Source organism: Aplidium turbinatum, chromosome 2 (assembly GCF_918807975.1).
Source record: "Aplidium turbinatum chromosome 2, kaAplTurb1.1, whole genome shotgun sequence".
NCBI lineage: Eukaryota > Metazoa > Chordata > Ascidiacea > Aplousobranchia > Polyclinidae > Aplidium > Aplidium turbinatum.
The window spans coordinates 53,955,495-54,099,673 of NC_137473.1; the positions used below are offsets into that span (position 1 = coordinate 53,955,495).

Below are 144,179 nucleotides of genomic sequence, written 5' to 3' on the forward strand. Positions count from 1 at the left end.
TTAAAGATAAATCTTCAAGTTTGCCTTTCCTTATGATGTGACCCAAGAACTTCAGTTGCCGCAGTTCTATAGATCTCATTATCTGCTGCTCCTGGCCCATCTGTTGGAGAACTGCTCTGTTGGTTCGAAAAGCTGTCCATGGAATTTTGAGAATTCTTCGGTAAAACCACATTTCTGCAGCTTCAAGCTTTTTTCGTGTTTTTGCCGTTAGCGTCCAGGTTTCACATCCATACATCAAAATTGACCAAACAAAGCATTTTAACAAACGAATTTTTAAGGTTTTGGAGAGCTTTCGATCTTTAAAGATTTTTGCCATGGTGTTGAAACTTGATTTTGATAGTGCAATGCGTCGTCTAATTTCTTCTTCACATCGGGTGCTTGGATTCAGTATTGAGCCCAAATAATTGAATTTTTGAACCTGTTCAGTTTTGTTATCATTGCAGTACACGCAAATTGTTGGTTCAGGAAGACGTTTCGAGACTGCCAGAGTTTTAGTTTTGTTAATGTTTATTTTTAGTCCATATTTTTTACTAGATGTTTGAACTGCATCTAGTAAAATTTGCAAACCACATTATGACGTTGCAAGCAAGACTGTGTCATCTGCATATCGAATGTTATTTATAAGTTTTCCGTTTATATTAATTCCTTCATCAATATCTTCCAGTTCTCTAAGGATGAGCTCACTGTACAAATTGAAGAGATCTGGGCTCATGACACAGCCCTGTCGAACACCTCTTGCTATTTCCAGCCATTCAGTGATTCCATTGTGAAGTATGACAGCGGCTTGTTGCTTGTAGTATAGATTGTGTATCATACGGAAATCTTTATCATCAATCCCAATTCGTTTTAGTGATGAAAGAAGCTGGAAATGGCGTACTTTATCAAAAGCTTTCTGATGATCTATGAAACACAGAAATACATCTTGTTGGTGTTAAATTGAACGCTCACACAGCATGCGAATTACAAAAACTGCATTTCTTGTTCCTCTGTCAGGCATGAATTCATATTGGTAAGCAGATATTTCCGGTAAAATCTTTCTTCGTATTCTTTGGAGGACAATTTTCAAGAGCAGTTTTAATGTATGTGACATTAGACTTATCGTTCTGTGGTTTCCACACTCAAGTGTGTTTGGTTTTTTCGGAAAGGCAATAAAAAGAGATTTCAGCATATCTTTAGGTAATTCACCATTTTCATAAATGGTATTAATGAGATTCCACAACAAGTTTATTCCATCTTCTTTCAAGGCTATCAACATTTCCACCACAATTTCATCTGGGCCTGCTGCCTTGCCGGTTTTTGAATTATCTAAAGCCCACTGTACTTCTTCCTTTAATATTGGTGGTCCAGTTTCACAATTAATCATATTATTATCAATATCTTCTCTATCATCTTGAAAAAGGTTAGTGATGTACTCTTCCCAACGTTTCTTCACATCTTTCAGTTCATAGAGAATTTTGCCATCAGAAGATCGAATGCACTTCGAGGTTAATACAGGAGGGGTTTTGGATATTAAGCGTATTTCCTTGAACAGTTCCTTCGGGCTGATGTCTTTGAGCCTTTCAATTTTTTCACAATTTTCTTCTAACCATTGTTCTTTTGCAGATTTGCACTTTTCTTGAATAGATTGATGAATTTTGTTATATTTTTCTCGGTTTGTTTTTGACTGTCTTCTTTCTGACATAAGACTTTTTATTTCTTCTGTCATCCAGTGAGGCTGTTTAGTTCGTCTGGTTTCTTTTGGTATAACTTTATCTGCTGCTGTTAGAATACTTGTTTTGAGATTGTCCCACTGATTATCTACTGTTTCTTTCTTTGGTTAGCTGGGAGATTATCCAGGACAGCATGGCAAAAATCTGTTCTTGTTACAGGGTCTTTCAGAGCAGTTAACAAATATTTCGGTTTGCATTTCGGTTGTTTTAAAGTGTTTAAACGAATTTTAATTGTTGCAATTACAGGGTTATGATCACTGTTTGCATCAGCACCTGGATAGGCTCTTGCATTAGAAATGGAAGACTTATATCTTTCATTTATCATAATGTAGTCAATTTGATTTCTTGATCGGTCACCAGGACTTGTCCAAGTATATCGACGCCGAGGGTGTGCTGCAAACCATGTGTTCATAACAGCAAGCTTTTTTCCTTCACACCAGTCAATGAGCATCTCACTGCGATCGTTTTGTGATCCAAGGCCGTGAGATCCAACAGTTTTTCTATGTTTGTTGCAGCCAACTTTAGCATTAAAATCACCCATCACAATATTCACTTCCTGTGATTTACATTCTTTGTACAGTTCATCCAGTGAGCCGTAGAAATCACCAATTTCCGAGTCATCTGCATCCGTTGTTGGTGCATAAGCAACAATCAGATTGATATTGAAAGGACTAGCTTTCAGTTTTACGAGAAGCAAACGATCAGATTTAGGCCAACTACCCAATATTGATTTAGAAAGTTGTTTGTCAATAATCACAGCAACACCTCTTTGATGTTCATTACCTCCAGAATATATAATTGTTTTATCATCTTTCATGAATTGACCAGTTTTTGTCCATCTTTCTTCGCAAAGACCCAAGCAGTTCATTCTCATTCTGTCCATTTCTAGCATAATATTGTCCAGTTTTCCTTGTTGGTAAAGTGTTCGTACATTCCATATGGCAATTCTTTGAGTTCGTTGTCGGAATATTTTTGCATTAATTACAGTTGTTGAATGACGATCGAAAGAGCCCTGCAATCGATGACTCCGACTACCGGGCGAGGGGCTCTGGTTTCTAGAACTCGGAGACCCATTTACGCCGTTTCTCGTATTTTTGTTAAACTTTTGCATCATTGTAGACTTGGCCATAGTACTGAAGTAGGTAGGCCAGTTTCTTTCTTCAGCGCCTCTGTGTTTAGTCAGCCGCACTGCTTCCACCCGCACCACGAGGAGGTACACAGATGACTTTTATAGTGCCAACAACGGTCACCCACGGCCAGTAAAGTTAGCGCTACATAAATATAATGCCTACTTTAGACTGGCAATTAATTCATTCGGGTAGCTGAAGCATCGTGCTTTCCAACGATCTAAACAGAAATGAGAAAGCTGGAGGCACTATAAGTAGAAATGAGAAAGTTGGAGGCACTATTCCGCTTTTACTTCTATTCCGCGTTTTTGCACCCTTCCTAAAAGTAGTTGCGTTTTTTTTGCATGACGTCACACATTTTCATGACGTCACTAACCAAGGCGGCCGATGCTAAACCAGCACCAAAAAATCTATCCTATCTTTGCTTCTGCATAAAATCCCCAGCAAACGCCTTTTTTTTTACATGTCTAGTATTGGCCAACTTTTGTCGATACCGATACCGATGCCGATACTCAAAAAATGGCCGATATCACCGATACCGATATATCGGTCCATCTCTAGTACGTAGTAGTTCTGAAAAAATCTGAATATAAAAACAAATACTGTATTGGGATAATGGACATTCAGCCTTGTATAAGTGCTTATAGAGAACCTGACATGATATCTTCGCCTTGAATATAGTACAGCCTTTTCTCTCTCCTCGGACTACTACCTTAACCTGGTGAGAGAGCTTCCGTATCTCAATGACCTCTAGAGCTGTACTGGCGGGAGCTAATTGCTCCCAGAAGGGTCACCCATGCCAGGTTGGTCGAAAGGTAGAGGTCAGACAAAACATAGTCCAAAGTCCCCAACGGCGGAACAGGCGGATGAAGCCGGCCAGGCTCAACGACTGTGAAGGCGGATGAAGGCTGCAGCATGCCACCAGCTCCAATCGTCTTGGTTTGCCTTGCCATTAGATAAATCTGATGGCCTTGTCAAGTTTATGTGTGTTTGTTGAGTGTGCGCCAGCAAGTCCACGCTAATCAATTCACGCACAGGCGTCTTCGCAAAACACTCAAACCTAACGGCAATCGATAATGCACAACGGAAACAAGCAAGTGAAAGCTGGAAGTTTTTAGTGCGGAACCGACACGTTAGTGGTGGTAACTTGAAACTTATTGCAAAGGCCATCATCCTCGAAGACGAGGGATAGCCATCATCATCATCAGTACAGCCTTTGACTAAATTCTAGAGCACAGGAACTAGTTTGCTGTAAAAGGTGGACGCTAAAATAGCAACTCGACTAATAACTAAAAAACAATAAGCGTGTAGTTCATTACAGACAGACACTATTAATTAAAGAAACAACTTTGAGTCAGACGACCAAAACATCAAAATATGCTTGAAAATTGAAAACATAACTCAGTCTCAGCCGATGCCGATTGCCCATGCTCTTATGCTAGTGCTGCCATACGCTCCACGATAAATTTTGTCGGCCTATTGCGTTATAGCAAGGCTTCCCGATTAAGGATGCTCGCACCTCCAGGGGGTGCTAGTACCTGTTGCTGGGGGTGCGAGAATCCACAAAGGAAGAAGAACTATGCCGTATGTAGAGATGGATTTTGTTTAACGAGGGAGGTGGTGATTATCTCTCAGAGCATTCTATGTTGCCTATACAGCACAATGCACAACGTCAACAACAACAAAATACTACCCGACAAGTTGCTGATAACAAAAAGGCTGTGGTCCGAACGTCACGTGATTGGTGGTGAGAAAATGCGATAATATTGTGTCAGCAATTTTCTCATTGCTTGCAATTGTTGGCAATTTCTTATCGTACACATTGGGAAAACGCGTTTTAAGCGAGAACAAAGTTTTTTTTTTACTTTATAGACTGTGGATTGACTGACTAACAGGAAAGTGTCAGCTACAAGTCAGGCTAAAAACAGAACGGATATTGGCCTGACTAGCAATTGGCATTGGCATTACACGCCGGTGGCCCTTGCAATAAAGGAATGCTTTTCATGACTGGTTGACTGACGCTTTTGGATATGCTAACGAAGTCAGGAATCCGTCGGTCCAGGCTGTTTGTTGTTGATATTGGGCATTGTTTCTATTGCCTTTACAATTGGCTTGTAGTGGCTCGAAACTTTCTGGTGCAGCGTTCAAACTGGGTATCCAACTCTGGCTAAAAAAAGCATTGCAAGTTTTGGTTCCATTTGCTAACACTTGGCTGTGTGAATCGTGATTTTCATCTCTACTTTACATGAAGAATAAATAGCCTACTGCAACGCCCTGGACCCCGAAAATGATCTACTCATTGCATTGTCCCACAAGTTCCACGTTTCGAACAGATAATTGCAAAGAAAAAGTCAAAGATCTTGATTAACGCCATTATGTTCTCAGTTTGTGTTATTTCTTAATTTATTCGCTTTTGCATTTTGTGTGATTGCGTTGTTAAGTGCTGCCCTTTTTCCTATTCTTTAGCCATATAAAGGCCGGTGAGTTGCTTTTCTGCGTTGTTTTCGTACGTAGCCTATTTTGAATTTTTTTCTCAGAACCACTCCGCTTCAAAACAGGGGGTGCGAGATTGGATTCATCAACCCCATGGGGTGTGGGGTGATAAACGAATCTGGAAGCCCTGCGTTATAGCTTATTGCGCTATTTTACGTCTCCTTCCCTCCTTGTAATCTGCCAACATTTATCATTACTTTAGAATCGGAATGTGTCCGCAGGCTTTTCTGTTGTAGGCTACCAGAGGTTGTACCATACGCAAGACCGTGTGACTAACCAAAACCCTTTCCTGATGACTGATGAGACCAATTTACATATGACAGTTGACAGATAAAGACTTAATTAGCTTTCAAGCAAAAGTAAATAAGGAAATAAAACTTTTTGATATTTGGATGAGACAAAATAAGCTATCAACCACAATTCAAAATCTGCATAGGCCTACATAATAATATGCAAAAAGCCTTTCAAAGCCAAGTCGTTTCAATCAAGTAGCCTATTAACGGTAATCTAATTCAACAGTCTGGTGGGATGGCTTTCCAATTATGTAAACCTGGTTTGTCGCTCACCTCTACCTAAGGTGTAATAAATTGGGTAGGCTTAATTGCTGCAGAAAAGGCGGCCGAGAGAAAGGAACTAGCCACCGTACTCTCCTTGATGCCGAAGACTTAGTAGCCTACAATGAGAACCACATCTTCTCATACCCAACACTTGAATCAAGTATGGGACCACCTTTACATTTACGTTTAATTCAACAGTAATTCAATTCGATTAAATATCTTGGTGTTATCCTTGACAACAATCTATTATGGAAATCAACTTATCAAAATTATGGAAATCAAAGAAAGCTATCATGGAAATCGCATTTACCTAATCTTCGCACAAAGCTATATATAAAACTTGTGGAATAACTTATTCATTAATAAAATGGGGTAGAGCTTATAAATCTATTTTACATCTCATAGAAGTCATTCAAAATAGAGCTCTTAGGGCCTATTTATTTTACCCCAAACATACCCCAGTGAATTTATTTTATGTTTTTATGTATCTTCCGTTAAATTTAGTATTCCCAAGCTCAATGACTTAATTGAACTCGAGTAGGGGAAGGTGATCATAGTTGTGCATGTGCCATTTCCCACCATTTCATGCGTGGTTGATCAAGCATGACACCCCTCCTGTGATGCCTCCAAGTCAGTGGTTCTTAACCTTTTTTGTCTCGTTTACCCCTTGCCGAATGAAAAAAGTAAAATTTACCCCTACCGTTTTGGTGGCCCCTTGTGTCATCGTGTCCAGTCAGCCATGCGAAGAAATGCAAAACATCCTTTTTTATCTGGATTTACCTTTGCAAATATCAAAAACAAGCTGTTTATTTGCCGAAGACACGATTGTTCTTGACGGGGTCCTGTGAAAAATAATGTCTACTCAAATGACTTTTGTGCTTGCTTTCCACGAACAATTTTGGAGATTCTTGAAACAGTCGTTGAAAGAGCTACTCGCATGTCGTCTTTGGGAACTAAGCGAGATCGATGTTTTGTTTTAATAGTCAACAATGAAGAGAACCCTGGTTCACACAGATAAGTAGTTGGAAAAGTGATAATAACTTCAAATGCACGCTTAGTCAGCGTAGGAAACTCTTCGACTAATTCACACCAAAACTTGGAAAAGTCACCATTGCACAATTAGAGTTTGGAACAAAGCGTTGTTGAACATTGAAGATCAATCAATTCATCTTTGCAAAGATCATCGTCAACAATACTTTCTAACTTGGCTTCGAAGGGATGAGTTATCCAAAGAGCAGTGCTGTTAAAACTTTCACCTTCGAAGTAACCGTCAAAGTTGTTTTTTAAGGCGGCAAGGTGCTGGCATATTTCGACTTCGAGGTCCGAAATCTCGTTGCGACTTCTATTGACTTTCCAATCATCAAATGTTGGAAAATTTGCGTAAATTCCTTTTTGAACTCTTCTACTCCACAGATCTAATTTTGTGTGAAAGCCCTGAATTTATCATGTAGGCTACATCTAATGGTAACACTTTTTCCTTGCATTTGCATAATATTGAGCTGGTTCAAACTTGAAAAAATGTCTGTCAAGTAAACCAATGCACCAATAAATTTGTTGTCGCCAAAGTGCTTACTCAACGGGGATTTGCGTTCTCGAAGAAAAATCTCGATTTCACCATGTAGCCTAGTTCGAAAACTCGAGACAAAACAATGCTCCTTATAGAGAGCCACTAAACTTTGGTGTGAGAAAGGAGAGCAGAGTATTCTGATCCCATCTGATCACAAACCACTTTGAAAAGACGATGATTAAGAGCACGTGCCCTGATAAAATTCACACATTCAACCACGTGCTTCAATACTGCTTTCAAATATTCTGGAAGGGTTTTACTTGCCAGTGCATGTCGATGAAGGGCACAGTGAGTAGAAATGATGTTCGGTGCGCGCTTTTTCACCAGAGTTGTAGCCAGACTTTGCACCGAGCATAGAAGGGGCACCGTCCGCGCAAAGTGAACCCATATGATTCCAGAATATATTATTTTGTTGAAAGAAATTACCCATTTTTTCCAGTATCCATTTTTCCAAAAATGTAGCACACATAGGCTTACGCTGCTGAAATGAAACTGGTAGTCTACTTGCGTGGAGATAAAAGAAAAAGACGAAGACTTGCATTGAGCATAAACTTGAATCAAAATCGAGTGCAACACTACAGTTTTTTAATAACTGAAAAAATGAAGTTTGCTTTAACTTATGATTCAGTAAATTGACCCCCTCGGTAGGTGAAATTTACCCCCAGGGGGTAAATTTACCCCCGGTTAAAAACCCCTGCTCTAAGTAATGTACTAATCTCTCATAGGTAACAGATTTTTCATGCGTAGGCTACTCTTTGCGAGCTGTTGTTGTAAATGTTAATTTGTTGCATTTTCCCCTGGTTTTTTAGATATCAGATAAGTTGTCATTTTTAATAGATGTTGGTTCTCTAAGAAAGTGAGCTTATTTGTAGAGCTTGAGCTTCATCACCTGCACTTCGTTCTACTGCAATATTAAAGATAATACACAAAACAGTTGCGCAATTAACACAATTAAGGAATTAGAGTGCACAACCATGGACACCCATGACCATAGTTGTGCAATTTTAGTCACCGTTTTAAAATGTCAAAAGCACCTATCAGTTTATTTGCAAAACGTGATTTTTGTAGTGTTTTTTGTTGGTAAATGCTTGTACTATTTGGCGCGAAAAACTACTTCTACGTTTACAGTAGCATTAATCCTGCACGGCACAGCATTTTGTAGAAACTTCAAAGGCTAAAAGAAAAAAATCACACAAAATCACATTTTTTCCACGTCGGGGGCCCCCTTCAAAAGGGGGGCCCGGGGCACCTGCACCCTCTATCCCCCCCCCCTAAATCCGGGCCTGACCACATCATAACGTTTGTTTGCTAACTTTACTCATGCTTCAGTTTTTGATTAAAATGTTAAAAATTGCACAACTATGGTCACCTTCCCCTACGCTAATTTTATGCAAAAATATAAAAGTGGACCTCAACCTGATTGCTTTAGTGCTATTTTAATGATTTAAATATTCAATTCAATTTATTTTTCTTTGTCCGAAAACAACAGCAATGATAAAGTTACCAATATTTTACAGAAACAAAACCAACAAAAGGAAACGGCGCCAAAACCACAGAAGTTTAAAACGTGCATGCGATGTAAATTTAAAGGATACGTCGATGAAAGTAAATTTAAGCACGTCCACCAAACCTAGCAGTTTAAAATAGATGAATCAGTTGAAAGAATCAGTTGGCTCCACATACCTAAAGCAACTGGAGGTGTGACAGTTAATGAAGCCATGCGGGGATGACTGAACCTTATAACCAATACAAAAAAATAAAAATAAAAAACACGAGCATTCAAGAATAAACGTACCGTGAGCTTATTATACAAAATACTATGTAGGCCTAGGCTACAATGTTTCGTTTTTAAATAAAATGAAGTTAAGTGTTCGCAGCAACGACAGTGGTATAGTTTTAAAATAGGAATCGATAACTGATAGGTTCAGTAATATAGGCTACCGTACATATTATTATTTGAACATGATATTAAAGTGATGATCATGAATGATGAAAAATGTAGTGAAGAAGATATGAAAATGATCTTGATGACATGCGGGTGACTTCGGTATCGGTATCTATTGTCTAGTTTTTGGTGAAATTGATTTTGCACTACGGTGGGCTGTTGGGATCTGATTTGTGTTTTGTTTGATTTTGTGTGTTATGTCTGTTACCGTATGTTCATGTACAATTTTCTAATAGTTCGGTCGCATGTATACTACCACATTACGACTATAGCCTAACCTTATTTAATGTATCTTCATTTTCTTTTGTGTTTTACAGTATAATATTAAAGTTTTGGTAGAGAGTTTGCTTTGTTGAACCATAAAGAAATAAAACAAAGTAACTTCAGCGGGTTTAGCATGATGTATTACATACACAAATATAACATAATTAAAAATAAACTCTAACGTTTTCGACACGTACGTGTGTGGATAAAGTATAATTTTCATTGTTAACTTCTTTTGTAAAATACTGAAGAGATGGAAGCTGACTTGTGACCAGGGGCGCGGGAAGTAGGGGTGCTCAAGGAGCTGCAGTCCCCCCTAGAGAAAATTCAGCCCCCCCCTGGAATTTTCAATAATTTCTTTAGCCCTCCCTACAAAATTCTTACAATTTAAGGTAGGCCTACATAACATATTTTCAGAAAATTTTTTGAACAATAATTGCTACGATGAATCGAGTTCCTGTTACGTGTGGTCACGCTCATCATTCGCAATAAAGAGTTGTCAATCACAAGGAGCTATACCTCGCAGTAGCAGTACTATAGCCACCCTCCCTACTAACACGGCGGTCCATCGTTTATTGGACATCATTCTGCAATATCTACATTTCATGCTGTACTTCTGAACATTACAGTAATACATGATATTGCTTTGTCATATCTGACCGACATGACATAAGAGGAGACGCACGTGCAAACCTATTCGGCTTGGTAAAACAAGCACGCACAATGCGGCTTTACTTTGCGATTACCTGCAGCGGCGAAGTTTTTCAGCCTGCAGAAGCCGTCGCAAGACAGCTCCAATACAAGAAGATCTCTGCTTCTTCAGCTTTAGAATCAATCACCATTCTCCACGAACGAGTCAAAAATCTCAGAAAAGATGAATCCGTTTCTCGTCGTCGTCGTGTGAGCGTAGGTGTGTACGTGTGTAGCGTAAGTGTAGTGTAGGTGTGTAGCGTAAGAGAGAGAGAGCCTCCAATCCGTTTCTAAGCTTATGGAAGTAGCGAACGTTTTTGCGTCTGTCAATAACCTAAAGACGCCAAAGGATCCCCGAGTGAGAAAAACTCCAGCAAGATTTCTAAACACAGAGAAATCGGATGCTTTGTCGTCTGCGGGAGAAGGAGCGTGGAAACGGCAATAAGGCCTACATCGAAGCCCTTGATTTGGTTCAGATTGAGCTTGATCGAAGATCGACCAGGCGGATCTGCTTACAGTAGCCAACAGAGAGAAGGCAGGGGCGCCGGAAGCGGGGGGGCAGGGGGGGCGGTCGCCCCCCCCGCCCTCAATTTTTCGGCAGATGGAGGGGCAGGGGGGGCAATGGTGCCCTTTTAAATTCATGTAAGCTACTGCACATTTTGCAATATAACAATTTCTGCTATTCGCTTTTAGCCTAATTATAATCTTTCATTTTTGCCTCAAAATAATATATACGGCACAAAATTTTGCAACACAGTTAACAGGCCTTAAAACTCGTTTTTCTTTCGGAAGCCATCGTGGCCTACCGGGAACTCCTTTTCGGCGGCCAAATCTGCATGCTTATAGGCCAAAATACAAAATAAAAATAACGATAGCACAAGTAAATCGAATTAAACTTGAAACAATGCAAAAATGATCACTTAGCGTTGTTGAAGTCTGGGCCTTGGTGACGTATTACAATAGAATCGTTGCACCACGTAATAACTGCTTTATCGGGATTGTAATCCAGTACTGCGGGACTATCTAACGACACTCGCACGAGTGTCTCCAATGTGGCTGATTTTAAAGAAGTTCGCCACTCCCCTAGAATTCTGTTTAGCAACGAAAAATAACGTTCGACATGTGTTGACGATGACGGCAAGGTAATAAAATAAGTATTTCAATGATGTGAAGGACATTACTAAAAGAAGCATAATTTTTGCAAAATGTGATCAAAAAATGTTTTCGCCTCGGATGTCAACTAACCTAGTTCTCCTTCCTAACTAACCTAGTTCTCCTTTTTAATGTCCGACAACATCGAATCGACATAAAAACGACAATATTGCCAGCCGATGTAAATTAGCACTTCGGATTAAGACTTTGTTAAAATAAGCGTCGGGAATTACAATCAAGACTTACAGCGCTGGTGATCGCAGATGGGTTAGATATACTCTATCAATAACAAATATTCCCGCACAATGCAACAGTGGCGATTATGACGCGCTGACCTAATTTTGCGTCACTCTTTGATGCTACATATTTTCGACAGTTTATCCACGATCATTCTATTGCGAAATTAAATAATTGGCTAGAAGAGACCGGCGGCCAAACTTGGCCCATTGAGGAGGTAGAACCGGCGGTCATTCAAGCACTACTTAGCGGCCATGGCCGCAGGCTGCTTTAAGGCTTGACAGTAGGTTACATCATTATAACATAGCATAATGCCCTTCTTTGTATACCGGACACTTGTAGGCTATCATTAGACTACTCAGCACATAGTGAGCTGATATATTAGCATTGTCGCTATATCTTATCTTACAACTTGAAAAAAAATTGGCCTTTTAGTAAACAAAAGTGCCCTTTTTTCGTAATCTTGCCCCCCCAGTCAAAAATCGTTCCGGCGCCCCTGAGAGAAGGCCCTTCTGAGCTGTGCAAACAGTGAAGAAAGATCTGATACTGAGATCAGCTTACCCGATGCCATCAGAAAACATCGCCTACAAACGGAACTTACTTTGCTCAGCAATGTTATCTGGAAAATCCGCAAACTCCGTTCAAAAGGTTGCTGAGATACTATCGCAACTACACCCTCAAACACGAGACCTTTTCAAAGAAACGCGAAAATTCGTGGAGCTCTGCCTTTGCCTCCCGTTTTGAGCTGCATCATCAGAACGTTCTTTTTCTGCTCTAGACGCCTGAAAACGTGGTTGAGAAGCTCAATGACACAAAAAAGACTTACTCATCTTGCGTTGATGCATGTCCACCAAAACACTGTCGATGTCAAAGAACTCATGACACAGTTCATAGAGAAAACACTTGAGCAAAAATCAATCTTCGAAAGCGTGTGAAAGCTCATTTCCACAAACCGTTCTTTCCATATCACTTTCTAATTTGTTCGTTTTCATTTTAATTTCCTGAACAACAGCTTTGTTGTTGCCGCTCTTCATTTGTTGGCACTTTCACATAAAGGGGGTCTGGGGGGCGAAGCCCCCCAGAAGCTGACAGCACTACGGCAGCTTCATCCCCCCCTAGAGAAAAATAGTTCCCGCGCCACTGCTTGTGACCTTAAAAGTCTTTCACTTCCTTCCCCCTTCATTTCAATATGTAATGTACCAAAGTATTGTCGTGATATCTTGAGAAAAAACAAACCAATTGTTGTTGTTGATGACCTTTTACCGCTGTAGAATTAAAATGTGCATGTAGATTTGCGTTATTTTACGTTGCCTTTCCGTGTGCGCAACGCAGTGATCCTTTGACTGGCCATCTTGCTTGCTGTACTGCGCTGACGCAATGTGTTTTCAGTCCTGTTGTTGCTTATCTTAATCATTCCTAGTTCACATCAGCTCAGTAGCCGAGTGGTTTTGCCTTTGATGCTGGTAGATCTGAGATCGATTCCGAGTTAGAAACCGAAAACGTTAAAAACGGTACCGATTGTGTTTTTTCTTGTAGAACGCAGTGAGAAAAAGTCGTGTAATAATGTGATGGCATGTTAAACCAGATGTAAAATTGAAAATGAGATGCAATAGATTGAGTTTCGCTTTTTGCAGCATGATTGTTGCTTCGCAATGTAGATTTTAACGACCTGTTGTAGCCTGATGCCGCGAGTTCGCTGTGGTAGGCTAATAGCAAATTGCACTAGCTTTCGGAACACAGTTTCCTGGTCATGTGTTATGACTAATTTGTTATTCTTACACAAATGACGAAGTAGTCATTGCACATGCTGGCCCGTAACTAGGGGAGCGCAGGAGGGGAGAAGCCCCCTGCAAAAATGTTGCCCCTCAGGGAAAACGATGTTAGCCTAATTAGCTCTGTTTGCTAACTTTTCAGTTTTATACCCGATTTTCTTGCGTTGTTTAATTGTAAACATTGTGTGTTTAATGGAGTTGTCGAATGTTGAAATAAACAGACAGATTCGAGATTTATTGCTGGTTAGATCCAAAGTACACCAGTTTCCAACTGAGCTAAGCAGTGTGATAGCCGATCAGTCTCCAGAACACTGTGTAGTTGACTGCCACTAAGCGTTATTAAAGCACCGGACAACTACCTTGGCATTTGCGTTCTAGGTTAGGCCTACTGGTAGGCTTGCCATTTTTTAGAAATGCAAATCCTGGTCGCATATTGAAAACTGCAAATGAACTTAATGTAGGCTACCCTAATACAAACGAATTTAATGCAAGTGTAGCGATCCATTATTTCGTCATATAAGTTTCCCTTTCTTTTACTAAAGTGAACTACTTTAACTTAAATTTATTTCCTAGTGTTTCTGTAATTTTCTATGTAAACTGCTCCCGAAGTAAATAGAAAAAGGGGAACAGAAAATAAAATGATTTGTTCGCATTTGACGAGAGCTCAATCAGATCAAATCAAGCTGAGCTCAGTTCTGAAAAGATAAAATAGAGTATGTAGTAGTAGTAATGTAGTATGTAACAATTTGGACGACTTTTGAAATGTGAAAATTCGTAGGCTAACCTTTGTTTCGTTATTCTACAATGTTTAAATTCATTTTTGCTATAAACCTACAACATTATATGAACACCTTCTGATAGTGATAACTAAAAATTATAATTCGAATACCGGTAATAATTGTGTGGAAATTAGTTCATGGAGTCAGATAGCTAAATTAGATAAGTTAGATAGAATATTTATCAGGTAGTCAGACAGCCTTAATATTAAAATTCAAATATAAACACACATAAGACCTTAAATAAAATAAGCCTAAAATAATGAACACCTTTTGATAACTAAAAATTATAATTCGAATAACAATTGTGTGGAAATAGTTAACGGAGTCAGATAGCTAAATTAGATAAGTTAGATAGAATATTTATCAGGTAGTCAGACAGCCTTAATATTAAAATTTAAATATAAACACACATAAGACCTTAAATAAAATAGGCCTTAAATAAATATTACCACACAAGTAATTGCTGAAAATAACTTGAACGTTTCAGTAGGGAAGCAGCGTTGGAGAAAGCAGCAAAAACGTTCAAGTTCTTTTCAAGAGTGATATATTTTTCGTCCGACTCCACGGTCCACAGCCCTGGTAGCCTGTTTGGGAACACGTTACGTTTTATTTTTCTGATAAAATCTTTGTTCATAATATTTGAATTATTTGGCTTCACCAGCAAGCAGAAAAGTTTGTGCATTTCGTTCAATGCCCATTTTCTGAAAATCATTGAAATACTTTGTTTGGTTTCAAGACGTTAGTGTTGTCTGACAGTTTGACATTTCGCGTTTAAAAATCATAATCTGAGTGAGGTGAGGGGCAAAAGAAAAATTGGCTTGAACTGATAAATCGAAAGAGCAATATTTTTACTTTTTAACAGTGTTTATATTTTAACAAATCAAGATAAAAATGGTTGCTGACTGAACAGCTTGTAATTAATAGGCTACTTGTTGCAAAATTTCATCACTAGCAGTGGTGTAACAGAAGGAAGTAGGCCTAGGTGATGTAATTTTGCAACACGTTATCTCTAATAATGTTCTAGTAATGCAAATGGAAGATGCGTTTATTTGTGCAGCAGGCCTACAATGTTTATCTTAACGTCCGAAATCGATGACAACGTCGGTAGCCTACTAATGACAAATGATTGCGTTTTCAATTTCTGAGGTTTTAATCACGATTTTTGTGCACGAATTTGTAGATTTCTTCTAACCTGAAAAATTACCGAAATGATTTCTTTGTATAGTCAGATAAACAACGCCGCCATTTTTTTTTCTTTTTTTTTTCGGAAATTCAGAAACCGGAGGTTGCCACGCCCTTGGCAGAATAATCATTTGAATGAGAACAGCAGATGGCGAGGAAATGCTCTAAGGAAGTGGTTCCCAACCGGGGAGAAATTTGTCCCCAGGGAGGAATTTCAGAGGAGGAATTGCTACTGTAGATAAAATATTTTTTTAAGCTAGCATTGGTTTGGTTTTGAATCTTTGTCCTCGGACTGACGAAGCCTTGATAGGTTATTCTTGGTAGGCCTACAGTAGTTTTGCATACTTGTAGAGGCTCTTGACGCAGGGCCGGTTACCGAGATTGGCAGAGTGAAGTTTTTCCGATTTTTGAAGTGCGCCGCGTGATCTTGAGCCGGGCGCGTAACCACTGAGCTAACGGGGCGGATAAATTGGCTTTGTCATTGGCTTTGTCAATTAATGACTCCAGCTTACATACGGTATTGATTTATATTTGGCAAGTGAAGATATTTGTTTACGCAGGCAAGAAGGAAATCGTTGTATCCAACTAAAAAAAAAGAAACCTCGGACTTGCTCCGGATGTTGCATATTATATATCCACAACAAAGCAAATTTGGGAATTACATAGGCCAACTTTGAGAAAGTGAAATCAATATTTGTGAAGAAAATGAAACAAAAAACAACTTTCAAGTTTCAATTAACCTTTTATAGAACAATGTTTCAAATTTACAAAACGTTGTACTATTAAATATTCTGTGTTGGTTGCACCACACTTTTTAAAAAATAATTTTGAAAGTTTCTTTTTTAGGGCGGAGCGCAACGGGGTTAAGTGTATTGTATTATAAGCTACAGCATACCCACGATGGACGGTAATCTATTGGTGTCCTCGTCTATAGATTCTTTTTACTTTCAGCTGCGCGGCTGTGCGTGAACTTTATTGTTCGCTTTTTCACCGACAGCTTGGTTTCGTTGTGCTACGAAACAGCTTAATCCGCTCTCGGAATTTAGCTCTATATCGGCACCACAAACTTAAGTTGTTTCTGGTAGAACACAAGGGTCGACTTGCCTTCGCTGAGCAGATTTCTCTATTTCGGTACCACATAGGCTACCACATAAAAAAATAAAAATAAAAAAAAAATAAAAAAAAAAACATAGGCTTGCTTAAGGAAAGTAGGTGATAATAGGTTTGACACAAAAACTGTAGCCTAAGTGCAGTGGACAAAAATGTTACAAAAGGAGTGCGGTAGTCTGCAGATGAGGCCAAATAATTTCAAACACTTTAACAGCCTTCTTTTTTTCAAATATGATATGACTATTCTTGGGAGATTATTACATGCGTCATATTGGGTTGCACGTACAGGATGCCGCCATACGTCACTTGCCAATAAAGACAAAGATTTGGCTCAAACTTTACGTATACTCGTTGTTAAAGACCTTGTGTTTATTGTTTCCTGTAGTAACCTACGGTAGCTTTGTTTTACTGAAAGTCAGTTCATTTGTTAAAAACATGAAGAATATTGGAGTTGCTCTTGTCTTATGTCTTGCTTCTTTTACCGTCCATGGACAATTGACATGCAAGCAAGGAGTTGAGGCAGGAAATGGATTTCCAGGTGGAAGTGCTCTTCAATTCAATGATTTGACGTGTCCATCTACTGCTAACAATTGTGCAAGAGCAGAAGTCACCATTTCGATCGTGGGAACAGAATGTAAGATAAATTTGTTCATCTCGATAGCTCAGGTGGGGTATAGGTATGGGGTAGCTTGACTGTAAACGCGGTTGGGGTAGGATGACGTAAAGATGGTTTAACTCCCGGGGTGTGCGCTTGAGCAACGCATTTCCCTCTAGATTCAGCTGCACCCAGTGAATGGTAGGCTATAATTTACAGGCAGCCACGATGATGTTTTTTTCTTAAATAATATGCGGCCTAATTTGCTACGGCCTAATTTTCTACCTAATTGGAGAGCAGTCCTGAATGCGTTGCTCAAGCGTAGGCCTACACCTCGAGAGTCGAACTAGCGCCGCGTGATTTTGAGCCGGCGCGTAACCACTCAGCTAACGGGGCGGAGTTTGTCATAGGCCTACTGTTAGCAAATGAATAACAGTTTGGTAAAAAAAAATTAAAGTGACATTTTTCCATCGTTGATTGTTCAGTCCAGTTGTTTTATTTCTGACCTACACAACGAAAACAATACACGTCAACGAAGCAGAGGTCTAAAAAAAGGGGAAAGCGATTGTAGGCTGCTTGATTGTGTTGCAAATCAATGATGTTGTTTCAGATGGATTGACTGTTGGAAGCTGCGTCCCAGAAAATGAATGTGCCAGTTTTTGTGACCCATCAGGAGCGTTATCTCAGATATCAGGATTTGGAACAATAGAGTAAGAAAGGAGAGATTTTTTTAGTGTTTCATTTAAAAGCATGTTCATGACTACGCATAAGTTTTGATGTCTAGGCTATCAACACATAGCTAGTAAGTAGGCCTATAGCCTATTGACTGTAATAAATAGGCTACTACAATCAGTACCTACAAATAATAGTAGCCTATTTGCTAGAGCCTATATATCTACAGTATTAAAATTTTATATCACATGTTTCTTTTTTCATTCAATTTTCTATTGCAGCAAGAAAAAAAACTATTATTTTGTTTAGCTTCCTGTTTTGTTTGAGAGTGCCACTGCTGGAGGAGTAGGCTAAGCCAATAACTTTTGGGTAAAGCGATTCATAAGTAGGCAACACAATATTGTCAGAATAAACTTCCAAGAAGACTTTCTCAGTCCGAAATAAAGTTGTGCAATCAAATCAATCAAGTAAGTGCAAGGTGAAACAGATAATTACTAAATAAAATGACTTGCGTTTTTTTGGTGACTATACCTACTAGGTTACCTACTGATGTTAATAATAATACCCAGTTTAAACGATCACTTTATTTATCAAATACCTGGTGCACATGCAGTCTCTGTAGGCTATTTAAAGAAAATTAGCCTACTGCTGAAAAAGCGCTTGGTGTAATGTTATTGCTAAAGCCTTATCCTTTGAGCTTTCTTTGTCAACACGAGTGTTTTATGGATTCTGACTTTAAAGCTACCATACTCTCGGTGCAGTAGAAGAAGTGGGCTAAATTGTAAACCGTAGGCCTAAGTCCTGTTATGCATCAAACAGCCACTACCGTACACTTTTTGTTATTCAAATTACGCAAAGCATATAATAGGCTTAGCCGCGTTTGAAGCGAAATAAATTGTGAGGTTTCTGTGCCACACTGAAAAATTGCGGAATGTGCCTCTAACCACTTGCACAATGTACAATGTACATGCTTGAACGGGTCTTCTTCATCGTGTGTCACACGGCCGTAGCCCAGAGCATCACGCAAGCTCTTGCTCTATCATTGAACTCGACCAAATCCTGTGCAGAGCACCTTTCTTTTAGGTGCTCTGTACAGGTGAATGTAAACAGGTAATGTAAAGTAAATAAGTAAATAGGTAATGTACAGGTAATGTAAATAGGTGACTAATTCGCGCAGGCTTACCAGTGGAATGGAGACTAAAGTCGGAAAAGAAACTTTAAAACCTTCTGGAGTTTTTTTTTAATTCCATGTTCTATTGGAGTCAGCCTAGTTCGGCTCACTGATGGATTGGCTCCAAAACATTGAAGCTTCATTCGTTATACGGCAGTTTGCAAGGAATTTATTTTGATTCAAGTCAAATTAAAGAAAGGTTGAACATTTTGTGTCAATACAGAAAAAAAATGTAGGCTACTTTTGTACTAAGCACAAATAAGCCTAAAAATATTCAGCAAATGATTTTGAAGTCACATCAAAATGATTCAACTTACAACACAATTTTCTTTCAAAATAAACCAAGACCAAGTTTCAAACTAAAATGTACATTAGCCTACCGTAGCCTATAATGGAACCTTTGTTCTGAACTAAAAATTTCATGCAGCTTTAGTTAAGACAGAATCTATTGCCTAACATTGAACAAATTTAACTAAAGTGTTTTGTTCAATGTTCAATGTTAACCAAAGTGTTTTCATCTTTTTAGTTCTTGCGTGGAAGCTTGCTGCAAAACTGACAACTGCAATTCTCAAACCGTGGCGGAGATAAACGCCGCCGCCAATGTAGGTGGAAATGGAAATGTACCTGTGTCCAGCGTTCTCACAATGATGGTCCTCACTCTGTCAGCTCTCGCTGCTCTTCTTTTGTAATAAAGAGCATTGAAATGGAGAATGCTTGATATAATTTATAAAATATTGTAGGCCTACCGACTACCGTGTAGGCAACTAAAATAACTGTTGCTTTAGTTTATAGTGCAGAAGTTCTAAAACCGTGTGCCGCAGCACACAGATGTGCCGTTATAGAGAGTCGTAACTTCGTAAGTGTGCCACGAAAGCCTGATGATTTCAACGTTGCAACCGTAAGCGCAAACTTTCGAGGTGTCAAGTTAGTTTAGAATAGAGTTTAGGATTATAGTATACTTGTTTTCGTTTTGCAGTAGGCTACAATTAACTGCAAAATGCTTGACGATCGAACTACCGCACGAAGTAAAAATTTCTCGTTACTGATGCATGCCACCAGCTTGAAAGTGGCAACCTCAGAGCAACTGTTCCAATTAAGCATGGTTAGCTCGTTACAGCTAAGACACACCGCATGTGCTAATCGATTTTGATACACTGACACTGATGAAAAGCAAGCCTAGATCTTTCAAAGAAAATAAAAGGGTGTACCAGACATTGTCTAAAAATAAAAAAAGAGTCAAAAGTCATGTAGGCTAATTTTCATTTTGGGTGGAGCTGCCTAGCTACCTGAGAAGTTTCTGATACTTTTTTTATTCACACCTTTCACAATGCAATAGCAAAAAAGTAAATGAATTCAGTAGCATAAGCTACGTTGATTAAACGAAAGCTAACTTTAAGTAACTTCTATCACGTAGGCTACATATTTTTGTCATTCACGCCTGGTGGTTGAAGATTTGGGTACTATGTCTTTGACAGGACATTTAGACATGCTTGACGGTGGACACGAAAATTGGTCTTCCTTGTTTTCCCGTCTATTTAAGCTAAATCGTCAACCACCGGGTCTAAGCCTGGATATGACAACAACAACTTGTATTCAGTGTAACAGCTTCGATGAAAACCTTAGTGAAAAGCAGAGTTTCAACAAAACAGCAGGCCAACGTCGTCAGTCGATGTGCGCAATAAATTCCAAAATTCTTTGGTGTGCCTTACTCCCAAAAAATTGAAAACCCTTCCATAGTGCAGCACAATCAATATGATATCTGTATACGTCATAACCGACATGTGGGCTATGTGGTTGGTTAGTTTTAATCTTTATTCTCGGACTGGCAAAGCCTCTGTTAGGTTCTTCCAGCCAGTTTCGTACTTGTTTGTTTGTTTGTTTATCTTTATCCTGCATTGCGGGAAAGCGGACTTGAGCGCTATGCATCGGTGTACGCCTTCCGACGTACACCTGACCCACGCTGCAGCCGACTGCAATGTCTTTTCCGGTTGTCTACTCTACTTATGACTTAAATTTGGTACTACCCATTACTCGAAATCGATCACTGGGTAGAGGCAATTATCGTAAAGTTTCTTGCCCAGAGAAACAACAGCAAGTGCGGGTGGCTGGAGTCGAACATGCAGGCTCTCGACTGCGAGTGCAACGCGCTAACCACTCGGCCATTTGAATCATTGACGCAGGACCGGTCACCGAGATTGACAGAGAGAAGTTTCCTATTGTTGTTGTTGAGGTGCTGTTGTCTGTGTATTAATCCATCCACCAAGTAGCCTAACGCTGAAGGGTGAGCAGTCCTGAAATGCCTTGTTCTAGAGCACTCCCCGAGAGCTGAACCAGCGCTGCTTGATCTTGAGGTTATATACCTCGCTCTTCTGGTAGGCCTATAAATCTGCCCCAGTCGACTTGGGTTAAGACATTGCCAATACTTCCAGGATGAAGCTCAATACTGGCCGGTGTCAGCACTCAGCAGTTCTTCCTTCCACAGTTGGACCCGCACATTTGCGGCGACCTCATCTTGACCCATCTTCTATTGCTAGCCTACTTCTAGTGTAAATACCCTGCTAGCCTACTTCTGTTGGCTGCGTAGCCAAGTGGTGAGAGCCCTGAAACGGCACTCGAAAAGGCGCCGGTTCGACACCACTCAAGAGGATGTGGCTGTGTTTTTGGCAGTGCACAAGCATACCTGAAGGTGGACAGGAAAATTGGCTTCATTACCTTCCTATCCACTTAATCTTCAACCACAGTGTGTAAGCCAGGGTACGACAAACAAAAGCCTACTCTTCATCTTAGTGCTGAAAACACCCTGATTCCAGGCCCGTAACTAGGGGGGGCGCAGGGGGGGCGAAGCCCCCCTGCAATAATATTTGCCCCCCTTGGAAAAAATTATGTTAACTAGCTCTGTTCGCTAACATTTCAATTTTATACCCAATTTTCATGTGTTGTTTAATTGTAAACATTGTGTGTCTAATGGTGTGGTCGAATGTTGTGTTAAACAGACAGACTCGAGATTTATTGCTGGTAAGATCCAGAGTAGGCCTGCACCAGTTTGCAACTGAGCTAAGCAGTGTGAAAGCCGATCAGTCTCCAGAATACTGTGCAGTTGACCAGGCATGGAGGAACTATTTTAAAAGTAGGTGGGCCCAGGGGTGCAGTAGTCAAAGTCAATCCAACTTCCGGGGGTTTCTCCCCCCAGACCTCCCATAACCCTCATAACATTGTTGCGTTCCTACTACTTGAAATCGTTTGTAGCCTACACTGTGTTTTCATGATTGCCTTTCGTGCCAACAAGCGAAAATTTTCCATTTTTGGGCCCACCCAGAAAATAGAGTATGTGGGCCTGGCCCACGTGGTTCCTCCATGCCTGCAGTTGACTGCCACTAAGCGTTATTAAAGTACCAGACAACCACATTGGCATTTGCGCTCTAGGTAGGCTATGCTTCTATACTTGCAGTTTTAAACACAGATTGACAGACAATTCATGGTTTTACACATCTGTTCGTGCCCTTTCAAGAAAAAATGAAAACTTCTTGGACTGTGAATCGCTCATTCCACTAGATACCAAACTGAGATAGATATTCCATCAGAGGCGGAATTGCAATTCGCAAAACAGTTCTTACATGAACATGTTGAAGTTGCAGAACACCAGGATTCCAATATAGTACTGAAAGAGCTGCACAATCAACGACTGGCATTCCTGAATGTATATAAGCTTGCCGCTACTGTGGAACCATTCGGGTCCAGTAGTGCAGCTCTTTCAGTACTATATAGGAATCCTGGTGTTCTGCAACTTCCACATGGTCATGTAAGAACTGTTTCGCGAATTGCAATTCCAACAATCAACGACTGGCATTCCTGAATGTATATAAGCTTGCCGCTACTGTGGTACCATTCGGGTCCAGTAGTGCGGTATGTGAGAGTGGCTTCTCGTCTTATCTCGGATAGACAAGCCTACACGCAGGTCTATGCTCCGGAGTCCGGACGAACTTGGTTCTGTTGGCGTTTGAAAAGGAAATAACCGAGCAAATGGACCTGGACCTTTTTGTTAATAGGATCAGTGAAGTCCATCCACACCTTCTGTTAAGGTTGGACCTATAGCTTATCTATGTTTGGAACTGGCAAACTCAATCCACAACACTCTTCATTAGGCTGTCATTTATTACTACATGTGTGTTATCTTTGTTTTGTTTTTTTTTATTTGTTTTTTTTTTGGTTTTGTGGCGGTGCTAACTACTGATATAGCCTATAGCTTACTAGCCTACATGATTTTCCATTCAGGCACGTTTTAAACCTTTCAAGTTCAAGTTTTATTTTCAAGTTTTTCCCGTTCATTGACGTGCTGGTAGGTCTATATCGATTTTTGTAGTTAGTATCTTTTTCGTCCCGGATGCATTAATGACGAAAAACAAATGATTGATTGATTATGGCGAGGATACATTTCACTCAGTGGCGTATTTAGAAAATATGTTAGGGGGGGGGCCAAGATATTGTGTCAGTCAGCCGCGTAGGGGCTGACTCGGCGGCTGGAGGTCTAGGGTAGTTCACACCGGGTAGTCTCAACGGTAGGACACACAAAGCTCAAAATTGGTGAAAATGGCAGTTAATTGATTCAAAATTTTTCTACTTGGGAGACTTCTTTGACCCTTTAAATAGGGGGGAGGGTATACCAAAATGTCATATAATGCGTCAGAACGGGGGGAGGGGGTTAGCTGAAACCGTCAAAATACCGTCAGATAGGGAGGAGGGGATCCAAAATCAAGAGCGAATCCGCAGAAGTGAGTTACTGTTCCAATCAATGAACCAACAAAAGATATCAAACACTTCAGAACTTAAACAATAAGTTAGTCTTTCCAATCTCGAATACCTTTCCAACGTTCTCGACAATTCGCAATGACAATTTACAGTTTAATGCGATGGCTGCGCTTGGCAAATGAAATATGTCAATGACTGCATCATACTCGAGTAGCCTACAATATCCTTGTTTAAATACATCTGAGCTAGACCATTCAAACGTGGCTCGGTCATGGTCGTGCGGTAATAATTTTTCATGTAGGCTACTTTAGTGAACTGAAACATCGCTCATTGGGGGCAGTTGTAACTGGAAGCGTAGGCCTAGCAAAGATTCGAAGTAATTTATGGATAATAATCGGATAAGTGCCGAGTTGTTCAGCAGCTTGACACGCATCCACAAGAGTCACAGGTCGTTTATCCACAAAAACTGCAAGCCAATTCGCTCTCCATATCTTCGCAATTCAATAGTAGCTGCAAAGCAATTGCTTGGTTCAACATCCAGCATTTCATGGTAGAAGTCGAAAATCTCGTCGATCGGGCAGTCCTCATCTTCATGAATCAATGAAGGCAGAAATATGCTGACTTTAAAAGCTAGCGAGCAGTGCTCATTGAATTTCTCGTGAATTTGTGCCATGCAATTGTCAAGAAAAGGAAGAAAAACTGTTCGTTTGAAATAGATCTCCAAAGTTTCAGCTGGAATGTTAGGTCGATGTTGTTGTCTAGGTGCTCTCCGCGGGGCATTCGGATTTACTTGTTCATTCGCTGCAACTATTTGTTTTTGCAAAATTTGTACCGTAGGCAATTTTTTATTTTTATTACCTGATCATTAGGGGGGGGGGGGCATCGCCCTTTATCCTCCCCCCTAAATACGCTACTGATTTCACTGGTGGTGTGAAATAGATTCTCACTATTAGGCTATCATTAAAGGATTGATCTTGAAGAGATGATTGTGCACTGTAGGCTACAATTATTTACAAAAAATGAGGTGCACTTACAAAACAATGATAGGCAGTGATGGGCATTATCGCCGATAATTTATCGGCGATAATTATCGGCGATAAATTTTTATCGTTTATCGTTATTGCTTAATTATTTTTTCAGTTATCGTTTATCGTTATCGCCAAAGGCAATATTTGATTATCGCCGATAATTAATCGCCGATAAATTTTATTTCGGATCAACACACAAGTGGAAAGACAATGAAAAGTAATATTTTTACTAGCCACCTAGTTCATGAAACTAAAATTAAAACCAGTTCTTCTTCAGTGCCTGAAGTGTGTGTGCACAGGTCGTTGTCATGGGAGGGGCACGCCCCCTGCAGCGACGGCCCTGACAACACAATAATTTTTAGAGTTGCAAATTGCAATGCAATGAAATGCATGCGACAAGTCTCTTGTTGTTTTGCTGCAATGGGCAATCGCGAGTTAATTTTACAATTAAAATGTAAGCGCACAGGCGGTACAGATTCCTTTGAAGCGAAGCGAGAAAAATTGGCAAGTGGTTTATGAAAGTGTCGCAATACGAGGCCACTTTTTCATCGGAAACATGGTCTTTCGCGCCACCATCACTGAAACAAGTCATTGCAGAATATGATATTGCTTGAAGCATTTGACATGCAGACCGACATCACACTTTTTGAATCTTGTAGTAGTTTTGCATGACAATAGGCGCATCGAGTTCGAGTTGCGTGGTAAAATTATGCTAAATACAGTATAACCTTTCTTATTTACCCATGCTGCATAGACGAGTGGTGAGAGCGCTGGAACGGCAATCGAAAGGGCGCCGGTTCGACACCGCTCATGAGCATACAGTTGCGTATCGAGTTGCGTGGTAAAATTATAAAAAGCAATATAATAACAATATAAAATTATGATATTGCTTGAAGCATTTGACATGCAGACCGACATCACACTTTTTGCATCTTGTAGTAGTTTTGCATGACAATAGGCGCATCGAGTTCGAGTTGCGTGGTAAAATTATGCTAAATACAGTATAACCTTTCTCATTTACCTATGCTGCATAGCCGAGTGGTGAGAGCGCTGGAACGGCAATCGAAAGGGCAGGACACTTAAAGGCATGCCTGAAGGTGGACATGAAGATTGGCTTCCTTGCCTTCCCGTCCACTTAATCTAAATCTTCAACCACCGGGCGTAAGCCTGAATACGACGATGATTTACCTATGCGACATAGCCAACGCTCAATCAAATATTTTTATTCCCACTGATAATACAGTGCCTATATTGTAATTCTTATCTCAACAACTCAGCGTTCTGCCATTGCTTGATGGTGTTCACAAAGAAAACAGAAAAATTTATCTGAAATTGTCAGTAAATTACGATAATTATGTTATTGTTCTTGAACAAACACGACTAATTTGACAAGCTTGATGGATTTCACAGTATGCATATTTTTACTAGGCTACCAATAACGCTTAAAATTACTGATAAATTTTCAAGCATTTTGCGTTTTTTGGAATTTTTTCAATTATTGCTGACTTTGCTGTAAACAGCCCGTAGAAAGCAAAATACAAAGTTTGGAATTTTTTATGGTATTTTCATTTGATTTAATTATTTTGCCTACTGCACGTAAGCGGCAGTGTAACTCAATTGAGAAAAGCATCCAACTGGTATCTGAAGGTATAATTATAAGCACGGCGGTTACCTCAGTGGTTTGATTCTGGATCAAGAGGTTGAAGATTGATACCTACTGCCGCTGTTGCGATTCTACTCATGCATAACTTACAAAAAGTTTTGTCCCTTTACAGTATATTATGTTCGATTTTTCGTCATGTTGATGAAAACAGTTCGTGCTGCATGGGATGGGGCAGCGCTAATCGAAAAAAAAATTATCGTTATCGGACATTATCGGCGATAATTTATCGTTTATCGTTATCGCTTAACTTTTTTTTGATTTATCGTTTATCGTTATCGCGTTAGGCATTTTTCGTTTATCGATTATCGTTATCGCTTAACTGAAAAATGAGTTATCGCGCCCAACACTGATGATAGGTGCAGCGGCTGCAGCCCTATTTGATCATAGTTCAACACCTATTTTCCATGTACGGTAGGCTATAGACCTAGTAGCCTATATTTTGTCTCATTTATGCAGCGCATTAGAGGAAAATGTAAATAAACTAAAATAAAGTTCATGAATGGCAATTGATTAACTAACAAAAGATTCAACTACATAATCAAAAATTTCGCTGCGGTTTCTTTTTAACTGCGGCCTATTTTTAACCATTTTGGCACTAGTTGATGGTCGGATGTTTTAAAAATAATTTTGCTTCTCAATTTCTATGCTGTCGCATTGTACCTGCTTATGCTGCAGCATGTAATTCACTCCATAGCCTAATGCCAGTTCACACTGCTGCTTCTATGATAATCCATGCTAATGTAAACGCTGTAATACGATTAATGTTTCTGCGTAAATATACCCACATTGTGTACAAACGTCGTTTTTGTACATGATACGGAAGGTAAAAGTTGGGCCCCCTCTAGAATACTTATTGCCCCTCCTAGTGCTCCTAGCTAGTTACGGGCCTACCTGATTCAAAAGCAAAATGAGAAGATGCCACAGGAAGATGCTTTTCATTCACTTTTATAACCTAACTTTAAAATGCTGTGTGGCCCAAATGTAGTATCACATGATGGTGTAAATTTTTATTATTTAGAATAGGCTAATACTCCAAATATTTCAGCATAGCCTATTATCGCACCAAAGTTTGACATTTCAGTAATAGTAATTAGCAGTGTTGTACGTTGACGCCGTCATTTGACGGCGTCAAGTTTTTGTTGACGCTGAGGCTAGCGCCGTCAGTTTATTTTTTAGTTGACGGAAGTGATAGCGCCGCCAATTATTTTGCCGATTTTAAGCGTCACGCGCGATGCGTCATTTTTTGTTTTCATGGAAAATCTCATTTCACAATGTAGGCTATTCTGGCCAGCGCGACTCATCCAAATTACCGGTTTTCGCGTTGGTTAATGGCTACCTGGAATACAAGTGGAAGAAGTTCGTCAAATGGTGATCACTCATATCGTGAGCAGTATCGAGAACAAGAGATCAGAGACAGAAAGCGAAAAATCAATGAATGTCATCGTGGAGGTTGAAGATACTTTATTTCAAGAGCTCTATGCCCCTGAAAAGAGCGATGTTGGTGCAGTGGACCTCGCTAAAAGATTTGTATATGCTAAACCATCACAGCACGCTTAGAACAGCGATACCTGTCCGAGTAAACGTTTCCAAGGCTTGTTTTTCAAATACAACACACCAATACCATCCAGCGCTGCTGTGGAACGCATGTTTTCACTTGGAAAGGACATTATGCGTCCCAAATGCAGCAGATTGTCAGACAAACATTTTAAAATGCTGGTGTTTCTACCGGAATAACTAATAGGCTAAGCAGTTACTTACAATACAGTTTCAAAACATAATACCTGCTCTTTATTTATAGCTATTGTTAGCCTAAGGACGGTACATTACGGGACGCGCAACTCCGTATGTTCCTTCAACATTAGAAGGGTCAATTGCCAATTTGACATTTTTTTACGCTTTACTGCAGGCTTGCTTTCAACTAAAAACCTTAAATTACTTTGAAACCAACTTAACTCTTCTTACATAACCCATAAAAAGTAAAATATTTTGTAAATTAGAAAAAAACGTAACCCTTCTAGTGTTACGGATAAGCCAAAAGCGGATGAAGTTTCGCATCCCTATTGTTAGCCTAAACTTGGTTGAAATACTTCCGTTTTGTGAGACCCAGGCTAAAATAGCGCTAGAAATTAGCGCTGACGCTGACAATTTATTTCATTGACGCGTACAACACTGGTAATTAGTGATCTTGTGGCAGCTGCAAGGGCGCGGGAAGTTGGGGTGCTCAAAGGGCTGCAGCCCCCTAGAGCTGATTCAGCTCCCTTGGAATTTTCGATAATTGCTTCAGCTACCCCTGGAAAATTCGGACAATTTAAGGTACCCTTAAGGTACCCTCATATTTACGCTGCTCGCTTCAGTTAAGCTCAAACAACACAAATCGTTACTATTCTCTCAATAAGGGCAATAAAAGCATTTTTATTTACTAAACCAGCGATTAGTTTATTGCTGGAGCAGAACTTCAAGAAATATGCACACATTTTAAGACTTGACTTCGACTATCAAATAACAATAATAATTTGCACTGGTTAGAGAAGGCAAACGGTATTAACACGATTAACGAATGTGCATTAATGTTAGAGGTTAATAGAACATAGCGGTATACCCATTCCTCACCCCATCATATACAAATTACTCAAGAATTATAACATACTGAGTATTGCATTAAGTGGATGTATTAAAAAAATGCTTGTTATTGTAAAATAACCGGGTGTTGCATACACATATCCATGAGATATGCAGCAATTAGAGTCTGTTCTTTCACGGTGCTGTAAACACGATCTAATTTGCACTGTACAGTATATTTTCTTTACATTTGTTGCATATTATTTTAAAGGTACTTGCGTTTGAGGCCGCCACAGATCACGTTGTTACATCCAGGCGCAGTCTTCTGATGAGGCATGAAGTACCTCAGTCCACTGTGTTTTTAGACTTTTATGCATGTCTTGTCGTAGCTGTGAATTGTGCATGGGTGGTGCATTTTACCATTCGAATAAATGTATTTTTCAACAACTTTACGTTTGTTTACATCATTGACTTAAATTTGCTCAGTATAGGAAGATGGTCATCGTGTTGGCATATGGATCATCAGGACAGTGTCAACTTGAAATTGCAGGTTAAGTTTAACCAACGTTGCTCAACTACAATGATTAGTGCAAAATATGTATGGCCAACTACGACGAAAGGTGCAAAGTGCATTTGGCCAGCTTAGGTACCAACGATGAACTACGTTGGCAGTAGAGTTGGGATTACGTAGTCGGCCCAACTGCGACGAATGGTGCAAAATACGTTGGGCCATCGTAGGGTACCAACGATGAACTACGTTGGGTGTAGAGTTGAGATAACGTTGGCCCAAAGATTTTAAAATAAGTCGGCCCAACTGCGACGAATGGTGCAAAATACGTTGGGTCATCGTAGGACACCAACGATTAACTACGTTGGGTGCAGAGTTGAGATAACGTTGGCCCAAAGATTTTAAAACAACTTGTCCTAACTGCGACCAATGGTGCAAGATACGTTGGGTCAACTTCGACCACAACGTAGTGCCAACGGAGGAGCATTATTTTACCAACTGTCACACTACGTTGGGCCGAAGTACAATGTTTGCTGGGATAGATTCAATTTATCATTGAGCAGCGTTAGCTGACTCAAACTTTCAACAAATGGTCATAGACATTCGCCTACTAACCTGATAACTACTTATGTTTTGTGGCAGTTAACAAGTACCGGTACTTCCCTGGACCAAAAAGTTTGGGACTTCTTTTTTTAAATCATCTGCTGAATGGAGAGCAGTCCTGAAATACGTTGGTCAAGCGCAGGGCCTCTGAGAGAATATTTTGAATATTATGAGAGAATATTTTCACTAGGGTTACGAAGAGTCACTCCGGGGCCTCTTTGTCTTGGGCAAAACGCGTGATGTTTGCTTAAGCGTATTGCACACCATACAACATTTTACTTCAGAATTGGACATCTTTAACTATTATTTGGTGTTTTGTGAAATGTGCATATCATGTGATCTGTCCCTCGCCAACTTGTGTATCATGCATTGAATTCGTGTATCAGTTATGAATGGTAGGCTACTCTTGAAAGGTGTCGCTTGTACACTGTACAGCTGTAATGTAAAATTTTCAAAGTAATTTATCTATTTCTCTTAAATGTGGTCTATAATTATTCCTGATGAGAATACTATGTGGTGTCGAAAACGTTGGATTTAGTGTTTTCTTTTCTTGTTTTTTTTTGTGTGTTAAAAAATGTTAAATCCGTTAACATTAACCCCCCCCCCTCTCCCCGACAGAAGAATAACCAACTTTTATGATTTAATTTAGGGTACTTTTAACAGAACATTTTTGCACGTATTGATTGATTGAATTTTTATCCTCGGACTGGGAAAGCTTCTTGTAGAGCTTAATCCTGGCAGTTTCGCATAGGTACTTGTAGAGGCTTTGAATCACTGACGCAGGCCCGGTCACCGAGATTGACAGAGTAAAGTTTCCGATTGTTGAAGTCTTGTTGCCGGGGAACTATTCCATCCATTAGATGCCGCTAAATGGATAGCAGTCCTTATGGGCCCTTTTGCTACATTACGGGCCCCCAGGACTGAAGAATAACAACTTTTATGCTTGACTTTAGTCGTTTAGGATGGTTTTAACCAAACATTTTTTTGCGTAAACTATAAAATCACAATTTCGGGCCCCCCCCAACAAACACAGGCTTGGGCCCTCAAGGGTACGCCGTACCCTCCGTACTCCCCTCTCATAGGCCTTGGTCAAGCGCAGAAACAGCGCCGCGTAATCTTGAGCCAGACGCGTAACCACTGAGCTAACGGGGCAGACTGTTTTCGACTTTTAGACACACTTGCCATTATTTTCTATTTAGCTGAACAATCTGTTTAAAACAGGGGTGTGCAACCTTTATTACAGGAGGGCCAGATATGAATAACTGGGTGAAACCGCGGGCCGCACGTTTATTTAACATATGATTTTTAGTAGTTGCAGGCACAAAAGAGTAGTTTTTTTGTTATTCATAAGTTATTCTTATATTAGGGGTTATCTCCTTCCAGAAATAATAAGTTAGGACGCATACATTTCTGAAGAAAACTGCTATTCAAATTTATTGTCACACCGTCTTTAAACGAGCTCAGTGAGAAGTTTGCAGCTGGCTTCTTTTCCCGACGGCTTTTTCCAAATTTACTTTAATGGATAGGCTACTATACTTTACTTTAATGATCGCAATTCGAAGTCCATTTTCCAAGTGTTTGTCTGTCAGAACCGATCAATAGGGAGATTTCATGACGCCCGTTTTAGAAAAAAATGTTCGCACAAATACGTTGAGCCAAAAAGTGCCATTTTTGAAGCCATGATTTTTCAAATGTGGAAAGTCATCTTAGTTGAAATGCTTTCGGTAAAAATCGCCAAGATTCATTTCTAAATACTTTGCTTTCAAATCCGTTTTCTCTTGAAGATCAATCAGTTCAAGTTATATCTTCTGGTGCTTTGTTAATGTCTGTGTTGAATGGCGAAGCAAATATACCAAACAAATGTTCATGAGATTTGAAGTCCTTGAAACGAGCCAAAAATTCATACAACAATTTTTTAAGTTGGTCAGCAAATTCAGTTTTCTTCTCAGGATGCATTCCATAGTCTCTTAAAGTTGGAAAGTGGAAAAGATTTCCTGTCTGTACGTGAGCTTTCCAAAGTCGTACTTTGTTCATAATGCCTTTTATGTGACCATACATTTTTACGTTCCAAATAATTAAATACAATGGATTAGCGGTGGCCGGTGGGAGACTTCTAAAATGGTTAACAGAAGGTGCGAAATCTGCAATAATCCACTCCACAATGAATTGTTCACACGTACCAGACTAAACTAAATTATAAACACGTTTCGCGGGCCGCACACAATTCAAAATTGGCACATCTTCGCGGGCCACATAATTTTTCTTCGCGGGCCGCACGTTGCACACCCCTGGTTTAAAAAATAAGAAAGCATTGTTAGAAATTCATTTACGAAAAATAATGGCGTAAATTAAATATGATGAACCGAACAACATTCCGTCTATTGGGGTAGTGTATGGTGATTTTTCATTGGTCTTGGGCATGGGCAACCTCTAAACATCAGGATTTTTTAAAAATATTTTACGCACAGTGTTTTTGTGCCTAGTAGCACATTTTAGCAGGGTCAGACATTGAATTTTCCAAAATTGAAAAATAAGGACCACCCTAGGGCAGAGGTTTGAAAAAATGCCAGTATGAAACTTCATCAATCTTTACAATGTAATGGTTGAACTTGATAAGTTTTTGGGCAGCCGATTTGTAGCAAGAATTGACAGCGACAGACACGTGTTTCGCCCATGAGGCTAGGCTCATCAGTATCGCACCGTATTCTTGCCACTTGGGTAATCGACCGCCGCTTTACCAGTCAGTTTAACTCTTATCTTTGTGAAAAGAAAAGAGCAACAAAACCAGCAGGTGCCAGGGGTAGGACATGATGCCAGGGATAGAACCTCCAATAAACTTATCGTTTATTGGAGGTCTGAATGGCTAGCGTGAAAGCTACACCGTTATGGTTAGCGAATCGCAACTGCTGCACGCTGTACTAGTGAGTGCTCAGCCTTGTGCTGACGGCCGGGAAGAACGCTTCTTCTTCACAGGTTGGACTAACTAAGCATCATCTTAAATTTCCGGCAATTCTATGTATTTATAACAAAACATTTCGCTGACAAGTTGACAATACAGACTGTTTGTTTTGTTGCAAAAATACCTCCAATAATAAGATATAGCAGTATGATAGGCAAATGAATAAAAACGACACAGATCTGAAGTTTTTGTGATATCAACTTAATGCAACATCCACAAATACATGCAACGATTGATTGACTTGTGAAGTAGTATAAAACTTCACATTTCAAAATAATAAAAAAAAGTGGGAAGCAACACACATATAATATCAGATAGCATAGTAGAATATTATAAACAAAAATACTGTATCGACACAACAAAAAAGAGCATAAGTGTCTTTGTGAAAAACACAGTTTGATTTAGGCTGTAAAACATTTTGTTTACAGGTCTCATTTTCATTCACAATTTTACAAAAACAAACACTTAGCAAGCTTTCAATTTGAAAGATGGTTTGTTGAGGGCGACAATTGTGAGTCATGTAGCAAATCTACCTTTAGTTCATCTATTTGTTAAACTAAGCAAGTTTTAAAAAGTACCTGCTTCATTGCTATCACATTTGAGTGCTGCATACAAAACAAACACAGAATAGTTATAAGTACAGTATATTAGTCAATTGAATAATATGATGCAACTCCATCGACTGACAACTGACGCCGAGTGACCTCAGTCTCCTCATAACTCGAAACAAAGTTTTCCGTGGTGTTATGAGATGATACATCTTCTCGTAACGTTGGATATTCTCGAATAGTTGAAGAATCAAACCTGCTGGCCCATGCCAGTTGGACTTGGTTCCAATTTAACTTTTTTCGTGTTTCAGGATCCAAACCAAATACCACTGCATTGACAGCGCCTTGTAATGGAGCTGTGAGCACAGTTAAAACCCACAGAGCATAAACATCATCTCCTTCGGCTGTAGCAGCATTATGAATACGAAGAATGAGGGGAAAAATCGATAAAAACAAATAGACAAATGGATATGCTTTTAACACTTTAATATCTTCTTCAACCAAAGAGTTGTTTCTTTCAGAGTCTGGATTATAATTTCCATGCCACGATGAAAGTTGTCTTTGCAAGTATATTATGATGTAGATGTAAACAGTAAATAATACTATGATTGCTATAAAGAGAGGAACGTACCAAATCATAAACCTCCAAACAGCAGATTTGTGCTCTATCCAGCACCATGCCCCAGCAGGACCATAATGATCACCAGCCAATGGCAAAAGGCTTAAAAGCAATGGTGGAAATATCCAACTGAAGAAATGGAAAAGTTTTTCCATGCTGTCTGTCCGCTTTTGTTTTATTACATTTTGGTATAAATTGAATGTAATGCAAGACACCCACATAAGTACAGACCAATCAAAATATGTCATCCACCAAGCTTCGAAGTTGCAGGTAGCACCATCATGTGTTATGTCCCCCATTAAATATCCAATTGCATCAAACAAAGCCGCAATACTTAAATATAGAATCAGTCTTTGGGACATGACATTATACTTGCGAAACAACCATATTGTGAAAATCATAAACAAGCATCCGATGAGTGATAAAGATCCTGTAACCCTTTTTAAAGCTATGATAGTATCACATTTCACAACATCACCATCAAACAGAGTACATGTTGGTGTAGTGTTGTTCGCCATAGTCGATAGCCAAATTGTTGTTTCTAAAACTGTTACAGGATAAAGATTTTTTAAAGCAAACGTTTATTTGTTTATCTGAAAAAGACAATGTTGTAGAATAACGCAGGTCAAAAGAATGAATTGTTGATAAACCATATAAATACATATACTACATAAAAACTGTTTATCAAAACTGAATACATACCAATAACTAAATATATATATATATAATATGTAACTGGTTATAACTTCATATCGGTCAACTTCATTATCTTCAACTTCATATAACATTGTCAGTAAATCTTAAATATTGCTACAAAGATTTGCCTATACATCAGGCATCCGGTTACTTGATATCTGAGCAACATTTTGGCTATTGCTCACAACATCAAACAGGATATTACAGTATTATCATGTGAAATCTTGTATTTTCCTTGATAAAATACTTGAACTATCTGGAGGGACATGTTTTCCAGGTGGAAATCTACCAATTACCAATCTGTCCTTGCAACAAAACTGTGGGCCCAATCATACAATCTCAGCAATAACTTGTACAACAAGCTTAGGAAAGTCATTTTTATTTCCTCACGAAAAAAATTATATAGATGTACGATTGTACGCGCATACAAAAAATATTGACGCCGTCAGCGTAAACGCAAACGTTCGAAAAACCATTCGCCGTATGCGTCAACGTAACTTGTAAAAAAAGTTGGCGGTGTCAGCGCATACACTAGCGTAAACTAATTTTGTTTGCTAGGTGACAAACATTCACACGTGTAAACCACTCGAAACAAACAAGTTTTATTTTGAATCTCCACGAAGATACACAAGCATCTGAAAGTGTTCATCTGACATTTTGCTGTGTTTTGGTTCCAATATGTCTTTTCCCATTGAAAACATTCTTTCAACTGCAGCGCTGGAAGGTATTGGCGTGTTGTAGTGAAAAAAATACATTAAAAAGTATGTGTTGACGCTATGCGCTAAAAAACCGCGAAAACTTTACGGCGTAGCCTCAAGCGCAAACTATTCAAAAAAATGTGGCCGCAAGCGTTAGTGTAAACAAAAAGTCTACGGCGCATACTTGCGGCGTAGACTACGTACATCTCTGAATAAGGATATAATCAGTGGTGTAGCCAAGGGGGATTTTGGGGGTTTCAACCTCCCTTTGGCATGCGTGTGACGTAGTGTTGGGCGATATATCGAATTTTCGATACGATATCTTTTCAATATCGATATTTATTTCAATATCGTTCGATAACTCGTAACTGCAAACCCCTACAAAAACGTTGCCGAAGCCAAACGGCAAAAGTTGATATTACCTCGGCAATTGCTGTGAACGTTTATTATGAAAAAAATTGTACCAAACATGGAAAACGAGAAGCGAAAAATATGCTGGAGTAGTCTATCACGACCGCACTGTTTGATTTGTTGTGATGTAATAATATCAAAAGTAGCGATAAAGCGAGCAATGCGATACGCACGCTGTTATGGTAATTCACGTTGAATAACTCACGGGGAGGAAAAGTAAGTTAATTTTGGGTTGATTCAACATTCGAGTCAGCACAAATCGATTTAATTTTCCCGGCTGGTCTCGTGGTTATATTGCGTAACAACAATGCCCAATAAGAAATTTATGTTTGTTTTACATTAATTCCACATCTAGCGAAGTTGAATTATCATAAAATAACGTTAATTGCTCAACCAAGTACCGGAAACAAATTAATCGCTCCCTGCGAGAAGATTGCCTTGATTTAGGTATGGACTAACAGAATTTTGGCACAGTTGGGATACTGCGAGCAACACAAAGTCTGTTTGATGAATAACTAGATGTCAGAACCGGAATCATCAGATGCTGTATCAGAGGATAAGGTTGTCGTGTCATCACTGGAATCGAACATATCAAGAGGCTCATCGCTTGGCTGTAAATCTACACTGTCTTTGTTGTTCGCGATGAAGCGTCCGCGTTTTGCCGCTTTCGTGCTTTGATACCCATCCACTTCCACACGCCTCTTTCGCAGAGCTCCATCAGGGTGTTGACAAAGGAGCAAGTCTATGGCTGTGGCATAACGACTGGGAGGAATGTCTAACCCTAACTTTACAAGCGCTCTTGTGGCCTCGGCATTTTTATTGCCGACGCTAATGCGCCATTCATGCATCTGCGTCGGCAATTGCCGACTCTAATTTCGAAACTCTTTTCTTAATTAGTACAAAAATATCGAAATATCAAGTATTTTTTCAAATATCGTATCGTTTTGTTTTTTTCAATATCGCCCAACACTAGAGTGACGTTACAATATTGAGAATGATGCTTTCAGTCTCTTTATGTCTCTAAAACAAAGTTTGACTAATTTTAAACAAAACTGCATTAAAGGAGAGAGTTTTGCCCATACCAAACATTCAAATATCTTAGCCAGGAATTAGCAACAAGAAAACATAGAGCCTTAGCTTTATTTCAGAAAAATGCCGAAGAAAACATGATCTTATTCTTTTGCTGTGCCACCGGACAGCACCATTTTACAGGAATATTCATACTCATACCCACATTTTTGTTGAAAATGCTCTTAAAATGCACCAAATTCAAATAAATTTTTTCAAATTTTTCTGGGGGAGGACCCCCCGCCGCTTGGTGTTGTCTTAGACGAACATGCTGTTGGGCTTCGCCAGTCGGCTGTCAAACCCCCCGCCCTTTCAAAATTCCTGGATACGCCACTGCAAAGCAGACAATACCAGTACAAAACAAGATTACGTATTAAGCAATATCACTGTCGTGCAGTAATATTTTGCCCCCTCAATGTTGAAGGTCTGGCGGCGCCACTGGCAACAACAGTAGCCTACCGGTACCGTACTCGTCAACCGGGGTGACTTTGATCAGACACTGTCTTAGCTTTGTAATCGCCAATTTGAGTAACTGGACTTCGCTCAAATTCCAAGGATGTGGTCTGAAGTACTTGAGCGAAGTCCAATTACTCAAATTGGCGATTACAAAGCTAAAACAGTCTGATCAAAGTCACCCCGGTTGACGGGTGTTATAAAACAAGAGTATCCAGTTTGTTGAATGTAATCTTTTGTGCACTGACAAAAAAAAACTGTGTTAATTGAAAACTATCCCATCAAACATAGTATAGAAAGCAAAGCACTAAAAAATCGTCGCAGGTAAATATCCTTCACTGAACACTGAACAGTTTCTCAAGTTGTCGGGACACAAACTGTGACAAACAGGAGGAATTTCTTCAGTCACACGATACAAAGTTGCCAGATGTCACAAGTGAGAGAAACTTTCACAAAAAAATTGTGCTGGAATAACTCAAATGTTTTGACAAATTTCAGACTTTTTTTTACGGTTTTGGTTATAATGGAACGAAACCAAATTAAGGTTGGCTTTTTCCGGATAATACTGTATTTACTTGGGTGGATTTTTTCCCAAGAGGTATTAACGAAAATGTATTTTTTTTACCAAAGAAATGAGTTAGGCCAGCGTGGCCGTGGTCTAACTACTTTTAACTTACGGGCCACTTTACAAAAACGTGACAACTTTCGGGCCATTTCCAATAAAATGATAGTGAGTGCGTAATCGAAATTGTTAAAATTAATAGCAAATTGACATTTATTGCAAAGCTCTATCAGTGAGATGCCTGTGGTCGAGGTTTCTCTGATAGGCCTGCTATCGTTTCTACATCAATTTCAATGTTAGCTTTGTTTTGTTTGTTTTGTTTTATTATCTTTATCCTGCATTGCGGGAAAGCGGACTTGAGCGCTATGCATCGGTGTACGCCTTCCGACGTACACCTGACCCACGCTGCAGCCGACTGTAATGTCTGTTTCCGGTTGTCTACTCTACTTATGACTTAAATTTGGTACTACCCATTACTCGAAATTGATCACTGGGTAGAGGCAATTATCGTAAAGTTTCTTGCCCAGAGAAACAACAACAAGTGCGGGTGGCTGGAGTCGAACATGCAGGCTCTCGACTGCGAGCCCAACGCGCTAACTACTCGGCCACTGCTAACCACTCGGCCACTAGGGATAACAAGTCGGAGACTATCTTCCAGCGTTTCGTCTATCGTTCGATTTCTGTTTTTAGACTTGACTTACTTCATTCTAGAAAATGTACTCTCACACATGTATGTGCTTCCAAACATTGAGTGCATTTTTAATGCAAAATTTTCAGTTTGGGAAATCTATCCTTGCTGACTAATTTCCAGAAGCACTCTGAGGTTTCATTTTGCCCCTGCAAATTTAGTTTTAACACATTCATGTGCATTGCCATGTCTATAAGGAAAGCAAGATTGCACAGGAAGTTTAGGTAGGGGAGATGTTCCACCAACGGACAGGGTACGACCAATGGACCACCGTTCTATTTCTTAAAATAAAAGTTGGAAGCACGAAAAATGTTATTGTGGTATCGAGATTAACCTTTTTGGTTTTGGAAATCTTCCTTGCGGGGACCTGTGATCAGAGATATAAATACATTTATTTATATCTCTGATCACAGGTATTTATATTGTATTTATATCTCTGCTGTGATTTTTTTTCTTATTGTTATGAAGGAAAGTATGGTTTACAAGGTAGAAAGTAAAATTTGAACATTTTTCTTCTGCAATTTTTTTCACCCATCGGTTTATTCTTTCACGACTGTTTTTTGTTTGCTGATTGCTTATTCATTGATTAATGAAATTGCAATGAGTTAAATGTTTAAATTTTATCCATCATTAAACTAGGCCATAAAATCCAAGAACTATCATGTATGTGACCAACGGACCACCCACTTGTTCGACCATTGGGTCACTAGCTAATTGTTCAACAATGTCTTCCTTTATGTATTCAGACTAAAGATGTCAGAAATTAAAACAACTACCAATAAAACAAAGTTGTTTAGTTCGGAAAATCTTAACAAAGCTGTCGAAGATGTTTTGAAACAAAATATTTTTGTTCGAAAGTCGGCGAAAAAATATGATATATATAGGCTACCACGAACAACGTTCGCTCGTTATGTTAAAGAATAAATCAATGGATAGTGAGAAAACTACTGCACCAACAGAACACCCGTGGCATCTACAAAACGCCTGTCTGATATCTTAAAGGTTTCTGCAACTTTAAAAAAATATGAGATTTAAAAGGAATAAAATAAACACCAAAAACACTTGAAGCTCATATTATGAAATTGAATATGAAAATATGAAATGAAATTTCATAATAAAAACATGTTTCTAGTGCTTATTGCTTATGTTGTTGTGTTGTTTGTATGTTGTTCATGCATTAAATAGTCCAAAATATGCTCCAGTGCATCAGCTTTTTGCCATGTAGAAGTGACCCGTTGGTCGAATAGCAGTGGCCCGTTGGTCGTATAGGGGTTTGACCAACGGGGCACTTTTTATTATCATTTAAAACTTAATTTTCGGCAGTTAGTAGTTGGAAAATTAAGAAACTTTTCTGGCTGAATATACCAGGGTATGTGACCTACTGTTATGCCAAAAAAGAAGGACGCATGACCTTTGTATGGCCAGAAAATAACAAATATGTGAAAAATGACCCGATGGTGACACATCTCCCCTACATAAGGTACATAGCCTATCAGCCTTTAACACTAGGTACATATCAGCCTTTAAGAAGCCCAGTTTTAAATTTATCCTACATATCATATATTACTATATTATACATTAACATATCTTACTATACGTATATCTTATATATTACACCCGACCGGATAAGGATGATGATTAGCCTACTATCTTTACTCTTCCATGAATAAGCTACTATACCATTTTGTATAATTTAATATTTGCCAGATAAGAATATATCACTATGTTACTACCAGCTTGCATCTAACTACTCCCTGATTAATATAAGCTGTTATGTTCGTTCAGAGGATCGCTTGACTTTTCGTAAGATTATTATTTAGGTTGGTTTGGAAAACATGCTTGAAACAACTCAGACACTACATCCTTCATCGGCACTACCAAAGAATCTCCACCTCTCATTAGCGATACCAAAAACACTCCATCCCTCATTGACGCTATAAAAGATGATTCAACTCCTATTAGAAATACCAAAAACACGCTGCTATATCATCATGTTTCTTATGCTCTTACATGCGCAGGAAATTAATTTAAAAAACAAAGCTTTTTTAACTATTTTATCTTGATAATGAGCTGCCATATTATGTATTTGTTCTGCAATATATAGGCTACTTAATATCGTTGCTGCGAACACTTCATTTCTGTATGAAATCTGTAAATAGTCCTTGTTTTGATAGTCCGTTACGTAATTTCAATATGTGTGTGTAACTGTGTATATTAGTTTGTTTCTGTGATGTTGGGTTCAGTCGTGTTCTCATTGCTTTAAGAATTGGCGCTCCAGTTGTTCCAAGAACGAGGAGGCGACTGATTCTTAACTAATTCATCAACTTATTTTAAAGTATCAGGTTTGGTGGCCGTGCTTAACTATATTTATTGATGCATATACCGCAATATTAGATCCTTTCATGCACGTCTTAAACCATTAAGGTTTTGCCACCTTTTCCTTTTGTTAGTTTTGTTACTGTATTTCTTTTTCACAATATCATTTCTTTTGCATTCTGACAAAGAAAAATAAATTGAATTGAATTGAATTGTACTGACGAGACCTGATAGGTTGAAACAGTATAGGCCCTGCTGTCTACAACTTTGAATTAAATTTTTGACACTTTTTGTCCAAATGCTATACTTGTTCTAATTAAAATTACTTTCTGTAACGTAAATACAAATTAAATCAATACTGTGAAAGCTCGCGGGCCGCAAAAATTTTATCCGCGGGCTGCATGCGGCCCGCGGGCCTGTAGTTGGACCACGCTGAGTTAGGCTATAGCTAGTGCAAAAAGATATTTGTGGAAGAAAAGCGAACGGGCAGAGAAGAACGGAATTAACTGACTAATTTACTGTTTCTCGGCAGTCGAGTGTAGCAAGAACTCAGCGATAGACACGTGTCATCATTCCCCTTTTTCCCGCGCTTTTACAAAGTAAGCAGCAAAGATTTTGCTCTCCAGGTCTAAATATATAAATTGGATTAAAGAAAAACTTAGGCCTGGAGAATAGCAAATTTTAGTCAAATTTAGAAAGGAATTTAATTGTGGTCATTTCAGTCCAAAAATTTTCGAAATCAATAAAGAATTCGCAAAGACAGAACAATTCAAAGAAACCCATATCAAGAATCCAAGTCTGCGGTTGTCGCATGTAACAAACAAGCAATTGACTCGCCAGCCTCAGCTTTGAAAGAATAGGAATGAGGAAAGTAAATTATTATCCAGTGAAGCAATTGAAGTACAGTACGGTAGAAAATTTATCAAACAACCATTAGTAAGCCATGTGGATTAATTGTTTTACATTCTATTGTGTAACATCTTGTTTGCTGCCCATTATCAAATCGGTTCAAAGTTTGTCCTAAAATTTTTTGTTTTAAATTCAGTTGTTTTTTAAACTTTTCTGGATTAGTGTGTTTTGTATCGGTATAAATCAATTTAATTAAACCAGCGCAAGAGTTTTTAATGATAATTTACTTAGTTTTTGACATAAAAATCGAACGTTGGCCAGCAATCAAGCCTAGTCAGTTTTTAAGAAGGGCTGCCAGACAAGTTTGGATCAATCGCACTTAGCCTAAATCGACAAAAATGCTTTTTTTTTTCTTGCTTTTATTTCAATGCGAAGTGTTTGATTTTTTTAATTGAATTTAAATTTTGTTGCTTTATGTCAGTGGAAAAGTGACAAAAACTGTCATAAATTGTTATTTTGGGCTCAAACTTTGTAATGATACGTCGTCTGGATTTGATTTTTGTTAAATTTCGTCTGAAGAAAACATTATTGACCTATTGTGTTATTCGGTTACACTCAATTATTTCTCATTTACATTCTATTCAATTTGTTTGTCAAATTATATGGTCACATTGCGCTAGTTTCATGCAGCCTAACAGGTACCACTGAGAGTCACTCAGCCATTTCTTTTATGACAGAACAATAGGCCTAGGCTATACCTTTTTTTTAAATTGTGATTATTTTTGTATTGTAATACTGTTACTGAAAATGTTTTTACTCGTAGCCTTGAACTATTTATTGGCTTGAACTTTTCTTGGTTGCACTGAAGTTTAAACGCCCTTGCTACAAGAGTTTATTGATTTCAAAAGTTTTTCCTATTTTTAATCACCCGGAATAAAGTTTATATTTGAATAAAACCACAGGACTTCACTTAAGGATCGCAGCAGCACATGATTTTTTTTTTCTTTCATTAATATTACTGAACATCAGCCTATCTTGTTTCAACGTAATTTGCCGATGCTTGACATTTGTCACATTAAGAGCTGGGAAGCAGCTGACTCGATGACTGATATAGTCTTTCGCTGCTTCCTGTCTGTTGTGGTATTTAGATAGCTATGGTACTATTTTATTCGTATTGTTTATAATTGTACCGTACTATTGTCGCAACAGACGAAATAAAAGGTTTCTCTCTCTCTCTCTCTCATCAGTAGCCTACCGCACCACTAGTTCTTGTCATATAATTCTCAACCGCTGCTTTTGCCAGTCAATTGAATTCTTTAATTTACTGTAACTAGCTTCAAGATAGCGCGTTGGGCTCGCAGTCGAGAGCCTGCATGTTCAACTCCAGCCACCCGCACTTGCTGTTGTTTCTCTGGGCAAGAAACTTTACGATAACTACCCAGTGATCGATTTCGAGTAATGGGTAGTATCAAATTTAAGTCATAAGTAAAGTAGACAACCGGAAACAGACATTGCCGTCGGCTGCAGCGTGGGTCAGGTGTACGTCGGAAGGCGTACACGTAGCCTACACCGATGCATACCGCTCAAGTCCGCTTTCCCGCAATGCAGGATAAAGATAAACAAACAAACAAATTCTCAACGCTCTTACGTCTAATTAAAGCTTAAAGCTTGGTATTGCATCTCCTTCAGATTGATTGATTGAATCTTTATCCTCGGACTGGGAAAGCTTCTTGCAGAGCTTAATCCTGGCAGTTTCGCATAGCCTACTTGTAGAGGCTTTGAATCACTGACGCAGGCCCGGTCACCGAGATTGACAGAGTGAAGTTTCCGATTGTTGAAGTCTTGTTGCCGGTGAACTATTCCATCCATTAGATGCCGCTGAATGGAGAGCAGTCCTTAACGTGCGTTGCTCAAGCGCACACCCCGAGAGTCGAACCAGCGCCGCTTGATCTTGAAGCTTCTTCGTTCCAGAAGTGACGCGCTAACCAATTGAGCTATCGGGGCGGACCAATTGAGCTATCGGGAGATAAATTGTTTATGTCTAAAAAACTTAAATGCACCTTTAAATAACTTGTGAGGCGATTGGTCATATAAATAATATCTCGAAGATTAAAGCATCTCTGGTAATATTCAATTTGTTTGTTTCAACAGCGCCAAACAAACAAACTGACTTAAATATTCATAATCAGGAATCAGGATGCTTGTGGAAGACCATAAACGCTTATTGTGATGACTAGCTTATAAGAATTTGAAAATTTTTAGTTTTGTAATTCTTCTTTTTTTTAAATACGTGTGAAAAGTAGAGACTTCATAGTCAAAAGACCTTAAACAAGTTATACGGAAATGCATTTTCTCTTCGGAATTTTATTTTAAGAAAGCTCCTGAATCACTGAGTCGTGATGTCATATCACGTGAGGAAATCTTTGTTTACGCAGTACCGTACGCTTGTCAGTTGCCAGTTGTCTCCGACTGAAAGGAATAAAGAGAAATGAAGGATTTTGACACCTGAACTATTACTAAACAGCACTTGCCACAAAAAATCACATGGAGTGTAGGTTTAACCGTTTATATGTTGATTTCACTGAAACAGCCCAGGTTACTTTGCATAAAAATTGGGAGCTGGTATACAAGTCCCCCCCTTGGTAACTCACGACAAAGACAGGACTCAACCAAACATATAGGGTGAAGCTACTTTACCTTTGCTTTACTGTTCACACACTTCAATCCACATGTTTTGGTCAATTTCTCTTTGTCATGAGTTGCCGGGGGGGGGGGGGGGGGGAGGGACTTTGTATGGGGGGGGGAGAGGGACTTGTATATACCAGCTCCAAAAATTGTTGTTACTACGGTACTATGCTCTGTTAAAGAGTTAGTCGTCTCTTATACCATAGTTGATTGATTGAATCTTTGTCCTCGCACTGGGAAAGCTTCTTGCAGGGCTTAATCCTGGCAGTTCTGCAAACTTGTAGAGACTTTTTAGAGGCTTAATTTTGCTATAGGGTTTGACAGGTAAAAAGATTTGAAACTACGATTCAAAATTATAAACAAGGTTTGAAACTCATGGACAAAGAGACAAATTGGAGTCTGATCCTGATCGTACTTCAAAAATAACTGAAATGTATTTGTGTACGTATGAATTGTATTAAATAGATGGCAGTGGCTATTTGACCGGCGCCGGTCTTTGAATCTAAAACACTATTTGACCGGTCATGACGTCACTATATAGGCATTTTTTTCTTTTTCTCTTTCAAAGCAAAAAACGAGAAGAGTGCCCACTAGCGTACGCAGGGGGGGGCCATTGGGCCATGCCCCCCCCCCCCCCCCTTTAAAAAATGTTTTAGTAGTTAACGACGTAGATTAAGCCATTTAATATGTTTTGCATTGCTCTGTCAAAGCAATTAATAATATAGACTAAGCCAATACGAAATACATGGCCCAATCCACCTACCCCACCCCAGGTATGCCAATGTAGCATAGTGTTCTGTAAGCCTATTATAGTGAGAAAGAAATGGATAAAGTCTAAACTAAAACCATACTGGGATATCATGAAAACGTCTAGCTTTATTTCCGAAAAATGCCGAAGAAAACATGATCTTATCCTTTTGCTATGCCACCTGACAGCACCATTTTACAGGAATATTCATACCCACATTTTTGTTGAAAATGCTCTCAGAATGCACCAAATTCGAAGTAATTTTTCAAAATTTTCTGGGGGAGGACCCCCCGCCACTGGGTGTCGTTTTAGGCGAAAACGCTGTCGGGCTTCGCCCGCCGGCCGTAAAACTCCCCCTTTCAAAATTCCTGGTTACGCTACTCTCAATGGCCCCCCCCTTGAGAAAATCCTGCGTACGCCACTGAGAGTGCCTATATAAGTTCTAAATTCGGCAGTTATGTTCAACTGATTCTGTGGCGCGTAGGATACGTATCGGGCTGGTGCTCCAGAGGGAATGAGTTCGATACGGTACTACGCAAAAGCGTTTTTTTTTTAATTTTTAACTAAATTTTGAAACAAAGTTACTCAATCGTTAGGCTTCTGCATTTTTGTGGTCAATTTTTAATTTGAGTAACCTACAGCCCAATTTTTTATGGGATGCAACCTAGTTCGTACCATGAACAGTTTGGACCATCAGTTCGTACCTTGAAAAGATCTAGAAAAAAATTTAAAAAAGCCGAAGTCGCTGACCGCAGTTTCCGCAATCATTTTAAAATTTTCCCCCTGAAAAGATCGAGAGAAAAAACAGCTCAAAACCGAAGTCCGCTGATCGCAGTTTCCGCAAACATTTTTCCGCAGTTTCCGCTAACTCTTACCATAGAGTAATCTATGCTCTAACCCTAACCCTCGCTGATCGCAGTTTTCGCAAATTTTTTTCCGCAGTTTCTCTTACCCTAATTTTAATCATAGAGTAATCTATGCTCTAACCCTAACCCTCGCTGATCGTAGTTTCCGCAAACATTTTTCTGCAGTTTCCACTAACCTTTACCCTAACCATAGAGTAATCTATGCTCTAACCCTCGCTGATTGCAGTTTCCGCAAGCATTTTTCCGCAGTTTCCGCTTACCCTAACTCTAACCATAGAGTAGGCTAATCTATGCCCTAACCCTCGCTGATCGCAGTTCCCACAAACATTTTTCCGCAGTTTCCGCTAACCGCAGTTTCCGCTAACCCTAACCCTCGAGTTTGTTTCAAATTGTTTCGGAAAACTCCGATCAGCGACTTCGGCTTTGTGCTATTAAACTGCGATCAGCGACTTCGGCTTTTTTTAATTTTTTTTCTCGATCTTTTCAGGGTACGAACTGACTGTACGAATGGATCAAGGTACGAACTAGGTTGCACCCTTTTTTATGTCTTTTCAACTATGAGTAATAAAGTTGGAGTTTTTAATTTTCTGGAATTTGAGAATTTCACTGGGTAATTTTCCGTTCGTCATAACTCATAAGAGGATGTGACCGTGTTCGTCAAACGACGCAAAAATGCAATGCGTTGTTCGGCAAACATGGTCACATCCTTTTATGACGAACGGAAACTTATCCAGAGAAATTCTTAAATTCAAGAAAATTAAAAAATAAAATTAAGTAGCCTAATAAAGTTAGAGTTTTTAATTTTCTGGAATTTGAGAATTTCTCTGGGTAATTTTCCGTTTGTCATTACATTTTTGCGTTGTTCAGCAAACACGGTCACATCCTTTTATGACAAACGGAAAATTATCCAGAGAAATTCTTAAATTTAAAAAATTAAAAAACTCTAACTTTACCACTCATATTTGAAAAGACATAAAAAATTAGGCTGTAGGTTACTCAAATTAAAAATTGACCACAAAAATGCAGAAGCCTAACGATTGAGTCACTTTGGGTCAAAATTTAGTTAAAAATTAAAAAAAAAACGCTTTTGCGTAGTATCGAACTCATTCCCTCTGGAGCACCAGCCCGATACGTATCCTACGCGCCACAGAATCAGTTGAACATAACTGCCGAATTTAGAACTTATATAGACACTCTTCTCGTCTTTTGCTTTGAAAGAGAAAAAGAAAAAAATGCCTATATAGTGACGTCATGACCGGTCAAATAGTGTTTCAGATTCAAAGACCGGCGCCGGTCAAATAGCCACTGCCTAAATAGATAGGCTGCTGTTTTACAGAAACCTAGAAAGTTTGTAGTGTATGCTAAAATGAATATTTATACAGTGCTGTTGATTGCCTTTATAGTTTGTGCTACTTCAGTGAAAGTACAAGCGGACCCTATACAATGTATGTTACTGGAAAAATAACATCCTTTTGTGTTGAATTAATGTTGTAGCCTTGTAGGCCTACATTACATGTTAAAGGGCTAGGAACATGAAAAAAAAAATTTTCTACAAAAGTAATTTTCTGATTTTATACGTGGTCAATAAGAATGCCTGAAAAAAAAAAGTTTTTTGAGCTGTATTTGGGGTGGTTTGAGGGCCTTTTACTTTCAATTTCTGATAGTTGACGATCCGACACGCGTGACTGCGTAAAGGCGACTGTTGAGCGATGACGTTTCAGCGGGAATTCTCTCGCGTCGATGTCAGATCGCACTGCAGAAATAAGTAATTCGGACAAGCAGCAAGTCAAGTTATTTGCTTTAACAAGTTAACAACGTTGTGTGGAGGCATTACAAGATTTTAGCAGCGGTTCTGATGAAGATGCTGAAGTATTTTGTGACTTTGGAAATAAACATCTTCCGATGCAATCTGATCACGACCATGTTCAACCGCACATGTTCGAGCCTTTGGCAAGCAGCTCGGAAGAGGAGATTGCAGTATGTGAAGCAATGGATTCTAATATTGAGCTTCAAACAAACAGCTTAAACTGGTATGTTGTCAGCGTTTGTATTTTTACAGACTAAATTCAAATAGCATTACACAATATAGATATCTATTGTAAACAAACATTTGTCTGCAGCCTATAAATGGTTTAAACTATGGAAAAGGCAATAACTTTTTTGCTGTGAAGCATTGCGCAATAGGCTACTCAATTTACTTTGAAGTTATCATCAACATGTGGACTTCTATAAACATTCCTTTTCAATCGATGCGACCAGTACGGTATTCAGCCCAAGCAATTCTATAAGTACCGGTAGTGGACTGCGTTACCCACCAGGTTTCAGTCATGACCAGTTGTCAAATTGTTCATTTCGAGAGGTCTTTTAGCCTAAATAGACATAGGGTAATGAAAAGCTGACTTAAAAATTTATGACACTGTTGGTTGAGAATTTTGGTTAAAGAAGGTTCACAGCTTTGTCCTTTCCCTGGTTGAGACTTTGGATTGAAGCAGACCACCACTTCCACTAATATCAAAACAGTGTTTATTTTAACACTACAGTACACAAGTGATATGCATGCCGTGTGGCTACTGCAATTTGATTATTTTTTTTATAAACTTACAGGTGCAAGTGCGATATCCTTCCAACAGTTGCGGAATGCAGGTGTTACATCAAGATAGAGTACATTGCCCGAAAAGTGAGAGAAGGACGGGAGACGTATGGCTGCGAAATAAAGTGCATAACAGAGCACCCTGGGTTTCAGGCAGTCTGTCTCAATGTGGATGTTTTAGATATTGCCTGGCTATAGTACAAGCAGCAGTATGAGGTTGATGGGGCTTCCGAGCATAAGCGCCATAGACACACTGCATATAGGCAATTAGCCCGTTGGTGTTGGGGGCACCTTGGTCGAAACCTTACAGTGGTTCTTCTACCATGCGCAGTAACTTGCATAAGAACCCACTTCTCACTCCAAAACAATGATGGATGGATGGTCGTTTTATTTTTGTTTGGATGCGAAATGCCGAAACATACATAAAACAAAAACTGACAGTGTGCATCCAATGAGAGAGTGCGAAAGACCATAGCCCTGAAGGCGTAGGAGGTTGTCGAGTCTGCACTCTCTCATTCAAATAGTTATACGGGACGACGTATGAGGACGATTTCGTTGAATTTAAACTGTAGATATCTGAAGAAGCCATCTCATGTCTTAGGTTATATCGATATTATTGTTTTATACATAATGTTACGCTCATTAATAAAGTACTTTTCCAAGACGCGCCAATGTGTGTTTTCTAGTTTGATACAAATATGGTACAATAGGCTACTATGTTGCATAGTAAGTTATTTTATAGCGGTTAAGTATGTCTGCGATGGTATTAAGCAATAAGTCAAAGAAATGGCAATGGAGAAAAATGAAATCAATGAAAGATAAACTAATACGACCACCAATCCCAAACAAAAGCGAAATATGAAATAATATACCGTACGGCGCACATTAAAAAAACACAGAAGTACATCTAAAAGGTTATGAATTTTCACTGTTATTAACTGGTGCGCTTGTAAAAAACGCGATATGTGATTGTTGACGACACTCTGTTTATCTGGACGCTTGACATTGTGACATAAAGGAGGAGGAGTTTCCCGTGACAACTCCTCTGGAATGTCATTACTAGCATCTTCAACTCTTGAAGTCACTTGACCTATAAGTTCAGCAACGTAACCTGTAAAGCAAAGGATATAAAATATATTTCTAGGCAATATTCATCGCGTAATTTAACCGAAGCAAGCAGCTGCAACTGTCGAAGAATAGCTGGCTTAGTGTTCAGGGACTAGCAAATGCTTATGAGTTTTAGAAACGAATAAACGCACTATTAGGTTGTTTAAGTAGACTCTTAGCACGTACTGTATTTCAATATTAGCAGACATATATTCTTACTGAAGGTACATTGTTGCATTGTCTTTTTTAGGGTGTGAGAACCTCCTTTGCCTTTTGGAAAGGAAAGAGAAAACTGCAAATTTCCACTTTTTGTTTTAGCTTGCTCCTTTCTGCTATTTTCATTGTAATGGAGGGCCGCAAGTAACAATCTAAAGTTAAATATAAGCGTTGATTACTAATGATGACAAGCTGTTTTTCAGCAACCTCATTGCATTATAACTCTATGGGCTTATTACATTCATAAAAGCCTCTTTAACAATGGATAGGCAGAATATTTACTGAATTGCTTACCTGCATTTCATGGCAGCATAACCAAAGTGAAACATTTTGGGTGCAAATTGATTGACAAGACTGTGGTAGGCCTCGATGGAAAACGTCTGCCCTTCCGGGGACAATTTCGTAACATCTTTTCGTAAATTCTTGCTTCCCAACAATCCTGTCAAACCTTCATAACATTCAGATCCTGAAAATAAAGAGTCTTGCTGCTAAATTTCACTTGTCAACTTACAACAATCAAAAGCCAAGTCGAAAATTGGACAAGGTAGTTTATCCAACACTGAGTGAATATGAGCAGTTAGCATGCTTTTGAAACAGCCTTCTTTTATGTCACTGCAATCACACTTGAGGTAAACAAAGACAATAAGTACAGAACGAACCTGCTGTGAAGTACTTCCTTTTCGCAAGTGGCATGAAGGAAACAACTCGCTGTGTCCAGTGTGGATGTCACATATGTGATTTGGCAGAGAGTCCCATTTAGCTAAAGCTAAATCACCATTTCCATCACTTGTCAAACCACACCAATACAGATGGTCTATAATGCTTTGTCGCCATTTCGAAACAAGCTCGAATCCCTTCTTCTTTTCTACAGCAACAAGTTTTTTCGAAAGACCTTAACCAAAGGAAATTTACAAAATTAGCGAGTTGCCTGCAGTATAAAATGGTTTATGAATGACTAGATTACTAAATGCTCCGTTGCAATAACTACTGCATTTAGCAAGATCATTTTTTGGCACAAACTAAACTACATACAAATTGAGTAGACTAATAGAGTTAAACTTGTCGCTTAGATCGTTAATTGTTTTATGGTTTTCTCTGCTTCAATGTTTAGCGTTTACCTTTTGCAACATGCCATATATCAAAGTAATGTGTCATTTCCATGATCTTCCCTAATCCACTTCTGTATCTGCAGGTGTCTGTCCGTAATCAATGTGCATATGTTGACTCTAGCACTAGAAAGGGTACGGAGACACCTTTTCAATCCCTCTCATTCCATGTGGTAACTTTCTTTGACCTCATTACTCTAAACACACATCTTACATTAGGCAGAACAGTAGTAACTACTGAGGGAAAAGATGTATATATTCTTTATATACAATGTCCATGTAAGTTTTGGGGAGCTTTCCATTACATTTGTGATTTGCGGAAATAGCAAAATTACGATACCAGAATTGTGGGTAACTCCATCAAATTAAAACAATGAAAACTATTAATACTACAAAAAGTGCTCAATGCTAAGCAAAAAAGCAAAGCAGAGCGAATTAAATCAAAATATAGTTATTACTATCTGAATTCTTAACAGTCTGTTTCACCTCAAACGGATCATCAGAAGAGTCTTCTGATGATCTGTTTGAGGTGAAACAGACTAATAATAATTAAATTATATATATTCATTTGGTGGATGAAAATACAACATAAGACATAACATAATTCAAGACACGATTTTGTTGCAAGTAGCATCATAAGAACATGTAAACTTACCTGGACAATTCCCATGCATAAAATACAGTTTTGCTCACATCCATCAAGGTATAGCCTTCATTGTAATCCTCATTCAAACATTCATGCATGTCTTCTTTACTTTCACTATGGATGGCAGTAGAAGATTGAATAAAATCCATTACCAGTACATTGAGTGGCTGCATCACTGCGGCTTATCGGTAGCCTACATTGCATTGGGTACCTAAAACATTGCAGAAATCAATGGTGGCTGATACAGCAGGCAGAAATTATGTTAACTAGTATGTATGTTATGGTAAATAATGTTTACGGTACTATGATTGTGGTATTGTTTCAATGAAGGATTTGCTTTTTTTCATTATAACACTCACATTCATCTTTGATGACACTAAAATAACTTTAGTGGATCATTGAAAACTTTTAGCACATGTGGATTGTGGAACAATTTACCAGTAGCCTACATACAATATACTTCACTGCAGTACGGCACAATAAGTTATGTACAACTTGATGAAGAAGGAAAAAAAGAATTTATTTTAAACCTTGGGCAGTGTAGCATGATTATGAAATCGACTAACACCGATAGGCTAGCATCTTAGTAACCAAATTTATTACCTATATATATTATTATTATTATACTTCTGGTATTCAAAACAATAACGGTTTGGGTTCAATAACGGTTAACGGTTTGCAACTTTGCATTGTAGATTTATAAATATTCATAAATCATCAAAGGCGAATCTGTGTTTACAGCATTAGATTGTACGATACACAAGAACTACCGGTAGTGTCCTGTTCATCAATTGCTTCTTTTGTAACAGTAGAGTTTAGTATAGCAATGCAGCAGTGAGCACAATTGGAAATGCAGTCTAACCTAGGCTAGGCTGTAGAAACTTACCTGTCAGAAAACCCCAATTGTACTTGTAGACTGGATTCTTCAAATTGGTCACTATCAAAGTGTACGAAACAAATCTGTGAGCTTGCTTTAGCCTTCCAATACTTTCGGTTTTGTTGAACAAATTTCTGCCACTTCACGTTTTTTCCCGTTATTTCAGGAAAACTTTCGCAAGTGCTGTAGCCTATTATAGCACACAATCACTAATTGGTCGTTGGTTAATTCTTGGTCGTTGGTTTGAATCTTCATCCTCGGCTTACTCAGTCTGAGAATGGAGATTCAAACCAACAGACAACAGTAGTTGTTTTTCAATCTCAGTGGCGAACCCTTTTCATTCAATGAAGTAGTGTGCCTGCCTCTGCACACTAGTTTGTATGAATGTGTAGTTACATTTACTGTGATGGGGTGGTGGCTGACTAGATGACTGCTTATGGTCTTTCGCTACCATCCTGATTGCGCCATAATCTAACCAACAGTTGTACATATATTGCGCTGTTAAAACAAAATAAATTGTCTTGACTTGCTGCATCCCCAAACGACACATCTTCCAGGCATTTTTGCTCCAACAAATAACTTTTATAAACGAATTAACGGCTTACTTTGTAGCCTAAACCTCAACGAAGCAAATGAAACGTCGCTTTCAACTGTCTTTATGCAGTATATGTCTTTACATTGTCGTTTATTGTTTTTGCTGTGATGGTCAGAAATAAAAACAACTGAACTGAACAGTGAAAAACAACTACTATCGTTCATCAATTCACCGGTGTGACGTAGAAAGGGAATTTCCCGAAAACATTTTCGAAAAGGGGCTACAAAAACCTTATGTGTTGGATTCGTGATTTCAAAAAATAAAAACACACACTTTTAGCTTGTTTTAACCAATTTTGTTGATAGGGGTTGTTCTTGATACTATTCCCTACAAAAATAATCCAAAAAACCTTAATCGAAAAAATTATGTTCCTAGCCCTTTAAATTAGCTATGTACCTTATCTTAGAATTGTTATCGACAATCAACTATATAACATTTCAAAATGATATTGACATTTTTTGTATCTTAACTTTGATACTGTGTTGACATAAGTTTTACATTAAAACACATTCTTGACTCTAATCCCTTATTATATCCTTTTGCTCATTAATTCATTCTCAACTTTTATACAGTACACTCAGACTGCCTGGTGTAGTTTGCTATAGATAAATTTATTAAATAAGGATATAAATCTTTCACGCTACATCACAAATATATCATATAATAATCATTTGCTATCTCCGCTTGCAACAGATTGCGCATCAACATGGGTTACCTGACAGGGTTTCATGTGATTTTATGAGCCGTACTGCTTCCATGCTGGCTAGAGGCAGATTGGAAGAGGGTGATATGTCACCAGATTATTACCCGATTTATCCTCACTGCGTCATGCAAGAAAGAACACTATCGGTGCTGTTTTTAAAGTCTTTGGTATGACTCGACCTGGAATTGAACCCTGGGCATATATCATGTATCTGACCTGAAATTATGGAATGCGACTTCTGACAGGGAGAACTACAATTATATATATCTGTAAAAAAGTACTAGTACCTAGTCCAGTACTGTACCAGTAAGTTGTTGAAAATCGTGGCAGAACACCAGTTTAAGATTTAGGCTTGCAGCTTTTGATTTTAATTTTATGTAACCATCTATTTAAAATAGAATTTTTATGCGTGTTGATAATGTCGGAGTTTGCTTTATTTGTTCGTTTTACATATTTTTCAAATTTTCTTTTTTACATACTGTGCTAGCTGAAGATGCTATTACTATAGCGAAATCGATTTTTAATAAATTACACCAAGAGGTTAGATTGTTGTGCAAATGCCAGCATTTGATGAATGCAAAATAGCAGCACCATGTAAAAAAACATGACACATTAGATACAAGTTTAATGCTATCTCAATTTTATTGTCAAAGCATACATCAGATAGAAACAAAAAAAATGTATGCAGGGAAAGTAAGATCACAGATACATAAAACTGAATAGGCTAAGGTCAATTGGTTTAAGTTTAGCTTTTGTTGATGCAAAAAATATATACGAACACAAATAAATAAGAAAAAAACTTTCAAATGAGAATAGTGAGTTAGCAGCCTATGTATCTATTCCTTAGCTTATACAGTAGTTTGTGATCTCTTGCAGTACCGTACGGTATTGTCTTTTCTTACTCTTTTGCCACCATTCTGATTGCACCATATTCTAACCAAAAGCTGTAACTTGCAATCCATTGTTGTTACTCTTCATTTCCTCTGCTTGTTTGTTTATATGTGCCGGTGGCGCTATTGAAACAAAATAACTTGACTTACTCAACCCATGTTATTCAGCTTGCAATCTATCCACGGATTGTGCTACCTGCTTGAAGAATGTGACTTGCTTGTGGTGTAACAACCCAGAAAAGTGTTTGGACTATCCAGTGAAGCATGTCTTTCCTACCTCAAAAGATTGCAGCTTGTCAGCCGCACGCTGGGGCGTCTGCTGGTGTAAGTATTTCAATGAAAAGTTTAGTAGTAGACCACTGTGCCTACTTATTTAAAATTGTCATATTTGTTTGAAAAATCAGCTGTAGAGTAGAAAGAATCCCATACACAACAACATATATGTTTGGTGCACAACAACACTGAGGTAACAAACATTTTTTCATTTTTGTCAAAATAGTGATTGTCTCATTTTCATCTACCGGTACTGTATTACATTGGTTTATCTAATTGTTACATTTTGTATTTTAGTGAACTTTGAGGCATTGGTGATATCTTTAAGCATCATTGGAGGAGTGATTCTGATTGCCATCACTTTATGTGTCTGCAAGTGTTGTGGATGCTGCTGTTTTGGCAAAAATAAATACAAGTATGATTGTATATTTGTAGATTTTTGTGCTTCCGTCTATGATAAATGTGATATATATTTGCTAAAAGTTAATATGATGCATGAGGTGTATACAGAACAAATGAAATCAATCAGTTACTGTAATTGCAGTCTGATAAAAGTCATGTCATTTATTTCATCATAAGATTCCTAAGTCCCAAATCATACGAATAGCCTGGAAAATTGGGTCTGCTACTATTCGGTGAGTCCGATTCGGTGAGAGCCTTTTTCGGTGAGAGCCCTATTCGGTGATTTTTTTGAATTTTTTTTTGAAAATTATCGGGTACCGTAGCCTAATTAAAACCCCTAACCCCAAAACCCCTAACCCAAACCCCAAAAACCCAAACCCCCAAAAAACCCCAAAACTCCCAAAAAAAACCAAAACCCCAAAAAAACCCAAAACCCCAAAAAAAACCAAAAACCCAAACCCCCAAAACAACCCAAAAACCCCAACCCCAAAAAACCCAAAAAAAAAACCCAAAAAAAACCCAAACCCCTGAAACCCCAACCCCCAAACACCCCCAACCTCTAACCCCTAACCCTATCCCCTAACCCTATAACGGCAATGATAATTAGGCTACGGCGCGCAATAATTTAAAAAAAAAAACTCACCGAATAGGGCTCTCACCGAAAAAGGCTCTCACCGAATAGGGAACTCACCGAATCGGGCCATTCCGGGAAAATTGTCTATTATCTGGTTTTATTTGTGCCATGCATAACTTAGCATGAACCTGTTTGTATGTGTTGTACCAGCTTGTATGGCATGCATCTATATCATGCACTGATTTTTATCAAGGTACCAAGCTGAAGAATTAAGACTGGACAGAGAACGACAAGAACGATCTACACAACAAAATGAGAGGTATGGTTGCTTCGTAGTAATCAAAGGCTTCAAGCAGTAATTTTCAACTTAAATGTAGTTTAGTTCCAGCAGGCATATTATTATGTTATCGGCAACCATGTCCACAGATAAATTATTACTTGTTGTGTTATCATTAGGGCAAGTTTTTATTGACCTAAGAATTAAAAACAAATTGACTTAATGAGAATTTGACTAAATGAGCCATTTTATATTTAAAATAAGGCTGCTTGAACAAATAAAATGTAAATCAACGATAAAACATTGAAATCCTCAACATAATACATTAGGCACGGCTAAAGTAGGGTTGCCATACCGTCCGGAAAATTCCGGACATGTCCGGAATTTAGGGTTAAATTTTGCGTCCGGGAGGAATTTAAAAAAACGCTCAAATGTCCGGAATTTTATGATGGGCGTTTTGGGGGAATATAAGATATATCAATATTTTTCTATTTACACAATTAAAACTGAACAACTGAAAGAATGCTGTGAATTTGCAAATTGTAAATACAAGAGACTTCTCTCTCATAGCAAGACTCGCTGGCTCTCCTTGTTTCCTGGAATTTCAAGATTGTTAGAAATGTTTTCACCCCTGAAGTCCTACTTTTTGTCACAAGAACATCCACCAATAGTTATTGAACGGTTCTTTGAGAATGAAATGAGCGAATTATACTTTTGGCATATGAACTCATTAATGTCCGTGTTTCATGGACGTATTCAAGTAGTTGAGAGAGAAAACAATTCCGTTGCAGAAGTACTAGAAAATTTGGAGCTGGTTCATAATGTGCTTGTGGAAAGGAAGAATGAAAACTTTATGTCCTTGAAAGTTAAAAGGCTTTTAGTTGAAAAAAGAGAAGAGGGATATGAAGATGAATGTAACAATTTTCTTTCCGAAGTTGCAAACCTCTATAAGAGATGCTTGGAGTACCTGTGCAAATGGATGAAACCAATGGAAGAGTTTGCTTGTTTCAATTGGATGACCTTGAACGAAATACCAAGTTGGAAGGATGTAGAGCCTTGCCTTGGATATCTGATTGGTAAAGGGGTTGATGTGGACGATGCAAAATGCTTTGACCAAATCTGTAACTTGAAGCAGTTTGTGGAAAGTTACCTACAGGACGAAGAATTTATTAAATTGTCAACGCATAAGACATGGTGCAAATATTTCGATCAGTCTACGAACATCACATGTCACTCAGAAATTTTAAGGATTGTACAGTTTTTCTTTGCTGTTACATCCCACAATGCCAACGTAGAGAGAGTCTTTTCACTGATGCAAAGTCAGTGGACTAAAGAAAGAAACAAGTTGCGACTATGAAAGGCATATTGACTCTTCAATATAATTTCAAAGATATGTGCTGTAGTGAATTTTTCTCATTTTTGAAATCACACAAGGCCCTATTGAAAAGAATTAGATTTTCAGAAAAATATGCATCGTCGGAAGAGTAAATTTGTAGTGACTTGACTTATAAGCGTGTCTTTAATTTGTTTTAAGCATGTAATTGCTGTTCTTCCTTTTTCGGCACAACCTAATTCTCATTATTATTTTTCACTCTGAACTTGAGATTTTTTTCAGTGACGGTCCGTAGCTATATTTAGAAAGTGCTTACCCTGCCTGGTGTGAGATTCTGCTCGTGACAGAAGACAATACTTTTCATTTCGGTAGCTGGCGCTTTAGCATGAGTATCGTACAACATTTGCAGCTTTAGCATTTCGGTAGTGCATATATATATGGTCTCATGAAAATAGTCATGCTCTGTCCGGAATTTTGCTTTTTCAAATATGGTAACCCTAGGCTAAAGTCTATATCAGCAGGCAACTAACTCCACACTGAACATCACGTTCACCAAGAACAAGAGTTGAAATGTGACCTAATGTTTGGTTTAATCGACCATAGTAGGCCCTAAGAAGGGCTGTAGGAATTTCTACCTCAAGCAGTGTATTGTTCATAAACCAAATCAAGGGCTATGGTCAAAGTGGTGCCACCAGCAACGGCATGCCTTTCGGTATCTTGCTAAAGACACAGCCACATGCTCTGGAGCAGTTTTGAACCGCCGCTCAAAGAACTTTCTGATCTTTCCATGTTCATTATTCAGGAAATGTCATTATAGTTTTGCTGTGGTTTTAATGTTAAGAAGCTAAGCGAAGTACAGATTGATGAACAAAAACTTGTTAAAGCATTAGCCTACCAGTTTTTCTCAACATTTAAAAGAAAACATTTGGACTGGATGTGTCCACATAAAATTGACTTTATTAACCTAAAATTGAAAAATTGACCAAACGATAAAAAATTGACTTTTTATTGACCTTAAACAGACATAACTAAACAGACTAAAAGAGTTACCTCTCTACCCAAATTGTTTTATTGACCTATCAAATTAAGATTTTGAAGTCCTTGTGTCTAGAACTCTTACTAAAAACTGCACTGGAATATTAAGTTATTAAAAAAACTTGACTTTTTTGAATTTACTTGCCCTACTTAAATACTGTAGTAACAAACGGTTATCAGTGTAGCCTATTTGCAAGCAATGTGCCATCAGAATGTTTTTTTTGGCAAATTTGAGATTTTTTGATTGGTGTACTTGTACAGGAAACAAGAACGCTTGCGCAGAAATGACGAAATCCGACGAAAATATGGTGAGTGTTTTGTTTTGATAGTAGCACAATGAATATATATGGCAATGGCATACTTGATGATCATTATATCACTGGGTTCATGTGAAGCAATGATTTCCAGTATGGTGGCCTTTAGCCCCAAAGGAATATAGATTGCTTTGGAGGACAAGAAAACACTTCAGTGATACCTGGTCAGTGGTCACAGTACGGTTCAATCTAGCTTTTGTGTGTTGACAGTGAGAACTGTAAGTCTGTAACCCCATACAGCTGCGCAATGCCGCAACGTTGAGCAATGGCACAGTTTCTTGTATGGTGACAGCATGTTGTGGCTTGAAATATCCTGAGAAATCTGATGATGCTAAACACCATTTCCTTTATGAAAGTATTGTAGCAAAGGACCATCATACATACGTACTAATACGTAGCCAAATATCTTGTGCTGGTGCAGACTGCTGTTTGTACGGCGTTGAAATGCCATTTATAATCTAGTCGTAAATACTCAATCACAATGGCCCACTATTGTCAAGTTCAGTACAGCTTGCCCCGCATCAGATGGACGTAGTTGATCATAATGTCGTTTGTGTCTGGATGTCCTCATTCTGAAATGAAAGCTAAACGTAGCCTTTATTACAAGAAGGTAACCCTTTCAATAAAAAGTTAAAAGCACTGTTGTAAGAGTGTGGAACAACAAACCCCATAGTTAACGAGTGATCCTACATACACCACTCCAACAGTTCACTTGCTGAATTTTGACTCTGATTGCCCCATACGTTTGGTAGACCAGTGTTTTTCAACCTTTTTTGAGCCACGGAACACTTTATGCATTAAAATAAGCTGACGGAACACTAAACGAAATTTTATAATGATACAATAAAATATACAACACAACAACAATTCATGTACCTTTAGTTTTTGTCAGTGCGATATCTGGGCCTGTTTGGATGACCACAAAGTTGATATTCGGACAGAAATTGCAGAAGACAAACGCGAAGCTGTTGTGATTTTGATTTTTGACCGGTGTTAAATTTGGGAAAGATTTCACTGTTCTACACGGAGAAATATGAAGAGTTACATGTAAAAAATGTCAATCTTAGTGTATTTTACTCACTCAGTGTGAAACTTGTGCCTGTTTGGATAAACAAAGAGCTGATATCCTGGCAGGAATTGAAGAAAGACACGCACGAAGCTCTTCCTCAACAGCTTTCAGTCACTCTCTGTTTTTAGTTTTGATGGCAGTCAGGCTCGAGAAGCTCACCTCACACAGATATGTCGTGGAAAATGGGAGCAGGCTATGTCACAATAGCTTTGTTTGCCAGAATGGGGAACTCCTTGGCAGCAGTCAACCAAAATTTGTCCAAAGGTAGATCAGCAAAGCTTAGCTTCAGACCACGATTTTGTCTCAGTTCAGTTAGTTCCTCCTGCTCCTGCAAAGTCATGTTCTTTCCAAAAATTGCTGAGCTGTATGGGTCCCTAACCCAGTCAAGGCTATCCGTAGAGGCTGAAGAGAAATAAAATGACATCTTCTTGAGAGTTTTCAGATGTTTACTAATGATCTCACATAGTGCAGCAGTGTGAACACTGAACATCTTGCCATTTCTTGGTGAGTGGAAACACTTCAAGGTTGCCACTTTCCACATGTTGTTGCCAGAGGTGCACCTTTGAACGGAAGCCATTTATTTTATCCGTACTTGTGAGCAGGTTTTCATTCCGGCCTTGCATTCGTGTGTTCAGTTCATTCAGATGATGAAAAATATCTGCCAGATATGCCAGCCTTGCACACCACTCATCACTTGCAAGCAGTTTTGCGTAATTGGACCCCTCATTTGTCAGAAATACCTTGAGTTCCTCCGCAGTTTTCAAAAAATTTTTTTTAGACCAATTAGGTGAAATTGAATAATTTCACACGGCACACCTGACGATCTCACACGGCACATTAGTGTGCCGCGGCACAGTGGTTGAAAAACACTGTGGTAGACTGTGTCGGGTGATTTCAAACTGATGTGAGGTCACTAACTGCTTGTGGGGAGGTCTCGACAACAAGAATATTATTTTTATTCGAATTAATGTCTACAATATTGTAAGACTTAATATATGCATGCAGATGATTTGAATGCTGTATCATGATATCTTATTTTCTAATCACTTTGACGAAAACAGCTCCATTGTGATATAGTCGGTGGCAGTGTTCATCGATTTCCGTCCTGTCACCACTGTTGAAATAAAAATAGGAAAAATTTTCAAAATTAACCAATTGTTTCATTTGTAATATTTTATTTTTTGACATTAAGTCCAATGCATACCAAGTTACCAACCCAGCTTGCTGAACAAAACAGCAGCTGTCTTTGTTCGACTGTACAATAGATCATGACTTCCCCGACTCGGCGTCATGCTGTGTTTAGGACAAGCTGCCTTAGTTTTGAATAATGAAAAACTTTACCTAAGTTCACGTACTTCCTGGGGAAGTTTCTGAGTGCGTGTACCATGAAACAGCAAGCGTGAAGTAAACTGCACAGAATACCGAAATGTATCTGGTCTCTGAACTTTACAGCAAAGTTTCATGGTTGGAAAAATGTAACTACCAAGTTAGATATCAGCCATGATGGTTAAGTGTAACATAACTCTCAATAAGTTATTTACTATTGCTGGTGTGCAGCAATGTAGCACATTGGCAAAGTATATCTGCTGGTGATATATCGTCTAGGGACACCATACACTACAGATGTAGTCGGCTGATTAATCACTTGCATCAGCAGTTTTGTGTTTCATTTCTTTATTGTGGAGTTACCCTCCATATCGAACTTGTATTGTTTTGTGCGGTAACAAGACAATGTTTGCAACCAATAGGTCTGACAACTGGAGGGCATTCGCAATACAAGCAGTTCGACAACGAGGATTACAATGTAAATGCAGTTGATTGTGATGTGCCGTGCATGGTGTGACGTTGTTCATGCTGCTTGTAATTTGCTTGCTTTTGCTTTGGAATCGATTGTGCGAATGATTGATTGCAAGTCACCACAGTTGCTTGCAGTCATAAATCCTTAATTCGTTTAATTTTTTTTTGTGTTGTATTCAAAATCATTTCGACCTGAGCGGTATAGTGTATATCACATACGCGCTATATATCGCCCCTCACTTGTGTGAATGTTTAGGGCACGTTTCCACCCTAGCTTAGTATTACCAACCGTTCATGGACTTGTTGTTGCAACGGCTGCTCTGGTGTTGCTTCGCTATGCATTGGTGTTGTCTGTTAGTGTTTATCCGATTCATTGAAAGTTCAGGTAACTGCAGAATATGATGGTGGCGGACTTAATTTCAACTGCACCTAGATGCGGAACTTGCAGCGTTGCATCAGGAAATTCAATTTTTTAAGTGCGAGAGTATTGAGCTATGCGATTTTTTCAGCACTTGTCAGCTGACGACTGCTGTGCACTTTGTCATGAAAATATTGTGAATCTATCAGTGAAAACTTAATCGGTGACTGCCTACCACAAATTCATCTTCACTGATCAGATGCCAGTGAAGAATCGTATTTGACCACTGTCTCAATGAGATAGCGCAGAATTTCTTGGCCTTTATCCACTGTTCACACAATTTCCTTTCCACATTGCCAAGAAATTTTTGGACTTTGTTTTTGCAATCCCTAACACTGGCCAAATATTGACGTTTGTTGACATTTCTTCTCAGGTTTAGTTGGTGACAAGAAAGGCTACCAGCGCTTCGAAGACGAAGCCTCATAATCTTAAGGTTGTTGCAATGGATAGGTGATGTGCTTGCACGCCTGTTTCGCCTGTCATTTTTCTATTGGAAACTAACCATTTCATTCGGTTAATTTGTCTAAAACAATAAATTGCCCACTTTGATTTTTCATATTATTCATTGACATCTTCTAATAGCAATCTACACCACTTCTCCGTCATGGCCATTATTATGAGGTGGACTGCGCTATCAATGTTGCTTGTTTGAAGGCGTACATGTCTCTTTATAGCACCATCGATGCCGCAGTGACCTACCGGTAGCATACAGGGTGAGGTGGGCTGCATTAACAGAATAAGTTGAACAGGCCACCCTCGGTAACGGGGACATCACCGGATTAAAACTGGACTACTACTACTACTCTCAAATTTCTGTAGTTAGTCGGCTAAACTCCTATTATGAGATATCGAAAAATGGGTTCTGTTTCTCACATATGGAATGGCCCGTTTCGGTGAGTCCGATCCCTTGAAGGGAGATTTTTCATTTTTTTTTTTAAATTATCGGGTACCGTAGCCTAATTATCATTGCCGTTTTAGGGTTAGGGGTTAGAGGTTAGGAACTCACCGAATCGGACTCACCGAATAGTAGCAGACCCTCTCACATAAGTGTTATGAATGATATATCTATGTGGTGATTTCACTGGGCCTGACAATGTATGTTGTAATGTTTACCAAATTCTCTGAGACGGTTTGTTGGTTCAGTAAAGTAGGTCACGTGTCTCAAAACTTAGCAACCGCTGCTACTTGTAATCTCCAGGATACTGATGCTACTCACGAATCTGCGACGTGTACCGCAGTAGCTGCACAGTGCACACATTAACTTTGGCATGTTTTAAAAACGCACTAACTATCAATTTTAAGTCGCATGCATCATTGGCTGTACTGGCTTGTTGTGATGGCAGCTTTTGTTAATTTATTGGTGAGATCTTGGCATCTCTCAGTTCAGGCAGTGTTGCCAGGTCATTGTGTTAGAACCGACTGGCGATCTTGCTGACTTGCAGTAAACTACAAAAACTTAGATTGGTAATTTAATTATTTTTGAATATAACGCCACTGTATCTTCAGTAATGTGTTATGAAAAGTCCTCCGGGGAGATTTGAAATTTCATGAAGTAAAAAATGAGCTACTAACATCAATTTCGTCCAGCACTACTGCTTTCTAATGTGGTTCTTATGCCTGGACAGGGGCATTTTAAAAAGCATGATATCGATATAGCCTGCTGTGATAAGCAATTGATCTGGGAGCCGAACCATGATTTTTAGATCAGTGTGTGTCATCGTCGTACATCATTTCTTTCGTAAATTAGAAGTTAGCGTTTGTGTGATGTGCAAAATGTGGCTCAACATGTGTAGCTTTGTGACAAGTAACGCCTCAACAGATTCCTTCTTTCCTGGACTAACGTATCCGTTTTTTTTCACAGGTCTGATGAAAAATGACTATGAGCGGCTGTAGAAGTTGCACTATTCATCGAACACAGCAAACTCTAGTTCAAACTAATTGTTCTGAAATTTCTTTTGATATGATTTCTTCTATTTTAATGGAAGGGCTTTGTTATTTCGGTATGCCTTTCAGGAAAAATGAATTCATTTTTACCAGACCTTTTAAAGTGTACATATTTTTTCTTGTGTATTTCGAAGTATTTTTCTTGTTTCATCGCAACTTATTTGATATGGAGCAGTTTTATTCAGTTTATAGAATGTGATGCGGCAGTGGTTTTTTTGGTAATTCGTTTTTTTTTTGTTTTTTTATAAGTTAAGTTGGTCAATTGCTCCACACAAAACTCATCACAGCCCACATCACCGATTGTTACGTCATTGTATTTGCACGAGGATGACTTAATTGACTAATTTGTCAAGCTTAAAAGGTCAAAACAAGGCTTGCTTCATAGATGAACTTAACTAATAATTGTACCGGCATGTTTACAGTACAAGGCGGAGTCTCTACCAAAGCTCTATCATTACCAATAATTGCAACCTACTTAAATGGCGCTTGTAATAATTGTACATACATGCACTTCTGCTTGTCAATGGATGATATGACTTGGAAGGAACCAGCCCTCTTGTTTGCAGCATACTATGGTAATTGGTTGGTTTTGGTTTTTGAATCTTTATCCTCGGACTGACAAAGCCTTGATTGGTTATTCCTGGTAGTTTCGCACATTGTAGAGGCTCTTGACCCAGGGCCGGTTACCGAGATTGACAGAGTGAAGTTTTTCGATTGATGAAGTGTTGTTGCCGGGGAGTTATTCCATTCACTAGGTGCTGCTGAATGGAGAGCAGTCTTGAATGCGTTGCTCAAGCGCACACCCCGAGAGTCGAACCAGCGCCACGTATCTTGAGCGTATGACGTATGAAATTAGGGATATTTTTAACCATTGTAATAGCAGACAACAGCTTGCCTGCACTACATATGGACCACTTGCTGAATGCAAGCAGCATAACCTTTTGAAGAGGTTTGCCAGATGATTTAAGTGTATTTTAGACTGCAAACAATAGGTATTCACCGATTTGTTTGTTGTTGTGGTGATAGGCTTCGTACCGTGTGTTTTGTTGGCTGCGTGGCCGAGTGGTGAAAAGTAAGGACAGTGGAACACCGGGACGCAACTATCCATTAAGTACCATTAAAAAAATCCCCTTTGAACTTTGTTTGGTAATTACAAAAGAAAAAAGAGCGATAGCAGTGGTGGCAATCAAATCCACGTCAATGATATGACTACCATTGTCCTAACCCTCTGCACCAAGTCAGCCGATGGCAAACCGATGACTTAATTTGGCTAGGACTTTCCTTTTTCCTTTGTTGCTCAAAGGGGATTTTTTAATGGTACCTTTTGGAAAGTTGCCACCGGGACGACTCACTTTACTGATTTTTCTTGCCATATGGACAACTGGAGGATCACTGCTAAATTCAAAAACTGGCAGAACTGCAAAAAGTTTTCTTTGATTTTACGTAAATTTATTATCATCAAATGAAATCAGACCTTTAAGTTATTTTTCCGGCGACCAAGCATGGCCTGCTAGAGCTTCTTCCCGGCGGCTAAATTCTCGCGTCCGGTAGCTAGAATAAAAAAATCGTATTTTCAAAAATCCATTAATCGCCGGCCGTCTAGAGGCTTGTGAAATGCTATATTTTGCTTGAAGTCTACCGCTGCATTATCATGACTCGAATGATATTAATAAGCATGATATCACCTATTTCCATGCAATTATTTTGCAATACACACTTTGTACATGTGTGAACAGGTCGGGTAGGCCACTTATGGCGGTAGACTTCAAGCTGTTGTTGCATCAAATTTTACCATAACACCGTGACCTTCCAGTTGTCCACCTTCTTTTAGACTTAGAGTGAGCAAACCCCTACTTCTATCAATCCTCGACACCACTCTTGGCATGTCCAAACAATGGGTGCGGCACAACGGACTCGATGACTATATGTCGTTTTGCTGTTTCGTCTGCATCTGTCATCGCAGTGTACTGTCATGGGCGCAAAATAAAACGCGACCATCAGTTTTGATCGTATGGTAGATTTCACCAAAACACAATGTGGAGGTTTAGATTGTGTTGATTATAGTGAGCAATTGAGTTCGAGAATCGTGACTTCGTGTTACCCAATATTTTATTCAAAAAATGGAGAATAACACTATACCTTGTCAACTTCGATGTTCAGAACGGAAAGATTTCCAACAAGCACCAACCAGGCAGCAGGTCACGTTTTATAAACTTGTTACCGTAATATGGGGTAACTTTGGTCCACATCTTTTTTGTTTTTTGCGCAACTCCAGTTTTTCTTGCAACTTAGACAATTATAACCTTTTGTTTCTGATTTTACATCATATCATAACGTATTTCTAGCTGTTAACTTTGTTTTTGCGATATGGGAACGTTCAAATATTTCGTAACGCCTTCGAGGGGGAGGGGGGGGGTTTATGCAAAGCGTTACGTTAGCGTCACATCGAGGGGGAGGGGGTTCAAGCAAAACGTTACGTAACGCTTTCGAGTACGAAATGGTAGTTTTTTGTGCTGAATTTGTAGTGAAAAAGCGTTACATGGGGGAGGGGGGATTGAAAAAAGCGTTACATGGGGGAGGGGGGGTCAAAAATTCGGAAAAAAAGCGTTACGTAATATTTGAACGTTCCCTATCTGCTACTGAATAATTCCATCAGAAAAAGGTTAGAAATTTGAAGCCAAATTTCTGAGCTGTCTACTTTCACTTCTGCAGTGAAACTGAGTCAGTGTGGTAAGTTATTTTTCTCATCCTAAAAGAAGTGTTATTCATAATATATAAGCAATATTATGATTGTGTTACATTAAAAAGCAATCTATGGGGTGGCCAAAGTTCCCCCACTAAATCACATCATTTTTGGGGTAACTTTGGCCAGTGGTCAAATATATGTTTAATGCGGTACAAGGGATGTTTGTGTAAATTTAAAACCTTTTTAAACATATTAGTGTCAGAAGTGCTTCTCTCCCATCTCCAAGAATGGCGGTGTGGAACAAGGTATAGGAAACAGCTCCGCGAAGAAGCGTCGGTTGACTGTTGAGCCAGGGAAATGCGTTTGTGGGCCTGTTGACGAGTAGGACACGAGTGATTCTGATGCCGAGGAAGGCGGAATGGAGCCTCCAAACGCAGATGAACGGCAGGAGCTCCTGGACACAAATGGTTCTGTTGCCGAAGCAGTAGAGGTGGAGCCTCCAAATGCAGATGAACAGCAGGATTTCGTTTCAGGGCAAGCCGAGACCGACTACGATGATGAAACCATTGAGGGAGAATTATCTAATTCCGGTTCTGACCCTGAGTGGGGTCTCAGGAACCAACCCTCTCACTCCCGTACTAATATTTTCGAAGTGTTTGAGGATTAGAGTGTGTCATCCGGCCATGCTGGTATCTTAACCTTTTATTGTGTCTTCAAATTGTATTGTTTTTGAAAAAAAGGCATTTACCGCTTCGTTATGTCGCACCGGTGTGATTATCAGAGACCTAGCAGTCTTTAAACACTTTTTTAAAACTTGGATGGTGGCCAATGTTACCCTAAGGCGGTTTAACATTGGCATTCAAGGCATTTTATATACATGGCCAAAGTTATTTTTAAAAAACTCCTTTGTTACGTTGAATTTTCAATATCAACGTATGTAGCGCTTGTGTCAGTTCATAAGCCCATGTTTTGGAATAAAATTCCACTTCTTAAAGATTAAGTATTCTGTGATAGCATTCAAGAAACAAAAAAAGTGGACCAAAGTTACCCCATATTACGGTACGTACTTTAAATCTTAGTTTGTTTTCCTTATTCAAATTAGAATGTGTTAATGGCGTCGCTCATGGACGAAGAAGAAACCTATGAACAAATAGCTGAATTGAGCGGACCTTGCAAAACACTGTGAATACCTGCAGTTATTTTTCGGTGTTCAGCCGGGAGGGCTCCCGTTTCCGCCACCGTGTTTTGGGACAACCAACTTTTGTACAAAAAGCTATTTAACACTAGATAGGCTGCTTCAATGCTCCTATTACTGCACGGCTCAATTGTACAGTTGATTAACAAATAAATATATTCAGCCATGTTAGGAAACTTGTATCTTCACATATGATTTGTCTTTCCATATGGCTTAATCTCTCTGAAATACAGCGAGTTCCTGTGATCAAGTTTTGTTATCAAGTAGTATACTACCGTACCGTAATCTAGACAGCCGGTTGCTATTCAATCATTCCTTCAAATATGCTTGGCCTGGTACATGTGACTCGTAGTAGGAAACTAGCCTGCTGTGTTGGCTCTGCACACGTGGACTTGCTCAGACGACAATAATGAAAGCAACATGCTTCATATATTATCAGGTGTACTACAAACAACATGCAAAATGGCAGTAACACAGCACCAAGGTGGTGGCAACATCTTTGTGAACTTCAGCAAACTCAAGCGGCAGTTGAACCTACGCACGAAAAAAGGTGTTTGCTTTAACGCTCACTTTTTTTATGTTACGGGTGCGTCTCACGTATAATGCAGAAAAATTTATAATAAAAAAAAAATTGGCAGCATTATTTGAGCACAAAAATCGCAACATGCGTTGTTTTAACGTCAATACACATTAAATCAAGGTAAAAAGATTGAAGTTGCTGAAAGTTAACAGATGTTGCCAGCACGTTAATAAAGCAGCAAAGTTGAATCAGGAAGACAGGGTTGCCAGTCGACAAGGCGGCGAATCGATAAGGTTCTAACCAAACATGACGCAAAATATCGAAAAACTCCCAAATATAGCAATGAAATATATTTCGCAAGTTAATTCAGAAAGCTTTAAAGTTTCATTTGAAACAAGACCTGGTTATCATTCTAGGAAAAGTACCCCCAATGATAATTTACGTTAGTACCGGTGTCCATTGACAAAGCAATCAAATAGATTTTTTGCATGGTATCTAGTATCCACTCTTGCCATTAGCTTGAACACGTCGGCGGCTTCAACCCAACAATAAGCTTCATTGTTTTGTAATAAGCAATTTCAAACGCGGCGACACCAACGCCTTGTGCATGAACGTGCGTCTAGGTTTCGTGAATATCAGTGGGCAGCTCAGATTGTCGAATTATCCCACCAGCAAAGTCGGTGATTTTTACATTGATTCAACGTTCGCAGGCGATGAATCTATGTCAAAATTACGGATTCTGATATAGACAGCAAAATGTCTGCAGACATCGAGTCAATGTAAAAAACGACTGATTTGCTGTCTGGAAAAGGACTGCCAGAAAAGTCAAAGGACAGCAGAATCAAGTTTTCAATTCAGAAAAAAGTCTTCACGCTCCGAGATTCAAGGGAACAGCTAAAAAGCGTCATCAGAACGATAATATCAAGTATACATGCAAATTCATTGTAAACAGTGATGTCTCGCACCAGAGTGAAATAGCTTTTAAGCTTTAACTTCCATAAGTTCAACCACCGAGACGTCACAAGATGTAGCAAGGTACTTTCTAGCAATTCGGAATGATTCATCGTTTGATACCTCTGGTGAGCAGCGACGTAAATTTAACTTCAGCTAGAAGCAAACGGTCTCACTGGCTGCGGTATTGATTCAAATACAGTGTTAAGGAAACAGAAGAAAGTAATTTATTACAGGCCAGATGAGCTTTCGCATTGTCTGGTAAAGGAAGACGTGGTTTACCCCTTATGTCATATCGTCCTCTGCTAGAGAATCGTCATCTTGTTCGGAACTCGACAGCGCAGTTGCCACACTGCAGGGTCAGGGGTGTAATAAAGTCGGAGAGCACCTTCATTAATTCTTGTCCATAGATGATAAATTATGACGTTAAAAGTCGTTGAAACGATGGAAGATGGAGTGAGTCGCACCAACACCAGGGTAAGTTACTTTTTATGTCGTTTCATCATCACTAGACTTTGCAACATCATAAAAATGTAACTTCATTCTCTGGCAATCTCAGCGGATGCGCAGAAAGCATGACAAGTGTGTGGTGGGTTTGTAGCACAAATGTGACAATGTTAACTTCCTCAAATAACAAAAAATTACTTCACATTTTTCGATGTCAGTAATCGCACGTCTTTTTGCTGGGTCAGCACGAATGACATGGGCACATTTGAAAAACCTCCGTTCGGTAAAGAGCAAAGACTTAACGGGAGTAAAAAAAATATAAGGTTTTGCCTATGAACGACTTCACAGTGAACACAGTCAGATGTTTGCAACCGGCGTTTCCATGACAACAAGTAGATGATCAAGAATCTTCGAGATTGATGAGATCAGGTTGCGGCTGAAAAAGAAGCGAAGTGAGTTCATTAAATTGTTCGCTCATGATAAGACACTTGAAGATCAACCGAATTGATTTCTTGAATTTTTATATTAAGTTTTTACACAGCACTGTGTCCATCACAGAATGCGTTGCTTCCCTGCACTTTACAAAGCAGACAGTGTCATGCCAAAAAATTTTTTGTTTTTGTTCCATTACTTAATTCTCTTCCATTTTCCGCCATCGGGCGTTCAATACTTCCTTGATAGCGGAGAGTTAACCCTGGATTCTTGGAAGAAAAATATGACCATTAGGTGACGCCAAGGTATCTCGAAAGCCACACGTCATAATCCAACATTGCGTCATCACAACTGACTGACAAACAATGATAGCTACCAACGAGAGGTTAAGTTAACATGTATTCTATCAATACCATGCAATTATAATGCCGCAGCTAAAGCGGTTCTGCGTTCCTCGGACCTCGATGTTGCTGAGTTGTAAAAGTTGTTGGGTTTGAGTTGCCGCAATGCTATTCATGTATTGCTGTTTTTACTGGATAGCAAAACCATCCCGCTGCACATTGATTTAACGTCTGTACTCTGTAGGCGTGAAATCAAAGTAGCAAGGGCTGCTTGTCAGAAGTCAGCGTATCTTACCTGTGGACAACCTTTGGTGGCTTCTTGTAGAACATTGATCCAAACCAGTGCCACTTCCTTGGAGTCACACTGGAATCGATACATGTTCCCGCTCTCGGTGTTGTTGAGCTGGAAGCAATCCAGTCGCGATGGGTCGTTGGAATAGAGAACCATCCATCCGCGGATGGATACAGCTTTGCAAGGACGAGATTTAAACTGGAAATAAAAGATTCAACGATTGAATCGGTTTGTAACTCAGCAAACGACCATACTCGGACAATATCCCGTGAATCGATGTAAAAAATTACGGATTTTGCTGTCTGGGTATTCTCATCGCACTCACATAAAGAAAAAAAGTTCAATGTCAGCCTAGTAATACAAAGTCACTGATACGTCATTAAGTGCCGATGCGGAATTGTGATGTCATTCAAGAAACAAACCACAAGCCTGATTTGTCACATTTTACAGAAATTTCCAGATTTTGCTAACTTTTGGCGAATGTTTAAATAAATTTTTCTAAAAATTATATTTTTACGCTTTTTTTACTGTTTTCCCCAGATGACACAATAGGTTTTAACATCCTCATATGTTGAAAAACAAAGAAAATTTGATTTCGAAGATTTTAGTCAGATTGTAAATTTTTCAATAACAGTCTGATTCAGCGTTTTTCAACTTACTTTTTCTCATTTGCTACTGCTTTCCCAAGGCAACAAAAAGCTTTTATATCATTAGGAGACAACAAAAAGTAAAAAAATCTCAGAAAATGTCAGTCAAACACTAGCAGTAGCTGTCAAAATCTGAAAATGTGACAAATCAGGCCGCATCTCATCATCATCAAGCACCATCCTAGATCCACTGAATGATGCGGAAGGCGCATGTGTCTTAGTTGATGTGGTAAAGCCTGACTTCTATGCGGTAATCTATCGGCGTGGTCCAGGAAAGTAACAGTCCAGGAGTGACCGCAGTCCAAGAGTTACCAGGATTGCCAAATATAATTAATTATTGTTTTTTCAGTAATAATTGAAATTTCTACTGCTCAAAACGTTACATTGACAATTTTAGGCATTAATTAATCTTAAATGAAAAGGTATGCATTAGTTTGAGAGTAACTACTCAATTAAACTTAGTTTTAAAATTTTTGTTTTTGTATTGCTTTCGGAAGCGCCTGGCAGCTCTGGTCATTTGTGGTCTGACGTCATTTCTAGACTGCTAGCTACGCTGCAGCAGCACGGTAACTTTTGGACCGCAGTAACTCCTGGACCGTTACACCAGTAACTCAAGTGAGGATTAAACATTTTCCATATTACCAACCAGTAAATTCGTCCATTTTTACAAAAATTCATTGCAGACGCATGGCTACCTAGATCCGGCCTTCGTCACATTCTGAAGAATTTTCTAGATTTTGCCAACATTTGATAATTGTCTGAATGAAATTTTCTACAAATTACATTTTAATGTCTTCTTTGCTGTCTTTCCCCGATGACCAAATGGGTTTTAACATGATCAGGCGTTAAGAAAAAAAAAAATAATTCATAAAATTTCAGTCAATTCATAAATTTTCATAAAATGACTATTGACTATTTATTACTTGCTAACAATCTGATTGGACGCTTTTGCTTCCCAAGGCAACACACGTAAAAAACATCTCAGAAAATATTACTCAGAAGCGGTAGCGGTAATCAAAATATGCCCAATCAAGCCTTATCTCCGGGTAGCCATTGCAGACGTTAATAGCCTACCAGTGGTTCCCAACCTTTTTGACCTTGCGGCACCCTATCAAAGAAATAAATAGTTTGCGGCACCCTGGCAAAACTGGGTCAATTTTATGAGATTTCAGTATTTCAAATAACTGTATGAAATAACACAGAATGAGTTGTACAGTATAGCGCGCGTAAATAAATGTATTTATTCAAAAGTTAGTGTGAAATTTGGGCTTGACTTCTTGCACAAAGTCCCTTAATATCTCGAGGCACATTCGACAAAGCCACCCACATTTCTACCTCGACTATAAGCAGTCGTTCTCGTTTTTAGTTTTAATGTTCGTTTGTACGGAAAATCCACTAATTTGGAGACCCAATTGTAATCGCAAAGCAATTCAGAAAATATATTCATAAGTATAAAGAACAAATTAATTATAACTTGGCCTTTTCTCGATTAGCTATGTAGGCTATCGTGTTTGTATGCGCAGGTATGGTATTCCCCATGCAAAAGTTTCTATTTTATAATGGTTCGCAAACAATCGTGCAATTTTATAATCGTGCTGGGTCACACAATCCTATAATCCAGTCCTCGAAATTAGCGGCGGCACACGGCAATTGCCGTGGTAAATGCCGCCGCAAACGTCATAATGGCCATTCTGCTACGGCAATAAAAATGCCGTCGCAAAATGAGCATTTAATTCGGACAAAAATTGTTCAAAATTTCTTCCTGTTTGATTTACTCGCAGCGTGAGTTTAATCAGCAGAAACATCGCACCAAGACCTCACCTCGGACTATTTTACTTGCTGTGAACACTCCCACAGTCTTCAAAATTAGCATATTTTTACTTCGCAAAAACATTGACGAGGCCAAACGGCAAAAGTTGAAATTGCCTCGGCAATTGCTGTGAACGTTTATTACGAAAAAATTGTACCAAAACATGCAAAACGAGAAGAGAAAAAAATAATCAAGTAGTCTATCACGACCGCACTGTTTGATTTGTTGTGATGTAATAATACCAAAAGTAGCAATAAAGCGATCAACGCGATACGCACGCTGTTACGGTGATTCACGTTGTAACTCATTGGGGGGAAAGTAAGTTAATTTTGGGTTGATTCAACGTTCGAGTCAGCACAAATCAATTTAATTTTTCCGGCGAGTTATATCGCGTAACAACAATGCCCAATAAGATATTTACGTTTGTTTTACATTAATTCGACTTCTAGCAACGTTAAATTATCATGAAATAATGTTAATTGCTCAATCAGGTACCGATAACAAATCAATAGCTCCCTGCGAGAAGATTGCCTCGATTTACGTATACAGTACACTAACATAATTTCGGCACAATTAGGATACTGCGAGCAACACAAAGTCTGTTAGATAAAGCACTAGTTAGAATCGGAATCATCGGATGATGAGGTTGTCGCGTCGTCACTGGAATACTTGAAGACGCAAAACTGCCCGTTCATGAACGCGCGATGCCATATAATCGGAAGCATTACTTTTCTTTACTGCCAAAGAACCATTTATCCAATTTTGTACCACTTTTTATATTCGCAACGACAACGGTCAAAAATAAGCATTCGATGAAAGAATAACTTTTGCGTAACAATTAAGCCAGTATTTATAAGGTTGCAAACTTTTTACAGTTCACAAGAGCATTGTCAGCGTATAAAATAGCGTGTGTGATGCTCTGGGCTACCGCCGTGTGACACACGATGAAGAAGAAGCGCATAAAAGTGCTTTTGATTAAAGCATACGGCAATTGCCGCCGCAACCCAAGGTTTGTTGATTTGGCGACGGCAATGTTATTGCCGTCGTAGATGGAAGCTAATTTCGAGGGCTGTATAATCCATCACTGCAATTTGACTTTGTGCGCCGTGAAACGCAAAATAAAATCAGGAAACCTGGCAATAATGATGCGTTTCAAGCGTTTTTATGGAAAGAACAGCAACGAGTCAAAATCTCTTTCACGCTGTTTTTCCTGGGCGAGAAAACAAAGGCCTACCGTGGATTAGAGTTAAAATAAATAAATAAATTCCACACTTAACGGGTTAAAGTTAAAATATCTCGCGGCACCCTTGAGCATTGCAATTGGCACCCCAGGGTGCCGCGGCACCCCGGTTGGGAACCACTGCCCTACACCATAAACAGTTGGTTGGAATCGAACTGAACTCAAAGTTGCAGAATTGACAACCCACTCACATGACGTCGGTCGTGGCCCCGGATGCTTTTGGAGGCGAAATAAACAAGTCTCGTGTCGCACACGCATATCCAGTACTTGCTCCATTGCGACACCTGGGAAGGAAGCGCAACTTTAAAGCGAACTTTTACAGGACGAAAACAAACGACAGCAAGACAGACAATCGTTAGTTTTGGAAACATGTTACTGGCGCTATGTACCTTTTACCTTTATGTACTGCCTATTTTTAGAGTAAGGAACAAAGTGGTCCCCTGTTTAAATTACTAGTGGTGTTTTAGAATTCTTCTTCTTTAACAGATTAGTCATATTTGATTAGCTGTAGCCTCCCATGTGAACGCCCTCCATTTTTTTTTTTTAGAATAACTTACTTAAACAACAACAGTCAGCGTTGTGAACAAAATTATTCATAAATGGTGGGCAGCTTCAAATAGGTTGACACTGGTTCAAATCTTTAGAGATATTCAAAATAACTTACAGCTGGCTTCTTCCCGTGTTTGAGAACGCACTTCCTCTTGAGACAACCCTCGAATTTGCACGTTTGGTAGTCATCGCTCGATATATCCAACGTTCTGGTCAAGATAAAGGACGGTTTGCACTGTGGTTATGATTACGTGATTGGGATAGTGTAATCACCCCACAACAAAAAGTTAAGAAAACAAGGTTAGCAGACAGCAAATCAACCATTTTCTACATTGATCCAATGTCGGTAAAAATGGTTGATTTGTTGTCTGGGTTTATCGTCATCAAAAAAGCACATTCTTTCTACAAAAGACAAGCCTGTGCCGTCATGCCCTCTCATGTCTGCCTTGGGAACCACTCTTAATAAATTACAGTATGTTTCTTTGGGAGAGAAGTTGAATATTTCGATTTTACTCTGTTTGACTGATATACTCCACTGTAATCTCACAAATGCCGCCAGCTATGTGAAGTTAACTCACAATAACTATCAATTGCAAAATAAACGTTGTATTTACGTTAAAACTACGATAGATAACCTGAGGTTGACGTCTAAGGTTGTGGACGAGGAAACTTCATCAACAAATTTGTCCCTCAAACCTGTCGGACTGTCCACTGAGTAACTGGTCTCCGCCAAGGCTGTCTTGTTGCTTTTCCATTTGATCTTTGACCTCTTGGTCACGTGCTGACTGACAGACACTCTTGGTGACACAAAGAACTGCCTCAAGTACTTTGCGTTGTCGGAGTAACCGCACAGATCCTTTGAGCAGCCGACGGTGACAGAGCTGTGCGCGCTCCGGATGTTCCAACCGTCCTCCAACACTCTCCACTGCTTTTTGCTCTTCTTTTTCTTCGATCCGCTCTCTAGCGATATCAAGCGAGCTCTTTCGTCGTCGACGTCACCGGTGATGACGTCACCGGAAGTTCCCAGTTGACTAGGGACTTTACCCGGGCTGTGCTCGTCACCAAGTTTGCATCGCATTTTGGCAAATTCGTCAATATCGCTGACAAGAGTGGACGAAGATGAGCCGGCACTCAGCGACGCTTCCCCAGTGTCGTTAGCCAGCCCGCGTGACGTCACAAAAGTCTGGTAAATTTCCTTGAGATCAGAATTCTTGGCGATTGGATAGGTGGAGCTCTTCCGGCGGTTAACTTGGACCTTTGCAGCGCGCAAACTATATTTTCCTCGGTTCCCGTGGTATACCTTGTACCACTTTGTAGGGACCTTACTTTTCTTGTGAGGGAGAGAGAAGTGGCGGGAGTATCTGCTTCATGAACAAACAGACCAATTAGTAATTCGCTAATAGTTTAGTTCAACACACACTAACGATTTTAACTAAACTGACATGAACCAAATGCATCCACTCAAAACCTGTGCTGAACATTTAACTCTATATCATTGCTAAATCTAACTTTGCTTTCTGCGATATTTGCAAGTTTCTGGCAGTGAAAACGAAAACCAAATTTAACGTCAGAATAAAAGCAGAAACAGATCAAAAACCTACATGAAGGCGATGCGGACACAAAAACATCAACGGAAACTAAATGCTAATGTCACCCAAAGCAAGATCACGTCGCTATAGTCGCTGTACAATACTAAGGCAAGTAGTAACACGTCTAAATCTGCATACATAAACCTACCCACTACCCTACTTGGCTGCTCAAGTTGGTTACACAATAATACACATAAGCAAGAATGTTTCTACCACTTAAACTTTCTCTCGCTCACCATCAGATGACAACTTACCGATCAGAAGCCAGCGACATCTCGTCCTGCTCACTGAACTCCGATCCGGAGTTTGATCTGCTGCTCCCTATGGATCCGCTGTTTGCTCCGGTTACCGACATCCGGTTCGTGGATGAAGAGGAGGATGCGAGGGATGAAGGAGTTGCTATGATACTGTCGTCAAGCAACGAGGTCGTCACGGCAACCGTGGAAGGCGCAGTACCACGAGGAAGGCTGCCGCTAGATGACAGAAGAGCATTAAATCACTTGACAAGCGTCGGGTAATAAAAATTTTTAATAAGTTTTGCCCAGTTTAAGCATAAAATTTTCTTAAAGTGCTCAATACAGTTACTGGCAGTCAATATAGCCGGTGTGTTGGAGCAGGCGTACTTCAAGCTATATGTAAAATTCTAAATCTGCGAAGAAAAGACACCGTTCATCATTACTTTCCCATATTTTATCTAAAATTTAACTGATGTCCATAAACAGCAGCTACATGTTGCAATTTGCAAGTCGAAGGCGAAGCTGACACTGTCACCACAACTTCAACCGTTGAACATCGTTGAACGGCGCAAGCATCGTGCGTGGCTGCAAGCTGGCTAATGGTGGGTAGTGGGTAATAGAAGCATCACAGATTTATCGTCACATATTTAGCCTATAACATGCTTATTCCCAATGCAACTTAACGAGCATTCAGCGACATAAAATAAAGTAAAACATCCACAAGGTAAGGGTTCTCAACCTTTTTCTACTCCCGTTAACCGATGTCAAAGATTTAAAATAAAGTGTTTCCGACCTATATTTTCACATTAAAAATTTCAAATTTGTTCAAAAAAAGAGGAAGAAGGCTACATCCTTCTTACAATAGTACCTTTACTCTCTTGACAGAGAAAAATTACCCTCTCCTTCCATGGGGTGAATTCACCCCCGGTCGAGAACCCTTACGACATAATGAGCTCTCGTTCATTCGAGTCAAAGCAACCACTGGTTCGTACAAACCACCCAAGGTTGCTTTGTTTCGGTGAGACGTAGGGGAGACCAACCTTGGACTTAAGCTGTCGGGCGATGTGCTCCCCCGGGTGGGGGATATGTACCACACTGTACTGTCCCTTTGATTACTGCCAGTATACATCGACCGTCTGTGGAGCAAGGGGTGTAGGGGGTTGTGTGTGAAAGCAAGAAAATGCAGGGGTTGTGGGTGAAAGCACATTTTGATGGAAACGAAATCGTGATGTCATCGATGAACAGAAAGAAAACAAACAAATGAAAGGCGTTAATGACGTGGTCGAAATGAAAACAACAAAACACTTGTTTGCATTTTCTCCAACAGAAACCAACATATATTTGCTGAAATAAACTAAGGTATGGATAACAAAAATTATTTACTCAAAGTAAAACAGATACGCGCAAGCTACATTACCATGCAATGAGCACATGCAAGAACGGCAAACAACTTTCATTTCAACCAAAGACAAATGAATATTAATAATTAGTGATAATAATCAAGAGTAATATTAAGGAGTATGCGCCTATGAACCACGAGGTAAAACAACCGATGACAACGGCCAGGCGTGACGAATTCCCTTAGGCTTACTACCCTACTTCTACTGGTTATTCCATACATTGTTCACTGATTGTAAACTACAATTTTGGTAAAGAGGTTACTTTCTTCAGCCACAGACATATACAACCAAGCAACCACACGGCATTTAACATAATGGATTAAAATTGAACATAAACTATAAGCTACAAACGTTTTCGGCCATACACACGTTAGCCCTTATCAAGTAACAAAAAATAACTGCTTATCATATCTACAATGAAAATGAATAACTGATCTAAACACTGAATTGAAAAACGAAATGCAAAATGAAACGGCAGAACATAGAAGAAAGGCACATCACGTGGCGTTTAAATTACACCAGGCAAAGACGCAACATATGACGTATCAAGAAAAGACGTTGAGTAGATAAGATGGTTTTTCAATAAGGTGCTGAGGGGGTTTTTGGATTCACGTTCTACACACTCTCAAGCGGACGAGCGTGAATGGAGAAACTGCCTTACAGTTCCCTTTGTGGGTAAAGCATCGAGACGCTTTGTCAGTAATATGTCAAGTTTTATCAAAATGAAGTTCAACGTGGATATTGTTCCCAGGCCTCGAAATTCACGGCGGACACGGCGGACATGTCCGCCGTCACAGCATGTGATGTCCGCGGGAAGTACCCTCTAGATCGGTCATATTTGTCCGCCGAGAAATATCGCAGAAACTGGCGATACAAATCGTCATTGCATAGCACGAACGTCGAACAACTGTTGCAAGAATATAATTTGCGCTGGGAATGCAAAATTGTCGCATTCCAAGCCCGCATCTAGAAAAAGTTAATACTGTATCTCTTACCTCCATTCAAGCAAAAAAACTTTCGAATTTTACGTTGCCTCAACGATTGATGACATTGAATCATCGTAACAGAGGTGAATTCTTAGCTAAGAATTGATGGGAGTACCGGTACTTCTACACTAATCACGCACAACTTAGTTCAAGTCTTTTGTCACAATGTCTGGCTTTGATCTCCGAGTAATATTGATAATGCAAGGTTGATTACAAAGTTAGATTATAAGAGTATAGGCTACTACAGCAAGATGCCGCAAAACTTAAGTTTTGGTATTACAGTAAGAAAAAAGAGGCCCAGGGAAATTTCTGAAAGTCAGAATGAGGGCGATGAACCTACTACTAGGAATTTTAGTGGTGATAGACGCATATATTAAAGGAACAACGAATGTAAGGATTAGCTCTGTCAAAGATCACAACACATCGTTTACCCCAAGCCATCAATTTCCGGTCATCAAGGCCATCTACAGTATGAGTGACAAAAAAAAATCAAAATTAAGAGGTTGTTTGAAATCGCATATTTTATCGCTCAAGAAGAGCTCACATTTACGCTTTTCCCTCAACTAGCCGGTCTGGAGAAAAGACACGGAATAGATCTCGGTATCACGTATCTTAACAACAAGCAGTGATCTCGTGGAGATTGGCGCACGTCTTTGAAGATCGATGTTATTGAAGCTCTAATCATGCGCATAGCCTATGTTTGAATGGCCTTGACTGCGCTGATTATAACTCCGAGCCTGCCATGGTCTCGTGAATACTGATACTATTTTGGAGAGGCGACCGCATCACGGAGAGGGGAAAAAATAATTGTGCTGTTTGTAATGTTTTGTTTATTCTTTTCGTCACTTTCGCTCACATGACACGCAAAAATAAACCTAAAGAAAAAAGCCTAGTGAAACTTTGCACATCAGAAAATAGTAGCGCTACGCGTTAGTGTAGAAGTTTTCCGACTCGTGCCCAGAGCATTGTGATGCAAGAAGCCACACGACCTCGTTCAGTGGAAGTTAATCAGTTATGCGGCGGATTATTTTTTTATTATTTATTTGCATCAGACACAAAAAGTCCATAGAATTTAAATTTTTAACAATCATCATATTATCATCATCATCATATTTAGTAGCTACACGGCGTCAAGCGCACGTCGTTGATCTGATGAAAGCCTTTCAGAGTGACTTCGCTGAAATTTTAAAAAGCCTAAACCGTAGCTATGGTTCTCAAATGGCGAAGACTTATCAAGATAAAGGGATTAAGTATGACGATCGACGTTAAAACTGGTGTGTCCGCCGTAAGACTTAATTTGTCCGCCGAGATAGCTGCTCAGACCGGACATGTTTGTCCGCCATCAACAAAAACGAATTTCGAGGCCTGTGTTCCTGTGTATAAAACGTTCAAAGTTGGCCATTATTTTCAGCTTAAATCTAGGACTCCCTCCTACTTGTGTTCAAACGTCGTGTACAAGTTCACTTGTTCGCATGACGCGAATTGTACATACATCGGTATGTCTACGCGGCATTTGGCCACGAGAGTGAGGGAGCACTTGGATTTAACTAATTTGAACAAGCAAAGTGCCATTAAAGATCACATATTCGATTGTCAAACATGTTCAAATAACAAACCATCCTTGGAGTCCTTTAGAATTATGCGTAAATGTTTCACCGAATTCGACACTAAAATCCACGAGGCTTTGCTAATAAAATCATACAATCCTCGCCTCAATACACAGTTGTTTGCCTCAGGTGCTTCTTATCTACTCAACGTCTTTTCTTGATACGTCATATGTTGCGTCTTTGCCTGGTGTAATTTAAACGCCACGTGATGTGCCTTTCTTCTATGTTCTGCCGTTTCATTTTGCATTTCGTTTTTCAATTCAGTGTTTAGATCAGTTATTCATTTTCATTGTAGATATGATAAGCAGTTATTTTTTGTTACTTGATAAGGGCTAACGTGTGTATGGCCGAAAACGTTTGTAGCTTATAGTTTATGTTCAATTTTAATCCATTATGTTAAATGCCGTGTGGTTGCTTGGTTGTATATGTCTGTGATTGTAAACTACTTTTACTACTGGATACTCGGGCTGTCTACTGCGCCACTGTTAAAAGGGAGCTTCATGAAAGTGGCCATGGCTGATAACTAACCACATTGATCACTAACAAACCACTAACCATAATGACAACTACCAATATTGATCAACTGACTGCGATGCATACTCGCACTTTAAAAATTAAATTCTCTTGGTTACTTCATATACTGTCTACCACTGGGTACCCGGGCTGTGTACTGACATTACTGACAGTTGCACAGAGCCTCAAAGGAGGCTTTTTGAGAGCTGGTACATTTGAAACAGTCTTTAATCTTTCAGATAATATGAAACCAAGAAAGTTTCCAGAAATATTTAATAAAACTACCATTCAACGTTTTACAGGCAGAGAAAACTTTTTTCTTTCTACATTGAGAAATTCCAAGTCTGACTACTTAAATTGCTGGAAGACTTCCGTTTCTTCGACTTGTTGTTTTTCTTTAGTCATTGCAAACAAACTGTACTTATTCAGAAATGTCTGCAAATAAGCAGGCACTAACCGATCAATGCAATAAACAAAGAAAAACGAAACACATGATCATACATATCCACTATCATTGACCATGTCATTGAGGTTTATGTCATGCAGTTCCCGCTTGTTGTTCAAATGTTGTTTGTGATATATTCAGTCCGCTGAGTGTCGCTGAATGACAAACTGTTCTTAAAATGTGTTGCTCATCTGTATCCCTGGGCAACTGAACCATCATCTCTGGGTAACCTGCTTAACCTAGCTGTAACATTTACAGTGCCACGAATCAAAGGGGAAAAACAATGGAAGAAAATGGTTACGTGGAAGAAGCAAGGTTGTTATTGGAATGGAACCACTCAAAAATACAACTGTTAAAAAGGAAAAAAAAACTAAACTGAAGGTAAACAAATTATATAAGTCGAGCCAATCTCGGCAAATCGAGTATACTCGGAGTGCTCGAGGGCTCTTTAAACACCATATGACACCCTGCTCCTCATATACCCCCTATGACGTCAAATATGGTTTGAAAGTCCCCAACACAGCAGCGTACACCAGGAAATGAGGTGGGGTGATGTTTAAACAACCCTTACAAGAACTCAAAAGTAATAATTAAGTTTGCCATGTTAGTGGTAGAAAACGTGATCACACGAGTTGCGTTAGTTACAAAGACAGTACAGTGTGTTAGAGCGCCAATTGACAGCAAGTGGGTCTGGTCGGAATACGGCTTCTACGCATAACATCACCACCGCTCTCTCTCGCCATATCAGACATGCACATTGCACAGGCAGTATAGTGCAAACAAACGGTTAGTTAGTCAATGCAAGGTTCAATTTGTATGAAAAGCAAACCTTTTCTGGATTTTTGACGACTCTGACTTGGGTCGCATGGCAACGGCACCGTTGAAAGCGAATTCCTTTCCAAGACTGTGGGACTTGCGGTGGCCAGGGACAAACTTATGTTGTGCAGGCGGTGTCCGGCAGTTGTGCCGGTTCAAAGAAGACCGGTCCATTTTTCCAGAGTTCTTGCCTGAGAACAAAATAAAATTAAATGCCAAACTAAGAACATTTCAATCGCTATGTGGCGAGAAAAGAAGAGCTGCCCTTGAAGAACTGCGCTCAAACGCACAGATCGAGATACGAACCATCGCTTAGGTTTTGCTTGTAGTTGCGCACTGAGACAGTACAATATCAACCAAGATCAAAGTGGGGGTTGGGAACAAGAAATTCCGTTGTAACGAGTCAGAATAGCAATTATTATCTCCAAACAAAGTCATTTGTGCAGTAAACACAGAGCTATGTGATGTAACAAGGTACCTGTGTCTATATCGTTTTTCGTCCTCCCCGGCTTCTTCTCAGGGGTGTTCAAGGAGTTGCTCAATTGGTTTGGCTCGATCTTCAGTGAAAGCCTGAAACATATTTCCAATAACTCGCCTCTATACACAACCACACATCTCGATGCCTGGGGACCACGCAATGCTAATGAGGGATTGCTGCGCCTATAAAGTTATCCACGGACGAAATCGCAAAAGCGCATTTCTTCCACTAATTTAGATATTAACTTCCTCTTTCGTTTCGTCATCCAACGCGATATACATAAAGGATGTTAAAAAAATATATTTGGAAAAGAAACAAAACTTTCTGCAAGCACTCCAGAAGATTTCCATATTAATTATTAGTGTTACGGTAGCGTGTTTGTTGTCTAACAAGTGATGTCATTGTTACTTGTAATTGTCTTCTTCCAAAAACTTTTGCAGTTCTTCAATGTACTTGACTGAGTTGAGATAGTTCTTGATGTGTGGCACCTCCTTCAGATGGTCTGCAAGCATAGGATTGGCTGTCACATATAGTATTGGGTCGGTGCAAGATAACAGGCTAATGAACCGGTACTTCGCACCCAGCGACACAATAGTTTCAACTCGACTAACATGACCTCTAGAGCACTCGGGCTTTTACAAACACATTAAGCGAACAGGTACATATCTTATCGATGATCAGCTAAATTCTTTTCATCAGCGACAGCGTACAAAGATTACTATGCTAGTGAAATTTTCACAAAGTATTCGAACGCTTTCTGCTAAATCTACGTCATGGCTCGTTAGTTGAAACTTTTAAGGCACGCATGAAATGAGTGGAGTTGGGTTTGACCATTGCACGACATACCGCAACATGTACCCAGCCATGTATACAAGCCGATCATCAATGCCGCACATGAAAGCGACCGAAGTGTTTATTTGTGGTCTGTCTGCTAAACAAGCCACAAGCAATGAATAGCAATGAAGTGGCTTCAACAGCTACGTGCCTAGACCGCATAAGCCGAATAAGAATTTTAATTATTAAAAATTTAATTTGCTTGAGGTAGCTAGGCGAGAGTTGAAAGAATATTTAACTATTTGCATAATATTTTTTTTTTACTGAAGTGATGAAACAAATGATCACAATATTACTTTTTGGAAGCAGTGTTTACTTAATTTAAATATGTAAATAGAAACACTGACCGTATCGAGACTGTTGGAACTCCGCGATGACACGAAGGATGTTGTTCATCTTATTGGAACGCTCCTGGCTTTCCAGTCCTCCCGTGTCGGGGTGGGCGGAGTCGATGAACATGACGTCAGAAAGGTACATGCCTGCGAATGCATGAATGACGTCACAGAAAGAATGAGGTCATCCGTTCATGTGGGGGCAAAGGTGACTTCGCTTTTGTGAAATGTTTACAAAAATATGGGCTCAAGATAATAATTGCCCCATTAATTAACCTACATCACTAAAACAATATGAAAAAAGAAGAAAATTGAAAGGTTATGAAGATTTTTTTTCAAATCCGGGTGCGTGGGACTAGTTAGCCCGGTAGGGGCAATCCACCTAGCAGGGCACAACCCTGTGAACCCAACTATTGCTTTGTGATCAGTTGCTTTTTACACCAGAAGCTACGGCCATCATTCCTTGTCACAGGTAAGACATCCGGCTGTAAAAATTGAGTTTTGAAGACTTGGAAATCAAACTAAATAAAAGTTAAAAAGCGGGTAAAAATATTGAAAATGTTACAAACCATAAAAATGCTAACAACGCAATTATAACAATTACACAACTGTGAGTTTGCAGTACTTTAGAACAGAAAAATCAAATTTTTCTCTTCGGTGTAAACATCTTGAATGGAGTAAGACAAAGGGGTAACAGCAATCTGCAAAATTAGGCATTTAGTAAACGGCCCTCTTATGTTTGGCCAAAATATCGCGTTACTGCAATATGAAAGGCCAAGTACACGATACTATCTGAGGGTCGCACTTCGGGTCAGGGCGCTATTTACGCCAGAAGGGGTGAAAATTCATTGTTTGTGTTATAATAAATAATGTAGGAAGGTGAATCGATGACGTTGCCTCTATGTAATTCAAGAAAAATTATGGCTAGGAAAAAGTAAGATTTTGTTGGCAGTTAGCAGTTGGATCATATTATTTCCCTTTGCGACAAACAGTGAAAACGAAACTTGTGAAGAGTCTTCATTTCCATGACAGGTATATAGAAAATGAACGACATTTCAATTGTATTGCAATTACCGGATAAAGTGTCCGAAAATGAGACATAACATTAAACTAGTCAATACCAGCGGACAGGATAAGTTCGCTTTCAATTAAATCTGAAATGTCGCTATTTCATGCGGAAATACATGTCTGAAAATTTTTGAGAAAGAAAAAAGTGAAAGTTTTCAAATGGTTGAGCTTGTAAGGATGAATATAACTTTATAAACACTGCCAGCTTGTGGCGTTATAATGGTTTAGGGTTAAACGCTTCTGCTCAATACACAGTCTTTATTGGGGGATGTACATCATTGGGGGATGTACATCATTGGGGGATGTACATCATTGGGGATGTACATCATTCAGGGATGTACATCATTCAGGGATGTGCATCGTTGGGGGTGTGTACATCATTGGGGGATGTGCATCATTGAGGGTGTGTACATCATTAAAACGCATTATTTTCGCCCAAAACTGCTTCCCGGTTCAATCAACTCGAACAAGACAAGATGGAAGCCGCAAGGCGCAAATGTATCAAATCAAAACTAAGTCTGCCTTCAAAAGGCAACGACTGCAACCAAAATCCTTGTTAATCCAAAACTAACGATTGTGGCATCGGACGATTTATGATTTGAATCAACTGAATTCCCACAGAGACGGTTTGCCAAATCTCATCATAATCAGCTAACTTGACACATAATCATCAATCAAAAACGATAAGAAAAAATTCGTTGTTCACTTGCACGGTGGCGATCAGCACTAAAAGGTGAAATTAGACTCAAGTACGCCTGAACAGGTATGGTTTCCGTGAACACGCACAAACTAAAATGGTACACGGACTACAAAATATGTACGGTACGAGAGAAAACTTTTTCAATATTTTCACCTCGTACACAGGTAACGGTGACGTAACCAAAAGATGAAATGCGATGAATTGAAAGATGTGTAACACAGAAACTATATTTCCTTCAAGATTAAATGCAGCATTTGTTCTTCAATTAACGACTTGATCCTTTAAAAGCAAAAAACGCCTTGCTGGAGATCACATCATTAACATTCTCATCCACTTTTTGTGAACTCAAACATTCCACAATGGAAAGTGTACGATTTAAACTTCACATCCGTACACCGTTCATAAACGTTCATTCAATGAATACCGAACAATTCTAATAATAGAGACCTCGGTAACGTGGTGATTAACCTTAGTCGCTATCAATGTGGCATCGGACATGGACATTTCGATGGTTTGTTTAATAAACTTCGCTTCTTGGACCGAATAATTCGTTTGTAAGTTGATACCACCCCAGCCAGCAAATCCGTCATTTTTACATTGATTCAACGTCTAGAGAGGTTGAACCTATGTAAAAATGACGGCTGGGACCCGGGCGAGCGAGATTTAACAATATTACGTCGCTTCACCATTGCTAGATCATAAACCAATGCAAATGCCATGTCTGATGCTGGTTGGAACTAATCAGGTACAAGATGGAAGTTTGAATTAGTGAGATCCCCGAACTGACCGCTTGTGGCGATAGAGATACCGAGAGAGTTGAAGAAGTTTCATTCAGTCAGAGGCTGTTGATTGATCGAGGTAATCAGATGAGACAGCCAGTGGACAGAGCAATGAGCAAGTTAGTTGATCTGTTGCCACAGCGCTAACGAGAAAGCCTTCTGTATCACTGACAGTTCTGTTTAGGCAGCTCAATAAAGGCCGCTGAAGTTCAAAAGAATAGGAAGGTTAAAAACGGAAATTGGCACTTGTGACAAATAGCCGTTGATCTCAAATTAATGGCAAGTAAGATTTTAAACAAAGTTTTTTTTTAATTTTTTTTAACAAATTTATTCTCATGGCGTGGCATATTTATCGGGCATGTCTACCGCAAACGCGGAATTGAACACTCGGTAATGATGGGGCGATTTCCTGGTCAGAGGCACCGGGGACGTCCACGTTTGGAAATCTTCAAAAATCTTTCAACATGGACAAACCAAAATTTTGAAAACCTAATTAGAAGTATGGACAATCGATCGTTGTGGAGACTCACGGTAGCCGACGCCTTATTCAGGCATGGCCGATGATGATGATTCTCATGCGTCTGATTAATCTGAATGGGGAAACAGATCAAAACCTCATGCGCAATTCAAAGCTTTTCAAAATATAAAATACACAAAAACAGCAAAGGTTTAGCCAGCACTTGGTAAAGCCAATGTTTAGATCACAAAACAAAGTATTTGACAGCATATAAGCCTTCCCCAGCAAAACTGCAGAAATAGGGTAGGTATAACATTTCACCAGAAATTGAGGCTGGGCAATTATTTTAATAACTGCATATTGGCAAGGAATTATTGTGTTCAATGGTAAGGCGATGTAAAAATAACAATCTCCAACTTCAAATCAGCGTTTTTTTTTTTCTTCTTTGATTCACAGTCTGCAAACGTCAGAATATAAGAAATACAGAATTTCTGGCCGAAGAAAGATTTCAACATAGTAATGACAAATGGCATCCAAAGGAATGAAAGTTAATAACTCAAACCCCAACAGGTTGCAACAAAACATAGTTGTCTTCGCGAAAGCTTGGTCACAGCCGAAAGAGGATATGTATCATTTTGCAGGTTTTGGAAAAAGGTAAATTTTGTATGGTGCATAAATTTATCCTGAGTTCAAGTTATGTCAATTCATTAATGCACAAATTTAAAGAACAAATGGAAGATATTCAACAGAAACATTTGCAGTAACTGCCCCAACTAGTGGGTGGCAAAAACTATATCATCACAAAAACATGAAAGTCTACTTGGTAATATTGTTGGGAATATTGTCGCTGCATTCAGGAAGGACTACGGCACTAAATACGACGATAACGAAACCCCACGATGCAGTGGCAGATATAGTTCCAATAACAAACCGCCTGGCGTCAATCCACGACCACACGAACAAAGACGACGATAGAACGTCGTCTCTCAAACCGTCCGCGGAAGAAAGCTATGCAGGTGACAGCAGCCCGGTAGCTTCTGACATGAATCAAGAAATAGACACAAAAGTCCGTTCTGCATCAGTGACGCAGAAGAGAGAAGTCAAAGGAGGAAAGATCACTGTGACGTCACATTTAGAAGAGCTTTTATTAGAAGAAAACGACCAATCAACGGACAGTAAGTTACGGAAGTATTACGTCACTTTTACGTTGCCCAATGAAACGTTACTTAACTATGACTCGACTTTGCCAGTCTGCAAAGTTTCCTTTTCTACGTCGTTGCGACATCGATACGCGTTAAAATGAAGCAAAAAAACGTAACTTTTTCTGGCTAAATTGTCGATGGCATTGTATTTGTAACATTTGAAATGGCAGGACCCGGGCGGGTCACTGTGTTGTAACTTCGACAATGCAACTGACAAAACCAGTATTTGAAGCATATCAACTAACATATCCATAATTTTGAATTATTCTGATTAGCCAAATATACATTTCGTTTTTCTTCTACTATAAATGCCTCACCACTTTTAGGTTTATTTGATTCTGACGATAGCTACTGAAGAGAGTCAGATGAAAAATGCAGCTTCGAGCTACCATGAGCAACATTCTTCTCGCAATTTTCATACAATATTAGTATTTTTAAGAATCGGTTTAATTGACCACTGAAATTGAGCAACAGTCTAACGTTGCATGTACTTTAAACTATCGCCCAAATAACGTTATATTTAGAGACAGAAGAGCAGTGTGCGTTCACGTTCCTGGTACCAAAGCAACCGATGCCAAATCAGCTAACTTGTGGGAAACCCCCGGTATCGGAACCTTCTCAAAGCAAAGAGTTCTTCACGAAACTCCACAGAGATGGTAAGTGGACCAGGGGTGGTGTTGTGCGAAAACAAATCAGTTGTTTTTACTTTGATTAAACAACTAGTGATGTTCTGTTAATGAAGTGAACAACACTTAAACCACAAGATGAAACTGAAATCACCAATCTCGGTGGCTGAACCTACGTCCTGATTCCAAACTTCTACAAAGGTGAGAAACTCGTGGCTTTTTAGTCTGAGCAGGAATCGTAACATAAAAAACACAAGCATTTTTTTTACATAAAGTGATAATGTAGCAAGTGTCGCGTAGCCTTTGAAACTCCACTCGTGCTACTGAGATTTTGTTAACGTGTGAAATTTACATTTCTATATTTTGTCAGTCATTGAAGCTAAACTACAAATCGAAGATATAAGAAGAGAAATAATTGAGGAGAAGCAACGCTTCCCATCTCAGGCAACGGTTGATTCTTTGGAAGAGAGTGTGAGTAATTCCTTATTGATCAGTGCTCATTCATATCAAAGATGCTTTTAACCACAACTCCATGCTGCCTTAGTGATTTATTTTTAAGCATAAACTGTGTCTATCAGTGCTCACTGTGGGTTAACTGGACTCTGTGAAAACAAAAACCAGCCTTGTATTGCGTTACATTCTTCAATAAATAATGGTTGTGAAAAGTGTTTGATCTGTCTTCTAGGCTCACTTCTTCTCAATCAATAACTTGATTCAACTGGCATCGTCACTTCAATTTGTGCAGCTGTTATAACAAAGAGTTTATTTTATTCTAAGCAGACCCCCTAACCACCACCTCCTTTCCCCCAGGTAAGCTTGCTGCAGCAGGAAGCCCGCAACATGGACTCCAGAGTTTCCCAACTTTATATGCAACTTTTGCACGAAATAATTAACAAGAGAGACAATACGTTAGAAATGCAAAGAATAGAGAACAGACTTCTCAATCAAACAGTGAAATATCACAAATTGAAAGTAAGCACTGTTCAAATAAGTTTAGTATAAGTTGGCTGAAGAATAAACAAAAATTCCTCTCAGGGAGCTTTGGTTTTAAATAACGAAACATGCCACAGATCTAGAACTTGAACCAAGCCTAAATCTTTAAATAACGATGGAGTGTAGTTCGGGATTTGATTCGCCCAGGCAACAAAGATGCAGCTGGGAGATTAGTGAGAACCAACAGAATAATCTTATAACTGAATTGTCGCGGATGCGTTGAAATTTGGTAAAGATAATGAAAATGTAAATTCTTTAAAATGAATCTTTTCGAAGGGATAAAAATAACAAAAATTTTCTGGAGCACTTTTACCATTGAAGTTCATTGAAAAACATTTTTTGCCTTCAATGTACTCAAAATAATATGTAGCCACATAGGCATAGAGCAGGGATGGCATAGAGTAACAAGTTATTTCTCAATATGATGCTATACCAACTACACACAGGAGGAACATGACCTCTTGAAAACCCGCCATGATGCCATGGAAGCACAGATGCAGGACCAGGCTGGACGGCTAGAGGAGTTGGAGCAAGCAGCTGAAGATTTGACTAACCAGGTAGGCGACACCTCCAAGGCAACAACCTCTGATGATATCAGTTACAGACCAACTACGTAATGCCACATGACGTAACTGCATGACGCCATATTGAAGTATCATCATCATCATTATCAGCCATTGTTGTTCCACTGCAGGATGAAGGCCTTCCCCATATCTTTATAATTTTGTCTGTCTTTGCACGTTTGTGTCCAGTGTTTGTCGAATTGGTAGAGTTCGTCTCGCCATCTTGTTTTCTGTTTCCCTCTTTTGCGTTTATTGTCAAGCGGTATCCAGTCAGTAGCTCTTCTTGTCCATCTGTTGTCAGTTGTTCGCATGATATGTCCTGCCCAATTCCACTTTTTCTGCCAACTTGCACTGGACCAGCACGGCGGGGTAAGGCCCACTCTCCCCATCATCTGGATAAAAAGACTCGAAAAAGCCTAAAAATCGCTACATACAATGTCACAACACTATCTGAAGAAGCTCACCTGGAAAACCTGTTGAAAGAAATCGAAAACATAAACTGGCATACAATTGAAGTATAAAGTTGATAAATAGAGTACTAACTTGCTGTGACAAATCTTTTATCACACAGCTCTTAACCTTGAATTTAAATTGATAATGAAACGACATTCCAGGCAAATTTCTACAACATTTATCACTATTTCAAGTGGTGATATAAGTATTGGTGATATAGTGAAATAAGTATTATGTTTTGAGTCGATGGATTGACAACGCCGCTTTTTTTTTCACCAAAAAGACGTTAAGCTTATTAATACTGCAAGTATGTAATTACAAACATTTTTCCACTGTGAAGTTGGCGTCGTCAACATAGGCATAATGCAAGACTGTCTACAGTTTTAATATTTTTAACCTCCACAGAGAAGTCAAGTGCAATATGTTCCTGAAATTATTAGAAGTCGAAAATCCTCCTGGAGGAGGAAACATTACCCCGTTCCTACAACACCCTCTTCATCACGCATCCCACTCAGGCTTGCCATGCAACCAGGTGTGTATTAGTTTAAACATAAATGCTGTTGCTTTTATTTCTTTAAATGCGTAAGGTTTTGTCGATAATAGTGCTCTTTGCGGCGAATGCTCCAATAACAATGAGCAGCTGATTATGCAAGGAGTGACGTACAAACTAAACAAGTTTATTGGAATCTTCAAAAGACGCCATTGCAAAATCTGTGCTTAATATCAGGTAACAGGAACAACGGCTTAACTCTCAAAGCCTGCGCAGCGTTTACAATACGATGTCACCTTCAATTGAATAATATCATAAAGAAAATTGGTCTCAAGCTGCACGTAGAAGGAATTTAACTTGAACCTTTGAAATGCGCTATCAAAGCTCCACCTTATATCCTATAATGGCTTCGAAGCGACTTCAAGTACTCATTAATGGCTCGAAGTTTATCCTTTACTTCCAGAAATAGATAAGATTTTTATATCCAGAGCAACTGAGCATTGTCGCTCGTGGACTTAGCGGGCCTTAATGCCATGAACGCGACAGGCAGACGCAATTGTTACGTCATATGTAATAGTGATCCAGGCCAAACACAACAAACATGCCAGGAATCTTATTACTATGCAACAAAAAGACCATTTGTCAAAAATCAGAGGCAGTGGTTGTTATTGCGTAAATAAGACGTTGTTGATGCTGACTTGAATTGAAAGATTAGATAGATAGCAATAGCATAGCCATAAAGAAGGTCATGATGGATAGTCCAGGAATGTCGATTGCATAATATAAAGTACCAAAATTAATTGAGTTAAAAGTATCAAATAGAATTTCGTTGTTGTATGCCAAACCAATGAAAAAGCAAAGATCGAGTGAGTTCTCTAGTGAGAGACAAAGCAGCTACACGCCATTCAGAGATGTCGCTTAAGTCGGATTAGTGACTTTGTTCAACCGAAGACCAAGGTTCAGCCAATGTTGTTTTACCAAGCAGGATAACTGAGAGGTATGTCAACACTTTTGCAAGCAATGATAACTGGATGGGCCTAAGATGGACTCGAGTGTCGTTGAAGATGAAGATTTCTAAACTTTGAGTGCTTGAAAACCGCTCTAAAAGCCAAAGTAGATTTGAACGCGTGGTCGCACATTTCGTCTTTTCGACATTGGATGAAGCAAAAAACATACAAAAAGCGCCGAAATTCAAACAATCATAGCATGGTTTTAATTATTTCACCAATGGTGTGATCCTCTCATTGAGCGAGAAGAAAACATATGAAACCTTTGACAATCTTTCAAGCCTTTCAATGCAAGTATATGAGTCACCCTCCTGACATCATTAGAGGTTATTTGGAGTTTGGTGGCCGAAGCTGTTTAAATGGACAACATGCTTCATGCTGAAAGAACCATAACTTGAAAACAGGAGGCCTCTTTCTTACAGCTAATCGCTTTTTTTCATTTTATGCCAGTTGTTAATTGTGAGTTTGCAATCATTGCGGATTCTTCTTTTGTACCATGAGGCAATCCGCTAGATGTTTGAAGATGTAAGCTCTCTTTCTACTAATTTGTTAAATTTCGTGCCTGGTTGAAAGATTTTTCGTTAAATGAACCATAGCCCGAGTCTGTTACCATCGCTGTCAGCGCCGGTCAGGTCAAGCGCATGCAACTACTACATAAAGAACCGAAATGTACCATCTGAAGGGCGCAGAAATATGTGAAGCATTTAGGTCATATACACAACCTTGATAATTCAAGGAATTTAAAGGTTTGTCAAAAGATAACGCTAAATGCCTGGCTTTCGTGAGTTTTAACCATTATTAACTGACACCGACAGCTAAAACTTGTTTCTCATCAATCAGGGCCGTTTCGAGATTGCATGGAGGTCCAGCGGGCTGGCTACACCAAAAACGGGCTCTTCAACCTCCGTATACCAGAGTATGACAAACGGATTCGAGTTTGGTGCGACTTTGAGCAAGTGAGTGTCCTCGCATTAACGTGGCACATGATAGATAAAATGTTCGTCTGATTTTTAATATTGGTGGAAGGTTGCTTCGTTGAACGATTTGATTGCCGTGCAAATGTTGCTTGTCAACCAATTAAACAAATATCTGCACCTATACAAGAGACACATGGGATGTTGTTTGCCTTTTTTTGATATTCAACTTTTTATGTCTACCAATCCTTCGCAATAATAGCCACGAATCAAATTATAAACAAGAGAGAAAGTTGACTTCGCTTGGTTGTTTACGAAGCAATGGCACTGATGAACATAAGACATTTTTCGTTGAAAAATATATCTCTGGGAATTGTTTCGCACGACATAATTTTTAATGCGCTTTGGTGTAAATAAGCTTCACAGCGATAACTCGTTTACATACGTCATCACTCATTGATATGCTGCTGGCTAGACGAGCTTATAAACAACATAACTTCTCATATAACTGCCTGGTTCTGCCAACGCATCGACGACAGATAACAGCTCATGCCACAACACTTGTGAAATTCGAATAAGCTGCCTGGTTTTCGGACAAATGCATAATTATAACTGGGATATTCCAACTGTTACTTTTACGTCTTGCAACGTCATAAAATGTAACAAAACAGATTTTAGAGGAATTTTGTCAAACCAGACAACGCATGGTCAGTTGAGACAAGGCTGGAAACCAAAATAAACAAGAATTATTGAAACATAATATTTCTCGATTGCACCCAAAAGGTATGAACCATTGAGCAAAGGAATGCTAAGAACGTAATGATGACTGACAGCTCCCAAACAAGAGATTTTTAAAAACAGTGTTGCAAAATCGCAATATTTTTTATACTAATCATGAAGTGTCTCGTTAGACGGTGAGGATTAAAGTTTGGAATAGTTTGCATATGGAAAGGGCCAGGTGAAAGTGGCTGCCTCCTTCAAAAGACAAAATTCCCCGACCCTTGGACAACTCAAAGAATAAGTGTCTTTCCAAGATAATGTCACATGCTGCCAGTGGACGTTAAATAGACGTCATTATATGCAACGGATGAAAGTTTCACTGTTTTAGGGGACTGGAGACAGTTCTAGTGACAGTAAAGATACGTTTCAGGATCCAGGAGGATGGATAGTGATACAACGACGAACTGGAAGAAGGATCAACTTCTACAGGAACATGGAGGCTTACAAGAAAGGATTTGGGAGACCCCACAGTGACTTTTGGCTAGGTAAGTAAAACATTGGTGAAGAATGACTGCGAAGTGAATGGCTTAATAATCATCTTTGAATATTGAAAATACGACAAAGCAACACAATACTGTGAGTGTTTGTCCAACTGCACAGCATTCTAATATATTCTGTATCTCAACTCAGCGATCCTGTAAAACTAATTCTTATACAAGTTTTAAAAATGCTGTGGAATTTCTTTGAAAAGTTGACCCTGACAGTTACGTGCGCTTGCACATACTTCATCACTAACGTTTCAAAACTAACAGCTGCAAGGTTTCTCTTATGATAGATGGAGACATAATGTAAAGTGGAAACGATCGATGTTTCTGTTCGTAGGTTTGGAAGACATTCATCGGTTAACTACACAAGAGGGAATCAACTTCAAACTGCATATTGACCTGGAAGACTGGGACGATAAGAGAACCTTTGTTGAGTACCAGAGCTTCAGAGTGGAAGGGGAAGATAGCGACTACAGGTTGAAGATAACACACTACAGGTAGGACGCGATGATCCTGGATCTGTTTCAACTTTTAACTAACGGCTTTCTCCAAACTAAAATGTAGCCGAAATGTGTAGAATATATCAATAGAATTTATCAAAGCTTTCAACGTACAAAGTAACTATTTTTTTGGCAAATTTCAACGTTTGCAGCGGCAACGCAGGAGATGATCTGACTTGGCACAATAACATGAAGTTCACGACAATGGACAATGACAACGACCGGTTCGCCACTAACTGTGCTCGCCACCATAGAGGGGGGTGGTGGTACAATACATGTGCACGCTCCAACCTCAACGGAATGTACTACAGGTAAGCAACCGGTGATTGTTTTGTCACAATTGTGCTTCAACACGCCATTATGACGTCAAAAACTGTATAACACTGTGTCACGGTCTCCACAAAAACACACATTTGGTGCTCAACAGCAGTTCTCATACTTCTTAAATAACAGTGCACCACCAACACCTTGTTGCATACTGATGATTTGCAGTCTTTTACAAAAATGAAGTTACAGATTGCTTGCAAATATCTGACACAAATGTACAGATGGACAAGATCCAACATATTTCTTACGAGGACCATTTAAAACGGTTTTGCAAAACCTTGTTACATCACCAGAAGGTTTGAAAATACTGACAGAAAAGCATATTATGATGAAAACCTTTGAAAACGTGAAACCTTTGTTACAGCATCAAATGTAATCTCTGACAAAACCATTAATCTCGGTCTAACTTAGCACGTCGATAGAAATGTGCAGTAACAATAGGATATCCTGCAATCTTACAAAAAGACCTACAAAAGATCAACTATGTCACCTAAGACACAAAACAGAGCTTAAACCAAAGAAATGTTTCCTCTAGTGTTGTTCAAAATGTAAAAGCATTTAATTACAAAACTTTACTTGAAGCCTCATTTTAAACCGAACTTTGACACAGGGGAGGAACTTACAGGAGTGAAGATCAAGATGGGATCTTCTGGTCGGGATGGAGAGGAAAGTCATACTCTCTGAAGAGTGTGTCCATGAAAATAATGCCAACTGAATGAGCGACTGCTATGGGATAGCACGTGACTAAAGCAGCTATGGCGTCGCAAAGAAACAACAGCATTCAACATTATTTGCACTTTTTATACAAGTTTTTATTCTACAGTAATACAAAACCTTTGTGTGGAAGATGGGAGTGATACAAGAAAACAAGTTGTCAAGCAAGCTGTCATCAACCTGTGTTATCAACCTTGCCAAGATTTTCAACACCAAAGCAATGTAACATACTAACAGTGACGCACTCCACCATCCAAGCAAACCTCACATTGCTTCGTATTAAAAGCATGAGAAGAAAATCGAATTTATTTTTAAACTCCAAGATTTACTTCATTTCCCCAGAGATCAGCTCGGACATCAACAAAATCAATACCAGAATAAGCAGAGCGGTTGATAAACTTTGCAAGCTTTCAGGTGATTTTTACCGACGGTGGCATGTTCGTTTGCTGTGATAAGATGATGAATTCCCCAGAATACAACTTCCGCTCAAAGAAAGTTAAAGTTACAAAAGATGGGGAGAACAATTGAGAATCAGTCTTGCAGAACAAAAGTCAATTATGATGCAACAGAACAACACAATAAATCAATGTCAAGTCTCACGACGATACAATATTGTTACTGTTAACATTTTTTCATTGTTTTTACGCTTTTTAAACGTCTATTTGTTAGTTGATCGCATATTACACTTTTATCCTTGTTTCTCCGTTCATGGTCAAGTGATAAGGTTACGCCATTTTGAACACAAATTGGCATAATGCAAAGCCAAGTGCAGGTGATTAGAAGGTCACTATAGCAACTAAAGAGCATTAATTTAAAGCAAATTTCAGGGGGAAAAAACGGCGGTAGAAAAAAGCCAACATAACAACTCGACATTGATCAGAACAGAAGCATGATCAGAAGCCACCACACTCACCATGTAGAAGGTCAAGCGTTGGCTCATGGAACGGTTCATGAGACAAAAAGTTACAAATTCTACAGATTTTATCAAGACAAAACATCCGTATCTTTTGATATTGATGTACAGACAAGGGACGACATCAGAGACGCCAAGTTCGAGTGGACTGGTCACGCATGAGCAACCAAGCGTGTAAGGCGTTATGCTTTCATTAAGAAAATGAAACCGTTTCTGAGCGACGTCGTGTTGGCAGATCTGCCAAGGACACAGGCGTAGTGTGGAGTGACATATAACTAGGTGAGAAAAATGTAAAAAGCAACACCACAGATAAGAGGGTTAAGGCAAGGGTCAGACCGGGTTGCAAAATTCATTGTATCCCGATTAATATGACGCAAACAATCGTAAAACTGACGTAAAAATTGCGACGTTTGTGACTTAAACCAGAACAAGCATTCGCTGAAATAACAAACGTAAACAGAGCATGGTACACCGCACCGCTGTTGTAACCCGGGAGTTAAACAAATTATCACTTGCAGTAAATGCAAAGAAAAATCCTTTCTTTACTGAAATGGATCTAAAAAAGTGGTATTGAAATTCTATTGGAATGCCTCCATGACTGAAGGTAAGCCCTTCAAGCAAACATTCACCATCAATATCATGGTATACGGTAACTTCTTGGCAAATAATGGAGTTGCTGTTCTATTGTTAGTTTGAGACAGTCACCAAAACAAAAAAACTAACATTATTATTATTATATATAATAACGTCTACAGAATGTCTATCATAATGTCTTTAGTACGTCAAATCTTTATAACAACAAAACAGGCAATTCATATCACAAGAAACTAGCGTATGAGATTGATTGAACATTTGCTGACTGATTTGCCGACTAGGATGCTGCCAGGCAGCTAATTGGAGTTTTGCTAATTTCAACGCTATACTTTATTATTATTGATTTTCGTCCCGGTTACTTCGCGGTGATTTTAGCTGAAACAGCAAACACACAACCAAACGTGGTGATTTGCTGAATCAAACAAGCGTTATAATTCGTCATCATCATCATCCACGAAAACGAAATATCGAAACAAGTTCTAAGACTCAAGACAATTTGCATCAAAGGCAAAGAAGACAACGTTAATTAACGTTAAATCAATGCAAATGATAAGAGCGACTCACCGAGGAAGGGGATGCAGGGTAACTTGATTCCATCCATGTGAGCCCTTAGCGCCCACCGGTTGTCATCTTCTTTAACGAGGTATAGAAGCTTGTCAAACAAGGCTTTATGGTGCTTTTGTATCATCTGAAATTCAAATTGATGTTACGTTTACGTTTTACAAAAGTCTTGCCAATAAGCCAATCAATACCGATACCGAACATTGACAAACGTCAACATAGGCAAGGAGAAAGCGTGTTCTACGCAAACGCCTATAAGATCTTATGAACGATAAACCAAGCATTGACTTTGGAGTTGATAAAATATCATGCAACGACCAGGGAATCAAAACCTTTATATTTCGTTGGAAAAATGATGACGTCATATGGCGGGAGGAAACGATAAAGCAAAAATGGCGGCATATGATATTTGGACAAACTCTCTTGGTGAAACGTTTTTGGAAGTTTCGACACGGTGTAATATTATGAGGCGAGCGAGCAGCCGTTACAAAAACAAAGTAGCGCTACAGTGTCACCTTACGGCAGGAAAATAAACAACAATTTTTTTAGTTTCTGGCAACTGTTAAAATTATAAATTTTCTCAAATTTTATTAGAAATTAAACAAAATCGACTGATCTGAGATGGTTTTAGATTTACGACAAACATAAAATATTTAAAATATCAACAGGAAACTAATTAAACTCACCCCCCACGTTTTAGTGAGACGAAATATTGACGAGCTGTTGAGGGACTGAATGATTGCCATGAGGCTGTGAAGGTTGTTCAGTTCGTACAATCTCTGCAGGAAATATTACGTTGAAATAACATTCCTCAACGTTATGCGCGCATCAAAAGTGTGGAGTTGGTTTGCCTGTTGCCTCACAGTAACCCTTCATGTTGGGGGTAACCTTTTTAAAACCGAGAGCCTAAGTTCATAAATTGCCTTACCTTAAAGTTTCCATTAGGGTAAGTAACAAAGTGCATGAAATTGAAACTTGGATCATGGAAACCTCAAATCAAAAGCTCAAAGCTTTTCAATGGTAGCAAAGTACAGGTTGAAGAAATGTTGTTAAATTAATAACTGAGACCAAAAACGAGATATCGAAACATACGAGCAGACCAATTTATGACGACTCGACAAAGACAGGCCGATGTCGATTGCGTTCATTGCAAAGGTTAACCTTGCAAGGCAATGATCGAAAGGCGTCCGTTTGACACCAGCCCAGATCTTGTGCTTGAGCCAGCAAGGTGATCCCAACCCAACTCAGACAGGCGCCTCTACTATCGCCAACTAACTGAGGCCATCGGGTATGGAAGATATGACGTCACACTGACATCATAATGCATTTACTTACACATCACCGTACCTTTGCTATCTTGATGAAGTGAGTGAGGATTTCCGCTCTTATCTTCAAGGTACTAGTGTTCAAGATCTCACGAATCACCCAAAAGCTCGTCTGGAAGTAAAACCGCAAATACAATCAATACAGGTTGAAGTGTGATGTAATACCTGGTCAATGCTTCGGTAAGAAGGTCAAGTTCTGCTGAGAAGTAAATCAAGAAAGACTTATATCTATCATAAAAACCACCCTCCTAGATGTTATACATACCCAGTCAGCAGAATCCGTTCTTTTTACATTGATTCCACGTCTACAGACTTTGTATCAATGTAAAAATGACGAATTTTGTTTTTTGGGCAAACATAAACAAAAATTAATTTATGAAATTTCAATAGAAAGATAAAAAAGCAACTGACGTGGTTGAAACGTTGGGACATCGCGCAAACGTTGGGAGATATCTTCCACTTCTCCTTCTTGGTCCATCCACAACTTGTGATCTCATCAGGACGGATGCCGCAGAAGATCGGGAAGTCAAGGAGGGTGAGTTGACGCTGGAAGATAAGCATTAAATGATGCGGAGGAGTCGGGTTAAATGATGCCTAGGATTCGGGGTTAAATGATGCGGAGGATTCGGGGTTAAATGATGCGGAGGATTTGGGGTTAAATGATGCGGAGGACTCGGGGTTAAATGATGAGGAGGATGCGAGAAGTAAATGGTGCGGAGGATTCTGAGTGAATTGATGATTAGGAAGCGAGGACGAGGAGTTAAATGATGCGGAGGATTCTGAGTGAATTGATGATTAGGAAGCGAAGAGTTAAATGATGCGGAGGATTCGGAGTAAAATGAAGAGGAGGATGAAGGGAGTTAAATGATGCAAAGAATTCTGAGTTACATGATGCGGATCAAATTAGAGACCATGCTCGGTTGGCCGATCAAGCTGTACGCCTCAAACGTTGCAATTAGTTATGAGAGGAGAGAAGGTTGGTAAAAAATACGGTTTTACAATTTCTCTATGCAATGTACGAGATATTGAAATTGGAATACAGTAGAATTGGTCTATGTGACACTTCGCTACAGTGACACCTTTTAAAGATCCTTTTAGATGCCACTGTAAGCAAGTTCTCCTGTACTTTAAAGAACATGTTAGAGTATTCCCCTCAACAAGTTACCAGATTTGGTATTGTTGAGTGTGTGAAACAAGACTTTATCAACAAATATGACTTACAGTAACATAAACCCATGTTTCAACAAACAGCTGCAAACGCATAACAACAATAAAGCGTAGCGGCCAAGCACTTACAGCGTACTCTTCCGCGGGGACTTTGAGAACATCGAACACCACAGCATCATAACTCTTCATTCTTGGAACCCTGGGACCGTTCGCTTCACTGTGACCGCTCTGGTGGTACCCGTTCTGAGAAAATAAAAAAAAATGTTCCAGGTGTTGTTGTGTTTTTACCTGATATAAGATTTATGAAATTAAGTCATCTCAGCCGCAAAACACAAACACAGAATACGTTGGAAGTCGAGGTGAATGGAAAGAAATTGTTTAGTTGCAAAATATGACGCAATTAATCACAGGAACACAAATTTGTTAGAAAGGTTGCTTTGTTGAACTTGAACACATGGTTGAACCATACGAAAACAAAATCAAGTAAGACATGGCATTGATCATGTGCCAGAACAACTGTAAACTTTTTCGGTTAAACAACTCGCACCCATCAAGGATTTGAGACTGGAGAGAATAAATTACTTCAAAAGATTAGCTTCATATTCGTTTTGTGCCGTGTTCCATTTGCTTATGATTTAATAATAATCGTTGGAGGACGTCGAAAAATTCTGGTGTTAAAACATTCTCTCCCTTTTTTCAGCCATAATGAAAAGTTTGGAGTTGGTTAACAAAAAATATGAAATTTCCTTCCTTACCTCCTCCCCAGAGCTCCCATCGTGATAGTGGCTCTCGTAATGATGATTGGTCATCATATCTTGCACTGGCATCCAACCGATGCTGGTTCGAGGCTTGCGCGGATCGGTGGCTTGTTTCGACTGGAAAAGATTACATTGTAAGAAATTCACTAACATATTTTTGTGGTATTTAGGTTTTTGTTATATGCTAAAATAAAACTTCGTCGCTGAACTTTTAATTAGAAAATGTTTCTTTGAATTCACCAATGATCCAAAAGGATATGTAGTGCGACAAAAGAAAAAAAAAAAAAAAAAACAAGCAGAAAGATCGCACTAAATTGTTGAAAAACAAGTCTATTATAAACTTATTTCCATTAATTTAGCGTTTTTTTTTTTCTTCTCTTTTCTTTAGATCACGCGGAGGGGAAAGCAAAGAAGTCAACTTTCGTGTCTACCAAACCGAAATGTGGCAATGTTTAAACTGATTTAAACCCAGGTCAAGTACCGTAAAAACGATAAGAAAAACTATTAAAATAGCCCAACTTCATACAGATATGTGATCACAATAAACTCCACAATGGTGGATAGTTCATACAGTGATGGGCAGTCACCTTCACACACACCATTAAGCGCTTGTTCAAGTAGTGCAAACATGACAAAAATCATGCAGAAAGAAGCGGTCTTTCTGGCAGTCGGTATAAGGCTAAGTGCTCACTAGAACAGCAAGCAACTGCATTTCGCTAACCAATTGACTGGTTAAGGAGGCGGTCGAGAACTCGGTGGCATGAATGAGTGGTGCGATACTGATAAGCTCAACCTTGTGGACGAAACACGTTTTTAACCTACCTGAAGAGACTTGTGTCTTGTGTGCTTCGATGCAGACGCGGAAGAATGAATGTGAGAGGGAGCACCTGGAAATATGTTTCAAACGTTTCTTATTTTCAAACGTTTCTTATTTCTTATTTTGCACTCTGCAATGCTTGATGCAGATTTATCTGTAGATTTCCATCACGCATTGAAGCGGTGATCTGATAATAAAATTTTCTACGGTTTGAGAAAAAGTTTTCTCTGCCTATAAAACGTTGAATGGTAGTTTAATTAATTGTTTCTTATTAATAGTCAAAATATGTTGAACAAAAACAAATTAATTCCTGTGATGTAATTGTAATGCAATGGCCTGTAATCTATCATTGGAATGCAGTGATAAATTCATCCTTGTCAAGTTAACGAATGCTTGTTACATATTTGATCATTAAATTGGATATAACACCTTTCATGGTGCAATGTTGAAGGTCAAAGTTTGCAGTTCGACACCGGCTGCAAGCACTGGAATAACATGGCCATACATACTTGGATTTTGAACTCCTGTTAAAACTTCTACTTGTGGCTAAAATGACTAAGACAGCGTTCACAAAAAATAACGATTGTCAATGCGCTTTTTCGCCATAACGACGTCATAATGAACTAACATAACTTTAAATAAGAAAAGATCATAAAAGTATGAACATGTTTGGAATTCCCCACCGAGTGTGAATCCTTTGCATGTACAATTTAAATCAACACAAACATGAATAGAATACAAATGACTCTACCTGAAAATCTACCGGTTGGTGTGGAGGTTATTAAGGGGGGTTGGGTGGACAATGATTTCTTTGGTTCTAAACTGGATTCCGGGGTTGAAAGTTCTCTGTACAAGGCGGCAATGATTATGCAATGACAAAGGTTACCGACCACTGCTGCTTTTCTGATTCTCTAATTGTTGAAACGTTTAATTATGTCAAGTAATATTGTATAAGTTGAAAAGTGACTGAGTGCACACAAAAATAACATAATTAGGGTAAACATGTAAAAACATCACTATATAGGTCATAAAAATGATGTTTATGTACCAGATGTCTCTTCCACAGAAACTGACACGAGAGTCGATTACACTTACTTGTATGGACTCTTTCTTCGTATCGGCAAAGGACTCTGATTCTGTTGTGTAGAGGTTTTACTCAACAACGATTTGGATCTCTTCACTTCCCGTGAAGACCCCAGTTCTGAATCTGGAAGTACAAAAAGTGGAGTGTAATTTGTGCGGGTACATGAATCAGTAGACATGAGTTAGATACCCCGTCGAGTCATACAAAAGACTTTTCAAAGTATAAATAAACGTTTATTCCTGTTTGGCTTTCGCAATAATGTATTGTTTGTATTCCTTTTGTATTCCTGTTTGGCAACGCAATCTGCGATACAGCACAGCACTGCAAAGGTGCAGCAGGTGTAAAATTATCAGTAAATTTGTGGATGACATCTTATGGTCGCTACGTTTGTCACGAATTCGTTCCGCACTTAGCATGAACATTGAACAGCTCTCAAAATCGTTTCAGCATGGGGAAAAAACTTTTAAGTAAGTTAAAGTAATGTACAGACTGTTGTTGCGTTAAATGTTCTGTCATTGCACATCCCTTGAAAACTTTCATGCGGACAACTGCACACATTGAGTTGGTAGAAGAAATTAGTATCAGCCACAGCACAGCAGCCTACCTCTCGAAGTAGAGCCGCAAGGTTTCAAATCAGGAGATAAAAAGGAATCGCTGACCTTCCTGGCACCACGTTCAACCTGACAACAGAAAGATATGTTTTCATAAGGACAGTGCGAAATTTGCAGCAACAACTGCTGCTGCTGCTATGTCAGGTTGTTGGTGAAATTGCTGATCACACTTTATTAAATACAGCTTCGAGCATGCACGCACAAAGTTCATACAAAAGATATTATCTACTAGTTGCGGTGTTAATGCTGTTTCATCAATTTCAATACTAGGCTGAACCGAATTGAACACTACAGTGATTACATAAAAAATTAAAGCTTTTTTGCGTGCAAGAGTTTCTCAAACAAATGCACTCTCAGGCTTCATTTCGGCAATGTCGACATTACTACAGACCGTGGTCCACGATTATAGACAATATTTGAGAGATGACACAAATAGAAAGCATCCGTAAGTTTCTTGAAGCCACCGTATGCGATGACATCGCAATGGTAGACAATAATTGCCCAGGGACAGAAAATTGGGAGATCAGAAAAGATGGCTAAAGTTGGTGAGAGAATAAGTTACAGTTGTGTAAGGCAGTGATTTTCAACCGGTGTTCCGTGAAAGACCATCAAGTGTTTCGCAAGAAATTTATTAGTTTGACTAATGTTCTGTGGAACACCGGTCGAAAATTGAAATCACAAGAGCTGCGCGTTTGTCTTCTGCAATTTCTGCCCGAATATCAACTTTGTGCACATCCACACAGGCGCAGACATCGCAATGACAACAACTAAAAGTGAATAAACTATTGTTGTGTTTTTTATTTTATTGCATCATTATAAAATTTCGTTTCGTGTTCCGCAAGATTATTTTAATACATAAAATGATCCGTGACTCAAAAAAGGTTAAAAAACACTGATGTAAGGAATCTAGATAGAATTAACCCAAACAACCAAGAAGCATGGCGAAAGGACTGCAAAAAACAGGCAGATCCCTGCTAGCGAGGACAAACCCCAAGTCTCATCTACGAAAAAAGGGGAGAATGGATGATGATGATGATGACTGAGCGATTACATTGATGAAGATCAAATGAAACAACGAAACTCACCTTGGATGGGGTGACTCTCTGCTGTCGGGATCCCAGAGATGAAGAGACTTTAAATCTGGAAGAAGGAGGAGGATCAAGAAAAACCGGCTCTGATGGGTGATAAAGTGGATGAGATTTCACTTCTGTGAATGGATCTTGGGTGGCTTTTCCGGGATGTTGTTTGGAAACAGAGGATGTTACGCCACAAACAGGCTCGCACTGCGAGCAGTCATAACGATTTTCATTGCTAGTTTCTGTTAACACTGATGGGTGGAAATATCTAGGCACACAATTTGTGCTGTTTCCGCTAAAACTATTGTTCAGTTTCAATCGATTTGCAACACTTGGTAATTTCACAGTGACCTCAGAATCCGAAAAAGTGCTTTCAGTATCGTCTCTTTTGCTTGACGCGGAAGTAAAGGAGCCTTTGTTGATGAAGACTTGATTTTGCCGAGACACGGGGGTTGTGGAGTGAAGTTGGACGGACGTTGCACTGCGATCATGTAACAGAGGATACGACACGTTCTTATGGACGAGAGAAGCAGCAACAGCGCTCCGTGTTGTTATTGTTCGGTTCAAAGAGTCTTCTTTCACCGTCTCATCACTGCATCTGCGAGGATGGCAATAACTGGAGGCGAATGGACTTGTAAACTCTTGATGTAGTCCCTGGAAAAAGTAAAACTATTGATCAAGTAATTTGCGGCTATGAGCATCAACACTTTCATTTAACATAGTTTCTGATGAATAAACAACGTTTCTCTACGTTGCTTAAACGTCGCCACAAACGGCGATTAGGCTTGGTGATACAAGCACGTTGCTATGAAGAACATTGTTTCAAATTGATGTAGCAGCAAATCACTTTTTTATGAACAAACAACAAACTTGCTGTGAGAAGACCAAAGTTCATATTAGATGCCTATGAGATGCTTCGCATGATTACTGAGTTCAAAGCGCAACCCAGTGCAAACAATCATGGCACTCCGATAATATTAACATGACATTGGGTCCCAACAGCCACGTTTGACTGCAGCATGCAATCAGAAGCCTGGCAAGCAACAGCCCAGTGTGCAATAAAAAAAGGACCAAGTTCACTGGCCAAGAGTTTGTTATTCATTTTTAAGCTACAGTATAGCCGTATTCTCCAAGTCAGAATTGAGGTCAGTCAATTGTAGATCCTACGACGCACACCGGGCTCTTCACACGGCTACCGACCTGGATTTACATTTGAACATGCTGTTTAGATGCATGTTTGATGCGTGCGGCTACAAACAATGTACAATCATACAAAAGCTGTCTTTTTTACGTCACTAAAACGTCGCCAGAAATTTAATTCTAGTTGATTGAAAATGTCTCATCTGGTCAGTGAGCACTGCTGAACAAGCCGCAACATTTAGCCACTAAAGCTTGCACAGGTCTAAGTACAACACAACATTAAAAAAATAACAACACATTTATACCATGGCACTGTGACATGATCTTTGCGAGAAAACAACCTCGTCTCCAACGAATGCATCGGATTCTAAATCTGATACGCTCAAGTGCAGCCCTGAATTGCTGCTTAACCTGCTGCTCAGTGATTCTGAGCTTGAGGCACGATGAAGCTGGATCTGTGGTAGTTTTCCGGTTGGTCTTTCACGTGCAGGCTCAACGTTACTTGTGCTTGCTGACTGAATGAAAGAATCTTCAAAACCATTATGGTCATTTCTGTCCTCCACACATCGTAAACTGCAAGCAGACATCGCGGCAGGCAGTGAGTAATGATGCTTCGTTTCGCTTTGCATTCCATTGGATTGATCACATAAGGCAGATGATAGTGATGTTGCTTTTGCACCGTGAGAAGCACGCGCGGCAATGCTGAAGCTATGAGGCAACCGGGCGTGTAATGTCTCATCAGTGGCGTCAAAAGTCGATGACGTCACGTCATGGACGAACACGTCATCGTCGAGCAAGTTGGAACGTAACGTAGCTTCCTGGCGACGCAGAAACCGAGGGCTAACGAGAGCGGCGCCGAGCTTTGAGCAAATCCGCTTCCTAGGCTTCATTCCTGGTCTGCCACTGCCAATAATAAATTGGGATTGAAAGACAAAACCTACGAACAACCAGTCTGTGGTTGCTCTCATCCATTTACTTCAACTGCAATGAACGGATAAAAAAACCTTATTACTTCGGCCAATAAACACAATACACCTCATAACCCAGACAGCAAATCAGCGTTTGGTTTTAGACTAATTTGCTGTCTGTAATAACATCTATAACAAACACCTCCGTATGACATTGATATACATCAACGTTTATAGAAGTTAGTGCAAATGACCAACAATTAATTAATTTACCACCAAACTTCAATTAGTAACTCAGCTTGGAAATCCTTTCTTTTTATATTGATTTGCAGACGTTGCATCAATGTAAAAACGGTGAATTTTGTCAGCAGTAGAAGCAACAAAGTGCGAACTAAAAAGTTTGAATTGACACAGTCGTGAGTCTTCCCTACATGGTAAAGACTACACAAGACCTAACACCCCAGACAAACCTTTCTCCACCTCACCTACTTCTTGAGAAGCCATTGAGTTTAAGTCAGTAAACTCCAATTTCTAAACTGCATTACTACCTATAGGCCTTAAAGCAGCCATTTAAATTTTTATAGATACAGCAATAAAGTTTGGCAAAGCATATTTGAAAACAAACAACCGCACAAATAACATTGTCAAATCTATTGACGGACATCATAAACCTGTCGATACGTCGGGTGGTTCTGCACTCAACCATGCCTAGGCTAGTCTCAAGAAATTTAACAAACTTTTATTACGCCAGTGCTGTAACTTAGCTAATGGCATTGCTGAAGTTGATTCAACGATGCCAACCGTTGAACTAACGTAAACGTATCGATGAAAACAAATCCTGTTAGGGCCATGCTTCTGGCAATATGCAGTTGTTCAAAATCGATTACGGCTGTTTCTAAACGCCACCAAAGCAAAAAACTAATTTGTCAAATTCGAAAGTAAAGAAAGAGCCAGACTGTCATGTAAGTTTCGCAATGCCATTCAATGGGCAAACCTGAAAACTGATCTAGTTTTAAAAATTAACGCTTTTGCATGGCAGATTAGCTAACTGATCAGTTTTGGTGCAGCAAATAATGCGGGAAGCAAGGCCTAGTTATAACCCTCCCCTCGAGCACATTGCCTTGCGCATTTTACTGTTGACCGTGAGTCTGCTACTTCCATGCTCACGGCTCGGTAAACAATCTTGTCCATTGAACATGACGCAAGAAATCGAACTTTGTTGAACGTTGTAAAGTTTGATTGTGTATCAGGAAGCTTATGAATGCTTGTGGCCTCGCATGCCGAACTTTGCTGGTTAGTGCCACACAAACTGAGGTTGCGCTCACTCACTACGTGACTACACAAAGGAATCATTTTGACTCAATGAGCGCTGAGCCGCTGGCTGTGCGAGTAGCCAGTTAAAAAATCAATACCCAACTCATCCTTTCATAAACAATGAAATTTGCGGTTATCGAGCGTTCCTAGACATTGAATTGACACAAAATATCACCTAGGCTGTGTCCTTATCTGCCATTGGTAGCACTGTCAGCTTCAGCACTACAACGTGATGACTTGACTCGCAAAAGTGACCGTTTTTGCGTTATTTTAAAGTCAAAAGACGCAGATCACCAGCATTTACAAGCCGACAACAAAAAACATTCCTCTTCCTTGAAGCTGCATACGGTGAGAATGCAACCATCTGGCTGGCAGTACTACGCACTATTTCCAATACCACTTCAGACAAGCAATGCTGGGTGCGGATTAGAATAGGAAACATCAATTATTTATGGTTAAACTTGCGTATCAATACCAGTCTTGTCTAAACTCTAAACCTAACAAAATTGGTCCTTTGTACAATGATTCAATATCAGCACCCATTGAATCAGCGTTAAAAAAGTCCATGTTGTAGCTGGGATACTTCATTGCATGTTGACATTACACATTGAACCAACATAAAACAACAGCAAATTAATGAATCAAATCCAACATAAGAGGCCATGGCGCACAGCCGTACAGGTAAATGCTGACAAGTGGCTGGACTGTGATATGATGTAAAATTGTGATGGCATTGAACTTCAATAAACCTCGTATCATAAAACCACGACACTAAACCAATATCACATCACGTGGTTTCGTTATTGAACCATAAAAATTACCCAACCAACAAAAGTTGCCTCTGTACATCATTTGATAGTCGATAGACGTTGAAGCTACGAAAAAATACAACCTTTGTCGGCTGGGTAATTAGTGCATTGAAGTAAAAACAATAAAAACTCGACTTCTTGATTAATCAACAAAAGCAGAGATCTAGAGCAGTGATGAGGATTGAGCAACGTTTTGAACGCAGGCCGATGCCTCATATGCCAAAAAGAAATGCCGCTTTCTCGGCAACCAAATTTCGTTCTTTTTTAGCTTTTACATTCACTCAACGTCTGCGAATGTTAAAGCAATGTGAAAAGGACGCATTTTATACTTTAACCGCTCGGCCTGGAGCGAGTGATCTGAGATTCTGTATGTCTTAATGATAAAATTCTCAGTGTGGTATGGACTGGAGCAACAAAATGTAGATCTCCAGCCTAAAGTTTCAGGCGAAGATTTAAGCTTTCCCAGCGGTGAATTGAACCAGAGTCCCCCCAATTAAGTATCACGTGATGTAACTTTTAAGTCCCATGAAAGAGATTCGCCATCAGTCCGATGAAAAATCGGGAAAGACGTTATGATAGAATGTTAAAAAAAAAACTATACAAACGTTTGATCTGGGCAGATCTCCTATAGGCAATAACCTTTGCTGCACCGGCACAGAATAAACAACAAACTTGTAACACCCAAACTCTTACCTTGGCCAAGACGGCGCTCACCGCTGAATGCTGGTCTATAGTGCCTCTAGTGGTGAAATCTTCTTCGTTAGCGTTGAAAGACAAGTTAACAGCCATTATGCGATCACAGTGGCAGCCACATTAAAGAAATCCCTTTTTTTATCATTTAACCAACATCTGCAGCATATATGATGTGATGTTATAATAAGTTGAAGCGTTGGACACAAAAACCTGACATACTTCTTGGTGGAGTGTAACATACCAAAGCTGATATACAATTAGCAAACAGAGCATTTACTCGAAGAGAATGTTTAAAAAACAATTTCTTCACGGCTGGTCAAAATATACAGAGTAACTTCACCGCAGCACTAGATCTAAATTCTAAAAAAAAGACGTTTTAATTACACGCAACATAAACACATCAATGTTACGTCACATTCGTATGCTTCACTGCATTTAAAAATCAGATATTCTGTGCGCAGCATAATCACACTGAGCTAACCACTGTAGCAATTCTAAGCAGCGAATTGCCGCCTGCCTCAATACTTCTGAGCATAGCATGACAAAACAACACCATGTCTACTGAATCATCAAATTCTACGTAGCCCCTAAACAGTGACGTTTTTTCATCGTTTCAACGTCTAGTGACATTAAAACGATAACTGGGTTGTCACAAATCACGACCAACGCAGACTACGCATATAGCTCTGGGGTGAATGTGGGTAAGTTTCAATTTTGTTTTTGTAAAAAAATATACCGGTATTGAAAGTTAAAGAGCTTAATTGTCAGTGACGCTGTTACCGTGACGTCACACGTACGATAAGCGTGTTTGGATGCCCTGACAGAGACGCACACTTTGTGCTAAGGATAAAGCGAATCACTAAATAATTGGAGATCAAAAACTGTTTGTTGATATAACATAGCGTCTATATGCAACAGCATCATTGAAATGCCACTGTCAGAATTAACAACAGATCACATGAGCTGAACCTACTTTTGAGATGAACGAAACAATTTAGTGTTCATATTTCTATAGAAACGCAAATTTTGAAAATAAATGGATAAAGATTAACGTAGAAGCCGCAATGCATGAAGCTTGTAATCCACTGAGATACTCTTGAAGTTATTTTGAGCGTGCTGAAATATAAGCTCTGTTTACGGACAACAAATTTCAAAGAAATCGCATAGTTTGCACAACATTCTACTTGACAATGAATCACTTTTGAGCATTTGAGACGTTCCAGTGAATTTTTTGTTAATTGCAGGACAGTAAAATTTGCCAAAAAATACATTGAGAACCACTGCTGGAGCCATCAGCAAAGACAACGCAGGGTGCCCGACAGCATTGTGATGTAGGTTACGATTTGAATGCCTTCTCTCATTTCGAAAATTAACATGCTTGTCAGTGGTGAAAACAATCTACATCCCATCAAAGAAACAAAAGAACTAACCCAAAAAATTTAAATAGAGGCGAATGGCGAAACGGAGAAGCTTAGCAGAATATCGTTATCTCTTTCTTCGATCACATTAACAAACTGTGCAGCTCACAACAGAGAATCTTCTTGAAAAGTTAAAAATGATTAAACAAAGGAGTAATTGGTCACATTCACAAATCATCATAGTTCCTTCCTCTCGTGGAGGGTTGGAGGCAATTAGTTTCTCTCTTAGCAATAAGTTTCTCTCTTGTGAGATTTTTCTACTGCAGTTTTGTAATTAAGTCCTGACCAGTCTTCAATACCATTACTTCAAATTCTTGGTGAAATACAATCGCATTCACAAGTACTGTACCAAAAAAATGTCTAAATTCTAATCAAAATTAATCTACTGCATCACACTATTAAAGTCCAGCCATACCCCCGTTAATCACTTCTTTTCGTGGCAACCTTAGTTTCGCGTGAGCTCCGCATATGATGCCATCTGGCTGAAACCAAACCAACACAGAGTGAAACTGTCTGATACTTTTCTAAAATTTCATTAATGACACGATCACACGACAAAGAAAAATGTCTGCTTTCCTTGCTATGCCCGTAGAAACAGGTCTAGGGAAAAACAGCTAAACATCATCGAAAACAGATAGAGGCAAAACTATCCCGCTATAACTCTTCATAGTTTAATTAGCTAACCTGACACAAAAACCTGTTTGCTCATGCGGCCAATGAGTTTTTCTGACAAATCAAACTGAGCGTTCACGATTAATTTGTTGTCAGCCGTACAGCTAAACAATCTGCAAAATTTATAAAGACTACCTCAATTCAATGACTAACGACGTTGCTTTAGAAAAAGTAGATTAATTGAAACTGGTCATATCGAAGACAACAGCAAACATTTCTCATACTTTGACTCATAGCTGAAGTGGACATACTACTATTTTCACTAAATAAATATGTACAAAAGACTTTCTGAGCTCTAACACTGAGACTATATCGCACCTGCACAAAGGAGTAATGTTCAAGCTAACTAGCTGAAGTTCCTGTTTAAATGAAAAACGACTGCAACCCTTTTGCAAGTTTTGCTGGCAAAACGACTTTAATCACTGCTATAGAATTGTTTTGATGGTCATCTCGCAAACTCTTTGCCGTCTCAAGCCTGCAATTATCGCTTGTGTGAACTGCTCTCTGATTGTGACGCAGGATTAACAATTCCCCCAGGCAAAAGCACATCTCGAATGAAAGAAAGCGCGATTGCAAACTCTCCCCAACCAACACATTTGTGCCACACGCAGATGACATAGACAAACAATTTCTTGTTTTCTTGAACCGAGTGGTCTTACAAATCTAATGTTGCAAATACAGAGGTTTATGGGTATGTCTATTACTTCATGACTGTTCACTAGTTGTTTTTTTTTACTTCATATATCTAATAACTACTGAATCAGTTCACACAAAACAGCTCCACTTATAGTAACTGAAGGAAAACATTAGATTGAATAACTTTGTGAGTGGGAAAGTACAAAACGCCATGAGCTGATTTCTTTCAGAAGCAAACAAAAGCCGTATAACTTGCTTTAGGAGTTCAGGTCACACACAGTAGTGGTTCCGTTTGTTTGCAGATGACTTTTGTGTCACGTCGATAATACTTCCCTCACTTAAACACTGCCGAGATCAGTCACCGACACCGCCAATAAATTAACAGCTTCCCGCGCCCAAACAAACGTGCGAAAAGCTTAAAAAGAGTGTCTGTAAACAACACCATCATATCATTGCAGCATCAAAAAAGCCACCTTTTCACAACGGAAATAAGATTCCAAGTGCTATAATATTAACACAAAACATCATACTTCCTCACCAACAACTGCAGACACGCCAAATATTAGCGAACGGCAAATAGACGTCTTGTCCACTGACTGACAGTGCGGCAAGGTGATAAACTAACCACCTGCGCTGTACCTGATATCCCTATCTAACTTCCTGTCACAGTGCATCGAAGAAGGTATGACATGCAGTAGATATGCAACCAGCTTCCCGTGATCATCATTGCATTTTTTTGGGCTGGTTGCTTACTTTGTGCATGTTTCTTAGCTCTATGCGACATTTAAACAAATAGACATCAGACATTATGTCTGTTGCTAGTAGTTAAAATAAATTTACAAAAAAATTACCTAACTACCTAAATTTTAGTTATGCAAATGATTGCTAAAATCTGAAATCTAACATCAGAAATCTGCAACTTTGAATAAAAGATTAGCTAATAAACCAACAAGTTGCAGTAGCATGGTTCTGCATTTAAATTAACTCAAAAGATTAACCATTCGAAAATCCAATCAAAACCAAGCAGCAGATCTTGCTCAAACAAACTAGTCATTGAATCAAGGTCTGCATACAAAATTTCTGAATTTAATGGCGCAACAACAAACAACGCAATTAGGTTGAAGTTGAAACCCCCAAGTATGTTCCTTCATCAGAGCATTGAATCAGCTACTCCCCAGAGCAGACCGCAAGTCAACTCTTTATTCACGTTGATTCGACGTCTGTAGACGTTGAATTAATGTCAAAGGATTGACTTGCCGGCAGGCTGTGTGCAATGCGATTGCTACAAACGGTGGAGTTTCTGCTTCCAATCTCATCAACAAAACACTGCAAAAAATAGAAAAATCCCAAGAACTAATTCAACAACGACTATTCAACAACTATTTGAATAAGATATCAGTACTGAAGAAGCCGCGCCTTGACGGCGGTAAAAGCTTCATCAATAAACCACACAAGTTCCCAAACCTAGAGAATTTTATTTACTATTTAATCGTGCGAAGCTATTTTGTACTGCTAAACAGCTCAATTTCCGAATCTAATCACTAACAATTTCCCACTCCGATAGCAACCAGAACCTGATTGTTAAGATTAAGTGGGAGTTATATTATTTCTGTTCATTTACAGACAATGCTGAAGCCAAAACTGAGCTAACAAAAACTTCTTGTTTGGTAAGGTTAAAGCAATGTAACAAAAAATCAATTTTTCTTCGTTTGAAAGCCACTCACCACGTATTTGCTGAATCAAAAAACGACCCCTCAACAACACCATTTGTGCTGACACGACAGTACACAAGCCCCTACTTCAAAGTCTAAGTGGTTGCACTTTGCATTGTTTTCACAAACAAGCAGGCTCCATGTTGCGAAATTTTTCTGCCCAACAATCATGCAAGTACAGACTACAAACAGTTTACACTAGAATTCTAAATCAACTATATACACAAATTAATGTTTCTTTCAATATCTCGATGTAAGTCTATTTCTTCACTGGCTTGCACATAATCTGAGTGTAATAACGGCAAAAAACTGCTATAAACGACCCAGTAAGTAAACCTTTTCCTTTTTACGACGTCGAAACTGTGTGGAAACTTAATTTTACTAGCTGTGAAAAAGTAAGCACTCGTTCAGCGTGTAATATGCTCAGATTATGTTGCTCTTAAATCATTCGGATAACCTTTCCACAAGTCTAGTTTAAAGCTACTTTTCTGATATCAAAGACTCGCACTGCACAGGTAAACATAACCACAACATGAGCTTAAATTTCTAAAGCACCTGACGGTTTACGAATATAAAAAATCTTGGTAAACTCAGACAGCATTTAATTTCCAAAATACTTGTAGTTGTACTTCTAGCTTTTAGTTTTTATTTTAGCTTGTACCCTTTTTCTTTTAGATTTCGTTTTTAAAGTTTTTATTTGTCTTATAGCTTTTTAAAACTTCGCCACAGGATTTATTTGATCACCGTTATAGAAACCACTATCTGGCAAAGTGGCCATCATTAGGAGATCACAAACACCTTCTCTGTTATTAGTTAATCTTTTACTCGTACCAGTGAAAATATATCCAACTCTGACGGAGACACCTGGGTTAGGGTCGACTGGTTAAGTCAACGACGATCAGTACGTGCTTAGAAGCGGAGATCAAATACTTCGCTTTGATCAATTCCGTTGTATGTAGCGTTTCCATGCATTAGCCCGTGGCGCCGCGTCTCATTACGACACAATACAATGGAAAGCAATGGGGCAGGACAAGAAACATTTGGCTTTTTCGTCTCTTAGGTTGTTTCGTGCGGTACAATCTAATCACACCAACAATTGCACATATGTGATTAACAACTCATAGATGTTTACTGTCGCTATGATGTAACCTTACTAACAAAAAATGAATCAGCAGATGTTGAATTACTGTAAAAATGACGGATGTTGCTGTTTGAGATCACATACGACTGTAATTTTCTTCAGACTGAATCGGTTCTGTCTTATCGCAATTGACCTACAAATCATAGGATATTACGGTTAAGCATGAAATTTTGTAGCAAACCATTGTGTTCACGCCCGTCGCTGAACAAAACAGCTAATTTAGTGTGGGACGCAATGGGAAAGAGGTATCAAGACCATTACGTCACTGAAGCAAAAGGTTACAACTGGCCGACACGTCAAAATCCCTACAACTCCACGATTCCGACAAAAGACCTAAAAATTCGGACAAAAGATGGCCCATACGATTCCGATTCCGGACACGCCAAAATCCTTCCGACTCCACAGCCCTGGCAATAACATTGCGCCAACAACAGGGATTACATGGATTACACAGGAAATGGCAAAGATGTTGTACTTGTATCATGGTGCTGCACTAGTGGCATGGGCAAACACAACAAAGCTTGATGACTTTGCATTGGTTTGTTAAACCCGTTAAAAATGAAAGCCAACGTTGCTGCACCATGTCACAGTAGGCAACTGGTATAATTTCTTAAATCTAAAACGAGGACTTTTACGGTGTGTCCTGAAGTAAAGGTGAACCCATTCATTGAGATGATATATGGCGTAAACTGACGCCACATCATCTGCAATATTTTGGTACAGTCAAGAAATTATCATCATCCGTTCAGTCGATTTCGACTCTCGGTCAACCTATAGATCTCCTTCCACAGCTCTCGATTCCTTGCAATCTCCTCCAGCTCTTCTACGCCCATCGCGCTGTCATTTGTCACTGTATCGAGACATTTGGGACAATACATCAAACTAAAAAGTCTTCTCCATACCTCAACTTTGCTGTTCGATGAACCTTGGACTACTGACACAGACCTAGTTCCAGTTCTATCTACAAAGTGTGAAAAGTTCAAATGTAAAGAGCATATATTTCTCTCAAACTTGATAGGCTGCCTGCTCTTATCAAAGGTTAAGCCATTTTAGCATATTATCGCGCTGCCATCGGTAATAGTATATGTGCGAAAGACCAACAAGAACAGCGCAATAAACTGCAGGCAGCTTTACCTGTGATTAATCTTTAAAGAAACACGAAAAAACTTTACCACTGTGTGTTAAACTATTTTGAAACGACATCATACAAAAACAAATACCAACACTGTTTGTCACAGTTTACAAACTGCATGGTGCATGCGCCTACAAACCGCACAGCTCACTATCGTCCAGTCAAGAAATTGAGCTTATTTTTTGACTACGATCAGCCAGCCATTACAAACCTATTCCTCAAACCCAGCCAAGCGTACAACAACGCCAAAGTTAAAAGCTATTATAGGAGTCAAGTGTATGTATAGGTGCGCGTAAAGTTAGCCTCTTCATGAGCTGTTATAATAATATTCGTCCAGGTTGAGCTCTGCTGTCCGTAGTAACAGCCACAACATGACTTGCTTGTAACATTCGTCATGAAAGTGGTAGAAGTCGCAACTTTTCTGCATTATTATCCAAAAACTGGACGCCTGCAGCCCTGCATTCACAATCGCCAAATAAGATGCACTTTGTCCACAAATCTGGTTAGTTTGATTGTTTAAAAGATTTTTGTTCACCAACGCACAACGTCATCTGTGGTTAGAAGGGAGGTGCGATATCTGATTGATGAGATAGATTTCCTACCGAGACTTTTATTATTATCATGAGATTGTCTTTTACTGAAATGCAACGTTACAGCGCCTTGGATTGGCAGTAAATGATATCTCCAAGCTCAAGCTATCATGAAAATGAAAAGATCATAAGTTTTGTTGTATATTTGAAGGCAATCCGTCAATAGAAGATTGCACAAGTTGTTAAGCCTAGGAGTTTTTGATCGACTGTGATAAATGACATCATCACAATGTCGTCGACTGCACGGCAAAGTGGTGAGAGCCCCTTTTGACGATCGGAAGGACACAGGTTCGACACCGTTCAACAACACGCAGCTTTGTCTTTGGGAAGACATTAAATGACATGAGTAAAGATGGACATGGAGATAGGCTTATCTTGCCTTCAGGTCCACATCTTCAACCCCATTGCGTTAGTCTGGATACGACAAAAGAAAAAACGTCCAGTAAACACAGCTGCACACCCTTGCGCCAGACAAAAAAGTAACACGGACATAATAGATACGTCTTCCACACCCAGACACAGAAACCAATGGCTGGTGGTATTTCAATCCATGTTAACAAAACAATAGCTGCCACTGGAAACAGAATGCAATCATTGCTTTGCATGTAGGCTGGACCTTTTTGTGCGGCATGCGAAACGCTTGCTTAGTCTGATGACGTTGCATCGTTTGAATCGTCACAGTCAGAACAAAATTATCAACCATCGCTTGGTCTTGCCTTCACTTCGTTGCTTATTGTTCCGCATTCGCATCCGCAGGTTAGACTTGATGCCACGTCCGACTTTAAGACTTTAAAAATGAAAACGTTAAAAGGAAAGTTAAAACTACATTGATTGCCTTGCGTTGAACTAGTAGAACGTTCTCTTCGATAACAGAACAAATACTGTATGGTACTTCGAAAATACCTTACTTGCTAGAACGCTCTCGTTGCTCTCAGGTAATCAGAACAACTGACACCAAGCACCAAGGCGAAAGCTTGCTTCACTGACTTTCCGCACAACAAGACAATGCGCATCCTCAATGCGAATAGCGTACAAAACGCCAATTTTCAAAACCATATACTGCTGCAGTGTGGTTGAAGACAATACAACAGCTTTCGCATTCATCAGATGAACGTTGCAACTGCTCCAAACTTTTCAGTATTCAGAAGATACGCTTCAAGCAAGGTTAGGTAAAAACCTAATATCTCACGATTACAAATTTGCATCTCAAGGCTCATCGTAGACTGCATATCTACGATAGACCGCATATCAACGACTCTATCAGGTGACCTGAATCAAAAAAGTAAATGTTCTTTTCACATCGATTCAACGACTGGCAAGGTTGAAACAACGCAAAAAGGCCAACTTTTTCTAGCTGATTGGTGACATGACTTGATTTCCCGGAAACCTATCTGGCAAATGTCAGATGCTTCCTATGCTTCATGCGGAAAGATATCGTAAAGCTGTTCAACCACGGAACATGTGCTGTACAACAAACTGTAATACTTTTAATGGATTTAAGTGATTATAATACCATAACAATTACCGCTGTGATATTTTGTTGACATTTTTCCATTATTTTGGACCTGCCAAAATACGCCTTTCAAAGTTCAGTGTGCCAAGATACGCCTCTCTGTATTTCGTCACACTGAATTTTGCAGTCTCTAGCCAAGATACAAATAAGTACTTTTGGTGATGATTGAAACGACAACCTGTTCTTGGGCTTCGATCCGACGCTCTGACCACTCGGCCAGACAGATGCAGATATTTCACAATATCATTACAGTACAACATCAATCGAACAAGGATACTCCGAGCCAGAGAATAAGTTCTTTTTACACCGATTCAACATCAGCAAAAACAACTGATTTGCTGAGTTAGTACAAGCAATACCACTTTGGCACAATCCTAACTGACGATAACTTTCTCGAAAGCATAGCAAAAGGCATTGAATGGCGTCATTACGCAATCGATTGCCTCTGATAACAGTGTTTGAGCGCTATGGTACGTTACGTTTGTTGTTCATTCTCTCTGTTCTCACGTTGTCATTATCTGAGCAAATTTACTTCAAACTTCGACGAAGCATCTCAATGAATTGACAACCGCTGTCTTTGAATTATGATTTCCTGTTTAAATTATGGGGTGCCATTTTTGTAAAGTTTGATAAAATTGCCACATACATTTTACAAATGCCAATGCTAAAGCTAAGAATTTACGGTATTGTAACTTGGTGAAACAAATACAATAAAGATTTGAAAAACTCGAGCATTCGGGCATCCTGTTCCGATGCTATTGATCCCATGAAGAGACAATACATTTGATTTGTATTGAAAGAACAATACAATTTTATCACAGTCTGTGTCTTTGAAAGATTCTCAGTCCTTACAATCTTAAATCGAAATCATTTCCAATCGTTACAAATAAACTCGTCTGCTGCGTTAGAGAGTTTATTTGTTTCTTGATTTGATCACTTTCACTAAACTGAATTCTATTGAAATGGAAAACAATCTATAAATTTAATAATGAAATGCCATCGTCAGGGCAAAACCATCTGGCAACTGCAGAACAAGACAATGGCTCAACAGAAGTAGTGGTCAATAAGTCATTAGCAGCATGATGAATTGTGCGAATAGCATTGAGTGTGAAAATGATGAGCAAGAAATAGGCCAGAAAGGTTTCCCACTACATTGTTGCAGGATACCAACAATCAACGTATTGATGACGTCGGGGAAAAAGCAGTGCCAGTTGATACAAAAACTAAAGCAGAACAAAGGTCATTAGAATGAGCACAAATTAATCTCAGCATCTCAAACAGATGTGTCAGATGATGATCATTGATCAGTTTCTATGCACAATAAGATCACCATCAACTGCATGAATACCAGGGATGTTCGTTAGGAAGCTTATTTGGTGAAAGAATAACACCGACGACTTTGGTGTCAATTTGAAATAATTGACACAAAAGTGAGCACCTTTGGGCTCTCATTAGTGCTACAGCTGTTGTTTGCGTAAAAAATGGCTTCAGATCACCGCTTTCAAAATAAACTTTGTTAACAGCAAAAATTGTGTGAAAAAAAAATGTCACAAAGAAAAGCCACAAAAAAGAAACAAGGCAATACATATTTTGTCCATATTTTCTTTTTGGTTTGGTTTTGGTTTTGAATCTTTATCCTCGGACTGACAAAGCCTTAATAGGTTATTTTTACTAGTTTTGCTTACTTCTACTTGTAGAGGCTTTTGACGCAGGGCCAGATACCGAGATTGACAGAGTGAAGTTTTCCGATTGTTGAAGTGTTGTTGCCAGAAAATTATTCCATTAATTAGGTGCCGCTGAATGGAGAGCAGTCTTTCAAATGCGTTGCTCAAGCACACACCCCGAAAGTCGAACCAGCGCGGCTTGATCTTGAAGCTTCTTCTTTCACGAAGTCACGCGCTAACCAAGTGAGCTATCGGGGCGGAACTGACTTAAACTAAATATTCAGTTAAATTTTGTGACATTTTTTTACTCTTATTTGACCCCATTAGATCGTTTGAATGTTGTTGACTGTTACGTAACATGAAAGTTACCAAAACGTGCAAAGATTGTTGGCATAACACAGAAAAAGTGACTCAAAAACTCACCTCAAAGATTTCTCTTGGTGAGTTTCCAAATCTTCAACTTCCAGTGAGTTTTCTCGGTTTCTGCTTCAAGTTTTTGCTTCAATCAAAAAAAAATGCTTCACTTTACAAAATTACTCAATCATTACAAAACCTGACAAAAAAAGAAGATTGGCAAAAACAATGACATACGTGTTTATGTAAAACATAGCACTCATTATACGTCTATTACTGTATAAGAAACAACTAAAACATTTATGATTTTTCTCTTCATTAAAATTTAAGCAAACCAAAGCCACTGATCAAACCCATCACTTTTACTAAAAATTATAATTTTAATAAAAATTGGTCAAACATTTGAAACATTATTACTAAACGTAAAACATGTGGTCTGCACGGGTTCAAAGTTCAACCGCTTTAGATTAAACCGGAGGTGACAAAGCAATTAATAAAGTGAGTTTTGTTCGCTCGAATCGTGACGGATAGGTTCGAATCTATGGTTCGAATCTGATAAACAATAAACTGCGAAATATCGCCGCGTATCGTGAACAGTCGAGGTGGACACTATTGCTGTGTCCAACTGTCCATAGTACTTAATGTTACTTTTGCGTTCACACAACGCAGATTCTTCATACAGTCGACATAACTTTGTGGTTTAAAACAATTGCAACTTTTCCATATTCATTCTAAAGAGTGAAAACCGTAATTCATCAAGCGATTCTACGTAAAAAATATCGCAAACAAATTATTCAACTTTATAAACCGAATTAATTCAATGACATGGTACTCCAGCTGTGACTTTGTGAAGCAACAGTTACGTATTCATTGCTCAAACTGCGAAGGTGTCCAAAGATCGCAAGGATGTCGTTTCGACACCCATGATTTGCATACGGTTAAAGGCGAACATGAATATTATATCTTCATCAGAAAGATCAAACTGGGGGATGATGAACAATGACTAGTGAGTAGGCCAACTAATAATTCGATCGGCTTGGTGAAACACACAAAGGTCAGACAGAACAAGATTGCACAAAATCAGATCATAAATTACACAGTCAAACCATAATAACTTGGCCTTGCGTGTACAACGAATATATAACAAGGAAATAAAGTGAAATTATATTTTCAAGCAGAAATAAATTGTATATAAGTTCCCAGACAGCAAACTAGTCGTTTGTTTACATTGACTCAACGTCAGCGGACGTTAAATCAATGTAATATGCCACTGATTTGCTGTGTAGGTTCAGATACAATAGCATTCCTCAAGCATTATAAGCTGGGAAGATTAATTTCTGTTTTTGAGAACTGTTTTGCGTTGTATAAACGGTTATGAACGTCAAATGGAGACTTGCAAAACTGACAAGAAAATATTTATTTTAACAGACCACCCAGAAAATATTCCTCCTTAACTTTCATTATAATATCACATAGAAAACATCAAGTCTATCCGACACGGCATATTTGGTAAACTATGGAATAATAGCGTGGGGCGTGGGCGGAACAGAGCTCCTTACAAAAATTAAATATTTCCGTTAATCTTCTCCAGCGGGTAATGCATCGGTGAGACGCCTGATAAATTTGATGCGAAGTTCAGTGGTGTTGTCGCCTTTCAGCGCGTCTTTTGGAAACCAGGTTTCCACCTCCATTTGCAGCATTTCCAAGCCACCCCTAATAGCACCGCATAAAATGTTTGAGTAGTTTAGATTAGTATGCTCTTCAGGGAGCTCCACGAATTCTGCAAGGGGGTTGTTTTCAATAGAAAGAGAAAACTCATCATTCGCGGGCGACCAGTTGCAGACTGCAGGGGTTATGTTCAAATACATTTTAAAAACCATTTTGGATAAAACTTCGGCGGTATCTCGAAAGTCCAGGCATTTCCCAATATTAGAACGAGCCATAAAATCCTCTACCAGTCTTACTCCAATGTTATATCCCATTTTATCCAGCTGCTTGTTGATTTCGTCATCATTGTCATAATCTTTGGTCAATTGAGCCACCAATGCACCGTACGTCAGAGTAAATAGTTCTCCAACAAGTTTTTTGCTCTCAAATGGTCTTGCGGCTTGCTTCGACGACATGTCAACAATTGCAATTAAGTTGTCAAAATGCCTAAATCAACCTGAATTTAGATAAAAACAAATCAAAATTAAGATTTTAAACCTTTCAATCAAATTTACGACTAAACAATAAACATCGCTGTGGTCAAAATTATTTTAATTACCCAACAAGCTGCTTCTTCCAAATGGAACTACAGCTGAGAAAAACTTTGGGAGAGAATTCACCTCCAATAAAATGGTCATTGAAGAAAAGTTTGATGTGATATACTATTAGTTAGATACTGGGGGTATTCCATGGGGAGCACAAGTTGCAAATGCGGACAGAAGCAAACAATGCAACATCTACTCGAATGCCCTGACCTAAAAGCAAAGTGCTCTGGACAGGATTTGGCCGAGTTCAACGATAGAGCAAAAGCTTGCGTGATGCTCTGGGCTACGGCCGTGTGACACACGATGAAAAAGAAGAAGTAGTTGAAAAATAAAATATTTTCTAGTTGTTCTACAAAAACTGAAACAAAGCTTGAGCATTGACTAATTGCAAAGCACTTGAGGCCAAAGGCCAAACAGAAAATAACGCATTCTTTACAACAATGATCGCATTTGAACTCCCTGCTGATCTGAACCAACCTCAAGAATTACCAAGAAACAGGTGACATCGGTGGACAAAGGGCGCCACCTGACGGATGTAGAATTTAAAAAATGTTTCAAATTAGTGGTTTATCGTTCTGTCTTGAAATGCATCAAAATACCTTTTAGTCTCGTTCTACGCTAAAATACCTGGTAAAATACCTAACCGCTAAAACACCTAACCGCTCGTTCGATACTCTATCGAATCATAACAGATAATACAAGTGGTAATAAACCTTTTTTCTGCTTAACACTTGACAAAAAAATTGATTCTGGATAACTCGAATGCGCCTGTCCTGTTCGCTGTTGGTTTTGTAAAGCGCTGAGAACAACAACATCTGCGATCGCTACAACCTATAACACACATTATCATTTATTCCATACCCAACAAACAGAACTTAAAATCAGACATAACCAAATAAGGCACAAGGTACAACCGTTCCGTCAGTAAACATGATTAGATAACTCTACCCCAGCAAAAAATATTGGTGGGCAACTATTTTCTGCAAAGAAGTTTTGCTTTATTGTTTAGCATTTCCACAGACATTGAATAAAAACCTTCCTTCCTTCCTCCAGCTCTGTCTCCCACAACCGGCTGCCTTAGAACAGGACTCCTTGCAAGTAACGCAAACCTCAGTTGTAGATTTTTTTTCTAACGTTTGTGTGTTTTCTCAATATTTTTGTGAGTCCCAAAAAACGTGAGCCCAAGAAGGTTTAGGTTAGTCCACCATGATTTTGGGGAGCAAGTCTTTTAGGCGCTGACAGTTAGGCGCTGGTCTAATAGGCGCGCACACTGTGGCGTCTGGATATTTAGGTGCGGAGCACTGTGGCGCCCGGTCATTTAGGTGCTATTCCTAGTAAAGTCTGTAGATTGTATTAGCTTGGCAGCTTGCCAGAAAATTATATCATAGCTTCAGTGAGTGAAGCTGCTAAAACCGGCAATGCTTTTCACACAAAATGTTACATTGAACAGAAAAATATATTGTTGTTTTATTAGTTGATTTATTATTGTTTTATTTGTTGTTAGTCCAGGTTTGCTTTGGTGAAAGCTTTATCAATAAATTGTTGAAGCTTTCGAACATTATTGAGATCATTTTTAGTTAACTCTTTCGCGACCACGGACGTATACACACGTGTTGGGATTTTTGCCATGATGACCAAGGAAGTATCCCTACGTTCAAGGTTAAAAGGTAGCCTATTTCAAGCAAAAAAATAATGTAAATGATGGCAGATCCATAGTCTTTGCCTGTCCTTTTTTGGCTAATATAAAAAATATATTTTGGCGGTGCAGTTATCAGATGAGGACTTCTTAAAGATGGGGACACAGTGGATTTTTTTTCTTTCACTCATGGGAATTGGCAGTCAAAACTGGCTAGGCAGCCCCTTACTTTGGAATTTCTCGATCAAAAAGACTGTAGGCTAAATTACGTAAACTTTTTGCTTAAAATTTTCCAAATTTCTCCATAATCATTCTGCTGTACCTCCTAAAGCATTGCGCGCAGAAACGAAGTAAATTTTTTCTTATGTGCAGAGTTGTTTTGGCATTCGATTAAACTACATATATTTTCATATTATTGTATCATGCTTGGGTAGTAAAAATTATAATGGAGTATACTTTTCTGCCAATTATTAATTTTTAAAAAAATTAGAAAAAATACCTTTTGGAAAGTTGCTAGTTGTACATAGAATGTTTTAAATTTTATTGCAAAGCTTTGCATCTTCGGATAGCTGAAGATGTATGCTTTCATTTGATGTCAAGATTGTGCGTCTACGTCGATCACATGACATGTTTTTACTGCGTAAATACAACAGATTTGTGTGAAAAATGTCTGGTAATTTAGATTAAATATAAATTACTTCTGTTCGGGATGGATTGGCCATGTGACGAGAACGCGTAAGACGCTCTACTACTGTTCACATGAATACATTTTTACAGGGCATATAGGCTACACCTTGGCTACAAGTTGCAAGCATAATGGTGAGACTTCGCTCGTTAAACCTAGTCCGGGTTTTGACGGAAAACTAAGTTACTCTTCACTCAAGCCTACCGCCCGCTTGAGTACAGCCTACGGTACATTTTTTACTGATGTTTAGTTATTATTTGACCTAACTAAAAGTGAACTCAATCTCATACATTTCGGAAACTTGAATAATTTATTGATAAAGCTTTCGCCGGCGCAAACCTGCACTAACAACAAATAAATGCTGAACACTCGCATTAAAAAAAACAACATATTTTTCTGTTCAATATAACATTTTATGTGAAAATCATTGCCGGTTTAAGCAGCTTCACTAACGGAAGCCATAACATATTCTTCTGTTCAATATAACATTTTGTGTGAAAAGCATTTCCGGTTCAAGCAGCTTCACCCATATATTTTTTTGAGTAATAAAACATTTTGTGTGATAAAGCATTGCCAGTTTAGGCAACTTCACTCACTGAAGCCATGACCAACAACGCACACGCATTAACAAAACAATATATTTTCCTGTTCAATATGATATTTTGTGTGAAAAGCATTGCCCTACGCCCCTACCTGCCAAGCTGATACAATCTACAGACTTTAGTAGGAATAGCACCTAAATGAACGGGCGCCACAGTGCTCCGCACCTAAATATCCAGACGCCACAGTGTGCGCGCCTATTAGACCAGCGCCTAACTGTCAGCGCCTAAAAGACGTGGACCCTGATTTTGCAACCTTAATCCACAACCAATCAACCATCCATCACATAAAAATGTATGAAGGAATAATGCAGCAGTTTAAAGATACTTTACTCTTATTTTTTTTAAGGGTACGACGCATAGAGGGGTTACTGAAAAAGCACACCGCTGATACAGAGAATCCTTGTCAGAGTGTATGCCTGAGAACTACGTCTGTCCATAATTTACAAAATAATTTTTACAAAAATCAATAAATGGCGCGTTTCTTATCGCCAAGGCTTCTTATCAGTGACGACACAAACTGGAGATTACTTAAAACGCAATTAACTAGCAACTCCATCCCACATTGAAAAACAAATAATATTTACACAAACGCACGTGTGTCAGAGCAAAACATATAGAAAAAATCAATTACCTTATCTAAAAACATGACAAACTACCAGTAAACACAGAAAACAGTTGGATTGGCATAAGAACGTAACACAAATGATAACCAAACGGCCCATCGTCCTACCACGGTCGCTGTCATACCGCGCTATGTGACTTGGTCGCACTGAACCAACCAACCACAACAGCAGCCGACAATTCAATTACCGGATGACCCCTTGGAAAGCTATTCATGACTGCAACATACCTAACAGGCTAACACCACCATTTTCAAACCAGGGTTAGGTAAGCCGTGAAAAAGCACGTTTGTAGACGTTGAATCAATGTAAAAACGACGGATTTTGATGTCTGCGGCCTCATGCAAGACAATCCCAACCAAATAGACTTCTTTGTGTGGACTACCTAGGAAGGGTCTGCTACTATTCGGTGAGTCCGATTCGGTGAAAGCCTTTTCATGAGTTTAAATTTAGAACAAAGCATATCGATAGTCTATTCAACACTACACCACAGTTAAGCCAAGAACGTGCAAATTGAGTCAAATATGCAAACAATGCTTAGTTTGTGTCCGCTCATCCATGACTAGTCAATAGCTTGCATGCTTCACCTTAAAAATGAACACTGCATACGCGGAACGGGTCTGCTACTATTCGGTGAGTGCGATTCGGTGAGTCCGATTCGGTGAGTTCCTAACCTCTAACCCCTAACCCTAAAACGGCAATGATAATTAGGCTACGATACCCGATAATTTAAAAAAAAAATTGAAAAAATCCCCCGTTAAGGGATCGGACTCACCAAATCGGACTCACCGAAACGAACTCACCGAAACGGGCCATTCCGACGCGGAACAATGCCAAAAGCTACTGACCCGAAAGAACTTCTGTATTATGCAATGTGCAGATAAACATACACTGCTTATTTGATCCTCAATATTAAAACTTCAAAATTTAAAAATAAAAATTACACAACCTGGCTACTCAAAGACTGTGCTCAGTAAAGCCTTTCTTCTGTACTTTCCCACAAAAAATTTCACAGGTTTTTCCGAGAACCCATAAAAACTTTCCCGGAAAACTTTAGTGAGTACCTTACATCCCCAAACAATACAGCTGTGTTAAATCACAACTAACTCTCAACGACTTAAACCAAAGCTGGTTCCTCTGGTCACTGTGGTGGCTGGGCTGTACCAACAAAGATGATGATTTCACAGCACTTGTAGATTCAAACGATCAAAGATGATGATAGCGAAGGTCAGCTTCATTTCTAACGTTTCGTCAGTCAGTGCGATTGACTACATCAAGAATTTGACACCAGTTGATAAAAGCTCCTTGTCTAAGTGTCTAGCATCAAACGACACTGCATAAAAACACTATAAATAACAGAGGGCTGCAAACCGCAGATTTGAGGCTGTTGGACCTGGTAGCTGAAATCATTAGCTAATTTGAATAACTACAAAAGAAACAAACAGTTTGCAATTTGCATAAACTTGTTCGGAAATCTTTATTTTACGAAATACTGTACAACAAGTCAGTTCAAAAAATTAATTTTTGTTTGTTTTTTATCAACATAGAGCATTTCTTGTACAGCGTCAAGTAACATGTTTTTCCTGGGATATATGGAACAATTACGTTGAAAACAAATATTATTCAAATGCAAATCTAAGACACAGGATGCAATTTTAATGCATTGAATCTATTCATGCCGCCATCCAACTCACTGATCCAATATCAATAATATTCGTTCAAAACAAAACGGACCACTGAGTAACCAGGTGAGCTTGTGAATCACTCTACCAAGGTTCAAGCAACATTAACAATATAATAAATTTAGGTGAAATATGAAGAGAAACAGTTGAGTCAAATTACACTCATTGCTTTCATAGCACCCACCCACATGATTCACGATGGGATGACCCAATTGAATCTATTGTGCGAAAAGTGTAAACTCATATAAAGAAAGTATATAATCGTTATTTTGTCATATTTACTACGGCTTGAAAGAAAAAGTTCAAATCATCACAGAATAAAAACACAACTAAAACCACAAATACAATCCTCTATGATTAAAAAATCAACATGACTGTACAAACAGCCTGGAAGTTATAAACACATTAGAGAAATTGTATTGTTCAACAGAATCTTCACTCTCAAGCGCCCTTTAATTCTCTTACCTAACTAACAAACTTCAACAAGGCTATCCGCTTTCATCCGTACAATTGTAATGTTGCGCAAGGATGAGTTGAAGCATGGCCACCTAAAGATACGGCCTGATTTGTCACATTTTGCAGAGATTTCCAGGTTTTTTTAACTTTGGGCGAATGTTTAAATAAATTTTTCTAAAAATTATATTTTTACGCTTTCTTTATTCTTTTCCCCAGATGACACAATAGGTTTTAACATCCTCACCTGTCGAAAAACAAAGAAAATTTGATTTCGAAGATTTTAGTCAGACGGTTAATTTTCAATAACAGTCTGATTTTGCGTTTTTCAACTTACTTTTTCTCATTTGCTACTGCTTCCCCAAGGCAACAAAAAAGTTTTATGTCATTAGGAAACAGCAAAAAGAAAAAACATCTCAAAAAATGTCAGTCAAGCACCAGCAGTAGCTGTAATCAAAATCTGCAAAATGTGACAAATCAGGCCGCATCTCCGGGTGGCCATGGTTGAAGTAAACTGCTAATGCTCGAATTAGATCGCGCAATATAATATGACAGACAATGAATTGAAATTTGTTTTGAAATTAAAATCGTTGAAACGGAATGGTTGAAAGTGAAATTTTTAAACCTTTTAATAGAATTTACGATTAAACATCAAAATTATTTTGAATTTGTAAAGAATTCGAAAATCACCAGTTTACGCTTGATAGAATCATGTCTATCTTGATAGATGAAAAGTCACTCGTGGGTTCTGTTTCAATCAGAAAATATTTGTTGATGAAACAAACTGAACCAGAGTCACTAAAATAAGAAGTACGATTACAAAAAAACAAAAAAACTCAAAAAGTCCAAAAGTCTGTCCAAAAGTTAAAAACAACGTCGTTAGTGGAATAAGTGTGGAATGCTTCGAAGGTTCACTAGCAAACAACGGAATGGCCCGTTTCGGTGAGTCCGATTCGGTGAGTCCGATTCGGTGAGTCTGATTCGGTGAGTCTGTTTCGGTGAGTCCGATTCGGTGAGTCCGATCCCTTAACGGGGGATTTTTTCAATTTTTTTTAAAAATTATTGGGTACCGTAGCCTAATTATCATTGCCGTTTTAGGGTTAAGGGTTTGGGGTTAGGGGTTAGAGGTTAGGAACTCACCGAATCAGACTCACCGAATCGGACTCACCGAATCGGACTCACCGAATAGTAGCAGACCCAGCAAACAAAATTTATAATTCAAAACTTTTCGACCTCAATACACCTTACTTCATTTCAACTTAAAACAAACCTACAAATTAGAAAAAGCTTAAGTGAACATAGTTTCTTGTAACCTTCCTTCTTCAAATGGTAACTTTTCACGGCTTATTACTCTAGTTTGTTCACTGGTATGAAAAGCATCAAACCCAAACCACACTGCAAGTTATAAACATTCATCTGGGTTATACACAGTTAGGGTACCATTGATGTTAAGGCCTCGCACAACCGAGGACATTAACCAATGCACAAATTGCACATTACATGACACAACAAATTTTGGCGAAGTCTGCAACCTAAATCTAAGAATGCATCAAGAATAAAGTTTTAAATAGCTTTTACAAGCATTGGTGCACTGAATGTCCTACTTTACAACTTAATACCAAAACAAGCATTGATTTAATGTATCAAAACGTTGAAATGAAACAAAATTAAGTTTTGCCCTTACAAGCCAGAACCTTCCATTAATTTACAAGCACCACTTACCAATGCAGCACAGCCGAGCCACATTGATTCCATCAGCGCGATATGTTGCTCTCGTAGGCTTGATGGCCTATGAACTCAAACGGCCCGCAATAGATGAAAGAGTAATCGATATTTAATTACATGGAGAAGCTTCGAGCAAATTATCGAAATGAAATATGTTGCTGTCCATGTCAGTCACTGGTTTACTCTCGAGAGGATAAGCAAAAGTTTGAACCCTTTTCTCTATTTAATTAATGTCAACTGCAGACATCACATCGTTTCGACCCACAGCTATTTTAAGTCAAGTAAGCAAGGAAGATAGCCCTTCAAAAAAATCCATTTTGTAAAAAACCTTTAGATGTGGCATTTTGATGACTATAAACTACGCCTCCTACGCCATAGGAAAACCTCTACCTACGCTACAGAAAAGGTCAACTAACTGGCCATGACTACGATTCAACATCACAAAGTGCAGAACAAAATGAAAAGTACAGCGATTGAACAATAGCGAAATAGCATACGCAAGCGTCCAAGTTCAATACCAAACTAGAGAAAATCGATTGGTTCGAGCCTACAAATTGTGTAGGCCTTGAATGTTTAATAACGTCAAAAAAATACACGCCAACGGCCCAACGCCGCTGTTGATTCATGCAAGTTTTGCAATGCCAACCTTTCTCCGTTTCGTTATCAGCGTATGAATAATTTTAAAAGAGGAAACTGTCTGACGCGTGTGTCGTGTGAGGGCTTCTTTTGAAGACAAAACGTTCATTTTATAGCAAAGGTTTACGTTACACAGTTTATTTTTAAAGCGCTCCCCTCATCGTCTTAATATGTAAGGATTGTGCAAATATTGCGCCACCTGCACGAGAAAGAAAACATCGCTTTGGCAGTTGGCATGGACTTGGGCAGTTGGCTGTTTATTTGATCAACTTGAAGCGAAACTTTACTAGGCAATACGAGGGGCATTTTCTTGATGAATGATATTTGTTTAATAGTAAAACTTTAGTGAAGTTTACCGGAAATAACTTTGGAAAGTCCAAAACATCGACAACAACTACATGGAAACGTGATAAACTCGTCGTTACTCGGAGATATCTTCCACATTTCCCCATTTGTGTGGTATTGCTCTAACAAGAACCAAAATTAGTTAATGAAATGTAGAACAAGTCATTGTGCTTTGAGGTAACCTCAGACAGTGCCACGCGAATCGAGGAGATTGAAAAGCGATCAAGCGTGACCTCTCCGTTCGTTTGTACGTTGCGAGGGACAACTCTGAGTGATGAGAGGTCGCTCATCCGTGACAGAACTAACAATCAACTCTTCAGATGACGTCATAGTGAGCATAACCCGCGCCGCTTGACCCAAGCCTATGACAAACGAAACATGCGGGCATGAATGGAACTAGTAGTAGACAAAACATAGAAATGTGATTATGTGATGGCCATCAATTTTCATTGTTATATTACAGAAAAAGCCTTCTCTATTCAAAGGGGCATAGCAAATACAAATACCCTCAAACAAATCATTCTTTTAAAGGCACACTTAGCATCGTTGTCTTGCATCACATCACACTTATTATGTCACAAATGCGGCACAGAAGTCCCGGCTATCAACAAAGACTTGGGAAGAAGCAAACACGAAAAATGCTACTTCATATCACGTTTAAACCCAGACAGCAAATTTGTCATTTTTACATTGATTCAACGTCTGCAGACGTTGAATCAATGTAAAAAAGACGGATTATGCAGTTTGGGAACTCTGTTTCATCAAATGACGACCAAACCTGTACCAAAGTGACTCCACAACTACCGCACTGTCTCACTACTGACACGCTGTTCTTGCAAAGAAGCTGAACAAGAAAGAAAAATCTTGGCCCGTCATTTTTGACAGTCTTCCACTAATTTTATTCTGCAGTTGCATAATTTTTCTAGATACTGAGACTGGCAGCGAATTGTAATTCATTGTTGGCCTGACACAGAAGCAAGTTCCGCAACTGAACGGTCTGAACTGTGAATTATGTTCTGCTTCAAAACCTCTACCTGTTCATGGTTCAACTCTAATACGACATTATTTCGAAACTTTTTAAATTCTTCTGTGTTTGATCCCCGTCGCATACAACTTTCCTTAAACCTGTAATCTGTCGATGTTAACCAAGACTACATTGACAGACTACGGGAGAGCTGGCAATCTTTAGCTTCATCATCATGGACACGTTTCTGTCAACACGGAATGAAAGCAATATTGCATCTGTTGGTAGGCCACTGCTTATTACGTTCTATCTGTGATGGACATATATCTAATCGTAAAGTTCTGAATTTGTTCATTAAACGTTTGTTTCGGAGCTTCTATGGCAACCTTTTAAAGAACTTCACAGCGTCATAACGTAAACAAAAATGTTTAATATTGACGGAATTGCGTGGGTGCGTAATGACGTTTCTGTGCGTCTGAAAGTGTCATGCCATTTAAGTTTCAACAAGAACAGAATCCGTGCATAAAGCGGGATACGCAAATAACATTTAGTAAGCATTGTTGGACGTTACTTTTGATACATTGTTGCAACGGTCAAAGATGTTGGAACGATATATAGTTAGCTGTCCACTAGTGCAGAGGAAAGTCGCAGACACTAGAAGCAGTTTAACAAAGCAAATTTGGCCGATCGTACTATTTCGTATTTGCATTGTCGAACGCAATTGAATGAAAGGTTAAAAAAAGGTTAACAAATTCTTTCTACAACCTTTATTCAAAAACAAATAAAAAAATCAAAATTCTAAAACCCTGCCACAACTTTGATACCAATCTGCACACCAGTTCCCCAAATTGAGATCGAAAACGAATTATGACTGTTATAGTTTATAAAAACATTATATATTAAAGACAGGCAAGACACAACAATACAACCGGGTTGAGCAAAACATTATTATTGAACTAGTACTTTCTTTGGTATTCTGACACACATATTGCTAAAAAAAACTATAAAACACAGTAAAAGTCACACTACATGTCCGCACTTCCAAGCATTTGCAAGTGAAAGAACGTGCGCTACACGCCGTAGCCGGCAACAGCCGCATAAACAAAACACACAAACTATTCGCAGAGGCGGTGCGCATTGAAATAGTCCAGGCAGCTCGAAGACAAGTGGAGTTGGAAAAGATAATCTAGAAATCTGTTCATTCAAGGGAACTGGGCCCAAAGCAATCAATCTTACATTGATGCTACGTCCAATGATGAACAACCAACCAAATACTAAAATGTATTCACAACCTATAGCGTTTCCTGGAATGCTTTTCCTCTAAACACATGAAAGAAATGGCGCACTGATGAAATGCATTTGTCCAACATTCTAAATGTTAGTTCGCTAAAGCCACCTGGCTTCAGTGATCAAGTTATCTTTTACCATGACAACAATCTTCAACAATCGATTTGGAAGTGACCAGCAATAATAAACACAATCAGGATTTACGCTCGCAATTCACTTCGCTTCTTGGACAACTGATAAAAGACGAGATACGTAATCACTAATCACAATAAAGTAATCAACAGGATTTCCTATCGCTTCTTCTCAAGAGGCTACTTCAAAAAAACGGTCAAGCTGGATGGTCAGTTGGTCAGTGCGTTGACTACGACATTAGGCTTGGTACTTTATTTAGATACACTCAGCAGCACAATTGCTACTATTCTTTTCAAAATCAACCAAAGTAGCTTGGGTCACAGCTTAACAACTACGGCACAAACGGCCGTCTACAGATATGAGTAAAGAATAATTAACTCCAGCAGTCTAATAAAAAATAATCGAGCCAGTCGTTTGAAAATCTACTATTGTACAATTGCAAACTTTTAAACTCCATTTTCAATTGCAATAATCTTTAATTGTGATCAAATTTCGCGTCTGCAAAATCGCAAATTCGTTCAACAATTGCTTTATAGACCGGGAGCCCGCGACGTCCACCCTAGGTGAAAAAGTTACCAATTTCTATTAATACAGCGATGTCCGGTGGTATGTGGGTACTCATAATCTGGAAGTCTGCCGGGCCGCCGGTGGTGGGTATGGAAATGGGGGGCATTTTTCATGGCCCAAAAAATGCGCTAGGTCAGCTGAAATAGTAACCGCTTGAAACTTAGTTGGTTGTAAAGTAAATTGTTTCTAGATGATTGTCTGGTATGTGACAGACATTTTTTGTGGTGGGGGGGCTCTGACAGACAAGTTTTATACCCCCCAAAATTTGCGCTAGGTCAGCTGAAAAAGTTACCGGATAAAACCAACTGATTATTAATCTGTGAGTGTTAAGCTTCACAAAAATATATGTGACAGACAAATTTGGTGGTGGGTGTCCCCTGACAGACGACCTAAAGTAGGTGACCCCCCTAACTTGAGCTAGGTCAGCTGAAATAGTTACCGGATAAAACCAATTAAAAATTAATGTGTGAGTGTTAAGCTTCACAAAAATGTATGTGACAGACAAATTTGGTGGTGGGTGTCCCCTGACAGACGACCTGAAGTAAGTGACCCCCCTAACTTGAGCTAGGTCAGCTGAAATAGTTACCGGATAAAACCAATTGAAAAATAATGTGTGAGTGTTAAGCTTCACAAAAATGTATGTGACAGACAAATTTGGTGGTGGATGTCCCCTGACAGACGACCTAAAATAGGTCTAGGTAGCCTAACCCCTTCCCTTTTTGCACTAAATCAATGACAGGAGTTCTCGCTAAAAAAAACTTGAAGAAGTGTTTTGTTTTATGTGTGCACAACAGAAAATAAGTATTAGTATTACGTATAACAGGCCATTTAACTACTAATTTAATACCGGAATAAAAATGATGCAAATTGAGCAATCACCCAACTTGGGTTAGGGTTAGTTAGATCTATAATAACAATCACTGTTAACTGTGTTAAGGATAGCCATGGGATAGCCTATTAATACTTGAAAAGTTTTTGTCTGAATTTTTCGTCAACACTGAACAGTCTAGCCTATATAAGAAAAAATGTTTGGCAATGGTGGTGAGTCATTGACTAAAAAAATAATTTCAAGTCAGATTCATCTTCCGAGTCGGAATTTCCGCTCCACTGTTCATCACAACTCTCAATGTCATCCTCATCACTTCTTTTCTCCGATTTACTAAATAGCTCAGATGGTATAGCTGCGCCTTCAAACCAGCCTGGAATGATAACTTCATTTGTTTTTGACCAGCCATAATAGTGACATTTACTCGTTTTCTTTAACAATTCTGTGATTGCGTAATTGTTTCGCGGCATGCCGGCATCTTCGACTTGTTCTAAGCCTGCAAGATATCTTAACTCTGTTACAGAAGCAGGTCTCTGTGTAACTGTGACACAACATCTTTTTATGGCACTTTTTGAGTTCTGAAAGCTAATTATTCCTTTCACCTGCGACGCAGCGTCCCTATTCGCAGTTTGCTCTAAAGACAGATGGACTGCCGTCCTAGAGTAATCCTTTTTGGTACGCCTAACTGAGAAAGCACCATTATCCAGTATAGCTCTCAGTTTCGGATCCGCGTTTTTTAGTTTGTTGTAGAACAACGATCCCCATCTTGCATAATTTAGACAATTCAGAGCGAAATATATTTCTAGAAGTATTGGTACAATAACCATGTAACCACTTACGTCGTTCATCCTTACGCATCTCTGCACTTCTCGATAGAGTCGGTTTATTAAGAACACATAGGACCAATCACGTAGAACCTATAGTGTTCAGAACTGATAGGTTTCACTAAACACTTCATTCATGGACCTGTTAAAGCATTCTTCATACTTTTCCCGATGTTCGGTGACGACTGGATTGGCCAAGCATACTTCTACTTTATCAGGGTCAGTTGGAATAGTGGACATGACTTGCTGGAAGTTGTCAATTTCATCTGCATCTAAAGTTGTTAAGAATCGATCGTATAGCTTTCTTTCCATGACGTTGGCTGTAATTTCGTGCACACGAGTACAGTAGCCTACACCTGTTGCAAAATTTCCTGTAATGAACCCTTGTAATGATCCCTCGGCAAGGATCTTTGACTCCGACAATATCGACTCTATCCCGCAATCATTTATGAAGGTTCCTTCTGCTCCGAATAATGCAAGATCCATGTGGAAATTCCCAAGCATAATGAGGAGATTGTCAAAAAGAGGGGCTTCAATGGCTTGAATGGAGTAGGCTTTTTGTGTAACCAGGGGTGTGCATTGTGCAAGAGCTACGTCATGCGTCTCCACGGCGTATTGTTGGTGAGTTTCAGTTGCAACCTTCATGGTTCTAACCAGTAACCAGTCTTTCTTTAACAACGTTATTGTTGGTTGGTAATCTTGTTATTGGGTCCATGTAACATATTCGCTGTAGCGGTAGACAATCCACTCTATTATTGCTCATGAAACCAGCATAGAGTGGAGTTGCAACATCTCTACTTTTGCTGAACCAATACATATCTAGCGGCTTCATTTTGCATGTCAAGATGGACTCTTTCTCTATTATTTCCTGAATATAATCAGATGCTTCTCCCACGGAACGTGATTTTTACTTTCTTCCTGTGCTAAAGCGGAGTATGCAAATTCCGGCTCTAAACTTTTCACATCATTGTAGTTAATTGTGTGGCCTTCCCTGTTAGGTATCTGCAAAGTTAACTTGGAACCTGTCATTGCTTCTAAACCAAGTATTGTGTGCTTCCATGGCTTTACATGACCTCGACTGACGTTATACACAGCATCTGACTACATTGATTCAACTTTTCTTTCCATTGTGTCTGTGTGAGAATCACTGAATTTGGATTTCAACCCACATAATCGTGTGGTAGGCTATAGAAGAGTTGCAATCATTCAGGAAGTTTTGGGGCCATATCCTTCAAGCTCTCTACGATTGTTGGATTTGGGGTTTTGGTTTTGAGTAGCTCGTAAGCAAGTCAATATTTCACCTCGTAAGAGAAGTGCCACTGCACGAATCTGATCATCTTGATTGGCACTACAATCACCTATCAGAGCATATTTTTCTTCTTGGGCAGAGAGAAGCGAGAGGTAAATAAAATTGCCTACTTATTGTTAGTGCTTTACCAAACTTATGAGAAATTTTCCTCACAAGGTTCTGTGTGGTGTTAGACCATAGCTCAACATCATTTCCTCCATTTACCAAATACTCATCTTTGTAAAGATCAAATAATATTGAAAATAGCATTGGCCTTTGCTTTTGCATCTCTTCCTCAACAAATTTGCATATTATTAGGAAAGGAAGGTTGTGAGTTTGGCAAAATGAAATATTCCAGTTTGTGGTGGTTTGGGGATTGCTTTTAGTCTCTCTATCAAAATGAACCCGGCAAGACTTGTGATACTCTGCTTCTTTGGCAATTAAGTCCACACCACTACGAATTAGTGATTTAATCCTTTCGTTTTTAGAAAACACTGCTCTTGACTTAAGTGATTCGCATCCATCCATCGTTGAGACCTTAACGGTATTTTCTTCTTTATTTTTGTATTTCTTTTGCTTGGGACAGCAAAATATGCAGGATCATTTCAATAAACCTATTTTGTTCGACTAAGGGAGCGAGCTTCTGCATCTTGTTAGCGAGCGAGCTTCTGCATCTTGTTAGGGAGCGAGCTTCTGCATCTCGACTTTAGCAGAAGATAAAGCAACTGCCTTAGGTTGAAATGTTCTTTTAACTGCTGTACAGGTAAACGTTTTGTGACATGACTGATGAAAGACACCTATGGGTAATGCAGAGGAACTTGTCTGGATGATTTTACGTGTGGTGACAGAAAAGCAATCGGATGATAATAATTGTAGTCGAATGCTTGCAATGTTTTTCCATGACCGTTTTTTTTTCATTGATTCAACGTCTGCAGACGTTGAATTAATGTAAAAAATGGTTGATTTGCTGTCAATGTTTTTTCGAAAGGTTGCTTTTTACACTGTTTTTATATCATATTCTTGAACTTAGCCTACTAATATTTATCCATACTCGTTAGATCGCCAATTTGTTGCGTAGCTTAAACTGAATTATCACTGGCTATCTGTTTGAAAAGTCTTGTTCATAGAATAACGGTTTGGAGGAATAAAAAACGTAGAGTACTTAATTATTTATTTTTTTGATGTCATATAGTAGCTTATTGTAGGGAGTTTCGAAAAAAGTGTTCATTCATGTTAAAAGTGTATCACATAGCTAAATGGTTAGGGTATAGTGCTATAGTCAGATGATCAAGCGCTTTAAGGAGTGAATTGTTAGTAATGTGTCGTTGCCCACTGTATCACAAAAGCAAATAATCCCTTTCAAACTAATTTAACAGCTTGCACTAGGACTGTAAAATTCCAATCACCAAACTCGCTAAAAGTAAGACAGCCGGATTTCTTACAAGATTTAAAAGTAAGACAACCGATCTCAGACAGCAAATCAACCATTTTTTAAATTGATTCAACGTCTGCAGACGTTAAACCAATGTAGAAAACAGTTGATTTACTGGCTGAGATTGTAGTGAGCCAAGCACATGCAAAAACGCTTGCTATAGTTCCTTGCACTGAAACTATTTTTATTTGTGTAGACAAATGAAGTAGAATAGTAGATAAATCACGTTCTGTTACTTAGTATACCGTACTTCAAAAGCACAGCTAACAAATCCCTCCTATCAATTGACTTTGTGCAAACCTGGGGGTTACCTAGGCCTATTTCAGGTCGTCTGTCAGGGAACACCCACCACCAAATTTGTCCGTCACATACATTTTTGTGAAGCTTAACACTCACACATTAATTTTCAATTGGTTTTATTCGGTAACTATTTCAGCTGACCTAGCTCAAGTTAGGGGGGTCACTTACTTTAGGTCGTCTGTCAGGGGACACCCACCACCAAATTTGTCTGCCACATATATTTTTGTGAAGCTTAACACTCACACATTAATTTTCAATTGATTTTATCCGGTAACTATTTTAGCTGACCTAGCTCAGTTAGGGGGGTCACCTATTTAGGTCGTCTGTCAGGGGACACCCACCACCAAATTTGTCTGTCACATATATTTTTGTGAAGCTTAACACTCACAGATTAATAATCAGTTGGTTTTATCCGGTAACTTTTTCAGCTGACCTAGCGCAAATTTTGGGGGGTATAAAACTTGTCTGTCAGAGCCCCCCCACCACAAAAAATGTCTGTCACATACCAGACAATCATCTAGAAACAATTTACTTTACAACCAACTAAGTTTCAAGCGGTAACTATTTCAGCTGACCTAGCGCATTTTTTGGGCCATGAAAAATGCCCCCCATTCCCATACCCACCACCAGCGGCTCGGCAGACTTCCAGATTATGAGTACCCACATACCACCGGACATCGCTGTATGAATAGAAATTGGTAACTTTTTCACCTAGGGTGGACGTCGCGGGCTCCCGGTCTATTTATGTTGTCACATTGTGACCACATTTGAAGGTAAAAAATATTTTTTGTATTGTACAATAATTTATCTTTTTCAAAAATTTACAAAAAATTTCACACAAAATCTTTGAGGTTATAAAGTTGTTAATATCATTGTGCATCACACAGCACTTAGTTGTCTGCAATTGTGAGAGAATAATAGAAGAGCCTTAAACAGATTGCATCCAGGCTTGTTCAAGGGTGACCCATTGGTGACATATAATCCATCAATATGCAAAAAAAACTATCTTTATGACCTCACATTAGTGCACTGTGGCTCGCAATAACAACCACCCGAGTCGATTGGTGAAACTCAACAACTATAATGAAGTTCCACAACCTTCTCACAGAAGCCTGAACCTCAACAAAACTGAAGAAAGCTGCGGTGCCAGTCGAGAACCTAGATAACCTGATAGCAAGTGGAGCGTGAAATGACTTGCCAACTTCAGAAATATTTTCACAACAGCTGAAAATTTCTCCAGTACTCTACATACATCATCATCATCATCAGCCAGTCATGCCACTACTGGCAGATGGCCACCACATATGTTTCCACACCATTGTCTTTCGCTATTCTCATCCAGGTGATGTTTACTCACAAAGTGGGAATGCGACTTATACTGTACATGTGTACAAGTGTACATAAACAATTTCAAAATGCGGCTTAAAAATTTAGTATCATTTCATCAGGCCTGAGTTGGGGCTGGGACTTTATGAGAGAGTGCAACATATACTACCCAGACAACAAAATTTGTCATTTTTATATTGATTCAACGTCTGCAGACGTTGTAATGTTGTAGAGTTGGAATGGCTAGCGTGGAAGCTACACCGTTCTGGTTAGCGAAGCGTTACTGCTGCTCGCTGTGCTAGTGAGTAATCAGCCTTGTGCTGATAGCCGGGAAGAACGCCTTTCTTCACATCATACTTAACATATTGTTGGAACAAATTAAATGGAATTCTAGTCACAACCACAAAGTGTCATAACTCACCGTTAATCTGCCAGTATGAATTTTTTACTGGTTTACTTATATACTCTTATAGAGAGAAATGAGAAATTTATCGCACACACCGTTACAATAACATGAAGTTGTGCTTTTAAACTAAATTTTTCTTAAAATACCAATACAGTATAAAATAAAAGCCATTTCATTTCGTAGACTATATTTAGTTTGGAATTGCATAAAACAGCAAGACAAACCACACATCTCGCTTCCAATTGAACACACCTTTGCATTTATACTTTACAGATATAGATATAAGTGAGAAGTGTTACTGTTACCTACTGTTACCCCACAACAACCCGATGAAACACCAAGCAGAAGTACAAACTTTAAAGAGAAACATTACAAAAAAAATAAAAATGCAACTACATATATAAAACATTTCTTTGATGTCAAAGCAAGCAGTTCTATTGCAAAATGCAAATAAGTTTCGGATCCAGACCTTCTGGGTATTGAATGTTGATGGTGGACCTTGAGCTTTTGGACGAATAACCTCATTGCCACATTTCAGGGCTTACTTCAAATGGATTTCTACTGGGTGGAAGCAATTTTTACTGTGATTATGCTAGTTGCTGGGGGCCTGGGAGGCTTCGACTCTCAGACTCCCCAACACTTTCTCAAAAATACAATTCGAGTTACATTTTACCTAAAAAAGTGGTTTGGGGTTTGGTACAGATAGTTTAACTTTCGTCGTTGCGTGTGAAATGACTTATTCACCGGACCGCTAAAAATATTCAACTTGTCAAAACGTACCTTTATTAACATTAGTTGAGTAACCCTGATCTAGGCATTCACACTGTGGCGACAGGTCATATCTCTTAATTTATATATTTTTCTTTTTTATTTATTATCGTTTCACACAAACCTTCATATGGAAAGCAAAGACACACTGAAAAACAGACAACCCATCACAATAATCTTGGACAAAATGTAGCAGTCCTTAAATCAATGCAAAAATGGTGGATTTTGATATCTGGGTTGCAAGATTTATGTCTTTTGATGTCCCTACAGGTGGCTTTGCTGAATACACAATAGCAGATACAGGGAGACTGTAACTGAAACAAGCATTTCAGGAGAATTTTGAAAACATGAACAGACATAACTGAGCAACAACACAACATTTAACATAATAAAAACTAAATAGGAAACGTTTTCGGCTATGCATAAATTTGCATATGTATGCACACCAAAGATAAAGACATAAAATAACTGTTTCGTTAACCAAACTATCATGCCATAAAAGCAATCAATTTTGAATTATTTTGAACCAAACTCATCATCATCATCATAATCCATTGTCGGTTTGTTCCCCACTAGTGGCGGTGGCCGATTGTTTCCGCGCAGCAATTGTCTTAATCCCTTTTCTCCATTTCACCCTGTCCCTTGCATCTTCCTCCTTCAGTCCGACTTTTTTAAACTCATCCTTCACTTGTTGTTTCCACGTTCTTCTTGGACGACCGCGTTTCCTCTTCCCATCCACCTTTAGATCTAGTGCCTTTCTAAGAAAACTTCCTTCCTCCCTCCTTATCACATGTCCATACCATCTTACTCCATTTGCCCTTGCCAGTTGGTCTATGGTCTCTCTCATCTCTAGCATATCCAACAATTCTTCAGTCCTTTTTTCCCTTCTTGTTTTCACCCCACACATTGCTCTCACCATTGACCTTTCCGTTCTTCTCAGGATTGCCAGTTCACTCTCTCTCAATACCCATGTCTCGCTACCATATAGCATTGCAGGCCGCACACAGCTCCAATATACTTTTCCTTTCATCCTCAGTGAAAATTTTCTGCCATACAACATTTCCCCACATTCCCTGAACTTTGCCCAGCCCAATCTTGCCCTTGTTGTCACCGCTGCTTCACATCCACCACTTCCACTTATCCGATCACCCAGATAACAGAAGTCTGTCACTGTTTCGATGCCATGGCAGAACTCATCATCATGGCCTTCCACTTCATTCCTTCCTTTACTGCATTTCCCACAAACAAAACACTTCGCCAATCTTGTTGCGGCTCTCTTGACATTAGCACATCTTGCATGTACCCACTTTCCACATTCCTTGCATTGCATTGAATTTCTCATCACTCTCTTGCCACATATTCCACAGGGATCTACTTTGCTCTCAACAACTGTTCCTTCTGCTCCACTCACCATCACTTTTGTTTTTTCAAGATTCACCTTCATACCCTTGGTTTCAAATGCTTCTTTCCATTTCTCAAACTTTCTCTCCATTCCCTCCATACTATTACTTGTCAAGACCAGGTCGTCTGCATACAAAATTTCACTCAATAAGCCCTCCCTCACTCCTTCAGTTACAACGTCAACCACAATAGCAAATATCAGAGGTGACAAAACTGATCCCTGGTGTACACCAACCTTCACAGAAAACTCGTTTGAATAATTTGATCCAACTCTCACTTTTGTTCTTACATCCTCATACATAGACATCACAGCTCTCACTAATACCTCCGGTATACCTCTTTCCCTCATTGCCCATTCCATCACTCAAACTAAAACAATTATATAGTTTAGCTTTGGTAGAGAGGTACTTTTTAAAAACCATAGACAGACAATCGATAACAACTTAATAACATTGAATTGCATAATTCAAAATTAATACAGAAATGAAATAGATACATAATTTCGAACGTTTTCGGCAAAACTTTCTGCCCTCTTCATAGTTGTTACATTTTCAC

The 144,179-nt window shown here is 39.1% G+C and overlaps 8 protein-coding genes and 1 long non-coding RNA gene across 15 annotated transcripts; 3 read left to right on the forward strand and 6 right to left on the reverse strand.

Moving 5' to 3' along the window:
* Nucleotides 1-1,797: 1,797 nt before the first annotated feature.
* On the reverse strand, nucleotides 1,798-2,838 carry LOC145764429 (protein CFDP2-like). The gene has a single exon (XM_082576043.1). It carries the CDS (start codon nucleotides 2,836-2,838, stop codon nucleotides 1,798-1,800), a length of 1,041 nt encoding a protein of 346 aa, XP_082432169.1.
* Nucleotides 2,839-16,949: 14,111 nt separating this feature from the next.
* On the forward strand, nucleotides 16,950-19,747 carry LOC145765361 (uncharacterized). Its single transcript, XM_082577170.1, has 3 exons — nucleotides 16,950-17,218; nucleotides 17,790-17,889; nucleotides 19,549-19,747. The coding sequence occupies exons 1-3, from the start codon at nucleotides 17,020-17,022 to the stop codon at nucleotides 19,709-19,711; spliced, it is 462 nt and encodes a 153-aa protein (XP_082433296.1). The 5' UTR covers nucleotides 16,950-17,019; the 3' UTR covers nucleotides 19,712-19,747.
* A 13,391-nt stretch (nucleotides 19,748-33,138) lies between these two features.
* Nucleotides 33,139-34,836, reverse strand: LOC145765283 (uncharacterized). The gene has a single exon (XM_082577085.1). The coding sequence runs from the start codon at nucleotides 34,771-34,773 to the stop codon at nucleotides 33,736-33,738; it is 1,038 nt and encodes a 345-aa protein (XP_082433211.1). The 5' UTR covers nucleotides 34,774-34,836; the 3' UTR covers nucleotides 33,139-33,735.
* A 12,733-nt stretch (nucleotides 34,837-47,569) lies between these two features.
* On the forward strand, nucleotides 47,570-66,463 carry LOC145765078 (pituitary tumor-transforming gene 1 protein-interacting protein-like). Of its 4 annotated transcripts, none has more exons than XM_082576817.1 (7): nucleotides 47,570-47,740; nucleotides 55,194-55,349; nucleotides 55,596-55,713; nucleotides 56,528-56,593; nucleotides 59,181-59,227; nucleotides 62,051-62,106; nucleotides 64,379-66,463. In XM_082576817.1, exons 1-7 carry the CDS (start codon nucleotides 47,662-47,664, stop codon nucleotides 64,382-64,384), a joined length of 528 nt encoding a protein of 175 aa, XP_082432943.1. In that variant the 5' UTR covers nucleotides 47,570-47,661; the 3' UTR covers nucleotides 64,385-66,463. The 4 variants fall into 4 exon arrangements, with proteins under 4 accessions (XP_082432943.1, XP_082432945.1, XP_082432944.1 ...); XM_082576819.1 differs by lacking the exon at nucleotides 62,051-62,106 and adding an exon at nucleotides 62,891-62,967; XM_082576818.1 differs by lacking the exon at nucleotides 62,051-62,106 and adding an exon at nucleotides 62,891-62,950.
* LOC145765697 (uncharacterized) lies at nucleotides 48,732-50,985 on the reverse strand. Its single transcript, XM_082577517.1, has 6 exons — nucleotides 50,868-50,985; nucleotides 50,503-50,674; nucleotides 50,212-50,360; nucleotides 49,844-49,996; nucleotides 48,898-48,998; nucleotides 48,732-48,800 (listed from the first exon to the last, which is right to left on the reverse strand). Exons 1-6 carry the CDS (start codon nucleotides 50,899-50,901, stop codon nucleotides 48,732-48,734), a joined length of 678 nt encoding a protein of 225 aa, XP_082433643.1. The 5' UTR covers nucleotides 50,902-50,985.
* On the reverse strand, nucleotides 51,029-52,038 carry LOC145787560 (uncharacterized). The gene is made up of 3 exons (XR_014291409.1): nucleotides 51,970-52,038; nucleotides 51,327-51,511; nucleotides 51,029-51,100 (listed from the first exon to the last, which is right to left on the reverse strand). It is a non-coding gene; the product is annotated as an uncharacterized LOC145787560 (long non-coding RNA).
* Nucleotides 66,464-68,752: 2,289 nt separating the features above from the next.
* Nucleotides 68,753-110,775, reverse strand: LOC145765027 (ras-specific guanine nucleotide-releasing factor RalGPS1-like). 4 transcript variants are annotated; one of them, XM_082576761.1, is made up of 23 exons: nucleotides 110,636-110,775; nucleotides 105,781-106,425; nucleotides 104,689-104,764; nucleotides 104,096-104,207; nucleotides 103,752-103,846; nucleotides 103,006-103,070; nucleotides 102,181-102,300; nucleotides 101,555-101,668; nucleotides 100,670-100,804; nucleotides 100,281-100,370; nucleotides 99,620-99,712; nucleotides 98,937-99,060; nucleotides 84,823-84,954; nucleotides 84,050-84,143; nucleotides 83,642-83,733; nucleotides 83,177-83,354; nucleotides 78,437-78,532; nucleotides 77,415-77,633; nucleotides 76,207-76,932; nucleotides 75,687-75,780; nucleotides 75,214-75,306; nucleotides 71,329-71,523; nucleotides 68,753-70,696 (listed from the first exon to the last, which is right to left on the reverse strand). In XM_082576761.1, the coding sequence occupies exons 1-23, from the start codon at nucleotides 110,729-110,731 to the stop codon at nucleotides 70,661-70,663; spliced, it is 3,720 nt and encodes a 1,239-aa protein (XP_082432887.1). In that variant the 5' UTR covers nucleotides 110,732-110,775; the 3' UTR covers nucleotides 68,753-70,660. The 4 variants fall into 4 exon arrangements, with proteins under 4 accessions (XP_082432887.1, XP_082432886.1, XP_082432888.1 ...); XM_082576760.1 differs by having other exon boundaries at nucleotides 76,207-76,935; XM_082576762.1 differs by lacking the exon at nucleotides 78,437-78,532 and having other exon boundaries at nucleotides 76,207-76,935.
* On the forward strand, nucleotides 88,494-97,564 carry LOC145765028 (angiopoietin-related protein 1-like). Its single transcript, XM_082576764.1, has 11 exons — nucleotides 88,494-88,986; nucleotides 89,538-89,669; nucleotides 90,010-90,110; nucleotides 90,450-90,611; nucleotides 91,079-91,189; nucleotides 92,054-92,180; nucleotides 93,986-94,101; nucleotides 95,210-95,324; nucleotides 95,662-95,821; nucleotides 95,977-96,135; nucleotides 96,762-97,564. Exons 1-11 carry the CDS (start codon nucleotides 88,620-88,622, stop codon nucleotides 96,868-96,870), a joined length of 1,659 nt encoding a protein of 552 aa, XP_082432890.1. The 5' UTR covers nucleotides 88,494-88,619; the 3' UTR covers nucleotides 96,871-97,564.
* A 10,891-nt stretch (nucleotides 110,776-121,666) lies between the features above and the next one.
* Nucleotides 121,667-123,626, reverse strand: LOC145765029 (trafficking protein particle complex subunit 3-like). The gene has a single exon (XM_082576765.1). The coding sequence runs from the start codon at nucleotides 123,588-123,590 to the stop codon at nucleotides 123,045-123,047; it is 546 nt and encodes a 181-aa protein (XP_082432891.1). The 5' UTR covers nucleotides 123,591-123,626; the 3' UTR covers nucleotides 121,667-123,044.
* Nucleotides 123,627-144,179: the final 20,553 nt, after the last annotated feature.

Excerpts from the sequence above, each read along its gene's own strand:
- LOC145764429 (XM_082576043.1), bottom strand. The coding sequence starts at position 2,838 with ATGGCCAAGTCTACAATGATGCAAAAGTTTAACAAAAATACGAGAAAC.
- LOC145765361 (XM_082577170.1), top strand. The coding sequence starts at position 17,020 with ATGAAGAATATTGGAGTTGCTCTTGTCTTATGTCTTGCTTCTTTTACC. Across the intron at positions 17,219-17,789 it reads TTCGATCGTGGGAACAGAAT|ATGGATTGACTGTTGGAAGC; the intron begins GTAAGATAAATT and ends ATGTTGTTTCAG. Across the intron at positions 17,890-19,548 it reads TCAGGATTTGGAACAATAGA|TTCTTGCGTGGAAGCTTGCT; the intron begins GTAAGAAAGGAG and ends TCATCTTTTTAG.
- LOC145765283 (XM_082577085.1), bottom strand. The coding sequence starts at position 34,773 with ATGGCGAACAACACTACACCAACATGTACTCTGTTTGATGGTGATGTT.
- LOC145765078 (XM_082576817.1), top strand. The coding sequence starts at position 47,662 with ATGAATATTTATACAGTGCTGTTGATTGCCTTTATAGTTTGTGCTACT. Across the intron at positions 47,741-55,193 it reads ACAAGCGGACCCTATACAAT|CTTGCAATCTATCCACGGAT; the intron begins GTATGTTACTGG and ends CATGTTATTCAG. Across the intron at positions 55,714-56,527 it reads TTTGGCAAAAATAAATACAA|GTACCAAGCTGAAGAATTAA; the intron begins GTATGATTGTAT and ends ATTTTTATCAAG.
- LOC145765697 (XM_082577517.1), bottom strand. The coding sequence starts at position 50,901 with ATGCCACTTGCGAAAAGGAAGTACTTCACAGCAG. Across the intron at positions 49,997-50,211 it reads AATGCAACAATGTACCTTCA|GTTACGTTGCTGAACTTATA; the intron begins GTAAGAATATAT and ends TTTGCTTTACAG. Across the intron at positions 48,999-49,843 it reads CGTCAACAATCACATATCGC|CCATACGTCTCCCGTCCTTC; the intron begins GTTTTTTACAAG and ends TTTATTTCGCAG.
- LOC145765028 (XM_082576764.1), top strand. The coding sequence starts at position 88,620 with ATGAAAGTCTACTTGGTAATATTGTTGGGAATATTGTCGCTGCATTCA. Across the intron at positions 90,111-90,449 it reads TTGATTCTTTGGAAGAGAGT|GTAAGCTTGCTGCAGCAGGA; the intron begins GTGAGTAATTCC and ends CCTTTCCCCCAG. Across the intron at positions 95,325-95,661 it reads CCACAGTGACTTTTGGCTAG|GTTTGGAAGACATTCATCGG; the intron begins GTAAGTAAAACA and ends TTCTGTTCGTAG.
- LOC145765027 (XM_082576760.1), bottom strand. The coding sequence starts at position 110,731 with ATGGCTGTTAACTTGTCTTTCAACGCTAACGAAGAAGATTTCACCACT. Across the intron at positions 102,301-103,005 it reads CAAGACACAAGTCTCTTCAG|TCGAAACAAGCCACCGATCC; the intron begins GTAGGTTAAAAA and ends AATCTTTTCCAG. Across the intron at positions 75,781-76,206 it reads ACCTTAGACGTCAACCTCAG|AACGTTGGATATATCGAGCG; the intron begins GTTATCTATCGT and ends TATCTTGACCAG.
- LOC145765029 (XM_082576765.1), bottom strand. The coding sequence starts at position 123,590 with ATGTCGTCGAAGCAAGCCGCAAGACCATTTGAGAGCAAAAAACTTGTT.